The sequence below is a fragment of the Rhinopithecus roxellana genome, chromosome 15, assembly GCF_007565055.1.
Source record: "Rhinopithecus roxellana isolate Shanxi Qingling chromosome 15, ASM756505v1, whole genome shotgun sequence".
In the NCBI taxonomy this organism is placed as follows: domain Eukaryota; kingdom Metazoa; phylum Chordata; class Mammalia; order Primates; family Cercopithecidae; genus Rhinopithecus; species Rhinopithecus roxellana.
Genome location: NC_044563.1, coordinates 67,307,822 through 67,452,000, shown reverse-complemented (window position 1 = coordinate 67,452,000; position 144,179 = coordinate 67,307,822). Strand labels below are relative to the sequence as shown.

The window sequence follows — 144,179 nt, the reverse complement described above, 5'->3', positions numbered from 1 at the left end:
GATGATGATGGTGATGATGACGACGACGGTGATGATGATGGTGATGGTGATGATGATGATGGTGATGGTGATGATGACGGTGGTGATGGTGATGGTAATGATGATGATGGTAATGATGATGATGGTGATGATGATGATGATGATGGTGATGGTGATGATGGTGATGATGATGATGACACTGATGATGATGGTGATGATGACGACGACGGTGATGATGATGATGGTGGTGGTGATGATGACGGTGGTGATGGTGATGATGGTGATGATGACAATGATGATGGTGATGGTGATGACGACGGTGGTGATGGTGATGATGGTGATGATGGTGATGATGACGACGGTGATGATGATGGTGATGGTGATGACGACAGTGATGACAATGATGATTATGATGGCGATGGTGAGGATGGTGATGATGATGATGATTACAGCTCCTTTAGCTTGTGAGCTACAAGGCTCTTTCCACTTCCTCCTCACTGCTCCTCATCAGAAGCTGGTAAGCTGGTAAAGAGTGAGCTCCTGCTATGCAGGTTATATTATTATGCTATCACTGAGTATACAGACAGAAGAAAAGAGAAACCCACGGTTCGACCATGCCAACCTCATCTGGCAGCATTTTGAAAACTTCGATCCAGTCCTGCATCATCTTCCTCCTCAAAACCTTTTCAGAGGCCATAAGATGGGCTCTTGCTTTGAATGGCCAACTCTCCTGGGGCCATGGCCAAGGCAGATGCTCAGATAGTGACCTTGGCATTGTTTCTGGGTCAGTGTGAGCAACTTCAGGATTGTGTGTCCTCGCGACTGACTTTCCATCACCTCTTCAGAGTAAACATGTGAACTTCATGCATTAAAACGTCCCTTTAGATCAAGAAAATATCTAAGGAAACACATTTAACATGCATAGCTTATAAGTTCCCATGCACCATCCTTAGAATAACCTCGTGTGTGAGGTATCATCACCATCCCCCTGACCAATAAGAAAGACTGAACTTCAGAGACATTAGATCACATGGCTAGTAAGTGGTAAAGTGTAGACTCCAGCCCAGGTCCCCTACTTGCATGTCCAGCATGCTTGCATTACACCAAGCTGATGACATAATCTATTGCACATATTCCAGAGTTTAACTAAGGACCAAAACTAACCAGTTTTACTTTCCCCAGAGAGGTGGGGAAAGCCTCCCAAGTGGGCAATGGAGAAGGAACTGGAGGAAGGATGGGAAGTGGCCTGTGCAGGAGGATTTCCACTAGTGGAAGAGGGGAATGCCGGCTCACGCGGGGATGGAGGACAGAGGGAGGCACTTCCTCCCCACAGTCCAGCACCTTTGTGCATGTTCCCTTTGCCATCAGTAACACCCTAGAAAGCTGAGGGAGTAGGAAAAGAACAACCAACTCAAACTGAAGTTCAAAAGCAAACAAGTTCAAAAGAGACAAGTTCAAAACCAGCCATGCTGAGACGGGGAGAAATTACAGGCCTCGGTTAGAAAGGAATTCGCCACCTCAGCGCTAAGGCTGAAACAGAAGTTCCTCACTATCTGGGCTTTAGGCTGCTAACCTGCTAACTTCACAAAGGAGTGGCAGGCAGTGGTGTGCTGGAAAAGGTTTAACAACCAGCTCTCCAGGAAAAATTAAAGCCTGAATTACAACAGCATTTCCTTGACTTCCGTGGTATAAATAATATCCCTCAGCAGCTTTGGAAATCCTACAAAGTAGGGACCTCAAACTAGGAAAGGGGATGGGACGGGACACCACACTGAGGGGGAAGTAACACCTCCTATACCCCTTTTGGGGTTACATTCTTCTCTTCTTTCTTCACTGTATGTCCAAGGCCACACATACCCCTAGGTGACAAGGCATGTAAGTAACAGAACTAAGGAGGAAGGAGGCAAAGACTGCTCGTTGCAGACATTCTCTGTTGTTCGAAAGCGCTTTGCAAAGACTGGCCTCATTTCTTCTGTTGTCTTTCTTGTCCCCCATCCCAAGCCAAAATCTGAGCCCAGCTAAGCTCTAAGAGCTGACCTGACAGAGACCTCCTCCCCCAATGAGTGGCTCTATTCCCAAACCACCTTACACAAAGGCCACCAGTGTCCCTCTAGTAGATGGTAGACCACCTCTAGTGATGGTCTTCACAATCTACTAGAATCTTTTCATAGAAAAATCAAATTATATCACTCTCCTGATTCAAATCTTTCCACCCTTCTCATCTCAACTCACTTAATGCTAGCTTTTCCCACCAAGCCCTATATCCCTTGAGGGCACGGGCCTGGTCTGTCTTGCTCATTGCTATGTTCTACTACCTAGGATGGAGTTTGGCACACACTAGCCCTCTGAAAACGCTTGATAGATGAATCCCAAATTGCTCCTCAATAATTCATTCATCAAACATTTTTAAGCACATTAACATGCTCACAATGCAACAGGCCCTGGAGATTCAGGAATCAACAGTCATTGTGAACCCTGTAGAATGTTGCCCATTTCTCCCTGTAAACCCAAGAAGCAAAAACCGGGGCCAGAGGGTGACTGCTCCACCATTCTCATGGAGAAGCAGCCAGGTGGGAAGGGGAAGCAAGACGAAAACCATGGATTCCAGCTACAAATTATACAAATGCATGGCATTAAAAAATTATTTTAACACATCAAATATTAAGTCATTCGTATGCTCTGCAATTACTTTATCTGTCGTCAGCACACTCAAGCTATTTGAAGTGGTGACAGATGGGAAGGAGTCTGTGCCAATTTTTCCTGCAGGTGTGCATCTGGGCTAGAGGGGAGGGGTCAGTACGTGCAGCAAGGGAGGGAAGGGGAAGGGTGACTGGGGTTATGAAACTGGAGCTGATGTGAGAGGCTTGGCAAAAAGTAAAAATTACCAATTTGCATCCTGGAGAGCTGCAGGGCATTGCACTCCCTGGGAACTCAATGATCATTAACTGGGCAGCTCAAGGGAGGTGAAACAGCAAGCTGCCCACATTGCAGAAGGAAGAAAGCAAGGCCCAGCCAAGCCCGCAGCCGGACCCAGGAGTTCTGGCTCCTCCTCCTTTGTTCTGATCCCTAATCAGTCCTCCGAGGGCAGCAAGCTAGAGAAAGTCAGGCAAATGGAGAAGGTGAGAGAAGCGGGTAGAAGATCCTCTGGAGACCAGGACTCCTCGGTGGACACTGGTGGGGATGGAAGGAAGATCGTGGTAGGGCCAGACATAAAATGTCTAACCTGGGCTACAGAATTTTCTAGAAAATGAAGAGCATGGTATTTAAGACACACTCTGGAAGAACCCGAATTATACCTCCAAACCCAGCCTAATGTGGAACTTCCCTGGCCAAATGAGGACCTCCTGCCAGGTGGGAAGACACATCCACTCATATCCACTGGTCCCTAGCTCCTCCCCCAATTCCCAGAACCTGGGGCTCTGCTTCAGACACAGCCTTCTGAGCTGCCTTCTGACAAGTGAGACTCTCTGCGGCCTCCTCTGGGAGGGTACAGCCCACCTCTGAGGAACTCATGAATCCCACACTCAGCTACACCACCTCCCATCTCCTTCTCCCAGTCTGTACTTCTTCCAATCATGTAAATTTCAAATCACATGCTCTTAACTCCCTTAATTAACTCTGACATCAGAGCTCTCCCTTCCTTCCAAACCCTCCCTCCTAAACCTGGACCATTTAAAATGACCCCCAGGCAGACCGAACCCCATCCTAGACCCCAGCCCGAACACACACACACTTAGTTGTGATGTGGCCAACCATAAAAGCAAATTCAGTCTGCAGATTTCATTCACTGAAGAAACAACCTACTGGGCACCAGATGAGGCAGGTTTTCTTCCATCTTCTCAGGTAGAACAGGAGGGAAATGACCTAAAGCATGGCATGAAAGAATTGAGTTCATTACGAGAAATAACTTCCAGCTGGTAGAGTTGTACAGTCTAGGCTTACAGAAGCTTGAAGCCACCTTTTTCGTGTGACTATGGGACAGGGTTTTCAGGTCTAGGAAAACAGAGCAGCACCTGACTTAGAAGATGGACTTAGTACCTTCACCGCACCAGGCACACTCACTCTGTGATGGAGCCATGGGCCGCCTTGCAGAAAGCCAACTGCCAAATGGCCAAAACCCATCTGACTTTTAGCAAATTGACTAAACAGGGGCCCACACAGCAGGGGCCTATGACGCAGGATGGGAGATTGCAGTCCCTACCGAGTACAGAGTCTGTAGATTGAAGTAGCATATTCAAACCTCATTGCATTGATTTGGTTTAACAACAATATTTTTATTTTATTTTGAAATTTCAGTTGCATTAAAGAAAAAGATTTTATGCTTCTTCTGAAACAGATGTGGGCTTTTAAAAATTGAGAAACTTTGTTCCTGGATGACATACATCTCCACTGGAACAACTGATTGATTGAGATTCTTGCTTTATTCGTTCCTCCACTTGTTCATATTTTTCAGGAAGTATTCACTCGTTTCCTACTTCAAGCAGAGCTCTCTGTGAGGCCTGGAATTCTAAGGATAAATAAGGTCCAGATTCCAGCTCCAGGAAGGGCATAATCGAACAGTGGTGGCCAGCAGGACAGCAAATGACAGTTACCATGAGGGGCTGGATCTGGGATGCAAGGTGCTGTGGGACGAGGATGCAGGAACTGGGCCTGGTGTGAGATAGGAAGGCTTCCCAGAGACAGAAGGTTTTGAGCAAGTTCACGAGGACCTCAAGAAGAAGGTGAGTTTAGAAACTGATAATCCAGAGAGCTAACAAAATGTGCAAAAGTGTGGAGACTGAAACGCCTCCTGTATTCCAACCATTCCCCAAACAGCCCTGTTACTGAGTAACCACAGGAGAGTGGCGGGAGCTGACCTGGAGCAGGGGGGCACAGAAACAAGATAGGGGAGAACCTGCGTGCCAAGTCAAGGTTCCAGGTGTGTCATGTAAGTGTAATGTAAGGTAAGACTGAAGAGCTTGAAGGAGGCAAGTGACACAGTCAGATCGAGATCTGGAAAAACCAACCTGGAGGATGGACTGGAGAGGAGCCAAGCTGTGCAGCGAGCGGCTGAGGGATGGCAATGAGGGGGCGAGGGCAACAACGAGGGTGGCAGGTCGGCATGTCGGCATGAATCTCTTCTGCATGGAGACCCAGCAATGCCTCACACAGTTTCACTGCCCGGCACACTGGTCTGTGGGTCAACAGCCTTCAGCCTCACAGGATTTCCACTAGAAAGTGAGAATCAACTTGCAACAAGAGTGCAGAAGCTCCAGGAAAGAAATATGCGGTGAGTACCAGAGAGAATGACTTGGGAGGATAAAACGCAGCTTTAGGAAAGCACTCAAGGAAAAAATGCCAAGAAAAAGCTGAGCAGAAATATCCCTCACGTCCCATGAAGAACTCTGCACTGTGTTCCCCAAGGACACTTCAGGACCCTCCAGGTACCTGAGTTCCAGAGGCTTCTGGCAGAAGGACCTCCAGTCACAAGGTCGCTTAACACATTGCCTCGGAAGCCACTCTCCTGTGCGACCCCAAGCCCACCGGGGTTTTCTCTATTGGCTGACTCCATTCACTCTCCACATAGGTCATGAACAGAACTGACCTCCCTGACTCAGCAGCTCTGACAACATCTCTGCTCCAGGAGGTCAGGTTCCCTGGCAAGCACCAGCTCCCTGGCCACACCTGATGTCGAGAATGATGCATCCTTCTGAATGGTTTGGGCTGAATTGGGAGACCAAGCCCATGTCAGTCAAATGCCAACAGGGCAGTTCTGAACCTGCCGGGCTGGGTGAGTCTTCACCTTCATAAAACAAAATACCCCAATAATTAATGCAGAACAAATTAATTAAAGGAAGTGAGACCATTGCAGCACCCACTGTGAACTGAATGATAATTATTTGCAAACACAGGAGAGGCTCAGTAAGCGCCCCGACTCCTGCTTCATTGGCAATGAACTAAGCCCTGAAATCTCATGCATCTAAAGGTCAGGAGGAAATGCAGAGTAGAGCCCACCCAGCCAACTGCGAGAGAGAAGCAGGCGAGGCCACAGCCCAGGCTTAGCCCTTTGCCTGATCATTTCACCTGCATAAAAAATGGCCAACACCTCTGTCCCTCAGTCATTTAAAATTCCAATCCCCCAGAGGAATAACCACAAGCTTCTCCCTACATTTTTGACAGAAGAAGTGAACATAAAGGGGCACTAATCTTACAGAAACCACGCATCACTTCAGCTGAGGCCTCCCCACCTTTCCAAGCAGCGTATCCTAGCCCTGAGCGACCATCCTCGTTCTCAGACGTAGATCCACCAGTGTCTGGACCAGATTCGAATGGCCTTGAATGAAATGCCCTGTTCACAGATGATTGGAAACAGGAACTATGTCTAACATGTACTTAATCTGCTCTGGTTTTCCCCTTTTACTGTATCCCTCACCTTCTCACATATTACATACATCACTGTATGTATTCATTGGCTCTGCTCTCTCTCTACCCAGGTCATAAGGAAAACAGACCCCCCTGCAACAGCAGATTCTTGACACGCACTGGCTCCCTGGCCACACCTGGCATCAAAAGAGAGGGACGTGTCCTCCCAAATGGATTGGGCTAAATTTGGGGGTGAAGTCCTCCAAATGAGTCAAAATATTACATTTATTGCTTGTCACCTCTCACTATAATGAAACCTCCCCAAGAGAAGGGCTCTTTATTTTATTAACAGATTTACTCCATGAACCTATGACAGTGCCTGGCACCTAGTAGACACCCAGTACATATTTTGTCAAGTAAGTCAATGAGTAAGAAGGTCATGGCAATCATTTTTCTGGAGTACACCCTCTAAGTTCTACAGAATTTTAAGGGTGAAGCACCAACATCAACAGCACTTCTATTTCTTGTCTGTATCACTGTCACACCCATTGCAGTAGGAACTGTTGGGAAGGGGAGGAGAGGGAGAAGCCTCCAGCAATAGTACTAGAGCAGCCAGTGTACAGTCTAAGTCTGGGAGATTGCTCGGTGTCCTTGTGAACTTGCCAGAGCCTGGGAGAAGATAAGAATAGACAGTCGGTCAGATCTGAGTGTATGACTGCACCAAGCTCTGGGCAGTTCTAGAGTTACAGGACATGAACTCGCTCGCACCTCCCCGGAGAGTCCTAAGACCATATCTCCAGCAAACTCAGGCCCCAGGCAGTCTGAGCATAAACCAGCTAATCTTGCACTCCAGGAATGCAGTAAGCAGCATGTCCAGCACCTGATGGAAAACGCTTTGTTAGAATCCTGGTCACTGGCCCTCTGACACAACACCCCTCCTGGTCTCCAGTTCTCTGAGTGCCTCCAGGTCACCTCTGAGGCCGGAAGCAACAAAACCAGTTCTCCTGCTGGGAGAGGCACACTCACCTCCTCCCAGTTCAAGGCTCTGAGTGGCAAACTTGCTCTGCCACAATTTTGAGTGGAAACAGCTGGGCTGCAAAAAAGTCAACAGATCACAGAAGAAAGTGTATCTTAAATGGAGTTAGAGACTTTCACCACCATTCCCTGGTAATAGACACCATCACATTACTCCAGGTCCCTGGTGACAGCCAACTGAATTTCATCTTTCTTCAATGAGGCTGAAAGTGCCAGAGGACTTTAGTCGTGAAGCACACAGGACCCCTGAGGTGGAGCTGCTGGTCTGTAGGTGACCTGTCCACACAGGTACAGCAGTCAGCTTCGGTGGAGGAGGAAGTTCCAGTGGAAACAGATATCTCTCCACATTAGCTGTACCGCTTGAGGGGAACACGTTAGTCATTTTGCTCATTTCTCAGTGAAGTCATAGGTTTGCAAACCCAGTCTGACTGCCTCCCAAGCATCTCTCAGTTCCCTCCGACTCTCTCTACACCATTTCAGTCCACTTCAGTCCACATCACCTCGCACCTGGAAGATCACGACCACCCCTAACAGCCGTCCCAGCCTACAGTCACGTTCCCTTGCAATCCGTTCACCACTCCAGCTGTTAAGAGCTCCTCCAGGTCCCTTCCCTAAAGCCTTTCAGGGATTTCCACGGAGACTGAACTTCCATGAGTTCCATCTCCTTAAGATGATCCAACCCTCCCCCCGTCCAACCACTTTAGCCTTGTTTCTTACCCAATCCTCCATCTCTCACTCAACAAAAGAGCCAGACTCGACTTATCCCCATCTCCCAAGATGCCATGCCTCCATCCCCTCCAGGTCTCCCAGCACAGCGACACCCCACTCATGCCTCCTCCTGCTTCCCTCCCCGCTGCCTTCAACTCTTTTCACTAACCTCTACGCACCCTTCTAGCAAGCTGCCTTCAGAGGGCTTCTCTGGCCCTAGACTACATATGCTCATCTGTCCTGAAAGCAGCTGGTCATGCCCCTCATCCCACCCTATGGCAACGTCCTTGGCCATGGCTGGCTTCCTGTGTGGCTGAGAACCCACTCCGGTCTGTCTTGTTTGTTTCACCAACACCCAACGCATTCCTAGATCAATAAATGTTTGCTGAACAAAAACAAACTCATTTTGGGGACAGCTATGAATCTCCACCTTTCCACCATCTCCCCAAAACTCTTCCTCAAGATCAGCCTTTGAACTAAAGACTACATGAGCCTAGAACTAAGGGTCATACCTAACACCCTCTTTCTGCTCAATCTCACTAGACTAGTTCAGTTGTTCTACTCTTTCCCCTGTGGAATGTCTGCTGTGGCCACTTTTCCTAATCTCTGCATTAGCTCCACCTCAGATTGGTTCCCTAGACAGAAAATTCCTTTCTGCCTAGGAACTCAGATCCCCAGAAACATTGGAAATGCTGAAGAATTGGCTAGGTAACTTTTCAGGACTGTGGGGAGGCCTGGCACACCCCCTAAAGGTGGCATTTAATACCTTCATAAAATCATCTGGGCCTCTTCCTGGTGCCAGCCCTCAATCGCCAGACTTCCTGGAATTCAGTGCCAGTGCATCTTGAAGAAGTGTTAGGCGTCGGCCGGGCGCGGTGGCTCAAGCCTGTAATCCCAGCACTTTGGGAGACCGAGACGGGCGGATCATGAGGTCAGGAGATCGAGACCATCCTGGCTAACACAGTGAAACCCCATCTCTACTAAAAAAAAAAAAAAAATTACAAAAAACTAGCCGGGCGAGGTGGCGGGCGCCTGTAGTCCCAGCTACTCGGGAGGCTGAGGCAGGAGAATGGCGTAAACCCAGGAGGCGGAGCTTGCTGTGAGCTGAGACCTGGCCACTGCATTCCAGCCTGGGTGGCAGAGCGAGACTCCATCTCAAAAAAAAAAAAAAAAAGAAGAAGTGTTAGGCGTCCCCAAGGACAGCGGCCTGCATTTACAGATGAAAAACTGAAACCCAAAGGTGTCATGTGACTTGACAATGGTTGCATGGAGCAAGTCTGAACTCAATTCCACTCTAGTTCTGCTGGGAAACATGAATGGCCTTTCGAAATCCCATGGACTTTCCATAAAATACCAACATCTCCCTCATGCTTTCTGACGGGGGACCCATAGTGAGAACAGGTCTAGGGCCCTCCAGTGTCCATAAGATCTTGAAGAGGTGGTGGGAATACCGGTCTGCTGTTGTGCCCTGTCCTTCTCAGCCCCGCCGGGTGCTCTAAATCCACTCCACCATAAATTCAAAGAGGGTTGGCCAGGTCACACCCCTGGTGGGTGGAACCGCGTCTGCTGTCTTTCTTCTCTAACAGAGGTGAAGAATTGTGATTGTCATCAATGAGTTTGTTTTACGGCCAAGGAAACAGAGGCTGAGGTGATCCATGTTTTATGGCAACATTCAGGAACTCTATTCCCGAACCTCTTTCACAGAATCGTGCAAGATGAAGTAGTGTTGAAAAATTTGTTTTACCAGGCATCGATCACCTATATAATAAAATACCCAGTACATTCTGTTTACATTTAGTAATCATATGAAATGTAGTTACTTATAGACATTTTTGTGGCATTGTACATAATAAAATTGGTGATATTTTGGGTATTTTTCAGAAATCAAATGCAGCTCTACCCCACTTCTGCTGAGTCTGAGATGAGATGAACCTATTTAATCATCAATAACCTGGAGAAATATTAGAGCTTGAGAACGATAAAGGGAAACTGTAAATTTAATATATATTAATGTGTAGCAAAATGGTTATTCATACCATGCAAAGTATGGAGATGATTATTCATGGGCAAGAGACTTTCCCACATTCCAAATTTGTAAGATTGTTTTTTCTTTCTTTCCTTTTTTTTTTTTTTTTTTTTTTTGAGACGGAGTCTCGCTCTGTCGCCCAGGCTGGAGTGCAGTGGCCAGATCTCAGCTCACTGCAAGCTCCGCCTCCCGGGTTCACGCCATTCTGCTGCCTCAGCCTCCCAAGTAGCTGGGACTACAGGCGCCCGCCACCTTGCCCGGCTAGTTTTTTGTATTTTTTAGTAGAGACGGGGTTTCACCGTGTTAGCCAGGATGGTCTCGATCTCCTGACCTTGTGATCCGCCCGCCTCGGCCTCCCAAAGTGCTGGGATTACAGGCTTGAGCCACCGCGCCCGGCCAAGATTGTTTTTTCTAAAACAATACAACTTTTAGCCAAGACTTAATATTTATGGATTTTGAGCACTCAGTAATTTAAGTCAGTGTTTCTCAAAGTGTGATCCACAGACCACTAAGCAATTTTTAAAATTCTTTTAGGGATCTGCAAGGTCAACTCTATTTTCAAAATAACGCTAAAACATGATTCGTCTTTTTCACTGTGTTCATATTTGCACTGATTGAGGCAAAAGCAATTATGAGTAAAACTGCTGGTGCCTTAACACAAATCAAGGCTGTAGCACCAAACCTGATGATAGTTTGGATACTTGTCGCACTCAAATCTCATGTTGAATTATACTGCTGGAGGTGGGGACTGGTGGGAAGTCTTTTAATCATAGAGACAGATCTCTCATGGTTTGGTGCTGTCTTCATGATAGTGAGTTTTTGCAAGATCTGGTCGTTTAAAAGTGTGTGGCACCTCCCCCCACACTCTCACTTGCTCCTGCTTCTGCCATGAGACATGCCTGCTCCCACTTCATGAGGATAAGCTTCCTGAGGCCTCCCCAGAAGGAGATGATGGCACTAAGTTTCCCATAGGGCCTGCAGAACCAATTATACCTCTTTTCCTATAAATTATCCAGTCTCGGATATTTCTTTATAGCAATGCAAGAACGGCCTAACACATTTTACTAGTAGTCATTGTATTCTTCCTTTACATGCACTCATAACTAAAATGCAAAAGTATCAGTTTCAGTTAAGAATGTTCTTCATGAAACAGTAAAAAATATTAATTCTATTAAATCTCAGTCTTTGAGTGCATACTTTTTAAAGATGTTACACACTGCATGCAAAACACTTTGCTGCATACTGAAGTACAACAGCTGCCTAGGGGATAAAATGACTGTGGGATTATTTCAATTGCCAGCTAAACTAGCCACTTTTGCATGGAATGCTATTATTACTTGAGGGACTGACAAGCATTTCCGATAACAGTTTTACTAAGTAAAACTCCGTTTACTTAGATATGGATATTCAGAGACATTTTCACAAAAACAAAATGAGCCTGCCACTTCAATGAAAACAATTGGTGATATTTGTCACCAATGATAAAATTGGATGTTTCAAGCAAAAATTCTAATCCTGGAAAACTTGTTTCCATCACTGAAAACTTGACAGCTCCCCAACCCTTAAAGACTTTCCACTGAGATCAGTGCTGTTACTAATAAATGTGATTGTTTTTTTCTTATATAATGATATTTGTCAACATTTGGAGGATCTGCATAATTTAGCAGTTCATTATTTTTCAAATGATCAATGCATGATGTCATAAGATCATACATGAATAAAAGATCCATTCAAATACAAGATTGGTCAATGGATTTTAACGTAAGTATGGAGTGCATTGATGTGGTTTCAGAATCCATATTGAAATTCACCTTTAAGAAACTACTACTTGTCAATTTCTCATGTAGAAAAATATCCACATTTATGTACTAAGCACCTCTCCCCTTTACAACTACATCTCTGTATGAAGCCAAATTTTCTTCATATATTTTAGCTAAAAAAAAAAAAAATCACATTTTATTCAGAAGCAAACATGAGAATTCAACTATCTTCTTTTAAGCCAAACATTAGCAAGAGTTGCAAAAAGGTAAAGTCATGCTACTTTTCTAAAACTTATTTGCTTTGGAAAATATTTTTCATAAAAATTATGTTATTTATGTTAACATATAATGGGTTTATCAATGTTATTTTTAATTAACAATTTCTTAAATTTCTAATTTTTAATATATAAATGAAAGTATACTTCTTTCTCTGCAGCCATGATAATATAAATCAAACTACATTGCTCTCCTGCTTAAAAATTTTTCAGTGAATTCCCATTGTAATTAGAATAAAATCTCAATCATTTTCTGCCACCACCAGGGCACTAACCATGGCCACTGCCCCTCTGCACCACCCTGTGCTCCCAGCAAACTCCAGGGCAGCCCATGGCTGTCTATGCCTGAGCACACCCAGCCTGCTCTTATTTCCAGCCTTTGCATTGCCTGCTATTCCCAGTGTGCAGAATGACGGAAGGCAAGTAATAGGATCTCAGTAAATACTTTTGAATAACTCTTTCCTGTGCTAGCAGAGACCGTGGAAAGGGAGGAAGAATGAAAAATTGAGTGAAAGGAGTTCAGACTGACACTTCGGGTAACGATCAAAAGTCAGTTGGTAACGGTGATGGAAGTGCTTCATAAATTGTTCTGCCTTCTGTAAACAAACGTCTTAAAGGGGAACTCAAGGGAAATCTCCCATGACACATGAGCATGCAATCTGCCTTTATCATGCACAAACTCACATGCCCTCCATTCCACATATATGCACATTCACACATAAACGCACATGCACACATGCACATTCATGAAGTTTCCTTTTAAAAATTCTTCCCTCTTCCTTTTTTTGAAAACTGTCATCCCTTCTTCCTGCTCCTTCCAGATTTACAAGTTTAAAAAACATTTTTTTAATTAAGCATTTTAAAAAATCCCTTAATTATTCCAGGTGTCAGGTTCATGACCGAATGAACTCTCAGGCTCTCAGGCAATTTTTCAGTCCTCTTCTGTCAGCACACCAGTGAAGCAAATTCGTGTCCACAAAAAGATGCCCTTCCCTCCAGGAACAATAATAATTGACGTGATTCTATAAAGCATTTTATATACCAGTGCAACCCATCACTGAATACCTTTCGAAGTTAATGAAAGTTGGAAAATCAAAGTAAAAATAACTGAAATGCCAACCTGTATTTTCTGTTTCTGCCATCCTTGTATAGAAGCCCCCACAATAAATTGCTGAAGTCTGTGATCATTAATTGATACTGAGGCTGGGATTTAGGAAGTCACCAAAAACTAAAGGCATTTGTCCAAAACAGATGGCAATTCTTTACCCAAAACCTTTACAGTAATTTGCTTCTGTTCTACGTGTAACTGCAGACAAAGAGTCAGGAAAGTCACATAAATGAGAAAATCTGCACAAGGATCAGGTCAGAGACACACCTTGTATGAGTCGGGGATCTCTACTGAGTTGGAGACGGCTCAGAGACGGCCACCACTCAGGGTCAACTGATTGTTCTATGATAGAATGCCAGCTGTGTGGCTAGACCTGACTATTTTTCAAGAGAAGCTAGATAACCAGATTTGTATGCAAAATTCCCAATTAGTTCATTCTTTAAAAGCACTGTCTTTAAAAATATGTCTGCAGGTCACACTCAACCTGACGGTCACCAGTTTGTGACTTTTGTTCTAGACATTTAGAGAACAAAGAATGAGTACAAAAACTATGGGCAGTAGTCGAAAAGCAACATTTTTTAAAAAGAAGAAATTCAGGTTTCAGCAAAGGTTTGCAATTTCAGGAGTGCAGAGCTGCCCTGGGCTCAGGAGCCACGCACTGTCCCTGACTTAATTCCAATCTGATCAAGCCCACCTAGGTCTTTTCCAGGCCGCATGGTGAAAAAGAGACATGAAGAACTTGAGGCTGGAAAATGAGGCTTATGTGGACTCCTAGCAACTTGAATTGGTCAGTCCTAAAGGGGAGGGGAGAAAAAAGCTGAACAATAATTTAATGATGAATTCCCAAAGGTGGAATATAGAAAGAATAGCCATGGAATGTTGTAGAACATGGAAGGCGACACCTTGATTCTCAAGACTTTGTGAATGGTGAGGAGCAGGAGGGGGCCTTGTCCAGACCTTTAGAAAGCCGACTCTTCAGGGCAAGGGGAGGCCAGGCATCTTTTGGCAACAACACACGCACACTGGCACTGCTTAGAAGGCAGCGAGGCCCCTGGGATGCAATTCAGCCTCAGCAGGCTAGCCTTGCCGTTCCACTGCACAAAGCTGGCTAAGAAGGTCATCCCAGCCCCATCACCCTATGGCAACAGGAGATTGAAAGGCAGCTGAAAATGACTAGGCTTTTGGCGGTGAGTATAGTCTCCACTATTATTTTTTCCTTCTTGTTTTTCTTCCCCAAAGCAGACTTTCCTTACTCAGTGATCTGACAACTTTTCCATCCTTCTTGGATTTCTTTCTAGGAAAAATGAATAAGGAATGGTGGGGAGGTGACACTTTCAAGAGCAAACACTCGAGAAGGTGAGAGCACCTGCTCCTTGCTTCTGTTAAGCAGTCAGCATAAAGCCCAAAAGAATTGAAGACAGGTGTTCAAGGAGCGCCTGGGCACCACTGTTCACTGTCTTGCCGAAAGGTGGACAAAACCCAAGCGTGCAGCGGGATGAGTAGGCACACAATGTAGCAAATCCACATAATGGAACATAATCTAGCTGTAAAAAATAAAAATAAAAATAAAAATAAAATAAATAAATAAATAAAAATAAAAAAATAAAAAACAAAAAAAGAAAACTGAGGTATTGACTCATACTACAACATGGATGAACCTCAAAAACGTCATGCTGGGTGAAAGAAGCCAGACCCAAAAGGTCACATCTTGTGTGATTCCATTTGTATGAAATTTCCAGAAGAGGCCAATCTATAGCATCAGTGAGTATAGCAGACATTGCCAGGGACAGGGACTGGGGGAAGGCAGAATAGGGAATGACTGCTAACGGGTATAGGATTTCCCTCGGTGATGATGAAAATGTTTTGGAACTTGGTAAAAGTAATGGTTGCACAACATTTGAATGCACTAAATGCTACTGAATTATACATTTTAAAACAAACAATTTCACATTATGTGAATATTACCTCAATTTTTTAAAAAGCCAGCGTAGTGTTTTGGTGAAATATTGACTACATAGTTTTGAATCCTGACCTGCCATACGCCAGCTGTGTGACACTGGGCAAGTTGCTTAACCGCTCTGTGCCTCAGTTTTCCATTTTAAATTGGTGATACCGAAACTAGTTTCCTCACACATTGTTATGAGGATGAGTAAATGAGCTGATATTTGCAAAGCACTAAACCAGTACTTCCATATTCTAAGTGCCATGTAAATGTTTTCTAAATAGATCAATCAGCCCCACAGCCCACTCTAAGCAGGCTGCTCTGACCCTGGGCTATTTTTTTCAGGTTTAGGTTCTTGGTCTGAAAGAATGGCCTCTGTGGGAGCCAGGACAGAATGGGAGCTGAAAGCTCAGCCATGGTCATGCTCCTGTCTCTGGAGCTACCCGCAGATAAAGTCCTTTTACACATTCCCACGCAACAGAAATACGCAACCACTTCCAACTGGGTCCCAAATTCTCAAATGTCCCAACTACAGGACTCTGGGGACACTCCTCCTCCTTAAGGATTTGTGAGATGCCTGTGAAGAAAAGGAAAATCCGTGAACCTGCTCAGAAGAAGCCACACAAGAATACTTAGAGGCAAAAAATTACTCAGGCTGACAACCGAAAGGCTCTGGTTCACTGGTTCAGGCCCCCTCCCAGGCTGACCGGGATGACACGCTCTGGAAGGAGCCCATGGGAGCTGCATTCTTCTGCTAATTCCGTCCGGCCATATTCCTCCACACCTGTGAAGCGGTGGGGAATGTTCTCTGCTTCACTCCACCCACACTTGGGCATTAGAACAATGACTTCCTCACTGGGTTTTGGTAGTTTTTCCATTATGTTTTAATTTTGCCCTTTATATGAACTGGCTTTATTTTTAGAATAGGTTACATTGGCTCAAAAATCAATTCACACAGAAAAGTATACAGTGAAGTCTTATTTCCATCCCAGTTACAATCTCCTCCACATATGTGCACAGCTAATTCATTTTACTAGTATCTAGGATACCCTTTCCCAGAGTTTAAGATACTGCTAACAAACATAGATATTTTCTTATTTTTTCTCATCACAGGAAGGATAGCATAGTGTATACACTCTACTGCCCCTTGACTTTTTCTCATATAATATACCTTGGAAATCAGTTCCTAGAAACTTTCCTCATTCTTTTTTATAGTCATATAACATTCCATCATAGGAAAGTACCATAATTTATGAAATCATTTCCCACCTGATGAGTAAGTCAGTGGGATTCCAATCTTTTGCCATTAAAAAAGCAGTGGTAACTAAAATTGTGCACGTGTCATTATTCAGCTATGCAATATATTCTATAAGGTAAATCTCCAAAGGTGTTATTGCTGGGTCAAAGGTCACATGCCTTTGTAATTTTGACAGATAATGCCAAATTGCTCTCCATTTTACCTGCCAACATCAGAAAGTTCCATTTCCTCACAGATACACCAACACAGTGTGCTGTCAAACTAGGATTTTTTCCAATCTGACAGGTGAAAAACGGTATCTTGGAGTAGCTTTAATTTTCATTGCTCTTATTATGAGTGACGTTGAATGTCACTTTTACATATTTAGCGGACATTTCTTTTTTTTGGAGAGAGAGAGAAGTCTCACTCTTATCCCCCAGGTTTGAGCGCAGTGGCTCCATCTCTGCTCACTGCAACCTCTGCCTCCAGGGTTCAAACGATTCTCCTGCCTCTGCCTCCCAAGTAGCTGGGATTAAGTCACCTGCCACCATGCCCGGCTAATTTTTGTATATTTTAGTAGAGACCGGGTTTCCCCATCTTGGCCAGGCTGGTTTCAAACTACTGACCTCAAGTGATCTGCCTGAGTGGACATTTCTGTTTTCTATTCTATGAGCTGTTTATATCCTTTATCCAGTCTTATTGTAGGTTTTGCTCTTTCGTTGATTGGCATCTCTGAGTTCCTTATAAAGAATTTAGCCATTTTTTCTTTTTTTTTATATATTTGATTCGAAGTGTTGCTCTGTCACCCAGGATGGAATGCAGCGGTGCGATCTCAGCTCACTGCAACCTCTGCCTCCCGGGTTCAAGCGATTCTTCTGCCTCAGCCTCTCAAATAGCTGGGACTACAGGCATGAGCCACCAAGCCCAGCTTTTTTCTTTTTTTTTTTTTTTTTTTTTTTTTTGTATTTTTAGTAGAGTTGGTGTCACCATATTGGCCAGGCTGGTCTCGAACTCCTGACCTCATGATCCACCCGCCTCGACCTCCCAAAGTGCTGGGATTACAGGTGTGAGCCACCACACCCAGCTAGAATTTAGCCATTTTCTACGATAAGAGTTGCAAGCACTCTACCCAGTTTATGATATTTGCAAATAGTGTTTTTGCCATGGAGAATGTTGTTTAATGTACCCGTCTTCTCCAGCTCTTGTAATTTCTGAATTTTGAATCATAGTGAAAACCACATCACCCGTCCTGAGGTTGTAAAAGTTTTAACGTGGAAATTCTCCTAAGTTTTCATCTAGTCGTCGCACAGATTTTTTTTTTAATATTTAATCCTTTCATTCATTTGGAGCTTTTTTCTTTTTTCAACTTTTTCTCACACAGGGAAGGGAATTCCTCGTGTCCTCTCTTTATCCAGCCACCCTCTCACCTCCCCTTTTATCCTAACCTGAACTTGGTCCCGGCCCTTCACTTAGACATTACAACAGCTGCCAGCAATGTAGACTTGGGGAAAAGACAGCAGCCCTCAGGCACCTCCCAGGGTGACTAGAATCTCTGCGTGAATCTGAGCTGTCTGGGATGAAGCAAGGTTTGGAGGAACTGAAGGAGGCAACTGAAAAGAACCCAATGGCAGGGACCTGAAAGACGGTTGCTTCAGCCACTTAAAATTCTTGCCAGCCCTGCACCGAGTCGCTTGGAAAGGGAGAGAAATGAACTTAAAAAGCAATTCCAGGGCTCCAACATGTGTTCTTCGTTGGTAGGATTCAGGATGAGGATTTGGAGGACCCTGTGGGAGTATTCTTTCACTACTCTCCCCTAATCCTCTCCAAATCGCCTGGGCTCTACAGCTGTTGGTTAGCCAGATAAACTATTTGTTCAATTATTCTTGGCCTGGATGGGGCGGCCGGCCTCAAAGGCTTCAGGCTTCGTAATTCGGGCTACTTCAATCAGCCAAGGCCCTCCCAGGGCTGCCTCCAGGAGACGGGGCCTGTTTGAAGACAGAAGCGCCCTAGCAAGTCTTGCCTTTCCACTGGCTTTTCATCTCCACCCAGACGGGGCTGCGGCGGCCGACACCTCCCCACGGACCCCATGTCGGGGAACAGAGTTAGCTGTGGGAACGATGCCAAGGCAGAGCACCAAGGCGATAAAGTAATTACAAATGAAAGGGAGATTAGCAGGCACTGTCGGGACAAATGCTTCCAAAATGGTTCCTGAAATCTCGGGCGGCGCGGTCTCAAAGGAGACGTCTCTGCAGCTGCTGTCTCCATGGCAATGGGGCAACAGACGCCCAGCTGGGGGCACTCTCTGCAAATGTCAGCGCCAACAAAACACCAGCCACGGCGAGGAGATGACAGACCGGTCACCTTCGCTTCATGGAAATGGACTGGTCATTAACACAATTCTATTTTCCCCATTTGTCTGCTCTCCTTACCCATTCCCTTGGCTTCAGTGGAGTCTTACTAATAAATGGTCGACAGCTGTTGAGAGATGGGTCCAGGCTACCAGTTGCTCTGAGAAATATGCTATTTGGGGTTGGATGCCCTAGGCTGCCGGGAAGCCCTGAGCAGCCCTGCGATGTTCTCTCTTCAGCTGCATTCTCATCCCGGCTCCTCTGCCCCAGCCACTTCTGTTGGTTGCCTTTTCCCCAAAATTTTACTTCAGTTTCTGATGAGATCCTGAGGCAACTCTAAGAAGCGGCTTGAGGCCAGGCACAGTGGGTGGCTCATGCCTGTAATCCCAGCGCACTTTGGGATGCCGGGGTGGGCAGATCACCTGAGGTCAGGAGTTCAAGACCAGCCTGGCCAACATGGTGAAACCCCGTCTCTACTAATAATACAAAAACTAGCCGAGCGTTGTGGCGCACGCCTGTAATCCCAGCTACTCAGGAGGCTGAGGCAGGAGAATCACTTGAACCCAGGAGGCGGAAGTTGCAGTGAGCTGAGATCATGGCTGATTTCTCTCAGCCAGGGCAACAGAGGAAGACTCCATCCAAAAAAAAAAAAAAAAAAGAAATGGCTAGAGATAACTGTACTCCATCGCTACCCCATAGTCTTCATCATGTCCCTAAGACCACAGCAAATCAACAAAATCTAAGTGCCGCAGGTCGCTGCACAGGAGTGCATTCAACCTCAGTCTCAAGTTTTCCTTCTAATGAGGGGCCACTTCTGAGCAGCTTCTGTGTAAGAATTCCAGAAATACTCTAGCTAAGGATGGTAAGGTCAGAGAGCCTGTCTTCACATTTTATACCAAGTGGGAGCATGTTCTATGAGGTGGTTTTCCCGGAGGCTGTGGCTTCCTAAATGTGCAATAAATGACCCATCTTGAAAGAACTCATCATCTAGTTACCGACTTGGAGTCAAATAAGCCAGACTCAAATCTCAGCTCCTCCATTCCAAACAAAACACCTACTATGTGCAAGATTAAACTGTAAGTTCCCTGAGAGTAGAAACTACACCATTTTTTATATCTCCAATACCTAGCAAAACGTTCAGCACGAGTATCAAAAAAAATTCTGTAACGCAGAGTACTCCAAGCTTTCTGAATCATGTTATCCTTATCGGTAAGTTTCTAACATGACACCTTCAAATTAAGTATGTTTATTTAAATAATATGAACTATTCGGCCAGGTGCAGTGGCTCACGCCTGTAATCCCAGCACTTTGGGAGGCCAAGGCAAGCGGATCACATGGTCATGAGATCGAGACCAACCTGGCCAACATGGTGAAACCCTGTCTCTACTAAAAGTACAAAAATTAGCTGGGCGTGTGGCACAGGCCTGTAACCCCAGCTACTCGGGAGGCTGAGGCAGAAGAATCGCTTGGACCCGGGAGGCAGAGGTTACAGTGAGTCAAGATGGCGCCACGGCACTCCATCCTGGCAACAGAGTCAGATTCCGTCTCAAAATAATAATGAGGAGGAAGAGGAGGAGGAGAAGGACTACTCTAATACAAGGAGCATTATAGAAATATGGAAAAATAGAAACTGTAAAGGGATAAGATTAAAAATAAGCAGCAGTTCTAAAACTTCCTTCTCATGCTTCAACAGGTCCTCTTGTCCTTCCCGTTTTAGACCGCCATTGTAGAGGACAGTTTCTACACTCAAGAGACTTGCGGTCTAGTTGCAAGACTTGAAGCAAAGAATAACCGTGGTACCGCTATAAAATAAACAGGTAACAGTTTAGAGGAGGGTGTGATCACCAAGGGTACAGATGGGTTTCACAGAGCCCATAACCCCCATCAAAATTGAATGCCAATGTGTACAGGTGTGTGTCTAGGTGCATTTTCTTCAGGAAAGGTCCAAAGCTTTCATATGATTCTCAAATGGATCTAGATAACAGAAAAATTAGAGGGGAAGTGGCTAAACAGGAGAAAAGGACACGAGGAGCAAGAGGGCCTCTATGCACGAGCATTCTGTCCAAAGTCATCCTGCTCTCGCAGACCAAACGATCTACACCTAACAGAACACCGCGCCACCAGTCACCCAAGCAGATTAAGGTACTTCCAAAGACTGACACATTGTCTCTACGTTAATGATTTCTTTTTAACTTCTTTTAGCCGTGGCCAGTGTTCAAATGACATCCTACATGGAACCCATGTATATAAAAAGAGATCAAAGTGAAGGTGTTGCGGGTGAAACAGGGTTGGTCCCAGGTCATCATCCCTCGTGGGCTCCGGCCTCCGTTTCCCTGTGTTGATGGCTCCATGGCTCTTCGAATGGGACTGTAAGTCCCTGCTCCGGGCTTTCTTGAGTCTATGATGTAATGATTTGCCTTAATTTGTACCCTCGTCATTCAGTTCATAAACCGTTCAAAATCACTCCTCCTGCTTCAGCTTCCACCTGTTTTCCTTCCTTGGCCTCCTCTGACCCAGTCGCCAATAGCTCCAGCTACCTGTTCTCCACCATATGTGGTCCACGATCACCCTCGCCAGAATCCCCTGGCTTGCCTGTTAAAGACGCAGATCCCTGAGCATCATCCCAGACCGACAGACTCAGAACCGCTGAGCATGGATCCCACCATCTGCAACTTCCACAGGCTCCCCGGATGATTCTCATGAGTCCTTAATGGTTACCTACACAAGGCTCTCCACAAAGCCCCGCTCAGCCAGCCAACTTCTCATGCATGGGGTCTTAACCTATGGAGTGTCATCAAAATTGCCTCCACTTTCTTGAGCCCACCCAAAAGCTAGATAGAGCCAGGAGGGGATGAACATTCCAGGCCTGTGTGTCCATGGCTTCAAGGTGAACAATGACTCTGTCCTCGGAGGTGACAATCCTCTTTCTCCGGTCTGGATGCTCAGAGGCAGGCATTTTTCTTTTAGGCTGGAGTTAAATATAGTGCTTAATGCTTTGCAGACTTCTGGAGGGACACAAGAGCAGCTCAGAGGAGTGGAAGGTACTGGGCTGGAAGTCAGTCTCTCCAGCCACAGTGCAGGCAAAAACATCGAAGCCTGGGGGAAGCTCAACCCCAGAGTCGGGCATTTTGCTTTAGGGGTATTTATTCAGAGGAATGGGACAGCCCTTGAACGTTTTGCATTTTTCCTACAGTTTCAAAGGCAGCAGTGACCTAAGCCTATGTATAACGCCGGGTAAACTGGCATCAGGAGAATTTCCCTGAGCTGAGCGGTGACAATTGTTTTTGCCATCTTGATTTAGAAGCCAGAACAATTCAGAGAATTGTAGATGAAAGTCACAAAATCTGTTCTCCATATTCTGCCCCCTTTTGGGCCCAAATCAAGTTTGACTTCTTCATGAAGCCACTCACATCCCCCTGTCTCCTTTTTTTGAACTCCTATGACACTTATATATTAGTGGCATATATTTTAACAAAGTTGCTCTTTATTTTTTTTTTAATTTTTTATTATTTTTGAGACAGAGTCTTGCTCTGTCACCCAGGCTGGAGTGCAATGGTGTGATCTTGGCTGACTGCAACTTGCGCCTCCCTGGTTCAAGTGATTCTTGTGCCTCAGCCTCCTGAGCTGCTGAGATTACAGGCGCCTGCCACCACACCTAAGTTTTGTATTTTTAGTAGAGACGGGGTTTCACCATGTTGGCCAGGCTGGTCTCAAAGTACTGGCCTAAAGTGATCCACCAACCTCTGCCTCCCAAAGTGCTAGGATTAGAGTTGGGAGTCACTGCACCCAGTCTCTATTTTTATTTTAGGTTCAAGAGGTACATGTGTGGGTTTGTGCCGTAAGTATGTTCATGATACTGAGGTTTGGACTCCCAAGGAGCCTTTCACCCAAGTAGTGAACATAGTACCCAATGGGAACTTTTTCAGTCCTTTCCCCACTCACTCCTCCCTGTTTCTTTATTTTCATTACTTTGCTTTTGTCTTCATGTCCCCATATCATAAGCCTCTTGAGAATGGAAACCACGCCTGAGCTTCCTTGTATCCCCCTCAGTGCCTGTAATGGTGTTGGGTACAGGGGCACCAATGAGTACCTGTTGAGATGAACAGCGGCCACCTTGAAGGGAGAGAGCTGGGGAAAGGAGAAGGCAGGCTCAGTAAGAGTTGATGTACTCTGCATACTGGTTATGTGCTGGTGCCGGTGCTGTTGTCAGCATTGAACACGTGCTAATCTGCTTAATTTTCACAGTTGCCTTATGAGGTGAACCCACCTTACAGAACAGATGATTTAGCTACAGAGATGTTACCTGAATGGCCCAAAGTGACACAGCTACTAAGAGGCAAAGCCAGGATCTGAGCCCAGGGAGTCCAGCTCCAGAGTCCATGCCCTTCCACGTCTTCCACTACAGCAGCAGGACATGTGGGCAGTCATCAGGCCAGAGAAACGGAGGAAGTATATACTTTCCAGAAAAAAACAAACTAGACCTAGAATCCTTACCCCAGCTCCACTTGCAATGACCGCTCAAGAAGGGTCTCTTCAGCATAAGCACAAGGTGTCTGTCCCCAGGGCCTCAGCTCTGCTTCTAGTTACCGACATGTCCAGAGGACACTGACTGTGGCCTCTGCTCTCTCCCACCTCCCAGAGTTCCTTCCTGCCTCTCCATGAATGAGGGGAGAGGTGATGGGAGACAGAGGGTGGCATTTGCCAATGGAGAGTAGCCCCAGGTCAGAGAGCCTGGGCTGGCACTTAGGAGTTGCCTGCTGGGAACAAGCCCCAGCCGAGCCGCATGCACCAAACTCCACCCAGCAAGAGAATTCTCACTGCACTAGAAAAGAAACCCCACAAATTTAAACAACCCTGCACCCCACCTTCTGCCCCCTGCACATACTTTCTTTGAAATCTTCCAATGCTGAGGAACAGAAAGATTGTTTGATGTCTCTGAGTCTCTCCTCTACAACCCCAATCCTGGATGGCCACGTCCAAAGCTACCAGAGTTCTCCCCCAGGGGAGGGTAAGACAGCATCGACTGCCTTACAAGGAGGGACTTTGCAACACGCAGCCCGAGAACCTTGCAAGGAGGACAGGGGAAGTCTTTATTTTAAAAGTAGGGACTGTTTGAAGGATTTACCTCATGAAGTAAAAATGAACTTCTTGCTCCAGTAAGTACTTTTAAAAGACAAACACGTTCACAGACATACATAGCAACAATGAAGAAACCATCACACCAGTTGTCCAAGGCATAAACTGTGAGTGTGGTTCCAAGAGACATTGGCTTGGTTTGGTTCTGACGGAAATCTCTGTCTTATCTGATTTTTAACTAAGTGCAAAGTGAAGAGTGTTTTTCTTCCTTCCTTCCTTCACTCAATGAACACCTACGAAGTGCCAGCTCCAGTCCTCAGGCTGCGTGCTGGAGATTCAAAGGTGAATATGAACTCAAAGAGATGACAGCCCAAAAGACAGAGATGGATAAGTAAATAATCAAGTGCGGAGAAAATTGTGGATTTCTGGAATAGGCGCTATTGATCCTATAAAGGGTATAAACCAGGAAGGAGTCCAGGAGGGAAGAGTTAGACCAACCCAAAGGCCATCAGAGAGGAGGCAATGCTTCCGCAAGTCTTGAAGCGCACGCAGGTATTAACTAAGCATAAACTGCAAGGAACTGCAAGTAGTATAAAAAAGCAAAGCAAGTGATGGGGCAAATAATGAGAATGAATACTGGAGATGTAAGCTGGATGTGGTGGCACACCTGTGGTCCCAGCCACTCAGGAGGCTGAGGTGGGAGGACTGCTTGAGCACAGGAGGTCAAGGCTGCAGTGAGCAGTGATTGTGCCACTGCACTCCAGCCTGGGCGACAGAGAGAGACTCTAACTCTAAAAAAATTAAAATAAAATATTGAGGACGTAGACAGCAGTCAGATCATGGAGTTGAAGAATTATTCCATTAATTCAGCTCTTGTAAGCACTTCTACCTGACATAGCCGAGGACTTGATTCAAAATCCTTTCTTTGACCTGAATGCCTAGAATTCTCCAAGAGAGAAAACAAGCTTTGCAAACTCTCAAAGGGAACGTCTGGCCATGGCGGAACGCGGGCCCTTGGAGGACTGCAAGGGGCAAGGGAGACAAGCGCCCAAGCCTCACCGAGAAGGGAGGACCAGGCTGCTCTCATCTCTCGGCCCAGCTGCTTCACACACCAGAGTGCGCCTAGAGTTCAAGCAGCTTCTTTCTCCCTTTCTCCCCTCAGTGCTTAAGGTCTCAGGCCACGGGCTGCCAGCACTCACCTTCTGCCGGGGCCGCCCTGCAGCCTCCCTGTTCCGAGGCCCCTGCCTCTCCCTGATGAGACTCCCTCGGTGCTAACTTGGCAAGAACAGGCAAACGCTGCTGTGCTTCCCTTTGCCCTTGAAAAGAATGAGGTTTAGGGGAGGCTCTGCCCAGTCCGGGATAGCTGAGCAGAAGCTGCCGAAGCCGGCCTCCTGGACTGAGCTTGGTCTAGCAGCTTATCCACGTGACAGCCCTGGCTGTTTGGAGGCACCGGGAGCGGCTGGGCCTGCAGCGTCCCACCTGGGGGGAAAGCACACACCGCGACGGAGGCGTGGGCCCTGCAGCCAGCGCTGGGCAGGCGGCAGCCGCGCTCCGTTGCCAAGCTTCTCCGGCGGAACGCGGCGCCCCCTGGCGGCAGAACGCTTGTGGCCGCCGTTACACTCCTGTGGAAACAGCGCCATCTGCCGAACGCCCTATCACATTGCTGATTGGCCAACGCAGACTTTTCTGTATTTTTCCTTCTACTTGCTTGAATCAGGCCGTCTTGTGCCTATTCAAAGCGTACTTCTTAAACGAAAAAAGAAAGTCACAGTACGAGATGTTTTGCTCGCTGGAAAAACGAGGATGAAAGGAAAATGGGTAGCGATTATCCGAATAATATGTGCTTCCTGCCTGTAGTGAGGAGTGAACATGGTGGGGCCGCACATTGCAGAGGAAAACGCATGCATTTTGGAGTCAGGCAACTGCGATTACATTCTCACTAGCTTTGTGAACTAGGAAGGTTACTTACCATTTCTGAGTCTCGTTTGTCCTCATCTGTAAAGTAGAGGTATATTTACCTTGCAGCATTGCAGCAAAAGTGAAATAAAATAATGTGCATAAAATGAAAATTAAATGTGTATGAAGTAAATCAGATAATACGTATAATAGGTAGGCTTTAAAGTATAACACAAAAATATCAAATAGACATTTTTTTCTAATTGTTAGAATTGTGAAATATTCCTGAAATGGATTTATCAAATGAGAAGATGGAATCTCTCTGAGGTATTTTTAAATTTTCTCTAGAATGGTTGATTCTGACCTTTCTGTAAAAGACGATCTATTTCTGGGCACAGATCCTAGAAACAGAATTCTGCCAAAGTGAGACTCCACTAACATTTATTGAATGTCTGCCACATGCTAGACACTTTCAAAGATGCTCTTTCATTATCGCCAGTAAAATCTGAAGCTTCAGGATCTATTCCCTCTTCCCAGCAGAAAGTTTTGCCAGGAATATGAGAACCTCTTTTGTATAGCCTCTCAAGTACTTTCAAGATTACTCAGAAAAGCCCAAAACTTTGAACAACCCAAACGCCAGTTACCAGGAGAATCAAAGATAGTACATCCATACAATGAAATATTACTGGGCAATGAAAAAGACAAACCAGATAAACACCGTAGCAGGGACTCTCAAATCTGAGGCAAAAATAAAGTCAGGCCAAATATATACTGTATTTGCATGAAGTTCTAGAATGTGAAAATCTAATTCATGGTGGTAGAAATCAGAATCATTATCCGCACAGGATAGGGGTGGGGACTGACTGCAGAGGGGCACTAGGGAACTTGTGGGGTGATGGGCATGTACTGAATGTTGATCTGGGTGCTGGCTGCACAGTTATGGACAGGCAGTGGTGTGCTGAAGCCTGCTGGCACCATCAAGAGAGTGGACTGTTAATTTTTCAGGATGTTTGCAAGCCAGTCAACATCACATTGATAGCTTGGAATCCACCATGGTGGAAATATTTATACTCCAAAAACTGGCAAACACTACAAAGCATGGCTTTTTTATCCCACCAGAGAGCCAGTTGTAAAACATGTATGAACACACCACTGTATACATTTGCCAAAGCTCACTGAATTACGTATTTCAGATCCATGCATTATACTGTACGGAAATTACATTTCGAAAACGGGGGGTGAATAAAAGCTCTCTGCTATCAGAGTGTGCACAGCACAGCTGGAGGCCCATGCTGAGCAGCTGGGGAGAAAGGTTGGAATCAATCGTTTGTGGGATGGAAAAGCAAAATTTAAGAAGTATTTTTCAGTCATAATGGATCTAAAGCAAAAAAGCAGATCAAAATACGTAAGCCTCAGAACAGAAGCACAAGGCTGGGTCAGCATTTGGTAATGGCTGCACAGATTACAGATCATCAGCTTTGCCTTAGCAAGGAGGAACTGGAGGCCCATGTCAGAATCCAGTGTTCATCCTCTATAATTTCATTAATTTTATTATTTAAATCACCATACAAACCAGGCACAGTGGCTCATGCACTTTGGAGGCTGAGACAGGTGGATCACTTGAGCCCAGGAGTTTGAGACCAGCTTAGGCAACATGGTGAAACCCCATCTCTACAAAATACGAAAAATGAGCCAGGCACGGTGGCACATGCCTGTAGTCCCAGTTACTCAGGAGGCTGAGGTGGGAGAATCAGCTGAGCCCAGGAGCTCAAGGTTGCAGGGAGCCATGATTGCGCCACTGCACTCCAGCTTGGACAAAGAATGAGACCCTATCTAAAATATATATATATATATATATATTTTTTTTTTTGGTGTAAAGTTCTATAATTTTAACACATGTATAGATTTATATAAGCACTGCCACAATCAGGATTCAAAATAGTGCCATCACACCCCCAAAAACTCCCTCATGTTTTCCCTTTATAATCACAGTCTCTCCCATTCGTAACTCCTGGCAACCACAGATCTATCCTCCATTAGTATTTTATCTGCTCAAAAATGAGAAACACAGTATGTAAACTTCTGAGACTACTTCCTTCCCCCACCCCCCAGCATCATGCCTTGGAAAGTGCTCAGTTGCTGCATGTGTAAATAGTTCATTCTTTGCTACTGCTGAGTAGTGTTTCATTGTATGGCTATACCACAACTTCTTTATCCATTTATATCTGTTCATTCACCTGTTGAAGGACATTTGCTTAGAGTGATTATGAATAGAACATTGCATAATCATAGAATTATCAATAGAACGTTTATATACAGGTTTTTATGTAAGCATAAGCTTTCATTTCTCTAGGAAGTGGGGTTTCTGGGTTATACAACAAATACATGCTAACTTTATAAGAAATTGCCAAACTTTTCCAGACTGGCTATACCATTTTTTATTCCCACCCACAATGTATAAGAATTGCAACAGAGAGAAGAATGAAATAGATGCAACAAAAAATGATATAGGGAGTATCACCACTGATCCCATGGGAACACAAACTACCATCAGAGAATACTATAAACACCTCTATGTAAATAAACTAAAAAATCTAGAAGAACTGGATAAATTCCTGGACACATACACCCTCCCAAGACTAAACCAGGAAGAAGTCGAATCCCTGAATAAACCAATAACAAACTCTGAAATTGAGGCAGTAATTAATAGCCTACCAACCAAAAAAAGTCCAGGACCAGACAGATTCACAGCCGAATTATACTAGAAGTACAAAGAGGAGCTGGTACCATTCTTTCTGAAACTATTCCAAACAATAGAAAAAGAGGGAATCCTCCCTAACTCTTATGAGGCCAGCATCATCCCAATGCCAAAACCTGGCAGAGACACAACAAAAAAAGAAAATTTCAGGCCAATATCCCTGATGAACATCCATGCAAAAATTGCCAATAAAATACTGGCAAACCGAATCCAGCAGCACATCAAAAAGCTTATCACCACCATCAAGTCGACTTTATCCCTGGGATGTGAGGCTGGTTCAACATACACAAATCAATAAACAGAATCCAGCATATAAACAGAACCAAAGTCAAGAACCACATGATTATCTCAATAGATGCAGAAAAGGCCTTCAACAAAATTCAACACCACTTCAGGCTAAAAACTCTCAATAAACTAGGTATAGGTGGAACGTATCTCAAAATAATAAGAGCTATTTATGACAAACCCACAGCCAATATTACTGAATTGGCAAAAACTGAAAGCATTCCCTTTGAAAACCAGCACAAGACACAGATGCCCTCTCTCACCACTCCTATTCAACATAGTGTTGGAAATTCTGGCCAGGGCAATCAGGCAAGAGAAAGAAATAAAGGGTATTCAAATAGGAACAGAGGAAGTCAAATTGTCTCTGTCTGCAGATGACATGATTGTATATTTACAAAACCACATCGTCTCAGTCAAAATCTCCTTAAGCTGGTAAGCAACCTCAGCAAAGTATCAGGATACAAAATCAATATGCAAAAATCACAAGCACCCCTATACACCAATAATAGAGAGCCAAATATGAGTGAACTCACACTTACAATTGCTACAAAGAGAATAAAATACCTAAGAATCCAACTTACAAGGGATGTGAAGGACCTCTTCAAGGAGAACTACAAACCACTGCTCAAGGAAATAAGAGAGGACACAAACAAATGGAAAAACATTCCATGCCCATGGATAGGAAGAATCAATATCGTGAAACTGGCCATATTGCCCAAGGTAATTTATAGATTCAATGTTATCCCCATAAAGCTACCACCGACTTTCTTCACAGAATTGGAAAAAACTACTTTAAACTTCATATGGAACCAAAAGAGAGCACGCATAGCCAAGACAATCCTGAGCAAGAAAAACAAAGCTGGAGGCATCACTCTACCTGACTTCAAACTATACTACAAGCCTACAGTAATCAAAACAGCATGGTACTGGTACCAAAATAGATATATAGACCAATGGAACAGAACAGAGGCCTCAGAAATAATACCACACATCTACAACCATCCGATCTTTGACAAACCTGACACAAACAAGCAATGGTGAAAAGATTCCCTATTTAATAAATGGTGTTGGGAAAACTGGCTAGCCATATGCAGAACACTGAAACTGGATCCCTTCCTTACACCTTATACAAAAAACTCAAGATGGATCACTTAAACGTAAGACGTAGGACCATAAAAATCCTAGAAGAAAATCCGGGCAATACCATTCAGGACATAGGCATGGGCAAAGACTTCATGACTAAAACACCAAAAGCAATGGCAACAAAAGCTATAGTTGACAAATGGGATCTAAGTAAACTAAAGAGCTTCTGCACAGCAAAAGAAACTATCATCAGAGTGAACACACAACCTACAGAATGGGAGAAAATTTAGGCAGTATATTCATCTGACAAAGGTAATATCCAGAATCTACAAAGAACTTTAACAAATTTACAAGGAAAAAAACAACAACCCCATCAAAAAGTGGGCAAAGGATATGAACAGACACTTCTCAAAAGATGACATGTATGCAGCCAACAGATATATGAAAAAATGCTCATCATCACTGGTCATTAGAGAGATGAAAATCAAAACTACAATGAGATACCATCTCACACCAGTTAGAATGGCAATCATTAAAAAGTCAAGAAACAACACATGCTGGAGAGGATGTGGAGAAACAAACACTTTTACACTGTTGGTGGGAGTGTAAATTAGTTCAACCATTGTGGAAGACTGTGGAGATTCCTCAAGGATCTAGAACTAGAAATGCCATTTGACCCAGCAATCCCATTACTGGGCATATACTCAAAGGATTAAAAATCATTCCACTATAAAGACACATGTACACCTATGTTTATTGTGGCACTATTCACAAGAGCAAAGACTTGGAACCAACTCAAATGTCCATCAATAATAGACTGAATAAAGAAAATGTGGCATATATATACCATGGAATACTATGCAGCCATAAAAAAGTATGAGTTCACGTCCTTTGCAGGGACATGGATGAAGCTAGAAACCATCATTCTCAGCGAACTATCTCAAGGACAGAAAACCAACCGCATGTTCTCACTCATAAGTGGGAGCTGAACAATGAGAACATGTGGACATCGGGAGGGGAACATCACACACCAGGACCTTTTGGGGGATGGGGGGCTAAGGGAAGGATAACATTAATAGAAATACCTAATGTAGGTGACAGGTTGATGGGTGCAGTAAACAACCATGACACAGGTATCCCTAGGTAACAAAACTGCACGTTCTTCACATGTACCCCAGAACGTAAAATATATATATAAAAAAAAAGAATTGCAATTGCTGTCAACAGCTCTTGGTATTACCAAAGGTTTTCTTTCCTTTTTTCAGCAATTCTAATAGGTGTGTTTGGTTTTAGTTTACAAGTCTCTAATGTTTAATGATATTGAACATATTTTTGTGTTTTATTTGCCATTTATATATTCTGCAAAGTCCTGGGATAGATGTGACTTGCAAGTTTTTTCTCCCGGGCTATAGTGTTTTCATTCTCTTAATAGCATCTTAAGTCTTTTAATTTCAGTAAAGACGAATTTATCAACTTTTTCTTTCATGGATCATGCTTATGGTACCATGACTAAGAATTCTTTTCCTAATCCCAGGAAGAGATTTTCTACTGTTCTTTTCTCAAATTTTTAGAGCTTCACTTTTACATCTATTATCCATATTGAGTTCACTTGTGTATGAGCTGTAAGGTTTCAGTTTTCTTTTGTCTGTTTTGTTTATATGAATGTTCAGTTGTTCTAACATCATTTGTTGAAAATATGATCCTTTATTGAATTACTACTTTTGCACCCTTGTCAAAAATCACATGGCCATATTTAAGCAGCTATCTTTCTGGACTCGATTCTGTTCCACTGATCTGTGTTCCTATGCAGTACCATACTGTCCTGACTACTGTAACTTTGCAGTACAACTTAAAACTGAGTAAGCATGATTCCTACGCCATTATTTTTCAGAATTGTTTTAGCTATTCCAGTCCTTGGCCTTCCCATGTAAACATTAGCATCAGCTTGTCTGTAACAACAAAATGTCCTGGCGAGATTTTTGACTGGAATTGTTTAAATCTCTGTATCAGTTTTGGCAGAATTGGCAACTTTTTAAAGTTAAGTCTTCCAATCTTCAAATATGGTGTTTCTTGTTATTTGTTTATATCTTCTTTGAGTTTTTTCACTGGTATTTTGTAGCTTTCAGTAAGATGTTTATCTATTTCATTTTTTGGTACCTTCTATGTGGTACTGGTTTTCAATCTTCCTATCCAATTACACATTTCTGGCTGTGATGGCTTTTTTTTTTTTTTTTTTTTTTTTGAGGCGGAGTCTCGCTTTGTCACCCAGGCTGGAGTGCAGTGGCGTGATCTCGGCTCACTGCAAGCTCCACCTCCAGGATTCATGCCATTCTCCTGCCTCAGCCTCCCGAGTAGCTGGGACTACAGGCGCCCGCCACCTCACCCAGCTAGTTTTTGTATTTTTAGTAGAGACGGGGTTTCACCGTGTTAGCCAGGATGGTCTCGATCTCCTGACCTCGTGATCCGCCCGTCTTGGCCTCCCAAAGTGCTGGGATTACAGGCTTGAGCCACCGCGCCCGGCCTAATTTTTTTGTATTTTTAGTAGAGACAAGGTTTCATCATGTTAGCCAGGATGGTCTTGATCTCCTGACCTTGTGATCCACCTGCCTCAGCCTCCCAAAGTGTTGGGATTACAGGCATGAGCCACCGTGCCTGGACTTGATGGTTAATTTTATATGTCAACGTGGCCAAGTCATGGTAGACAGTTTGGGCTCAAACACCAGTCTAGCTGTCGCTGTGAAGAAATGTTTTAGATGTGATTGACACTTAAATCAATCACCTTTGAGTAAAGCAGATGACCCTCCATAATGTAGCTGGGCCTCATCCAATCCGTTGCAGACCTTGAGAAAAAAGACTGAGGTTCCTGGGAAAAGAGGGAATTCTACCAGCAGATGGCCTCCAGACACGAGCTGCAACATCACCTCTTCCCTGGGTCTCCAGCCTGACAGCCTGCTCTGTAGAATTCAAATTTGTCAGCCCCTCCAATCACACAAATTCCTTAAAATTAACCAATCTCTCTCTGTCTCGCTCTCCCTCTTTTTAAACACACACACGTGTATCTTTCACATATATACATGTATGTGTGTATATATATGTATGTGTGTGTATGTATCCTATTGGTTGTTTCCCTAGAGAACCCTAATATGCTGACGTATAGAAATACAATGTTTTGGCCGGGCGCGGTGGCTCAAGCCTGTAATCCCAGCACTTTGGGAGGCCGAGACGGGCGGATCACAAGGTCAGGATATCGAGACCATCCTGGCTAACACGGTGAAACCCCGTCTCTACTAAAAAAAAAAAAAAAAAAAAAAAAAAAAATACAAAAAACTAGCCGGGTGAGGTGGCGGGCGCCTATAGTCCCAGCTACTCGGGAGGCTGAGGCAGGAGAATGGCGTGAACCCGAAAGGCGGAGCTTGCAGTGAGCTGAGATCTGGCCACTGCACTCCAGTTTGGGGGACAGAGCGAGACTCCGTCTCAAAAAAAAAAAAAAAAAAAAAAAAGAAATACAATGTTTTTATGTGTGTTAACCTTACATCCTACAACCTTGTTAAACTCACTTATTAGTTCTAAGAGGTTTTTGCAAACTCCTTGGGTCTTTGACATAGACAATTGTGTACACTATGAACAAGAACTGTCCTCTCCAGGGTGGGAGGGGCACCAGGTTAAGAGTTGGGCATCTCCTTGAGATGCCCTTATTTGCTTAGGTCCTGCATGAAAGCACATAGTGCCCTAGCTCTTGAAAAGCATGAAAATCCTGAGAGAAAGCAACACAGAGCTTTCTCCATTGTGAGGTGGTGAGGAGGGGATTAGGACACTAGGTGAGAAAGGACAGGCCTAGACAAGGAAGCAAGGGGCCAGTGGGCAGATGGATAAAACCACCTGCTCCTCAAAACAGCCAGGCTCTGAGATGAAGCGGAAATCTGCACTTAAACTGAGACTAGATCCATCCCAAGGATTCAAGTGAGTCTGGCATATGGACAGGAATCCCAGTGGAAGCCTTTTTGTGGAGTGAAGGGCGGGGGTGAGTTGCAAAATTTTCTGGACCAGAACTTACTGTAGGAAAAGAAGAATTGAAACTGGGCATGGGCTCCTGCTTATGGTCCCAGCTACTCAGGAGGCTGAAGCAGGGGATTGCTTGAGCCCAGGAGGCTGCGGTGTGCTGTGATCACACCTGTGAATAGCTGCTACGCTCCAGCCTGGGCGAGAGAGGAAGACCCCATGTCTAAGAAAAGAAAGGAAAGAATTCAGGCACTGTGAGGTAACCTAGGAACAAAGTTTCAGAGCATTGAGTACAACAGAAAAAAAAAGTTTACTTAAAGTCCATAAAATCCTGCGACATTAGCATCCTTTTCTGGAAACCCCTCTCTTACACTGTAATTCTAGGGAGACAGAGGTTCCCGTAGACGAACAGAGCACATGGCCCCAGTGCCCAGCAGAGCGACGTGGAGCTGCAGAGTCCTGCGGGGACTCATTTGTACACAAGCACATGAAACACCCCCACAGGAGCCCAGATGTTTCCTCTGTCTTGCTGCAGACTTTGAAAGAGCTAGAGACCCTGTGAAATCAAGGGGGTAAACCCGTGCAATTGAGGGTAATAACTCATGGTATGCTGTTTCTGCAGGCCTGTGACATCAAGAGAAAACAGAAGAGAGAAGGGAATTCCACCTTTACCCACTGAAAATACATCTACCCACCTCCTCTGTCACAACCCCTATGAGATGGTTCTGCCATCTCCCAGCCCTGAAGACTGTGAGGCCATCTGACCACCTTACATTGCTAAATATGGCAGGATGTCACCTGACTCGACTGCCTGTCAATCATCACACCCCCTTGCTCCCACTTACTTTTCTATCACCCCGTAGGTTTCCCAACAGCTGTCCTTAAGTCCTCCAGGCTACAGAAACCACTCTTGAAACAATATGTCAGCGCACCATTAGTGTCCTTCAACTCACACCCTCACTTCCCAGCCCCTCCTCTGTTAACGTCTCTCCTTACTTCTTCCACCAGCACTAATCAACCTAATATTCCTTCACTCTTTTCTCCCCTCCCAGCTTCCCTCCAACTTGTACCTGATCCGCCCCCATCCTTTCTCCTCTTTCTTTCCAATTCTCCACACCACGACTGAACACTTGTCAGAAACAGTGCTCCCCCTGGGCCCCTCCACACCTCCTGAAACCCTGTCACTTACCACCCCCAGCTCCAATGGCCCTGGGCCTCCCTCTCGACAGCTGGGGCCCTTCCTGGATCTCTAGACATCACCAAGCTAAGCCAGTGTTCCAAAATAGTCTCCTGAACAATGATGACAACTGCACAGTTATTTTGGAAGGTGAGTGTGGCCAGAGTCCCAGAACAATGCAGGAAAGACAATGGGATGGCGGGCAGCAGGTAGCCTGGCCAGCTCTTTGTGAAGATGAATTCAGGAGCCTGGTATTTCTTTGAAGGATGACCAGAGAACAGATGAGCACTCAGGATTACACTGAGACCAGGTCCCTAATGCTCCTAATCCCTTAGGACACAAAGACCTGAAGGACATAGAAACTGCTTCTCTGAAAATTGGCTTGATTATTCTCCCAAAGTTGACCAGGATCCAGAGCTTAGATTGCAGGATGTCAGGGCATATGCTGAGGCCTAGCTGTCTTCAAGCTGCAGTTTCCAAGATAGCCCAGAATAGAGTCCAATCAATACATGGCAATATAGTTCTTTGTTTTCTGTAAGTTTTATAAAAACATACATACAGAAATGTACATAAGTCATAAGTTTACAGCTCAACGAATTTTCACAAAATGAACACACCCTCAAAACCAGCACCCAGATAAAGAGAATACAACAAAAACAGCAGCGGACCTCCTCACCCCTGCCTCCAGCCAATACTCCATCCCTCACCCCAGGATTAATGCAATCCCAGCTTCTAACATTGTGCACTGGTTTTGCCTGTTCTTTGAACTTACTGTAGCAGTCACAGAATATGTACACTTCTGTGATTAGCTCATTTCAGTCAACATAATGTCTGTGAGATTCATCCTTCTTGGATCTAGTTCCAGTTAATTCATTATCATTACTGTATTGTATTGTATTCAATAAATATTACTACAATTCATTCATCCATTCTACTCTCCGGCATTTGGGTAGTTTCCAGTTTGAAGGCTTAAGTAGTAGAAGTATTATGAATATTGTTTTCATTAAACATGCATGCAGCTCTGTTGGGTACAGTATAGGCCTTGGAGTGGAATTACAGTTCTCAAACAAAAGAAAATAAATTCGAGTTTGATATAGACTTGATTGTTCAAGACAGATTCCCTGATTGTAGTGAACCTGAGTTGACCACGAGCAGTGGAAGGAGCGTACTTGTTAAAAGGACAAACGTGATGCTGGGAGACACATACAGATCTCAAGAGATTATTCAGGGAAGCACCAGGTTTATTTTAAATGATGGGAAGAGGTATCAAAGGTTATAAAACCATCCCAATAAATAAGGCCAATGGTGGGCTGATAATACCTTCAGAGAACATGTTTAGGATCATATGGTTCCTTCTTCATTCTTCTCTGCAGATCCTCCTGGCAGTTATGGCAGTGGAACATTGGAAACAGAGATGAACAGGAAGTGGGAAGAGGAGGCTAAGTGCATGTGGGCCTAAAAGTCCCTGCTTTGGGAGTTTTTTAACAGTCCTGGATGGAGGTAAGGAGGCAGGCATGATTCTAAGATCTCAAGGAAAGGAGATTCCATGTCATTCTTCTCTTTCCTTGGCCCCTAGACTGTTTACGAATGAAATAATTTCATCAATGCTAGCAGATCCCCTCACTGAGACTTCCAAACATTTTTATCAACAATTTTATGTCACTCCCAGTAACTCTTTGAAGGTAAATGACAGAATTAATTTTCCCATTTAAAAAATCAAAACACAAAGACCCAGTGGAGTCTGCATTTTCTAGTTTTAGTCACCCAATCTGGAAGTTGCGTCCGGTGACCAGTGTCCCAGCTGTGAACTACAGGCAAGTCTACAGCATCATCTTCCATTCACCATGTGGTTACTGCACCTCTTATACAAACTACCTGCGTTACTCAGTCATCCAGTATCAAGGACTATGCCACACTCCTTAGGACAGGTGCAGAGCACTTAGAGATTAATAAAACAGGCCGGACACAGTGGCTCAAGCCTGTAATCCCAACACTTTGGGAGGCTGAGGTGGAAGAACTGCTCGAGTCCAGGAGTTCAAGACCAACCTTGGCAACATAGTGAGACCCCCATCTCTACTAAAAATAAAAAATTAGCCTGACATGGTGGCACCTTCCTGTGCTCCCAGCTACTTGGAAGGCTGAGGTGGGAGGATCCCTTGAGCTCAGGAGGTTGAGGCTGCAGTGAGCTGTGATTGCGCCATTGCACACCAGCCTGGGCAACAGAGCAAGACCCTGTCTCAAAAAATAAATTAATTAAATAAAATTTAAAATAAAACCCTTTTAGAGTTCAAGTCTTAATCACCATACGGCTTTGGGCAACTTATTTTATCTCTCTCTGCCTCCATTTCCTAGACCTGGAAACAAAAATAAGAGAATGAAATTTATACAGCTTCTCAGAAGAGTATGTAAGTTAAGCCACATAAAGCATATAAATATCTGTCACTTAGTAGCCACTCAGCACATGGTAATTACAGAGCACGGTGCCATAAGAAGTTGCTGGGGAGGCAGACATATAAATGAATGCAGAAAATATGTGACGAATACTAAAAGAGAAATTAAAGTGTCCTGTGACTTTTTCATCCACATACACGAGTGTCAAAGCTACTATCCTCTGGAAGGATCATGGCAGACGGGAGGCAGGACTAGATTGCAGCTCCCACTCAGATGCACAGAGCAGCATGTGGAGTATTGCATCATGAACTTTTGCTCCAGAATGACTGCAGGAATAAATCAGGAAAGCCAGGAGAACCCACAGACCTTCTGAAGGAAGTGAATTGCTCCTGCAGGACCTGGGAGACACCGTGAGGGCGCAAACTGTGGAAGTGGGAAACAGGTGTTGTTCACCCCCAAACACAACCTCACTGGGGAACCCTAAGATCTATCTAGATCACAGGAGAAGATTCTGCCATGACCTGGAGCTGAGTCAATTCGGAGAGCCGTGTGAAATGCAGGGGTAGAGGAAGCAGTGGGAAAATCCCTGTGGGCTCTCCAGGTCCCCTGGCAAGCCATTTCTGCCTTGCCTCCCAGGGGCCATTGGGGAGGGCTACCGGAGGCACTGGGAAAAGGCCACAGGAAGAAGGAAGCCTCCAGCTAAACTTTGTAACAATTCCAACTGAACAAGAAGTCTCGTGGCCAAAACTACAGGGAGGCCATGAACCCGGTGTGCAGACCACAAGCAGGGAAGCACGAAGGGTTCACAGCTTTCACAGCTGGGAGGGCTGGTAGCCGGGGCAGACTCTCCGCCCTGCTTGCCCACTGCCTGGACACAGACTCGGTGCTGTTGAGCGGGGAATGGTGAGAGTGAGACTAGCCCTTTGGGTTGTGTGGGAGCTGGGTGAGGCCTGTGACTGCCAGCTTTCCCTCACTTCCCTGACAACCTGCATGACACAGCAGAGGCGGCATAATCCTCCTAGAAACATAACTCCATTGACCTGGGAAGCACACCTCCAGCCCCCACAGCAGCCACAGCAAGACCCGCTCAAGGAGAGTCTGAACTCAGACATGCCTAGCACTCCCCCCACTTATTGGTCCTTTCTACCCACCCTGGTAGCTGAAGACGAACGGCATATACTCTCGGGAGTTCTAGGGCCCCACCCACCACCTGATCTCCCCCATACTACCACAGCTGATGCTCTCTTGAAAGTGCCACCTCCCAGCAAGAGGCCAACCAGCACAAAAATAGTGCATTAAACCACTAAAACTGAGGACCCTCACAGAGTCCCTTTCACCCCCCACCACCTCCACCAGAGCAGGTGCTGGTGTCCACAGCTGAGAGACCCACCGATGGTTCATACCACAAGACTGTACAGACAACTCCCAGTGCCAGCCCAGAGCCTGGTAGACCTGTTGGGTGACTAAATTCAGAAGAGAGATAATAATCCCTACAGCTCAGATCTCAGGAAGCCACATCCTTAGGAGAAGGGGAGAGTCTACATCAACGGAACACCCTGTGGGACAGAAGAATCTGAACAACAGCCTTGAGCCCTAGACCTTCCCTCCAACAGAGCCTACCCAAATGAGAAAGAACTAGAAAACCAACTCTGGTAATATGACAAAACAAGACTCTTTAATACCCTCCAAAAAATCACACTAGCTCACCAGCAATGGATCCAACAACAAAAAAAACACCCTGATTTACCTGAAAAAGAATTTACAAGGTCACTTATTAAGTTAATCAAAGAGGTGCCAGAAAAAAGCAAAGCCCAATTTAGGAAATAAAAATTACAAAAAATAAGGGGAGAAAGGTATCATATAATAAAAAGCAATCAAAACTTCAGGAAGCAATGGATGCACTTAGAGAAATTCAAAATGCGGCCGGGCGCGGTGGCTCACGCCTGTAATCCCAGCACTTTGGGAGGCGGAGACGGGCGGATCACGAGGTCAGGAGATCGAGACCATCCTGGCTAACATGGTGAAACCCCATCTCTACTAAAAATACAAAAAACTAGCCGGGCGAGGTGGCGGGCGCCTGTAGTCCCAGCTACTCGGGAGGCTGAGGCAGGAGAATGGCGTAGACCCGGGAGGCGGAGCTTGCAGTGAGCTGAGATCCGGCCACTGCGCTCCAGCCTGGGCAACACAGTGAGACTCTGTCTCAAAAAAAAAAAAAAAAAAAAAAAAGAAATTCAAAATGCTCTGGAAAGTCTCAGTAATAGAAGTGAATGAGCAGGAGAAAGAACCTCAGAGCTCCAAGACAAGGTTTTCAAAATAATCCAACAAAGACAAAGAAAAAAGAATAAGAAAATATGAACAGGCCGGGCACGGTGGCTCAAGCCTGTAATCCCAGCACTTTGGGAGGCCGAGGCGGGTGGATCACGAGGTCAGGAGATCGAGACCCTCCTGGCTAACACGGTGAAACCCCGTCTCTACTAAAAATACAAAATAAAACTAGCCGGGCGCGGTGGTGGGCGCCTGTAGTCCCAGCTACTCGGAGGCTGAGGCAGGAGAATGGCGGGAACCCGGGAGGCGGAGCTTGCAGTGAGCCGAGATCGCCCCACTGCACTCCAGCCTGGGCGACACAGCGAGACTCCGTCTCAAAAAAAAAAAAAAAAAAAAAAAAAAAAAAATATGAACAAAGCCTCCAAGAAGTCTGGGATTACGTTAAATGACCAAACCAAAGAATAATCGGCATTCCAGAGAAGAAGAGATATCTAAAAGTTTGGAAAACATATTTGGTTATACACTACTGGGTATCTACCCAGAGGAAAAGAAGTCATTATACGAAAACGATACTTGCACACACATGTTTACAGCAGCACAATTCTCAGTTGTAAAAATGTGGAACTAACCCATATGTCCATCAATCAATGAGTAGATAAAGAAACTGCCGTATACATATACAATGGAATACTACTCAGCCATAAACAGGAATGAATTAATGGCATTCACAGCAACCTGGATGAGACTGGAGACTATTATTCTAAGTGAAGTAACTCAGGAATGGAAAACCAAACATTGTATGTTCTCACTTATATGTGGGAGCTAAGCTATGAAGATACAGAGACATAAGAATGACACAGTGGACTTTGGGGACTCAGGGAGAAAGGGTGGGAAGGGAGTGATGGATAAAAGACTACTACAATTTGGGTGCAGTGTCTACTGCTCGGGTGACGGGTGCACCAAAATCTCACAAATCACCACTGAAGATCTTACTCATGTAACCAAACACCACCTGGTCCCCAATAACCTATGGAAATAAAATAATTTTTTTTTAAAAAAAGAAACTAGGCTGGGCGCAGTTTGTAATCACGTCTGTAATCCCAGCACTTTGGGAGGCCAAGGCGGGTGGATTATCTGAGGTCAGGAGTTTGAGACCGGCCTAGCCGATATGGTGAAACCCTGTCTCTACTACAAATATAAAAATTAACTGGGTGTGGTGGCACACACCTGTAACCCCAACTACTGGGGAGGCTGAGGCAGGAGAATTGCTTGAGCTCAGGGGACAGAGGTTGCAATGAGCCGAGATCGTGCCACTGCACTTCAGCCTGGCTGACAGAGCGAGACTCTGTGTCAAAAAAAAAAAAAAAGAAAAAGAAAAAGAAAAAGAAACTAATAGGGAACAAAAGCTAGTATCGCTCTTACACGAGATCTTTAGGTATTACACAGTAAAACTATCTCAATCTCAGTAAGAACTAAGTAAATAAATAAAATGACAATAAGGGACTTTTGTGCATCCAAAACTTTCAGGCAAAGATCATAAGTTCTCTAGCATCATTACATGTCCAGGTTATATTTATCAAGCCTTACTTGCTCCTTCCCACACATTAACATTTCAGAATTATATTTCATTTATGACAGGTATTAAACTCACTAACCTGACAAGGTTAACATCAAAACATAAAAACCAAATTAATGGCATTTAAATAAAAATAGCCTCTGGCTTGAGCCCATCCTGGCAACAACAGTGAAATTCCAGCATCCCCCCAATCTTCTCAGAGTTCTTGGATGGCCTGAGAATGATCCCCACAGCCTCTAGACACTACCAGCAACATTCTTTGCAAGGCGCTCCCCTCCTTCTTTCAGTTGGTTCCACCTCTGTCTGCAAAGGCTGCTTTCCTTTCTCTCTTATGGCTCACTTTACTGATACTGAACTCCTCCCTTCCCAATATTGAGATCTACTGTGTCCTGGGGCTGGGGCTGTACCTCTCCCGTATCACTCCCCTGCTCTTGTCACCATCACTGCTTCTGTCCTGAGCCATAAGCCCTCAGCTAAGCCACAGCATGCAAGCGTGTGTTTCAGTCCAGAGGCAGAGTTGGAGGCCACTTGCTCCAGAAGAAAACGTGCACTTTACTTTCTTACCTTGCTGCATGCACAAGAGGGAGCCTCGTGCCAGCTTCTCCAGTCAGAGTGGTAGCCCCCAAGACTTCCTCTTCCATCCACCTTTAGGTGCAGCATCCAACAAGGTCAAAATCACAATGTCTTGCATCTAATCAAAAATTACCAGGCACGCAAAACAAACAGGAAAATATGACCCTAAATATAGAGAAAACAAACATGAAAAACAACCCAGAAATGACACAGACTAGAGAATTAGTGGAAATAGTTATAATTGTATCCTATATGCTCAAAAATTTAGAAGACTGAACGTGTTGGCAGATATTTTTTAAAATACCTTTTTCTGAAATTAAAACTACAATGTCTAACATGAAAATACATTGGATGAGATTAACAGATTAGACACTAAGAAGAAAAGATATGTGAACTTGAAGACAGCAATAAAAAGCATCCAAATTGAAATACAAGGAGAAAAAAACGACTGAAAAGGAACAAGAAGAGCAGCAGGGCATTGTGGGACAACTTCAATCAGTCTGAAAAATGAAAAGATGCTTCCAGATCTAAAAAAGAATCCTTTAAATTTTCAAAGAGCCCATCAGAATTTTTAATAGCTCTATTAGAAAAGAAATTTTCATTTTGCTGCTTAAGTTCCAGCAGGCCTATCTTTGTGATGAATCCCTTGGGATGTTGCCAATCCAGACAGGCAGTCATTTTGTTACTGTCTTTACTAATGTAAAATACTGACCAATGAGGGTTCCTTCCAGAAATGCAAAAGTTATTCAACAATAGGAATCCTGTCTACATCAATCATTACATTTATAAATTAAGAGGAAAACCCACATGATTTCATGAATTAATATAAAAAGGCATTTCTCTAATATTTAACAGCATTCTAATAAAAACATTAACATAGGAATAGAGAGAAACTATCTAAAGATGAAAACTGTTTACCAAAACAGAATTCTATTTTTAATCATGATGGAATAATAGAGACTAGATGTACCTTCCCTCCTTGCACAACTAAAAGCTGGACAAAATATGTGAAGCGAAAGTTTTCAGGTATCGGACAACAGGTAGTGCAAGACTGTGATCCCTGAGAGAAAGACAAGTGAGATGAGCCCTGCAAATACCCCCAGCTCACTTCCTGGAGAATTTCCAGGCTGACCACAGGAAAAAGATGCTGAAACAGAGTCCAACAGTCTCACTGATTAAGGAGACAAAGTTTAGAGTTCCAGCAGGGCAAAATGAGAAAAAATTGTGAGGCAAAGTACAAAGAAAAAGAACAGCAGAGAATGAGGGTTCCAGAGATCTGCAGAGCAGTCCCTCAAGACTTTGGCTGAGTACTGCTATGCGCTTGTGTAAGGAGACTACTGAGGCTGGGGAAAGAACAGCAGAGAAGAGTAAGCAGAACAATTTCAGGAGTTCACACAGGACCAGAAACAGTGTTTTCCCTAGCCAGTTTGGGAAGATCTCCTAATACGGTGGGCACTGGGTCCAGTTCTCAAAAGCTTATTGCCTCAGTGGGGCCAAACTAACCCTCAGTGTAAAAGTAAAGTATCTAAAGGAATGTTTAGAAATCCAACACCCAATAACATAAAGTGTACAATGTCTGGCATTCAATAAAATATTACCTGGTATGCAAATAAGCAGGAACATATGACCCAGTACCAGAAAAAAAAAAAAGTCATTCTATAGACATAGACCTATATATGACTCAGATGTTAGAATTTGTAGGCAAGGACATCAAAACAAGAATTATAAATTCACTCCATATGTTCAAGAACTACAAGAAAGTATAAGTATAGTCAGGAGAAAAATGAAATGCCTAACTAAACTTCTAGAAATGAAAAATACCATAACTAAACTGAAAAATACATTGGCAGGATTAACAGCAGATTAAACGCTATAGGAGAAAAGATTTGTGAATCTGAAGATAGAGCAACAGGAACTATCCAAATTAAACACTGAGAGAAAATATAAGCCAGAAAAAAACTAAGCAAAGCATCAATACGTTGTGGGACAATATCAAGTAGCCCAACAGATACATAACTGGAGTATCCAGAAGAGGGGAGGAACATAATACTTGAAAAAAATGGCCATTTTTTCCCAAATTTAATGAAAATAATTAACCCACATGTATTGGTCAGGGTTCTACAAAGAAATAGAAGGAATAGGATATATATATATATATATATATATATATATATATAGTATTAATATTAGTATTATACTGTACAGTTTATAGATATAAAATATATTACAGGTGTGAGCCACCATACCCAGTATATGTATTATTTATATATGCAAATATGTGGTATTTTTACTAATATAAATATAATATATTGGTAATATAGAACTATATTTACATATACAAACATATTAGAGGGAGAGAGATTTATATGAAGAATTGGCTCAGCCAGTTATGAAGACCAAGAAGTGCCATGATCTGCCATCTTCTAGTCAGAGACCCAGGAAGGCCAGTGCTATAATTCAGCCAGTGGTTGAGTCTATCCAGAAGCACTCTCATGGACACATCAAAAATTATGTTTAACCTGCTCGCCCCATGGCCCAGTCAAGTTGACACATAAAATTTATTATCGTAAGTCTACCCTTTGTCAACTTGGCACCCATACACATCTCTTCAAACCAAACTTATTCTCCAAATAAAAATAATAGGTCATAATTCTGCCTATCTTAATACTACCCTGGATACAATAAAGAACACAGTAACTTCTTTCCCAGATGAGGAGGTAAAATCCTTGAAAGAAGTTTACTCTTTGATATCCTGTAACACTTGGCTGGGTGCAGTGGCTCACACCTGCAATCCCAGCACTTTGGGAGGCCAAGGCAGGCAGATCGCTTGAGCTCAGGAGTTCAAGACCAGCCTGGGCAACATGCTGAAACACCAACTCTACAAAAAAATACAAAAATTAGCCAGGCATGGTGGTAAGTGCCTGTAGTCCCAGCTACTTGGAAGGCTGAGGTGGGAGAATGGCTTGAGCCCAGGAGGTGAAGGTTGCAGTAAGCCAAGATTGTGCCACTGCACTACAGCCTGGGTGACAGAGCCACACCTTGTCTCAAAAAAAATTAATTAAATTAAATTTACAATACTTAAATAATATGATATAAAATAGTATAAATACACCTTATGTTACATGATAAGGGAATAAATGTGGAAGGATAACAAAGATACACACAAATGTGTTTACAGCAAAATAAGGAGAAAATAGACATGGCGATTTACCATCTTTGTTTCTGTAACTGGCCACATGGTCATGGCCAGTATTTACAACTACCTTTTCCCACCACCCATTCTGTATTCCCGTTGCCTTCAGCAAGCACCTCAGCTTTATCTGGTAGGGCAACCTCAACTTTTATTCCTGAAGGGTCTGAGCCATTTGTAGCCCTGCCTGGTTGGGTTGTAGTTTTCTATTGACATAAAACACAGGGCATGGTAATACTAAAAGATACCCTAAGGAATCTCCTGTCTTCTGGAGATACTTTTCCTTCACTCCATTGTGGAATAGTCGTCCAATTTCCCCCTTGGTAGTCAGGACCAATCATTCCAGCCAACACTGTAACTCCCTTCTTTACCTATTAATTGAGAAATATGAGGACCCCAAAGTGGCTGGGCGGAAGTCTTGACTTCCAGCTCTTGGGATCATTGTTGTGTCTCCTGGTGGAAATATCCCTTCCTCTAGAACTAAGACCTCTAGGTCAGCAAAGCATAAAGTCAGGAACAGGAAGCAAAAATTTTGCTAGTGTGTCACTCAGGGTAATAGTGAGTGGTGTCACTCCCACTTTTATCCTTTGATTTCCTGACCTGTGAATGCTACTAGCTATAGGAAACACAAGATCTTATATTGGACTGATTCACAGCATATACTGCCTTCTGGGGAACTTCACTCCACCCCCACAAGAAATTGCCACCTAGCTGGTGTCGTAACTGAGACTTCAAAATGCTATTCCACTGTTTTATCAAGCCAGTTGCTTCAGGATGATGGGGAACATAATCAGACCAGCAAATTCCACGGGCATGGGTCCACTGCTGCGTTTCTTTTGCTGTAAAGTGAGTTCCTTGATCAGAAACAACGCAATGTGAAATACTACCGTGATGAATAAAGCATTCTACAAGCCCATGGATGGTAGTTTTGGCAGAAGCACTGTGTGCAGGAAGACAAAACAATATCCAGAGTGAGTGTCTATCACATTAAGAACAAACACTGTCCCTTCTATGATGAAACGTCCCCACATAATCAACCTACCACGAGGTGGCTGTGTGATCACCCTCGGGACTCGATGTTGGTCTCTACTCAATGTTGACCATATCAGGGACTCAATGTTGCTCTCTGCTGTTGGCAGATTGGACCTTCAGCAGTGACTGTAAGCCAGGTTGGCCTTGTTGAGTGAAGTCCACATTACTTCACCAAGCATAACCTCCATTACTGCCATCACGGTCACTTTGTTCATGAGACCATTAGGCAATGACAGAGGTACCCAGGAAAAAAGGGTAAGCAGTATCCGCAGAATGGGTCATCTTGTCCACTTGATTATTAAAATTCCCTTTGGTGAACATTCACATGGGACACAAATATCACCAGGTGTTTTGCACACTCAGAGAAGTCTGTCCATATAGCTCTTCCTTAAATTTGTCACCAATTTTCCAATCATGTTCCTCTCAATTCCCTGAACATCCAGCCAAACCACTGGCCACAGCCTGAACTGATATATAATCACAGGTCTGGCCATTTCTCCTTCCAAGAAAAGTGCACAATCAGATGCACTGCTCAAAGCTCTGACTAGTAAGAGGATTTCCCTTCATAACTGTTTTTCAGGGATATCCCAGTAAGAGATTCTAGTACTGCAGCTGTCCACTTTTGGGTGGTGTCTGCATATTGTGCAGAACCATCTGCACACCAGGCCTGAGTCTTCTCCTGTCGACTGATCATAGGGAACTCCTGGTAACACCATAGGTGCAGGCAGTGGGAGAGAAGGCAGTGCTGCAAGAGTAGGTACCATGAGCATTTGGGCCACTTCTTCATGGAACTTACGTGTGCCTTCAGGGCCTATTCCAACCGGATCATGTATGTACTACTTTCATTTGATGACGGAGTGCTGTGTATGCCAAATTTTATGACTTAGTGGATCAGATAACACCCAGTTCATGAATAGGTGGCTCAGGTTGCATGGTAACTTGGCAGCCCACGGTCAAACATTCAGTCTCTACTAAGGCCCAGTAGCAGACCAAGAATTGTCTCCCAAAGAAAAGTAGTCATCTTTGGAGGACGGCAGGGCTTTTTTCCAAAATTCTAAATGCTTGCACTGTGATTCTTCCATTCATCCCTATCTGCCACTGACACCTCAAGCACCATGGATCCACTGAATCATATGACTCAAGCAGGAGAGCAGCTTGCACAGCAGCCTGGTCCTGTTGCAGAGCCTTCTCTTGTTGTGGGCCCCACTCAAATCCAGCAACTTTTTGGGTTACTGGGTAAATGGGCCAGAGTAACACTCCCAAATGAGGAATGTTGACTCTAAAATCTTAAGAGACCCACTTTCTTGGTTGTAAGAGGGACCAGATGCAACAATATACCCTTCACTTTAAAAGGGTTGTCTAGCCATGCTCCACGCCACTTGACAAATAGACATTTTGCTGACATACAAGCAAAATTTGCCTGAATTTTAGGCAAGTCACACAAATGTCTTACCAATAAGTCTAGAGTGGTTGTGATTTCTTACTCACCAGGTCTAATCAGCATTTCAAATGCTGGAGGGAAAAAAATCTAAAAAAAGGATCACTAAGATTAGAACAACATCAAGTAGACTAACACACGTATAATTGAAGTTCCCAGGAAAAAGAAGGGAAAAAAAAAATACTTGAAAAAAGTGGCCATTTTTTCCAAATTTAATGAAAAGTATTAATCTAAATATTCGAAAACAGGCTGTGTGTGGTGGCTCATGCCTGTAATCCCAGCACTTTGGGAGGCCAAGTCGGGCAGATTACCTGAGGTCGGGAGTTCAAGACCAGACTGGCCAATATAATGAAACCCCGTCTCTACTAAAAATACAAAAATTAGCCAGGCATGGTAGTGGGTGCCTGAAATCCCAGCTACTAAGGAGACTGAGGCAGGAGAGTGGCTTGAATCTGGGAGGCAGAGGTTGCAGTGAGCCAAGTTCGCACCACGATACTCCAGCCTGGGAGACAGAGTGATACCCTGTCTCAAAAAATAAAAATAAATAAATATTCAAAAATATAAACTATCCTCAAGTAAGATAAATATTTATTTAAAACACCAAGGCACATAATAAACACATTGCTGGAAAGCAGTGATAAAAAAACTTTAATGTACTCAGAGGCACACTGCAATGACAGCAAACTTCCTAGGGTGAATGCAAGCCAAGGAACAATAGTGAGGCTACTTTAAAATACTGAAAGAAACTGCCAGCCTAAATTTCTATACCCAGTGTAATGGTTGGCTGGAGCTACCTTAACAAAGTACCACAAACTGGGTGCCTTAAACAATGGAAATGTATTGTCTTACTGTTCTAGAGGCTAGACGTTTGAGATCAAGCTGTCCACAGGGTTGGTTCCTTCTGAGGGCTGTGAGTAATACTAGGTTCCATGCCCCTTTGGTTGCTTCTGGCGGTTTGCTGGCAAGCTTTGGAATTCCTTAGCTTCTGCTGCTTCACACCAACTTCCTCCTTCATTTTCACCTGGCATTCTCGCTCTTCAGTGTGTCTCTGTCCAAAATGCTCCTTTTGATAAGGACACCAGACATACTGGATTAGGGCCCCATTCTATTCCAGAATGAACTCATCTTAACGTAACTAATTACATTTGTAATCACCCTATTTCCAAATTAGCTCAGATTTTGAGGTACCCAGGATTAGGACTTAAGAATTTGCAGGGTCATGATTCAACCTACAATACTCAGTAAAAGTATCTTTTGGTGGGGCACGGTGGCTCATATTTGTAATCCTAGCACTTTGGGAGGCCAAGTCAGGCGGATCACGAGGTCAGGAGATCGAGATCATCCTGGCTAACGTGGTGAAACCCCGTCCCTACTAAAAATATTTTTTTAAAAATTAGCTGGGCATGGTGGCAGGCGCCTGTAGTCCCAGCTACTTGAGAGCCTGAGGCAGAATGGCATGAGCCCTGGCAGGTGGAGCTTGCAGTGAGCCGAGATCGCGCCACCGCACTCCAGCCTGGGTGACACAGTGAGATTCCATCTCAAAAAAAAAAAAATAAATTCAAAATGAGCCAGGCGTGGTGGCAGGTGCCTGTAATCCCAGCTACTTGGGAGGCTGAGGCAGGAGAATCGCTTAAACCTGGGAGGCAGAGGTTGCAGTGAGCCGAGATCTCACCATTGCACTCCAGCCTGGGCAGCAAGAGCAAGACTGTCTCAAAAAACAAAGAAACAAACAATCCCATCAAAAAGTGGGCTAAGGACATGAATAGACAATTCTCAAAAGAAGATAGACAAATGACCAACAAACATGTGAAACAATGCTCCACACCACTAATGGTGAGGGAGATGTAAATCAAAACCACAATGAGATACCACCTCACTCCTGCAAGATGGCCATAATCCAAAAAACAGCAGTAGACGTTGGCGTGGATGCAGTGAACCAGGAACACTTCCACACTGCTGGTGGGAATGTATACTACTACAACTACTATGGAAACAGTGTGGAGATTCCTTAAAGAACTAAAAGTGGAATTATCATTTGATCTGGCAATCCCACTACTAGGTATCTACCCAGAGGAAAGGAAGTCATTATTTGAAAAAGATACTTGCACATGCATGTTTACAGCAGCACAATTTACAACTGCAAAATTGTGGAACCAACCCAAATGCTGATCAATCAATGAGTGGATTAAAACAAACTGTGATACACATATATATATGGAATACTACACAGCCATGAAAAGGAATGAATTAACAGCATTTGCCGTGACCTGGATGAAACTGGAGATTAATATTCTAAGTGAAGTAACTCAGGAATGGAAAACCAAACATCTTATGTTCTCACTGATATGTGGAAGTTAGCTATGAGGGTGCAAAGGCACAGGATGATACACAATGGACTTTGGGGTCTTGGGGAGAAAAGCAGGAGGGGGTCAAGGGATAAAAGACTACAAATATGGTGCAGTGTGTACTGCTCAGGTGATGACTGCACCAGAATCTCACAAATCACCACTAAACAACTTACTCATGTAACCAAATACCACCAGTACCCCAATAACTTATGAAAAAAAAATTTTAACGATAATACAGCAGTAGCCAAGTGGGTTTCATACCAGGGATGCAGGGATGTATAAGTCAATAAATGTGATATATCCAGTAAACAATTAAAAACAAAAATCATATTATCCCAATCAATGCAGAAAAAGCATTTTACAAAATTCAGCATTGCTTCATGATTAAAACCCTCAGAAACATTGGCATGGAAGGGACATACCTCAAGGCAATAAATGCTATCTATGACAAACCGACAGCCAACATTATACTGAACAGGGAAGAGTTGAAAGCATTCCCCCTGAGAAATGGAACAAGCCAAGGGTGCTCACTTTCACCACTTCATTCAACATAGTACTGGAAGTCCTAGCCAAAGCAATCAGACATGAGAAAGAAATAAAGGGCATCCAAATCAGTAAAGAGGAAGTCAAACTGTTGCAGTTCACTGATGATAAGACTGTATACCTAGAAAACTCTGAAGACTCATCCAAAAGGCTTCTAGATTGGATAAATGAATTCAGTAAAGTTTCAGGATACAAACTCAATGTTCACAAGTCAGTAACACCACTACATAGCAACAATGACCAAGCTAAGAAACAAATCAAGAACTCAATCCCTTTTACAACAGCTGCAATATATAGAGAACTGTGTGTGTGTGTATGTGTGTGTGTATATATATATTCATAAAGCATTGCTTTATGATTAAAACCCCCAGAAAAACTGGCATGGAAGGGACATACCTCAAGGTAATAAAAACTATCTATGACATATATATATATAAAACCAAGGAGGTGAAAGACCTCTAACAAGGAAAACTACGAAACACTGCTGAAAGAAATCACTGATGACAAACAAATGGAAACACATCCCATGCTCATGGATGGGTAGAATCAATATTGTGAAAATGACCATACTGTCAAAAGCAATCTACATATTCAGTGTAATTCCTATCAAAGTACCATCATTCTTCACAGAACTAGAAAAAAAAAATTCTAAAATTCATATGGAACCAAAATGGACCCCACATAGCCAAAGCAAGACTAAGCAAAAAAAAAAAAAAAAAAATCTGGAGGCATCACATTAACTGACTTCAAACTATCCTACAAGATTTAAACCAGTACCAAAACAACATGGTACCAATATAAAAATAGGCACATAGACCAATGGAAGAGAATAGAGAACCCAGAAATAAAGCCAAATACTTACAACCAACTGATCTTCAACAAAGAAAGCAAAAACACAAAGTGGGGAAGGGGCACCCTATTCAACAAATGGTGGTGGGATAACTGGCAAGCCACATACAGAATAATGAAACTGGATCCTCATCTCTCACCTTATACAAACATCAACTCAAGATGGATCAAAGACTTACACGTAAGAGCTGAAACCATAAAAACTTTAGAAGGTAACACTGGAAAAACTCTTCTAGACATTGACTTAGGCAAAGATTTCAAGACCAAAAACCCAAAAGCAAAACTAACAAAAACAAAAATAAATATATATGACCTAGTTAAACACTTTGGCACAGCAAAAGAAATACTCAGCAGTGTAAACAGACACCTCACCAAATGGGAGAAAATATTTGCAAACTATGCATCCTACAAAGGACTAATATCCAGAATTTACAAGGAACTCAAATCAGCAAGAAAAAAAAAAAAAATCCCATCAAAAAGTGGGCAAAGAACACGAATAGACAGTTCTCAAAAGATATACAAATGACTAACAAACACGTGGGAAAAAAATGCTCAACATCACTAATTATCAGGGAAATACAAATTAAAACCACAATAAAATATGACCTTACTTCTGCAAGACTGGCCATAATTTAAAAAGTCAAAAAATAGTAGATGTTTGCAAGGATGTGATGAAAAGGGCACTTTTACACTGATGGTGGGAATATACACTAGTACATCCACTGTGGAAAACTTTATGGAGACTCCTTAAAGAACTAAAACTACCATTTGATCCGTAGTCCCACTACTGAGTATCTACCCAGAGGAAAAGAAGTCATTATACGAAAAAGCCACTTGCATCTGCATGTTTATAGGAGCGGAATTCACAATTGCAAAAATATGGAACTAACCTAAATGCCCCTCGACCAACAAGTGGATAAAGAAAATGTGATATATTTACACCATGGAATATTACTCAGCCATAAAAAGGAATGAAGTAACGGCATTTGCAGCAATTTGTATGGAATTGGAAACCATTATTCCAAGTGAAGTAACTCAGGAATGGAAAACCAAATACGTATGTTCTCACTTATAAGGGGGAGCTAAGCTAAGAGGATGCAAAGGCGTAAGAATGATATAATGGGCAGGCATGGTGGCCCACACCTGTAATCCCAGCACTTTGGGAGGCTGAGGCAGGCGGATCACGAAATCAGAAGATTGAGACCATCCTGGTTAACATAATGAAACTCCATCTCCACTAAAACTACAAAAAATTAGCCGTTCTGGCACGCACCTGTAGTCCCAGCTACTCGGGAGGCTGAGGCAGGAGAATGGCTTGAACCTGGGAGACGGAAGTTGCAGTAAGCCGAGATTGCACCACTGAACTCCAGCCAGGGCAACAGAGCAAGACTCTGTCTCAAAAAAAAAAAAAAAAAGAAAGAAAGAAAGAAAAAAAGAAAGATAAAATGGACTTTGGGGACTCGGGGGAAAGAGGGAGGAGGGTGAGGCATAAAACACTATACATTGGGTACAGTGTACACTGCTCAAGTGATGAGTAGACAAAAATCTCAGAAATCACCACTGAAGAACTTATCCATGTAACAAAAAATGACCTGTTCCCCAAAAACTATTGAAATTTTTAAAAATGTAAACATTAGCCACGAGTGTTGATGCACACCTATAGTCCCAGCTACTTAGGAAGCTGTGGCAGGAGTATCTCTTGAGCTTGGGAGGTCAAGGCTGCAGTGACCTATGATTGCACCACTGAACTTCATCCTGGGCAACAAGGTGAGACCCTGTCTCACACACACACACACACACACACACACACACACACAAAATAAAAACTGGTTTTGTCCTGGCACCTGGTTATTATAATTTGAGGTAGAAATAATTTTTGTTTAGATTTTTTAATATTAAGAAGCATCTCAGCCGGGCGAGGTGGCTCACACCCGTAATCCCAGCACTTTACGAGGCTGAGGTGGGCAGATCACCTGAGGTCGGGAGTTCAAGACCAGTCTGAAAAACATGGAGAAACCCCGACTCTACTAAAAATACAAAATTAGCAGGGTGTGGTGGCGCATGCCTGTCATGCCAGCTACTTAGGAGGCTGAGGCCGAAAAATTGCTTGAACCCAGGAGGCCGAGATTGTGGTGAGCCGAGATCACACCATTGCACTCCAGCCTGGGCAACAAGGGCAAAACTCCGTCTCAAAAAAAAAAAAAGAAAGAAAGAAAGAAAAAAGCATCTCTACCCACCAGTAACTATACAGTTAAGAGGTCACACCTTGTTTCATCATCATAGGCAAGGTAAATATTACTCAAGAATATGCCTGTCCATAAAAGGGATCTGGTGACAGAGGACAGCCTCTCCCAGGGTAACTAACAGGCATCCAGGACTCCACTCTATCAGTGATTTCTAAAAAATGGGTGTGAACAAGTGCTACGATGAGGCGTGTGATTAAGTTCCCGAGCTGACAGCAAATTTAAAAGATGCCCTCCCAGCTCCTGCCTGCGTGCCGCACATCCTCCAAGGTGTATGACTCCATTATCCTTTTAACTGATGCCACTACCTCTTGGCCATTACCACCTCCCAAGAGATCCCATCCACTCTTTTTTTTTTTTTTACCAGGGAAAGACCTGCTCCAGTTAATGCCTTATCCTTCACAGTGATTTTCTTTGACTTCACAGGAAGGGAGAGCCACTTGGTCAAGAGGCTTGCCCGCTGGATCCTGTGTCCTTCTGCACTGCTAATGTGTATCTGTGGCCCTGCTTTAAAACCCAAATACAAACACCTCTGCCATGAAGCCGTTCCTGATTGCCAGTGCCCTCAACAGTGGAATAACCTGCCAGGCATCTTACAGATCTAGACCCGTGGTTCTCAACCCCGACTTCCCCAGGCCTCCTGAGCAGTTTTTAATAGGTGCATCAGCCCTGGATTCTTAACAGTAAGTCTGAGAGGGAGACTTACCGCTTGCGTTCTTTTAATATTGTGCCCAGGGTTGATGGGCAACACACACACAGGGCGCAGAGCCATTCCACGAGACCAGCCTCCTAGTGTGTCCCGAATTGGTTCCTTCCGGTGGGTTCTTGGTCTGGCTGACTTCAAGAATGAAGGTGCGGACCCTCGCGATGAGTGTTACAGTTCTTAACAATGGTGTGTCCGGAGTTTCTTCCTTCTGGTGGGTTCATGGTCTTGCATGACTTCAGGAGTGAAGCCGCAAACCTTCGCAGCTAGTGTTACAGCTCTTAAAGGCAGCATCCGGAGTTGTTCGTGCCTCCCAGTGGGTTCATGGCCTCGCTGACTGCAGGGCTGAAGTCACAGACCTTTGCAGTGAGTCTTACAGCTCTTAAAGATGGCGTGTCCGAAGTTGGTTGTTCTTCCCCTTGGGTTCACGGTTTCGCTGACTTCAGGAGTGAAGCCGCAGACCTCCGCAGTGAGTGTTACGGCTCTTAAAAATGGCGCCTCCAGAGTTGTTCGTTCTTCCCGGTGGGTTCGTGGTCTCCCTGGCGCTGGCTTCAGGAGTGAAGCTGCAGACCTTTGCGGTGAGTTTTAACAGCTCATAAAGGTAATGCAAACCCAAAAAGTCAGCAGCAATAAGGTTTATTACGAAAAGCAAAAGAAGAAACCCTCCAAAGCATGGACCAAGACCCCAGCGGCTTGCTGCGGCGCGTGCGGGCGCCCAGCTTTTATTCCCTCATTTGGCCCCGCCCACATCCTGGTGGTCTATTTTACAGAGCACTGATTGGTCTATTTTACAGAGCGCTGATTGGTCCATTTTACAGAGTGCTGATTGGTCCATTTTTACAGAGCACTGACTGGTGTGTTTACAAACCTCTAGCTAGACACAGAGCACTGATTAGTGCATTTTTACAGAGTGCTGATTGGTGTGTTTACAAACCTTTAGCTAGACACAGAGCGCTGATTGGTGTGTTTACATTGGTGTGTTTACTATCCTTTAGCTAAACAGAAAAGTACTCCAAGTCCCCATCCCACCCAGAAGTCCAGCCAGCTTCACCTCTCAGTAGCTTATAGAAGAGGATGCTGCTGCCACAGCACAATACCACAAAGAAAGTCACGCCTCCTCAGCAGGAAGCCCCGTTCTCCGGGACAGGGACTTTGTCTCCTTCTTAGTGAGCACCTGGAACTGTGCCCACCTGTCACATCTGTTATCAGATGGGAACATGGCAGATTTGCTGAACGAATGAAAGAATGAATGAATGAATGAATGAATGAATGAATGAATGAAGTGACACTCAAAGTTAGCCACCAAACTTAGACTAGAAAAACTGGGTTGTGGACCCTGATGGACGGTTGGTGCCTTCTTCCTTTGCTGGACGGTGATCTGTGGCTGTTTCTCGGGTGTGTTGGTAGTAGTTGCCTGGCTTGGTAACAAACACTCTTCGGAGCCACAGCTTCTGCTCGGGATCCTCGCCGCCTCCCAGGTCCTGCGATCTCTTTGCATCCCAGGAGGTCACGGTTGGTTGCAGTCCTCCTGGGTGACTCAGGAACCAGCCCCTCCTGAAGCACACAGCTTAGGGAGTTCCCGGGGCCAGAGACATCTCCAAGAGAAAGTCAAGGGCCTGGAGGAAGTGCAGACCTGACGACAGAGGCCCCGCACGCTGGCCGGGACCGCGAAGGGCGGTCAAGGGTGGAAAGGGGCTGGCTGCTGCCAGGCCTGGCGTAGTGGAGCGGGGCGGGGCGCAGCGGGGCGGGGCGGGCCTGGAACTGCACCTGCTTCTGGGCGGAGGCACTTGGCGTGCGGCGCGGGCTGCAGACGGCTGCGAGGCGCTGGGCACAGGTCAGACGTCCGTACCCGCAGGGGGCTCGAACCTGGAGGAGGGCTCGAAGCGAGAGAGGGCCCCGCCAAGGAGCGGGGCTGTGATGGAGAGGGGGTTCCGACTCGCAGGGGACCTGCGGGGGAGGGGACGCGGACAGGGAGGGGCTACGGACTGGGAGGGGCTCTGGGACAGGGTTGGAGGCTCCGCTAGGGGAGGACGGGAGGGGTTGGAGGGCCCTGGTGTCGCGGAAGCCCATCTGGGGCCCCCTCCGGGCTTCGGAAGCGGTGCGCACACTACTCCCACCGCCCCCAGGTGCCTCTGTCCGCCTGGCCGCGGCGCTGGAATGAATATTCCTCAGTCCCCCGCGAGTCAGGTCTGCTGCGTTGCCGGGTGAGGGGAAGGTGTGAAGCCCTCGACCTCCGTCTGCCCCGTGAGTCCGGGGACGCGCGCCCCTGGGGATGCCATCTGGCCCCTGGGCTGTGTCCAGTCACAGCTCACATAGCTCTGGGCACTGGTACCCCGACTGCCTTTCCTTGTTAGCTGCAATACACAAATACACGAGCCAGATCCTTTCCTGAGGCCAGGAAGCCTGGAATCTAATAACAAGGCGGTGGATAGAGTCCCTCGAGCCAGTGCTTAGCTTCCGCTAATGGAACCGTGGATAGAAGCGGATGTCAGGCGCAGTGGGGGAGAAATTTGCTGGGGTGGCCCTGTCTAGGGCCAGAGAAACAACCTCTGAAACTTTGATCCAGTCCTAGAGGGAAGAAAGATGTGAGTTTCAGCCAGGGAAACCTAGCACTTTAAGAAATAGAAACCCTTTCAAAATTTGAGGGCAGGTAGCTCTCCTAAAAGTTGCAGAAATGGCCACTTCTTTCACGTTCTCTTCGACCGCTTTCTGCGGTGTCTGCTCTTTTCCTCCTACCGCGCCTTTTTGTCTCCTAGGGTTATATAGCCTTCCGAACAGACCTGCCTACAGCATTTTACCTGCAATTTAACACTCATTTTAATAGGAAGCATGGCTTATTGTTCATGAGAAACGTGTACTGTTTTTAACCAGATGTGTAATATCTTCAGTATAACCTGGATGTTGTGCAGTGGAAAGTTCCGGAAAGAATCGGGACACATGGTTAGGTGGGGCCCAGTAGCGTCACACTTAGCTCTCCGTGACTGTGAGCTTCTTGATTGAGTAAGGATATTGGCTCCCTCTGTTCCTGGGGCTTCAGGGAAAAGATATGGAACTGATAGGAAGGTTTTATCGCATATGGCCCACTGATTTTACAAGCGGAGCTGCCTGAGATAAGCAGAAGGTGAGGCCTGACCTCTGGCTGTGCATTATTTGTTATGATATTACAGGAGCCAAGCATTCCATTTCCTTCTTTTTAGAGAGCTTTGATTTCCTCTCACATCTTCATGAAGATGGAAACAGTGTCTCAACTTACTTAGCCTCAGGCCACACCTGTTCCCATTTAGTCCGTGAGTTCCTCCCGCACCCTTCTGATCGGTGTTAACAGGTTGTGATGGCTGAATCGAAGCTATTGAATCTCACATTTGGCACCAGTTATTTCTGTTTCTCATCTCCCCCCTACCTTCAGTTAAACATCGGCTGCCACACTTAACTGTTCAAAGTACAGATGTTACCTGTGTTGGGTGTAATCGAAAGATTATCTCTTCTCCTCAAATGTAAAATGGGTGAGGACAGTTTCACCACACATAGAGTCAAAGTCCTTGCTATTGCAAAACTTTTTATTGTAATAAAATTGAAGTCACTAGTGTGTCATCAACTAATGGGTACTTATAGACACATTCCATATTTGTTTCTATAGACAGGTCATAAGACAAACACTAGATTATTCCCAGTATGAGACCACAGTGAATATGAACAATTAGAGGCCACAGGTGAGTGCTGTCTTCCTCACACTTTCTTTGAACCCTTAAGCTTCTACCCTTTTAACCAGCCAGCCCTCTCCTCGAAACCTTCACTGAGGCTAGAAACAAACACAAAGACACTATTCGAATTTTAGCAAATTGTCTCTCTTTCCTGTTCTATTGTGTAAAAATTAAATGGCCACAAGCTACACCACTGGAGGAAAAAGGAAAGTCAAAAGGTGTATCAGCCTCCTGTATGTGATGCAGCGTTCAACTGAATATAGCACGGTACACATCCACGTTCTCCTTGCCAGGACTTAGATATCCTAAGCCATTATCTTGCTGGTTGTTGAAATCATAATGAGGCTTTACAGAGCACAAGGTGATGTTTGTAAACAGCACTGTTCAGGGAAGATAAGAATCCGTAGTTCGAAAATAAGGAGATGGAAACAGAGATATTGTGTATGTGGTCCAGGGTTCGTCAGTAATTAAATGGCAGAGCCAGAACTTAAACCAGCATTCCTTCCAGAATACCACAGCTGCCTCTGGAGTGGTTTTTGTTGTTCTTGTTGAATTTTGTGATGGAAGATTGTGATTTGTTTTTCTTGAACACTTAATATGTTTTCTGACTTGAACTGTTAGAATCTAAACTTAGAAACTCTCTTGTTTGGTATATCTCATGCCCAGCTTTGTTCCATATAATTACAAATATATCTTAGAGCTGGGTATAATCTTAAAGATTGTCAAGTCCAATCTTGTGGTTTTTCAAAGAAGAAAACTGGATTCAAGAAAAATAAAGCAAGTACCTCATGTTGCTTCCCCAAATCTACTTCATTGAAGAACTGGAGCTACAATGTTCAGATTATTGCTCCTTCTGTCATGCAGTCCCTTGAGAATTTGCCAAATGTATAAATCCAGTGACTTACTTTGATGTACTTTTTTGGTTTGCAGTCTGTGACAGCAAACATAACCTCCCTCAAATGCCTATGGACCTTCTAACTGTAGCCGTTATTATAGTGGCTAAAGTTCTAACTTCTGTTCTAACTGTGCTCCTGGTTCCATGACAAACAGAGCTTTACTTGTCTTATTCCTAGCACAGTGCCCTTAGCAGGCATACATAAAATGTGGTCAATATGTCAGATAAACATCTGAAAAAGTGTGAGATGTTATTAGAAGTTCATTCAGCTACAAGAACAGAAAATCCTGCTACAGCAGCTTAAACAAGTAAGGAGTTTGTTTTTCTCAGAGAATGAGAAGTCTGGAGGTGAGAAGGCTGGGGCGGGGAAAGGGGTTCCGATGTGAACGCCATGTGAGACAGGTTCCTTCTGTCTTCCCGCACCACCCTCCTTAGCATGGGGCTTTCATCTCCACTTCCCCAAGTTGCAGCAGAAAGATGGGCAGAGGCATGTGCCAATAGAGTCTTGTCTTGTCTTGTCTTTTCTGTTTTCTTTTCTTTTCTTTCTCTTTCTCTCTCTCTCTCTCTCTGTCTCTGTCTCTTTCTTTCAAGACGGAGTCTCGCTCAATGGCACGATCTCGGCTCACTAAAACCTCCACTTCCCGGGTTCAAGTGATTCTTCTGCCTCAATATCGGAGTAGCTGGGATTACAGGGGTGCGCCACCATGCCCAGCTAAGTTTTGTATTTTTAGTAGAGATGGGGTTTCACCATGTTGGTCAGGCTGGTCTTGAACTCTTGACCTCGTGATCTGCCCCCTCAGCCTGCCAAAGTGCTGGGATTACAGGTGTGAGCCACCGCGCCTGGCCTGTCCTTCTTTATAATAAATAATAATAATAACAGCTTTTCTGGTAGCCCACCCCAAAAGACTTCTTATATGTCATTGGTCAGAACCATGTCACATACACACTGTTAACGGTAAGGGAAATTGAGAGAATCTAGTGTTTTAGATGGACAAGTTGCCAATATATCAAAATAAGAATTTTGGGCCAGGCACAGTGGCTCACACCTGTAATTCCTCCAGATTTGGGAGGTCAAGGCTGGTAGATCACCTGAGGTCAAGAGTTCAAGACCAGCCTGGCCAACCTGGTGAAACCCCATCCCTACTAAAAATACAAAACATCAGCCGGGCGTGCTGGCAGGCGCCTATAGTCCCAGCTACTCAGGAGGCTGAGGCAGGAGAACCGCTTGAACCCAGGAGGCAGAGATTGCAGTGAGCCGAGATCATGCCACTTGCACTCCAGCCTGGGCAACAAGAGCAAAACTCCATCTCAAAAAATAGTAATAGTAACAAAATAGGAATTTTGTTAATAAGGCAGGGGAGAGAATGAACATTGGGTAGGCAGCTAGCAGTGTCTGCCATAGTGTGTTTTATGAGTCATAGATCCTGTCTCTAAATAGATTGTTATTTGTTTTGGTTTTTTGTTTTACTACAGTTTGTTTTGCAGTGGGTCTAGGGGAACTTTTTTAAATGGTAGAGTGCAAGGACCACTCTGAGAACTGCTAATTATGTAGGTCTGGGCTGGGTCTATAAATCTCCGTTACGGACTGGCACGCCAGGTCATCTGAGGGCAGGTGGTTGCGGGAATACATTTGGAGAAACACTGAATATCGGGTAGTTTAGCAGAAGCACCTTCATTTTTTTTCTGTTAGCTTTTTGCCTCACTCCTCTTGAGGAGTATTGCTTTATTTTTTAATTTTCTACTTTGGTCAACATAAATCAATGTATAATCTTAGAAGTCATTCGTTGTAGAAGGTTTTCATTGAGTTTATACCGAATATATAACCCTAGCGGCAATTACTTCCAATGCTTTGGGTTGTGTTTTTCTGATATTAACATATCCTAAATAGCGTGCAAATACTGGCCATTTCTTCTTCTCTTTTCCAGTTCTGGATGACATCTATTGACATCCCACCTGGAAGGATGAGGGTTTAGCTCCTTTACACCCCCACCCTCCCTCTCACCTTTACATCCCTTTCTTTTAAGTTCCCAATATGGTTATATCCTAAATTTCTGATATGTCAATGTTTGGCATTTACATTATCATGACCATGTATATATTTTTCCCAACTAAGGCATGCGATACTCCATGATCTTTACATTTCCGTTCTTGACCAATCTTTTCCCCCACCCCCTGGAACAAGGTGTAGGAATTGCTACATTTTCTTTAGTTGTTTAGTTGTTTGAGAACTCATCGCCAAGGAGACATTTTCTGGAGCCAAGGAAACTCATGGGGGCCCTCTGAGTGCTGCTAATTGCATGGAGCTGTTGAGTGGGGAAGAAAAACCAGGCCGCCATCAAGAAGCATTTGGGGTAAATTTTCTAAGCACATCTGAAAAGCAAGAGTCTAGAACCTCCACGGTCCCTGTCTGTTGTGATTTATTTTCTCATTCTAAATACATATACACTTTTTTTTTCTATCTAGGCCATCTCTTGTGGAATACATATGTACTTTCATACCCAATTATGTACAGTTTTTGTAATTTTACGCCTTTTTCTTGAAGAAGGCTCCCAAAAGTGTCTAAGATTCAGGCCCCATAAGATGCGGTTGCTTTTTGAGCTTGTGCCCATTTAAGATGTCACTTTTCTTCCTTCACACTTGATTGCTGGTTTGGCTGGGTATGGGACATTAATTAGAAATCATTTCCTGTCCCAATTTTGAAAACATCGCTCTACTTTCTTATGGTGCTGTTGAGAAGCTGATGCCATTCTAATTCCTGATCCCTTGTATTTCGTTTTAATCTCTGGGCATTTGTAGGGTTTTCTTTATTGCTCATATTCTGATATTTCATGATGTTGTTCTTTAATGTTGGGGTGGGGTTTTTTGGTGGAGGGGAAACAGGGAGGTATTGGTCACTGTCTTAGGTATTTTATAGGCCTTTTCAATCCAAAAATTACATTCTTCAGTTCTGAGTGGTTTTCTTCTGTTATATAATTTTCTCGTTCTTTCTTTCTGAAGCTTAAATTACTTAGACTGAATCTGAAAATGGGATCTCTTGGATCTGTCCTGTAATTTCACCTTTTTTATTTAAAAAAAAATCCCATGTTTTTTCGTTCTAATAAATCTTCCAACACTGCTATTAAATGTTTACATTCTACCATTATATTTTTAATTCTCAGAAGCTTTTATTGGCGAGAGGTGTGGTCTTCTAAATGGTTTTTACAGTATCCTGTTCTCATTTCATGAATGCAGTATCTTCTATTATTTCTCTGAGAATATTCATTCAGTACTTTCTCTACATTTTAAAAGTTTTCTTCAGCTACCTACAATGTCTGTGTATATTTTCAAAGTGACTTTTAATGTTGCTTTTGGCCCGCCTTTCACGTTGGAAGCTTTATTCACATGTACGTGTTTAGGGATGGTGTGCGTCGTCTGTGAGCGTGGCTTGTAGTTTGGCAGCGTCGTCTGTGAGCGTGGCTTGTAGTTTGGCGGGCTTCATTATAGGGTGGTTAGACAGAGAAAGCTTTTTGATGGCTTATCATTGTCTGTCTCTAGTGCTTTCTAGTACATATAATGGGTTTCTCTGTAGAAAGATCTCATTTCTAGGCATTTATTCCTGTTTGAAAAAAGTCAAATAATAACTTAGATGTATTTATTATGTCATCTGCTTAATAGCAGAGGTTCTTGTTGTAAGGTGGATACGTGGAAGTCTAGGATTCAAAATGGGAAACGTGTCCTTGACTCTGCCTCCACTTTGAAGTTCCTGATGTTCTCCACGTTTTCTTTTCTATTGAAAGATAAAAATAAAAAACTCCGAGATATTCGGGAATGAAAACTCTTTGAATACATGTACAACTAATTACTTTTTGATAACTATTTGCAAAATATCCATTACCCACCTACAAGGAAACAGTCACTAATCCAGAATACATTAGGGCCTCTGGAGATGCTCCGTGTCTTGCCAGTGTTTCTCTTTACGAGTTGTGTAGGTGGAGGGCTTAGCTAAGATGGAAAGGCATCATTGGCACAGTGTTTTTCTTTGCTGGATTATGTTGGGAAAACACTTTTCTAATACCTCTAGAATTTGGGACAGAAATTCTGTCCTTGAAGATTACCCTCCAAATCCGTGCAGTTTTTCCCTTGTGCAGCCCAACAGTGATCATCAAAACTTGGAGCAGATTCATCTTTTTTTTTTTTTTTTCTGGGAAAGGTTTAGATCAGGTGAAGGGAACAGGTACTACGTAGGATAGGAATAGTCCCTGCTTTAGCTTCCTAAGGCCTCTCTCTTGGAAAGCCTGCCCATTAGACCCTGGATTTTTTGCTGTTAGCTTTTCCTTCTTAGATGCCTTCAAAAAAGACTGCAAACTCCCTGACAGCAGGGGCCCAGGCTTGTCACCTCTGCAACTCCATCGCCCAGAACAGTGCCTTATGCATAATAGGCACTTGATAAATGTGAGTTGACTTAAATTGACCCTATTATCTGTTTTAAACTAGCCCTTCCTACCTGTCCCCTTGCTATTTCCTCTGTTTCTCTTACATCTTTTTATGTCACCACCTCTTGGATGATGCTACCTCATTCTCAAATCTGATGGTATGGAATAGCTATAAGAAAACAAACTTGGAAGATCTCTAATTACTAGGACTCTAAGTAGAATTTCCAGGATTGAAAACTCCCCATATCACCTTATTAAATATCTAATTATTTCTTAGGTTATCACCAACCAACCTGCATTGGGTTCCTCCTGAGCCACAGTTCAGTTTGGATTATGTTTTCCTCATGTTCCATCCCTTGACTGTCATGCCCTTCCCTTCCTTCCAGTGTCTTTGATTGGCCTCCACTTTGATCCAGAGCTTCTCTTTGATCTGTTCTAATGGTCATTTTTCTGCCTCCTCCCCTACATCGATCTACCATCTGGTATATTTTATACATTATACAAAGCACATTTTTGCACCAGTTTCAGAATACCTACCTGTCAATCAAACAGACATCTTTCAAACCTAACTCAGACCCACGATGAGAGTCTCTCTCTTCTGGCCATTACTGAGATAGCTCCTGCTTTGGTCTCACTGGGGCTGTTTATTTCTCTATGGGAGGTTCTAGAACAGTAACTAAACTACAGTGCAAAACAGTGGTCTATAGATTAGTGTTTCTCAATCATCAGCACTAACAATAGAATCTAAACTCCCAAGGACCTGGAGACTTGGCTGAGAACAGCCTGGCATAAGTGCAGTCTCTCTTAATACTAAAACATGTATGCTACCCCAAAATATGTCTGTATCTGTTTTAAAATGAAAACCATTTTTCCAGAATCTTTAGGTGAAATTGATACTCAAGTATTATGTTCATCTTGTGATTTCAGATATCATCTTGGGGGAGAGGATTCACATATATGCCAGTCTGTGAGACACAGTAGTAGAAATCAAAGGACTTATCTAGCGCTAAGAATTGCATGAAAATAGTGATGGTACCAACAACTTTACCAATGGCTAGATTTAGGAGACAGTGTTCTCTTGATTCAACATTAAGGCTAAGCTGCATCAGTTCAGTTCAGTTCAAGAACTATTATTATATAATATCAAGCTTGTGCTAGTTTATGATGGAGATAATAAGGTCTCTGCTCTTGAAGATTCTGTAGACTAACGGGCAAGACATATGTCACTATATAATTTTAATATAACATGATAAGTGATAAAAATCATGGTATGTATAAGGTCCTTTGAAAACACAGAGGTGGGCACTTAGCCCAGCCTGGAGATTTACAGACGCTTCCTGGAGGAGATAAGGCCTAAATACAGAAACAAGTAAGAGGAATGAAAAGGATGTGCAATTTAGAGAGACAACATGAGCAAAGGGGACACTGTCAGGTTCACGGCAGGGAGAATTGGAAAGTGATGCTGGAGAGGAGCCACATCCAGGTATACCTAATGCAAGGGGACGTGGACCCCTCCACAGGCTGCTGGTTAGCCAGTGGAACATTTTCCATTCTCTAGTAGTGTAGTCACATGTACACGGAAGGTGGAAGACTGGCTGCGGGGTGGAAGGATTCATGGACAGCAGGACTAGAGGCCTCGCAGTCGTTTAGGAAAAAGCCAGTGAGAGCCCAAATGAGATCATTGCTGCAGGCACAGAAGGGAAAGAGAAAATAACAAGATACTTGGGGAAGTGAATTTAGCAGAATTTTGGTGTCTTTGGTGGCAACGGTGAAGGGAGAAGAGAGTCCGGAATGACTCCCAGGATTCTGGCTTTCTGGGTGACTGGACCTTAAGCCATTGCCCAAGTTTGGGATATGAGAAGAGAAGCCGATTCGGTGGGGAAAGAAGGTGGTGAATTCAGTGTTGGACATACTGATATGAGATGTCTAAGAAACATCTATATGTTTCTGTGCATGTCTGTCCATTTGGCAGGTTGTTGGATCTAGGAGTCTGAGACTTAGAGACAAGGTCAGAGCTGGAGATGAAGTTGTGGGAGTCAGCAGTGTGCAAATGGTGATTAATCCATGGGTGTGTGTGAGAGTTCTTGCAAGGGGAAGAGGAAGTGGAAGTAAGGGCTTATGCAAGGCGGACTGTTGAGTCAAGCGGAAGATCCCAGCCTCTGCCTCTTCACTAATGTCAGTGCTGAACAAGCTCACTAGCAGTGGATGCTGAGGGAAGGAAGAAAGGAAACTGTCTGTAAACTTGAACACTTTTTCTAAGAGGTGGAGAAGGCGGAGAGCTCAAGCCTTGAAGAAATGTTCCTTAGTGGCCTGGCATCTCAGAAACGTGACTCCATGACTTTGGAGAGATCGTTCCATTATTATTTTCCTTGAGCACCCAGAAAGAAAATTATGAACGAAATGTATTCTTTCACACGGCTGAGTTACGAATAGTGTTAATTACTGAAATATATGTAAGGGTTTTTTTTTTTTTTTTGGTTGTTTGAAAACTAAGCCCACCTTTGAAGTCCAGAGATGTCCTTTCACTCTAATGTATGCGGAGGTGACAACTGGTAACTGCTTCTTTGTAGGTAATATCCATAGCCTTAGTTTCATCCTCTCTCCTCCATGACTGAAACTTGCTCCAACTTCTACATTTCGTTTTTGTGATGTATTAATAAGGAGCAAAGACGTAAAGGGACTTCAGAATTCAGAAGAGCCATGGAGAGTCCCTCTTCCAAACTCCCTATTTAACAAATAAAGAAATGAGGACCCTCAGAGGCTATGTGTCTTGCTCAAGGTCACAGAGTGAATTCCTAGCAGCATTCAGGCTAGGACCCAGGTATTCTGACTCAGTGGCCAGTGTTCTTGTTAGATAGTGAGAAAATAGAATTTAGTCCAATTTGTTTTTCAATCTCGAATTCAGGATCCAGCAAAACTGCCTAATTTTCATGACAGTTTGAAGAAAGGCCCAGATCAAATGCCACCTCCTCTGTGAGGCCCGCCCGGTTTCTCAGGTGAGAGTTACCCACTTTGTGTGCTATGTGCTAGGACTGCTACCAGTACGTCCCAGGACAATCAGTCTTTCACAAGTATTGTCATGTGGCTCTTAACGACAGGGACATGTTCTGAGAAAGGTGTCGTTAGGTGATTTTGTTGTGCGGACATCCTAGAGTGTACTTACACAAACCCAGATGGCATAGCCTACTACACATCTAGGCTATGCGGTGTATACTGTCAGTACTGAGCATACGCCCTGTTAGCAGATGCTGAAGGGAGTCTGTAGGCGTGAGCACTTTTTCCAAGAATTGACTTCAAACCTGTACAGCACGTTACTATACCACACACTGTAGGCAGTTATAGCACAGTGGTAAGTATGTGTGTATCTAAACATGGAAAACATGCATTCAAAATATGGTATTATGGCCAGGCTCAGTGGCTTACACCTGTAATCCCAGCAGTTCAGGAGGCGGAAGCGGGCAGATCACCTGAGGTTGGGAAGTTCAAGACCAGCCTGACCAACATGGAGAAACCCCACCTCTACTAAAAATACAAAATTAGCCAGGCGTGGTGGTGCAAGCCTGTAATCCCAGCTACTCGGGAGGCTGAGACAGGAGAATAGCTTGAACCCAGGAGGCGGAGGTTGCCATGAGCCGAGATCGTGCCATTGCACTCCAGCCTGGGCAACAAGAGCAAAACTCCACCTCAAAAATAAAATAAAATAAAATAATTAGCCAAGCGTGGTGGTGCATACCTGTGCTCCCAGCTATTCAGGAAGCTGAGGTAGGAGAATCACTTGAACCCTGGGGGCGGAGGTTGCAGTGAGTAGAGATCGTGCCACTGCACTCCAACCTGGGCTACAGGGTGAGCCCTTGTCTCAAAAAAAAAAAAAAAAAAAAGGTATTATAATCTTATGGGGCCACCATCATACATGCTGTCTGTCATTGATTGACCAAAATGTCATTATGCGGCACCTGACTGTATACAGCTGTCTACTAGATTATAAACTCCTTGCAGATAAAACTACTCATTTTCTCATTATCCATTATATTATTTCCTTAGCGCCCAGAAGAATCCTGTATTTAATTGGCTCATATGGAAAATTTTAGAAAGAGAGAGACAGCAGGGCTGAGACTATCTTCTGCTCAGGAACCAAAACGAGCTGAGAGATAACAGTTCTTTTTCTTAGTAGTTGTATTCCATATCATGGTGAAATCGTGCCAGAACAAGCTTCAGACTCTTTCTAGTCTTAACTCCTTCTGACCATGCTGTTCCAAAGAACCTCCCATACAGGATATAACAATGATGGCAGTAGCTGTCAAATTCTAAAGACGAGGATAGACCCTGAACTTCCTCAGACTCCTAAGGCCACTGCAGAGCAGGGACGGACTTAACTGAAGTTCAAGACTATGGCCACAGTCACATCCACCTGTGAGCAATGGAGGACTTTCAACACGGAACCCCCTGCTTTCCCTGCATTCTGTTACTAAGCAGCTCATAGAATGCGAAGAGGTATTAACCTTGTTATTTGCAGAGTTACAAAAAGCTGAGTCAGGTAGGTTTGGCTGTATTCCAAAGCAAACCCAGACCAGAAGCCACCTGAGAGTTCCTGCCGGCAAAGACAGATTCAGAATGTATAAAAACGATGAAAATAATATTCTATGATCACCCTGTAACTTCCTTACTGACCAAACACACATCTCATTCCCATTAAAAAGTTACGCTCAGCCACTACCCTCTCTAGGATTATGTGATGTTAGACAGTACTTTTGCCCATTTAGGGTCAGCTACTCAAAAGCAAAGAACAGCAACTTTAGGTCAAAAGTATATTCTCCTAGGAGAGAAGCCCAAGCCTCTCCCCCATTATTGCGGGATAGTGTACAAGCACCAGACTAGAGAGGGAGCTAGCACTTATTAAACATGTATTCTAGTCAGCTGCTAGACATTTTCTGGTAAGCCTCACAGAATCCCTCCAAGGTGGTATTAATGTCCCTGTTTTAGAAGGAGGAGTACTGAGACTCAGAGACATTAGGGAACTTGTCCAAGGTCTTACCAGTAAAAGTGGCAAAACCAGGATTGAACTTAGGTCTGACACTACATAGTTCATATTCTATTATGTGACTCTATTCCTCCTTAAAGGAAAATTTAGGAATTCAGTTTCCTTTAGGAAGATGTAGGAAATAGAATGTACTGAAACTAAGATAACAGGTGACTTAAGTCTTTTCTAACTCAGCCTCCCTCAGGCCCATGTGTGAATCAGTTTCTATCCTTTCCCTGAGACTGTTGGGAACATAGGACCATAATGTCTGTTTGATTTTACTTTTAAGTATATTCTTTTGGTCAGTCCCAATCTAACAAAATTTTAAGATTTAATGCATTCTATCCATGCAAGATAATTACATGTGGTTTTGCTTGTTTAAAAAGGTGGAAATGATATAGGGTAAAGAGAGTAAGTGATATCTAGTTCACTCCCACCATATAGACCATTGGCTGCAACTGCCTCTCGGCCTTTGCATGTGTTATTTGCTCTGACTACAACTCCACCCACACTACCTGACTAATGCCTGTGTGTTTTTCCAGGAAGCTTTCATGACACTACCCTCTATAATCTTTCTCCTATCTCCTCCAGGCTGAATAGGAATCCTCCCTTTGTTTTCATTGTTATGACTCTTCTCTGTATACTCTAGTCAAGTATTTTTATATTAATCATAATAGTTCAATTAATCAGTTTTCTGATTCACAGTTTGAGCTGGTTATAGGCAAGGTCCTTCGGTAAAGAGTTGATGAAATTTACTTTTAAGAGTAGAAGGATAGACAAAATGCCAAGACAGTTCAATAGGGGAAACGAATAGTCTTACTAACAAATGGCTAGGACACTTGGATATTCACATGTGAAAGAATAAAGTTGGATCCCTACCTCACACCATATACAAAAATTAAGTAAAAATAGATCACAGGTCAGGTGCAGTGATTCACACCTGTAATCCCAGCACTTTGGGAGGCCAAGGCTGGATCATCTGAGGTCAGCAGTTCTAGACCAGCCTGGCCAAAATGGTGAAACCCTGTCTCTATTAAAAATACAAAATTAGCCAGGTGTGGTGGCACATGACTGTAATCCCAGCTACTCAGGAGGCTGAGGCAGGAGAATCACTTGAACCTGCGAGGCGAAGGTTGCAGTGAGCCGAGATCGTGCCATTGCACTCCAGCCTGGGAGACAAGAGCAAAATTCAGTCTCAAAAAATAAATAAATAGATCAGACACATAAATACAGAGCTACAACTATACAATTCTTAGAAGAAAACGTAGAAGTGAGTTTTCTGACCTTTGGTTAAGTAGTGGTTTCTTGGATATGACATCAAAAGCACAAACAAAAGAAAAAAAAAAAAAAGATAAATTGGACTTCACGAAAATTACAAGCTTCTGTGCTTCAAGGACAGCATCAAGAAAAGACAACTCACAGAATGGGAGAAAATATTTGCAAATAATATATCTGATAAGAAATCTGTATCTAGAATAAAGAACTATTAGGCCGGGCGCGGTGGCTCCAGTCTGTAATCCCAGCACTTTGGGAGGCCGAGACGGGCGGATCATGAGGTCAGGAGATCGAGACCATCCTGGCTAATACGGTGAAACCCCGTCTCTACTAAAAAATACAAAAAACTAGCCGGGCGAGGTGGCGGGCGCCTGTAGTCCCAGCTACTCAGGAGGCTGAGGCAGGAGAATGGCGTAAACCCGGGGGGCGGAGCTTGCAGTGAGCTGAGATCTGGCCACTGCACTCCAGCCTGGGCGACAGAGCGAGACTCCGTCTCAAAAGAAAAAAAAAAAAAAAAAAAAAAAAAAAGAATAAAGAACTATTACAACTCAATAATAGACAAATAATCCAATTAAAATGGGCAATGTATTTGAGTAGGCATTTCTCCACAGATTTACAAATGCCCAATAAGCACATGAAAAGATGCTTAACATCACTAATCATTAAGGAAACAAAACAACAAAATACCACTTCATACCCACTAGAATGGCTAAATGAAAAAAGACATAACAAGTGTTGGCAAAGATGTGAAGAAATTGCTGGTGAGATTGTGAAAGGCTCTAGCCACTTTTGAAAAGTCTGACAGTTTCTCAAAATGTTAAACATAGAGCTACCATTTGACCAAGTATTCCACTCCTAGGTATACAGTCATCACCCTTTATCTGCAGGGGATATGTTCCAAGACCCCCAGTGGATGCTAAAACCATGGATAGATAGTTCCAAACCTTTTATACACTATTTTTTTCCTAGATGTGTATACTTATGATAAAGCTTATATAAATTAGGTATAGTAAGAGATTAACAATAATAGTAGGACTATATTAGAACTATATGTATACTAGAACAATTACAATATACTGCTTACAATTTCATGGATGAAGATTTATTTTTACTGTTGATCTTAGCAACCTCAGCATACTATTTTTTTCTTTCCTTATTAAGAACTTCCATGTTTCCACGTAAACAAAACACTTGACAACTTCTCTTTGGCATATTCGAACTGCCAGCATCACTCCTTTTTCATTTTGGAGCCATTAGGTAAAATAAGGGTTACGTGAACACAAGCACTACGATATCATGACAGTCAACCTGATAATCCAGACAGCTTACTAAGTGACTAATGGGCAGACTGTGTGTACAGTGTGGTTATGCTGGAGAAAGCGATGATTCATATCCAGGGTGGGAAGGCATGAAATTTCCTTGTGCTACTCAGAATGATCTGCAATTTAAAATTTCTAAATTATTTGTTTCTTGAAGTTTCGATTTAATGGTTTTGGACCATAATTGACTGCAGGTAACTGAGACTGCAGAAAGCAGATCCATGGATAAGGGGAGACTAGTGCATATCCAAGAGAAATGAAAACATCTATATACACAGAAACATGCGATTGTTCACAGCATCATTATTCATAACAATTCAAACATCCATCTACTAAGTGAATAAACAAAATGTGACACATCCATACAATTGAATATTATTTGACCATAAAAAGGAATGAAGTGGCCAGGCGTGGTGGCTCATGCCTGTAATCCCAGCACTTTGGGAGGCTGAGGCTGGCAGATCATGAGGTCACCAGTTCGAGATCAGCCTGGCCAATATGGTGAAATCCCATCTCTACTAAAAATACAAAAATTAGCAAGGCATAGTGGTGGGCACCTGTAGTCCCAGCTACTCGGGAGGCTGAGGCAGGAGAATGGCCTGAACCTGGGAGGCGGAGCTTGCAGTGAGCAGAGATCGCGCCACCGCACTCCAGCCCAGCCTGGACAACAGAGCAAAACTCCGTCTCAGATAAATAAATAAATGAATAAATGAAGTGCTGATACATGCTATATCATGGATGAATCTTGAAAACATTATGCTGAGGGAAAGAGGCTGCATCTTGTATGATTTAATTTATATAAACTGTCTAAATTAGGCAAATCCACAGAGACGGAAAGCATTTTAGTGACTGCCAGGGACTTGGAGACTGGCGGGAAATGGGAATGACTACCAATGTGTATGGGAATTCTTTGGGGGTTGGTAAAAGCATTTTAAAACTGAATAGTTGTAATTTTATCTAAAACTGGATAGCAATAGTGGTTGCATAACTGTTAGTAAACCAAAAAATATGAAATTGAACACCTTAAAAGGATGAATTTTATGGTATGTAAATTACATGTCAATAAGAGTGGGATTTTTTTTAAGTAGAAGAGTAATGGCAAGAAAGTACAGAGAACCATCTTAGGGTGACTTTCAGAGCCATCAGGAAAAACTGTCACAGAAATAAAAAGTTAAAAAACTTAGTAAGGTTGTTGAAATCTTTGTAGCTTCTTTGTTATACACCTGAGTTATTTTTCATAGTGATTTAGTAATTAAATCTATAAAAGGAAATGTAAGTGTTAATTGGCCGGGTGTGGTGGCTCCCACCCATAATCCCAGCACTTTGGGAGGCCGAGGCAGGTGGATCACCTGAGGTCAGGAGTTCCAGACCAACCTGGCCAACATGGTGAAACCCCGTCTCTACTAAACATACAAAAATGACCCGGGTGTGGTGGCACACCTTTAGTCCCAGCTTCTTGGGAGGCTGAGGCAGGAGAGTTGCTTGAACCCAAGAAGCGGAGACTGTGGTGAGTTGAGGTTGCGCCACTGCACCCCAGCCTGGGAGACAGAGGGAGACTCTGTCTCAAAAATTAACAGAAAAAAAAATAAAAGGAAATGTAAGTGTGAATTGATGAATGGATAAATAACATATGGCGTTCTGGGCAGAATTGTGTCCCCCCCAACCTCCAAGTGTATATGTTGAAGTCCTCACCTCCAGTGCCTCAGAATATGCCTGTGTTTGGAGCTAGGGTCTTTAAAGAAGTAATCAAGCTAAAATGAGGTCATTAGGACAGTAATCCAATATGACTGGTATCCTTATAAGAGGAACTTTAGGGCGGGGTGCAGCACACACCCGTAATCCCACACCCGTAATCCCAGCACTTTGGGAGGCTGAGGCGGGTGGATCACCTGAGGTCAGGAGTTCCAGACCAGCCTGGCCAACATGGTGAAACCCCATCTCTACTAAAAATACAAACAATTAGCTGGGCGTGGTGGCACACACCTGTAATCCCAGCTACTCAGGAGGCTGAGGTGGGAAAAATCACTGGAACCCAGGAGGCAGAGGTTGCAGTGAGCTGAGATTGTGCCACTGCACTCCAGCCTGGGCAACAAGAGCGAACCTCTCTGAAAAAAAAGAAAGAAAGGAACTTTAGACACAGACACCTGAAAGACCATCTGAAGACACAGGGCGAAGGTGGTCATCTACAAGCCCAGGAGAGAGGCCTCAGAAGAAACCCATTCTGCCAGTGCATTGGTCTCAGACTTCCAGCTTCCAGAACTGTTAGAAGACAAATGGCTGTTAAGTCCCCTAGTCCTTTTTTTTAAGAAAAAAAGGAACCAAAACTTGACTTTGTTACAGCAGACCTGGCAACGAGTACAGATTTTGATACCAAGAAATAGGGTGCTGGGGAGCAGACGTGGCTTTGGAACTAAACAGTGAGTAAGGGCTGGAAGAGTTTGGAGGTGCATGTTGGAAAAAGCCTAAATTGCCTTAAAGAGATTGTTGATAGAAATGTGGACATTAGCCGGGCGCGGTGGTTCATGCCTGTAATCCCAGCACTTTGGGAGGCTGAGGTGGGCAGATCACTTGAGGTCAGGAGTTCGAGACCAGCCTGGCCAACATGGTGAAATCCCATCTCTACTAAAAATACAAAAATTAGCCGGGCGTGGTGGTGGGCACCTGTAATCCCAGGGGAGGCTGAGGCAGGAGAATTGCTTGAACCTGGGAGACAGAGGTTGCAGTGAGCTGGGATTGCACTACCGCACTCCAGCGTGGGCAACAGAGCGAGACTCAGTCTCAAAGGAAAAAAAAAAAACAGAAATGTGGACATTGAAGGTGATTCCAGTGAGGACTGGGAAATAAAAGAAGAGAGTTGTAGAGAAAGCATCTATCAGCCAGGCACCGTGGCTTACGCCTGTAATCCCAGCACTTTGGGAGGCCGAGACAGGTGGATCACCTGAGGTCAGGAGTTCAAGACCAGCCTGGCCAACATGGTGAAACCCCATCTCTACTAAAATACAAAAATTAGGCAGGTGTGGTGGCACGCACCTCTAGTCCCGGCTACTCGGGGAGCTGAGGCAGGGTAAATTGCTTGAGCCCGGAAGGCAGAGGTTGCAGTAAGCCAAGATCATGCCTCTGCACTCCAGCTTGGGTGACAGAAAGAGACTCCATCTCCACAAAAAAAAAAAAAAGAAAGAAAAAAAAAGGAGAGAGAGAAAGAAAGCATCTATCATCTTAGAGAATACATATATCATCAGGAACAGCATGTTGGTTGAAATATGAATGTTAAAGGTACTTCTGGTGAGATCTTGGACAGAAATGAGGAACATGGTATTAGAAACTAGAAGAAAGATGGACATTGTTATAAAGTGGCAAAGAAATTTGTTGAATTGGATTCTCATGTTTCATGGAAAGCAGAACTTATAAATGATGAACTTGGATAGTTAGCTGAGGAGATTCCTAAGCAAAGTACTGAAGGTGGCCTGGTTTCTTCTTGCTGCTCATAGTAAAATATTAGAGATAAACTAAAAAAGGAATTTTTAAGAAAAAAAGGAACCAAAACTTGAAGATTTGGAAAATTCTCAGTCTATCCATTCTACAAAAAATGAGAAAGCACTTTCTGGAGAAAAGACCAAGGGTGTGGCTGAACCCCCATCTGAAAAGATGGCCAATGTGATGCATGGATACAGTCAACCAACTCAGCAAGTTGGGAACAGAGATGTGGTTTGCCCAGGAACATCTGTGGAGGGCCCTCTTGTCAAATGGCCTCGCCCCCTGTGGATTGCATAGGAGGCCAACAAGGTTTTTGAGAATTTATACCAGCAGACATTGCCAGTTTGGACTAAATGAGACAGAAATAGGAAGAAATGAAGGAAGATTGTCAGACTTTTGGAATTCTGTGGGACCAGCCAGTACAGCGATATGACTGTGATCATGAGTTATCCTTAAAGGAAAGGGAAGAATGACCCTGAAGGCAGTTCAAAGATCTGCCAGGCTGCTACTGCCACCTTGGGCCCAGGGCACACAGATTCGGGGTCAGGACTGGTGTCATTTCCTTGATTTCAGCAGGCCAGGATGCCCCAGCCCAGGACCAAGGGGTGGGGCCATCATTTAAGGTAGAGGAATCAGGGTGATGGCCCTGGAAGGCAGGGCCACCCTGTGGACCCAGACAACAGAACATTGAGCCAAAGAGGATTATTCTCAAGCCTTGGAATTGGGCTGGGTGCGGCAGCTCACACCTGTAATCCCAGCACTTTGGGAGGCTGAGGCAGGTGGACCACCTGAGATCAGGAGTTGGAGACCAGCCTGGACAACATGGTGAAATCCTGTCTCTACTAAAAATACAAAAATTAGCCGTGTATGGTGGCACATGCCTATAATTCCAGCTACTTGGGAGGCTGAGGCAGGAGAATTACTTGAACCCAACAGGCAGAGGTTGGAGTGAGCCAAGATGGCACCATTGCACTCCAGCCTGGGTGACAAGGGTGAAACTCCATCTCAAAAAAAAAAAAAAAAAAAAATTGAATGGAATTTGCCCTACCAGGTTCCAGGACAGGAGATCCATGACCACTTTCTTCTTTCCAATGTCTCCCTTTTAAACTAGAAATGTCTATGCTCTGCCTGTCCTGTTTGAGAAGCATATACTTTCTTGTCTGGTCGTAAAGGTTCACAGCTGGAGATGAATTTTGCCTCATGATAAACCATACCTCAAATCGTACCCACACCTGGTTTAGATGATACTTACATGAGATTTTGGACTTACAGTTGATGCTGGTCTGGGTTAAGACTTTTGGCACTGTTGGGATGAGGGTGAGTGTATTTTGCCTATGAGAAGGACATGGATTTTCAGGGAGCAGAGGGCAGGGTGTTATGGACTGAACCATGCTCTCTCCAAATTCAAATGTTGAAGTCTTATCTCCCAGTACCTCAGGATGTGACTCTTTCAAGATAAGATCTTTAAAGAAGTAATTAAATTAAAATGAGATCATTAGGGTGGGGCCCAAATGCAACATGAGTAATGTCCTTATAAGAACACAGACACACACAAGAGGATGACCATGTGAGGACACTGACAGAAGATGGCCATCTCCAAGCCAAGGAGACAGGCCTCCAGAACTGAGATTTAAATGGTTGTTTAATCTGCCCAGTCTGTGGTACTGTGTTACCAGCCCTAGCAACCAGTATATGTGGTCTACCCACACAGTGAAATACCATTCAGCCATCAAAAAGAGTCAGCGGTGATCCATGCTGCAACATGGAGGAACCTGGGAAACATCGTGCCAACAGAAAGGGCCAGTCACAAAAGGCCACATATTATATAATTCAATTTATGAATTGAAAGGCAAACCTGTAGAATATAAAATTGACTGGTGATTGCCTGCTGGACACCCTGCAACATGCAGGACAGCCCCACAACCAAGACCCCTGTGGCCCCGAGTATCAGCAATGCTGAGGCTGTGAGATCCTGCTCTTGCCCAGGCCTGCAGGCTGCCTTCTTTCTTTGTTATTAAAATCCCACTTACTCCCTCTTAAAGCATGCTCTTCTCCCTTTAGGGCTGGGGAAGGAGAAGATTGGTGAGAGTAAGGGGTTTCTTTCTTTTTCTTTTTTTTTTTTTTTGAGACGGAGTCTTGCTCTGTCTCCTAGGTTGGAGTGCAGTGGCACAATCTCAGCTCACTGCAACCTCTGCCTCCTGGGTTCAAGAGATTCTCCTGCCTCAGCCTCCTGAGTAGCTGGGATTACAGGTGCCCACCACGATGCCCGGCTAATTTTTATATTTTTAGTAAGAGGGTTTCACTATGTTGGCTAGGTTGGTCTTGAACTCCTGACCTCAGGCAATCTGCCCACCTTGGCCTCCCAAAGTGCTGGGATTACAGGAATGAGCCACTGTGGTGAGCTGTTTTTTTTTTTTTTTTTTTTAGACAGGGTCTCCTCTGTTGCCCAGGCTGGAGTGCAGTGAGATAATCATGGCTCACTGCAGCCTCAACCTCCCGAGTAGCTGGGACTACAGGCACGCACCACCACACCCAGCTAATTTTTTTTCTTTTTTCTTTTTTCTTTTTGGTAGAAATGGAGTTTCACCATGTTACCCAGGCTAGTTTATTGTGGGTTTTTTTTTTGGTTTTTTTTTTGAGACAAAGTCTTGCTTTATCGCCCAGGCCAGAGTACAGTGGCTCAATCTCAGCTCACTGTAATCTCTGCCTCCTGGGTTCAAGCTATTCTCATGCCTCAGCTTCCCCATTAGCTGGGACTACAGGTGCCCGCCACTATGCCCAGCTAATTTTTGCATTTTTAGTAGAGATGGGGTTTCACTATGTTGGCCAGCCTGGTCTTGAATTCCTGACCTCGGGTGATCCACCCAGCTCAGCCTCCCAAAGTGCTGGGATTACAGGCATGAGCCACCGCGCACAGCCCCCAGGCTAGTCTTAAAGGGAGAAGAACAGGCTGTAAGAGGGAGTAAGTGGGATTTAAATAACAGAAAGAAGGCAGCCTGCTGTCTTCTCCCTTCAGGACTTAAAGGGCTTTGGGAAGCAGGCCTGGGTGAGAGCAGGATCTCACAGCCTCGACACTGCTGATACTCTGGGCCACAAGGGTCTTGGCTGTGGGGCCGTCCTGTGGTTTGGAGGATGTTCAGCAGTGTCCCTGGTCTTGACCCAGAGAAGCCAGGGCCCTACCACCAGTCCCCGTTGTGAGCCACTGGACTCGAGAATGACCTAAAGGCTTAACCTTGTACTGTGACAGAGCCCGAGTTACCTGAATTTTAATTATACAAAGAATTTTAATTACACTAATTTTATTTTAATTTTTTTTTTTTTTTTTTTTTTTTTTTTTTTTTTCTTTTTTGAGACAGAGTTTCACTCTTGTTGCCCAGGCTGGAGTACAATAGCACAATCTCCTCTCACTGCAACCTCCATCTCCCAGGTTCAAGCGATTCTCCTGCCTCAGCCTTCCGAGTAGCTGAGATTACAGGCACCCACCACACCCGGCTAATTTTTGTATTTTTAGTAGAGACAGGGTTTCACCATGTTGGTCAGGCTGGTCTTGAACTCCTGACCTCAGGTGATCCGTCCACCTCGGCCTCCCAAAGTGCTGGGATTACAGGCATGAGCCACCACACTTGGCCTATATAACATAATTTTTGAAATGACACCATGTTAGTAGTAGAGGATGGATTAGCAATTGTGGAGCTGAAGGGGTGGGGGACAGGAGGGAGGTGGCTGTGGTTACAGAAGGCCCTGGGCATCCTCGTGTTGGAGCTGTTCAAAATGTTGATTGTGATGCTAGAGACGGGACTACGCTAGCGATGACATAGATGGAACTTAATACTCATGTGAGTAGCAGTGAAACGGGAAGTCTGATAAGATCCGTGGATGATCCTGCTGTTGTGGTATTATGATAGAGGTTCGCTCTTGTTGCCAGGAAGGAGAGAGGGAGGGAGGGAAGAAAGGGGGATAGAATGTAGATAGGGGGAAATCGTCTAAAAACAAGAAGTACAAGGAAAATAAGGTCAAATCTCTTACTTAAATTGTGTTATTTTTCCAATGATCTCACTAGATATGAAATAAAAAGGAACAGCTGCCCAAACCTCCAGTCTTCTTGGTTGCCAGCTTGGTTGCTATTTTTAATGCTAGGCCATAGCAGCAGATCAGCCAGGGATTTAATAGGGAGAGTCTGGAAATAGTCATGGAAGTGTTGAGATGAGGTCTTCGCACATCCCTGGCCGACTGAAAAAGCGACGCATCTATGGGGAAGACCTGAGACAGCCCAGCAGAAAGTGAAAGGCAAAGTTACTACCTGTCCAAAACATTCAGCCCTCCCCTCACACTCCCATCATATCTCATGCGAAATTAAAAAAAAAAAAAAAAAAAGAGGAAATATATTGAAATAAGAAAGTTGGGGAATTTGCCTTTGTGAAAGCACTTATTTTTTTCCTTTGGAGACAGGGTCTCACTCTGTCACCCAGGCTGGAGTACAGCAGTGTGGTCATGGCTCACTGCAGCCTCAACCTCACAGGCTCAAGCAATCCTCCCACCCGCACCTCCCAAGGAGCTGGGACTCCAGGCATGCCCCTCCATGCCCAGCTAATTTATTTTTAGTAGAGACAGGGGTCTCACTATGTTGCCCAGGCTGATCTTGAACTCCTGGGCTCAAGCAGTCTTCCCGCCTCAGCCTTCCAAAGTGCTGGGATTACAGGTGTGAGCCACTGCACCTGGCCTAAAAGCACTATCTGATATTTGTTTTCCTATTTGTAAGTTAGTCCTTAGATTGAAAGGTTTTGTTGTATATTGCCCACACCAGTTGTGTATATTAGAAAACACATTCCTTAAATTTTTTTTATTTAATATTTATTTTATTTAAATTTTTTTAATGCTAAACCACAGCAGGAGTTTAGCCTATATTTAGATAATGGGTTATCTAAATTATATAGAAGTCAAAATTTTTATTGTTCTACTTGAAGTTAGTTTACCTTATTCCTCCTGTAACTAAAACTGACTCATCCTCCATCTCCTCCACGTGTTCCATAATGTAGCTAATCTAATGAACTAATCCATTAATTTGTTAATGGAAGAAATATAGCCCATCCCCATCAAATCAAAGTACTCAGTCTTCTATGAATCATACATAAGTTTAAAGAAATTTCTACAGACATGCTGCAGGCCCTGCTGTCCACTAGTGTGAATTTTAGATGAGGTAAAAGGGAAGGGTGGGTCTTGACAAGCCGGTATCAAGTACATAGAGGCAGACAAGGACTCTGCCTTATTTCAGGTACTGCTTTTGAGAAAAATGAGGAAGGGCAGGAAGGAGGGAAGCCAGTTAGTCAGTAGGCAGTTTTGACATACATTTGCAAAGCTGGTTTTTCTGCACCTTTGCCTAGGAAAATGAAGTGTAACAAACTTGATATTGAAAGGGACCTGTGTTAAACATTAAACAAAAATGTAAATTTTTTATGTTCAAAGGAGGGTTTAAAAAGGAAGCAGGCCAGGCACAGTGGCTCATGCCTGTAATTCCAGCACTTTGGGAGGCCAAGGCAGGTGGATCATTTGAGGTCAGGAGTTTGAGATCAGCCTGACCAATATGGTGAAACCCTGTCTCTACTAAAAATACAAAAAAATTAGCTGGGCGTGGTGGCACATGCCTGTAATCCCAGCTACTCGGGAGGCTGAGGCAGGAGAATCGCTTGAATCTGGGAGGCAGAGGTTACAGTGAGCCGAGATTGCACCATTGCACTCCAGCCTGGGCAACAAGAGCGAAACTCCATCTCAAAAAATAATAATAACAAGGAGAAGGCCTTCCAGTTATGGCAGCACAAAGAGACAGGCAATTCCTTTCTGTATATAAAAAAAAAGCAACAAACAACCAAAAAATATATAAAACTAGTCAAAACTGTTTATCAAAACCAAGAGAGAACTGGAAATTGACAAAATGCAGGCAAAAAATTGAGCAGCATTTATTCTTGAAACACTATAGATCTTCAGGCAAGTAGGAGATGGTGGCTTTTCTTTGCCTGTGGCTGCTCCCGTCACCCCCAAGCTCAGCCAATGACTTTTAAGTAAGCTGGGGCTGGCCATGAAAACTAGTAGCTTTGCTGCCACACAAACATTCAATTCAGAACCGTGCCTGGGGGGCTGAAAATCCTTGGCTTTGCTGGCTTCACATGGGAATGAACATCTGGAAATGAGCAGGGAAAATCCACAGCTTTGCTAGCTTGAGGTTGCAGCCCCAGTTGGGGCAAGCAGCAGGCCAACCAGGAATTTAACAGGGAGGTTCTGGAAATGAGAATCACAGAAGTATTGAAGCGAGCTCTTCACGCATCCCTGACTGACTGAAAAAAACTATGCATATATGAAGACCTGAGAGAGCCCAGCAAAAAGTGAACGGCAAGGGAGACTTGAAAACTGGCCTTCTCCAGCCCCCACCCAGATCCACTGATAGGGGCTGGAAGTGTAATGGGCTTGAATTTTTTTTTTTTTTGGAAACAGAGTCTCCCTCTGTCACCCAGGCTGGAGTGCAGTGGAGCGATCTCAGCTCACTGCAACTTCCGCCTCCCCGGTTCAAGTGATTCTCCTGCCTCAGCCTCCCAAGTTGCTGAGATTATAGGCGCCCACTACCATGCCCGGCTAATTTTTTGTATTTTTAGTAGAGACAGGGTTTCACCATGTTTGCCAGGCTAGTCTTGAACTCCTGACCTCAAGTGATCTGCCCGCCTCAACCTCCCAAAGTGCTGGGATTACAGGCACGAGCCACTGTGCCTGGTCTCAGAGAATTAAAGAAAACTGTTCAAGGAATTAAAAGAAAATATGATTTAAATGACTCGACAAATAGAGAATCTAAATAGAGAAATACAAACTATAAAAAGAATTAAATGGAAATTCTGGAGTTGGAAGGTACAATTACCAAAATTAAGAATTCACTAGATGGGCTCAATAGCAGATTGTGAGATAGTGGAAGAACCAGTGAACATGAAATAGACCAATAGAAATGATCCAATTTGAAAAACAGAGAGAAAAAAATGAAGACAAATGAACAGACCTTCAGACACACACATGGGATGATGTTAAATGTCCCCACATACATGTAATGGGAACCCCAAAAAGGGAGAGAGAAAAAAATAAGGAAGTAATGGCTGAAAGCTTCCCAGGTTTGATGAAAAATATTGAATTGCAGATTTAAAAAAAAAAAAAAGTTCAACCAACACTGACTTTTAAAAAACACAAAGAGAACCACACAGGAAGGACAAAGCCAGAAACATCACACTTCCTATGTTCAAATTATATTATAAAGCTATAGCAATCAAAACAGTACAGTACTGGCATAAAAACACACTTAGAGCAATGGAACAGAATTGAAAGCACAGAAATAAACCCACTCATATAAGGTTAACTAATCTTCTACAGAGGTGTCAAGAACAAGAATGAGGAAAGAATAGTATCTTCTGGTGTTGGAAAAACTGGATATCCACATGCAAAAAAATAAAAAAGAAATTGGATCTTTATCTTCCATCATATGCAAAAATCAACTAAAAGTGGATGAAAGATTTAAATGTAAGACTTAAAATGGTAAAACTCCTGAAGAAAACATGCAGGGAAAGGTACATGACATTGGCATTAGCGTTGATTTCTTTTTTGATATGACAACATAAGCAAAAATAAAGGAGTAGGATTGCATCAAACTAAAAAGCTTTTGCATAGCAAAGAAAACCATCAACAGAGTAAAGATACCCATAGACTGGGAGAAAATATTTGCAAACCATATATGTGATAAGGAGCTCATATCCAAACTATACAAGAAAGTCTTACTACTCAATAGTAAAAAACAAATAACCCTATTAAAAAGTAGGCAACAGGCTGAGTGCAGTGGCGCAATCTCAGCTCACTGTAACCTCCACCTCTCAGGTTCAAGTGATTCTTCTGCCTCAGCCTCCCAAGTGACTGGGACTACCGGCATGCACCCACCCACGCCTGGCTAATTTTTTGTATTTTTAGTAGACGGGGTTTTGCCATGTTGGCCAGGCTGGTCTTGAACTCCTGACCTCAGGTGATCCACCCGCCTTGGCCTCCCAAAGTGCTGGGATTACAGGCATGAGCCATGGTGCCCAGCCCATTTTAGACTTGTTGATTGCCCTATGATCTCAGTTCTCTAATGAGTTTAGGAAAAGTTATGATTTTGTAGTTTATCTGCTATCGTTGCTGTTAGGGTGTAATACTCATCCCAGCTTTCCACGTCCTGGATTCTTTGTGTTTTAAGAATTTTTTACTGTAATCTATTTCATATATTCTACTGTATACATTGCCAATATTTGCTTTTATTTATTTGCAGTTTTGATTTCTTCTTTGACGCAAAGTTATTTAGTGACTTTAAAATTTTTTAAGGTGATTGAGATTTTTGTAAAAGAAAATATTTCTGTTGTTACAGCATTGTAGTCAAAGAATGTGGGCAATAAATTTCTGCTTTGAGAAAAAAAAAAAAAAAACATGGGCAAAGGACCTGAATAGACGTTGCTCTAAAGAAGACATACAATGGCCAACTGGTTTATGAAAAGATGCTCAACATCACTAATCATCAGGGAAATGCAAATCAAAGTCACAATAAGATATTACCTTACACCTGTCGGGATGGCTATTGCCAAAAAGTCAAAACAAAAATCAAAACAAGATTGGTGTGGATGTGGGAAAAGGTAACCTTTACATACTGTTGGTGTGAATGTGAATTGGTACATCTATTATAGAAAACAGTGTGGAGGTTCCTCAAAAAATTAAAAATAGAACTACCCTATGATCCAGCAATTTCACTTCTGTGTATATATCCAAAGGAAATAAACTCCCTATCTTGAAAAGATATCTGCCCTCCCATGGTCACTGCAGCTTTGTTCACAACAGCCAAGATATGGAAACAATCTAAGTGTTCACTGACTGGTGAATGGACAAAAGAAAAAGTGGTGTATATATAGAATACGATATTATTTAGCCTTAAAAAAGAAGGAAATCCTGCTGTTTGCAACAACATGGATAAACCTTGAAGACCTTATACTAAGTAAAATAAGCCAGACACAGAAAGACAAATACTGTGTGATCTCACTTATATGTGGAATCTAAAATAACAAACTGGACATAAACAGAATAGAATGCCTGTTACCAGGGGCTGGAGCAGGTGGGGAAATGGGGAGATGTTGGTCAAAGGGTACAAACTTGCAGTTATGAGTAAATTTAGGAGACCTAATGGACAGGAGGGTGACTATCATTAATAATAATATACTGGCCAGGCACAATGTCTTAGGTCTGTAATCGCAGCACTTTGGGAGATTGAGGCAAGAGAAGAGCCTGAGACCAAAAATTCAAGACCAGCCTGGACAACATAGTCAGACCTTGTCTCTACAAAAAAAATTTTAATTGGCCAGGGGTGGTGGCCCACACCTGTTGTCCTAACTACTTAGGAGGCTGAGGTGGAGGATCACTTGAGCCCAGGAAGTTCAGGGCTGCAGTGAACTATGATTATGCCATTGCACTCCACCCTGGGTGACAGGGCGAGACCCTCTCTCTAAAAATAATAGTAATGATAATAAACTGTATACTTGAAATTTGCTGAGAGTAGATCTTAAGGATTCTCATTACAAAGGAAAGGAAAAGGTAACCAGGTAAGGTGATAACTATGTTAATTAGCTTGATCATAGCAGTCATTTCACAATGTATACATATATCAAATCATCATGCTATATACCCTGAGTATATACAATTTTTATTTGTCAATTATACCTCAATAAAGCTGAAAAAATATTAAAGGCCATCCTTCATGTTGAAAGAAAATAAGATTTTAGAGTTATTAAAATGACAGAAATAAATGAACACTGGAAATGGTGAATATGTGATTAAATATCAAAGAATATATATATTCATTCTTTGAAAAATGTAAAATTGCTTCAAGAAATAATTGCCACACTGTCAGTTTATAACCTAGACTTTATATATTCTTAAATCTTAAACTTAAAAAACTTTGTAACAAGCCCAAACATAAATATGATATGTACATATATGTGTGTACACACACACACACACACACACACACACACACACACACATCTCTGCCTTTTTGTTGGAGTGGCTTATTTAGTCCATATATATTCATATTAATGGCTCATTTAGTGTATGTATATATATATTTTATATGCATGAAGGGGTAGGAATTAGACCTATTATATATTGGAACAAAGTCACTATATTTTATCAGAATTAAAATACTATTAAAATAGACCACGGTAACTTAAAGATGCATACTGTAATCCCTAGACTAGAGCATGCAGTAGGAAAAATATATATATAGCTTAAAATATGAAAAAAAGTAATTAAAATGGTATACTAAAATTACTTGTTAGACATAAATGACAGCAGGAAATGAGGCACAGAGGAACAAAAAAATGCATGAGTGACAGAAAACAAATAGCAAAATGACAACTGTAAATATAACCACACCAATAATTACATTGATATGAATGGACTAAATAAGTCCATTCCAATAAAAAGGCAGAGATTGTCAACCATGCAGATTCTCAAGGAATCTCCCTTCTATGCATAGTTTTGGGAATGCTAGACTTACATTAATGGAAGTAAGCCAAGAAAGAAAAATAAATGGCATCCAAGAAACAGGGGATCCAAAACAAGGAAAAGGCTTTTTTGGAAGCTGCAGCAAAAGGCAGGGTGGGCAGAAAACAAGCAAAAGGCAAAGGGAATTTGTAAGATGGTACAGAATGCTTCAGGACAGACAACCAGTTCAATTTCGAAGAGAAGATTCTCAAAACAGGTCTCTAGGAATAAAACAGAAATAAGTTATCTGAGGTTAAAATGTCTAGAATTTAATTTGGTCAACACTTGACAGATCTTTTAGCTCTTTTGAGGAAAAAGATAGTGATCGATATTCAGGAAGATAAACATGTTAAAAAAAAAGGCAATTATTAACCCCAGAATAAAACAAAAGTGTTAGGCCAGGCGCGGTGGCTCATGCCTGTAATCCCAGCATGTTGGGAGGTCGAGGCAGGTGGATCACCTTAAGTCAAGAGTTCGAGACCTGCCTGGCCAACATGGTGAAACCTCATCTCTACTAAAAACACAAAAATTAGCCGAGTGTGGTGGCACCATCCTTAATCCCAGCTACTCGGGAGGCCGAGGCAGGAGAATCACTGGAACCCAGGAGGTGGAGGTTGCAGTGAGCCAAGATCATGCCATTGCACTCCAGCCTGGGCGACAGAGCAAGACTCTGTCTCAAAAAAAAAAAAAAAAAAAAAAAAAAAAAAAAAAAAAACAGTGTTAGAGAAAACATAACCACCCATAATACAATACTTGGATCCGCATTCATTCATTCCACAAGTATTTACTGAGTGCTCACTCTGTATCTGGCCCTGCAGTAAGCTGTGGACTAACTACAATAAGCAAATAGATCAAATCTCTGCTTTCCAGAGGCCCACATTTCAGTGGATGAAGACAGATGCTTAAAAAAAAAAATCAGTCTGCAATATCACATGGTGATTCATACTTTACAGAAAAGTTACAAGTCGACATAGATTGAAAAGTGGCGCCGGCCTGTATTTTACATGCAGTAGTCACGGAATACAGTGGCATTTGAACAGAGACCTGAGTAAAGTGAAGGAGACAACTGTTGGCTCCCCGTGGGAACACTGTTCTAGAAGCCACAGACAGTGCAATGTCCTGAAGCAGGAATGGAGTGTTCTGAGCCGTTTAAGGGAATGGAAGGGATCCACTGTGGCAAGGGATGAGTGCTGGGAGAAATCAAAGAGATGGACCAGGATCATATACGGCCTTATTGGCCCTGGTAAGGACTTTGGATTTACAGAGCCATGATAATGAAACTAATGATTTCAATAAGTGAGTATAATGCAACTGCTATGAAAATAGTAGGGTGGGGAGGAGGGTGAGGCTGTGAGAGAGCTCCAGGAAGTTGATAGGTAATGCCTGACAATGATGAATTAACAAATGGCCGCATGCACAAAGTATTAGGTTGGTGCAAAAGTAATTGTGGTTTTTGCCATTAAGTTTGCACCAACCCAACAACTACAATGGTGGAGGTAAATACTGGAGGAAACAGCTGAAAGGGTTGAAAGTGGCTTTGCTGGGGGTGAGGAGGAATAGAACATGAGGCTGTTGCTTTTCAATATAAGCCTTTAATACGATTTGAGTTTTTGAAAACTGCAAACATTTTTTTTTAAAGCTTGTGAAAGTTCTTGTCAATGTGTAAGATATGAAACAGCCCTGACAATGTAGCTGGTGCTAGAGAGACGGGTCTGTCTCCAAGGTTGGAATATGCTGTGCAGACGGGAGATGCTTTACATTCCAGGGTGGTCTTTTCTAGATCACTGTCTTAGTCTGCTTGTGCTGCTACAACAAAACACCACAGACCGGGTAATTTATAAGGAACAAATTTATTTCTCGCAGTTCTGAAGATTTGGAGGTCCAAGATCAAGGCACTGGCCTGTGGTATCTGTTGAAGTCTGCAGCCTCACATGGCAGAAAGGACAAAAAAGGGAACCAACTCCCTCCATCCAGCCCTTTATAAGGGTGCTTAATCCCATCCACAAGGGAGGAACCTTTTTGTCTTAATCATCTCTTAAAGGCCCCACATCTAATACTATCACATTGGCAACACCTGAATTTTGGAGGGGACCCTTTCAAACCATAGCATTCCAATCCTGGCCCCCCAAAATTCACGTACTTCTCACATACAAAATACATTCATTCCATCACAATTGCCCCCAAAAGACTTAAATCATTCAAACAGGGACTTTAAAATCTAAAGTCCAAAATCTTATCTAAATCAGGTATGAGAGAGACTCATTCACTTTGAGATAAATTTCATCCTGAGGCAAACTTCTCTCTAGCTGTGAGCCAGTGAATTCAAATGACTTGTCTACTTTGATTCAAATACAATGGTGTGGCAGGCACAGGACAGATGTTTCTGGTTCAAAAGGGAGAAACAGGAAGGAAGAAAGAGTAACAACAGGTCTCAAGTGAGTCCAAAACTCAACATTTGATCTTACGCTTGAGAATAATGTTATCTGACTCCACATCTCACCTTCTGGACACACTGGGGTGGGTGCTGGGCCCCCAAGGTTCCAGGTGATACCACCTCCAAGGCTTCCCTAAGTATTGGCCTACTGGGGGGCTCTCTGCAGTGGCTCCACCCCAGTGACAAATCTCTGCTTGGGCCCTGAGGTCAAAGAAATCCTTTCCATCTAGGTGGAGGCAGCCATGCTCCCACAGCTCATACAGTATGCATACCTACAGAGTTAGCACCACAAGGATGCCACCAAGGTTTATAACTTATGCCCTCTGGAGTAGTGGCCCAGCCTACACCTGGTCCTGCTTGAGCCACAGCTAGGGTGACTGAGGAATGCTCTGCTGGAATGTGGGAAGCAGAGACCAAGGTGGCCCTGGGCAGTGATCTCTGAGACCCCACAGGCACCTGGGCCCTTCCCCTGAAACTGTTCTGCCCCAAGGCCCTAACCCTCTGGGCCTCTAAAGACCAAGGCAGCCCCAAATGCCTTTGGGGTCATTTTCCCATTGTCTTGATAACTAGCACCTGGCTTCCTTCTACACATACTAATCTCCTTATCAGTCATGTGGCCATACCCGTGGTTCTGTCTCCTACACATACGTTTTTATCTTGTATATGGCTAGGCTGAGAATTTTTCAAATATTGACGTTCAGCTTTCCTTTTGATGATAAATTCTGCCTTCAAATCATTTCTCTTTTCTCAAGTTTTTTTTTTTTTTTTGAGATGGAGTTTTGCTCTTGTCACCCAGGCCGGAGTGCAATGGCGTGATCTTGGCTCACTGCAACCTCCCCTTCCCGGGTTCAAGCGATTCTCCTGCCTCAGCCTCCTGAGTAGCTGGGATTACAGGCACCTGCCACCACACCCGGCTAATTTTTGTATTTTTGGTAGAGACGGGGTTTCACCATGTTTGTCAGGCTTATCTCTGACTCCTGACCTCAGGTGATCTGCCTGCCTCGCCCTCCCAAAGTGCTGGGATTTACAGGTGTGAGTCACCACGCCCGGCCTCTCAGGTTTTTCTATAAGCAGTTAAGAGAAGCCACACAGCATCCTGAACACTTTGCTGCTTTCTATCTCTTCTGCCAAGTATCCTAGGTCATCATTCTTTTTTTTTTTTTTTTTTTTTTGAGACGGAGTCTTGCTCTGTCGCCCGGGCTGGAGTGCAGTGGCCGGATCTCAGCTCACTGCAAGCTCCGCCTTCCGGGTTTACGCCATTCTCCTGCCTCAGCCTCCCGAGTAGCTGGGACTACAGACGCCCGCCACCTCGCCCGGCTAGCTTTTTGTATTTTTTTTTAGTAGAGACGGGGTTTCACCGTGTTAGCCAGGATGGTCTCGATCTCCTGACCTCGTGATCCGCCCGTCTCGGCCCTCCATAAAGTCCTAGAACACGACATAATTCAGCTAAGTTCTTTGCCACTTTATAACAAGGATAACCTTTCTTCCAGTTTCCAATACCTTGTTCTTTATTTCTGTCTGAGACCTCATCAGAATTCCCTTCACCATCCGTATCTCTATCAACATTCTGTTCATGACCACTTAGGCAATCTCTAAGAAGAACGAGGCTTTCCCCACAGCTGATATCCCACACCTACAGCTCTCCCCTTCTTCTGAGCCCTCACCAGAATCATCCTTAATGCTCCATTCATGGCAATCCAGGCTTTTCTCAGCACTCACTTCAAAGCTGTTCCAGCTTCTATTCATTATCAAGTTCCAAAGCCACTCCCACATTTTTACATATTTGTTATAACACCTGGTTATAAATGTTATAAACGTCTCTGGTACCAGTTTCTTAGTCCCTGTTGTGCTGATATCACAGAATACGACAGACTGGGTAATTTATAAAGAACAAAAATTTATTTCTCACTGTTCTGAAAGCTGGGAGGTCCAAGATCAAGGCACCAGCATCTGGTGTCTGCTGAGGGCTGCATCCTCACATGCAGGAGGACAAATAGGGTGCCAGCTGCCTCCAGCCAGCCCCCGTATGAGGGCATCTACTCCTAGTTCAGGAGGGAGGGGCCCTCATGGCCTAGTCCCTTCTTAAAAGTCCTCTTCTTGGCGTGGTGTGGTGGCTCACACCTGTAATCCCAGCACTTTGGGAGGCCGAGGCGGGTGGATCACCTGAGGTCAGGAGTTCAAGAAGAGCCTGGCCAACAGGTGAAACCCTGTCTCTACTAAAAATACAAAAATTAGCTGGGTGTGGTGGCAGGTGCCTGTAATGCCAGCTACTCGGGAGGCTGAAGCAGGAGAATCGCTTGAACTGGGGAGGCAGAGGTTGTGGTGAGCCGAGATCGCGCCATTGCACTCCAGCCTGGGCGACAGAGCGAAACGCTGTCTCAAAGAAAAAGTCCCCTTCTCTTAATGCAACACCTGGATTTTGGAGGGGACACATTCAAACCATAGCAATCACCAACAACTGGTATTTTTCTCCCACCCTACATATTCTTTAGGTAACCACCCAGGCCAGTGAGGAAAATAATCAATCTACTTCTGAATAAATCCTAGCTATAGTCTCATGCTACCGTAAATGGGATAAAAGCAAACCATGCCCGAAAATTTTTGGAATAAAGTGATGTTTACACCATTATGCTGATTTTTATAAAATGTGAATCATATTGACCATGTTCATTTGTACTAGACCACCACACCAAAACTTTTTAAAATTATTTTCCAGTTAGGTGACAAATGATGTTGTGCTTTCGTTTGTACATCTCTCATTTCCGGGAGATTTATAATTTGTATTATTTTGTGAATCATCCGTTCATGTCTTCTGCCTGTTCTCCTACGGTCTTTTTCTTATTAATTTGTAGAGACTCTAATGTAATAGCTGTTGACCATACAGCTGCCACAAACATGTTTCTGATTTGTTTACCTTTTGGTGTCCCTGATATTAAAAGATGCTTATATAGCTGAACATTTTTCTTTTCTAGTTCCCCCCCCCTTTATGTTTAGGCCTTGGAAGGTTTCTCTACCTGAGATCAATAAATATTTACCTATCCTCCTCTTTCCCCACCCTCATCCTTTTATTTTGCCCACATGTTTAAAGCATTAAGACAGTGGAGTCCAGTTGGTCATGTAACTCACTTTACAGATGAGACTTCAGTGACGTGACGTAACGTAAAGGCTTGTTTTATGAGAATGTGTTGATCCTTCTTAACGTGGCTTATGATTTGCCACCTCAGGCACGTATTGTATTTCCTGCCAAAATATACATTTGTTTGCCTTCTTCATTAGTCACTTAACAGCCTTCCCCTAATTTTTTAGGTGTCCTGATGGCAAATTTCCAGGGCCATGCGCTCCCTGGGAGTTTCTTCCTGATCATTGGACTGTGTTGGTCAGTGAAGTACCCACTGAAGTACTTTAGCCACACACGGAAGAACAGCCCACTGCGTTACTATCGGCGTCTTGAGATCATCGAAGCCGCAGTCAGGACTTTGTTTTCTGTCATCGGTAAGAGCAGGGGTCATTTGGTCCAGGGAATCTCCTCCTCATACCCAGAACCTTTAATTCATGTTTTGAGCCCTGTGAAACAGATGTTTCCACTGGCAGAGATAATAGGGCAACAATTTCCAGAGGGCCACTATTTTATTATAACATCCATTGCGTACAGAGCTTTATAATACGAACGGTTGATGGCTCTCACATCATAGGACACTGTGAAAAACTATCAAATCAACAAGGACACAGGTATGGAAAGTTGTTGGAGCAAAACACCCACTGTATGAAAAAGATCTGACACAAATACAAAGAGAAAAAAACAAAATAGATTGGGCTCACGTACCTGAGCTGTGACAAAGTAGAAAAATCACCTTTTTCCTCAATCGTCTCTCCCTCTAGATCCTTACAGTAGTTGACACCCAACCCATTGGCTCATCCTCATCCTCAAGTCTCAAGTGCGTAGAGAGAGTTTATGCAGATTAATAAATTAGCCAGTGGGAGAGAAAAAGCAGCAGAGGGCTGTTGGAGAGGGAATTTCCTTCACTCTGCCCCCATTCCAACAAGATCCACCCACTCCCACTGTTTCCTTTGCATCCACTCCGCTCCACTGGGGCCCTCCAAGAACAAGCAGTGATGACAGTAACAGGTGTTCTTCCTCAGGACCAGCCCCACCTGGGGGGAATGAGGGGTCTTAATCTGCAACTGACAATCACCACTTGTCATCAGTGGCCTGCGGTTTCTTGGAGAGAGTGAAGCAACATTGCTGGCTTCTCTTGGAGAAAGCAAAGCTTTACACAGCTTTGTTGGCCTCATCCTGCCAAACTTCCCCACTCACCATTCACGCATCAGAGAGGCTTCCCGTGAGAAGTGACAGGGACCTGCGGCTTAAAGGGTCAGGACAGCGTCAACCTTTGCCTAAATAAAGCTAGGACAATTACAGCATTTGGTCCCTTGACTGGGTGAAAAAGGTACTCATTCAACAGCTCTCTGGCACGCCTACCACATGCCAGGAAGTCACTGTTCCAGGCATAGGAGACACACTGGGGAACCACACAGTCTCTGCTGTCACAGGGCTTCCATTCTAGCGTCACTGGGACTTTTCCTGGGTCATTTCCACAACTCCTTGACTCTTTGTGTGGGAATTCAAAAAGGATCTGGCTTGAGAAACAAATATCTGGGGAACAGAGTCCAAAATGTCATCATGGAGGATTTCTTCTAGGCTTCCCCAAGAACATTTTGGGTACCAGACATAAAAACAAATCTTTTGCCTTGTAAATTAGGTATAAAAGTAGAGGGGGTAAGAACAAAGAGCTCTCCTGTGGCGCAGTTTCGTCATTTTCTGGCCCACATCATGGGGCCTCTGCCTTGTTTACCCAGTGTTTTAAAACACAGAGCTGGGAGGGGCACAGGGCTTGCAGAGCTGGCTCTGTGCCCAGGAAGGACACGCACTCAAAGTCAGCTCTGCAGACACGCACCTGGGAGCCGCTTGTGTGTCTCTGCTCAGATTCTGCTTCCAACCTAATCGTTTCTGTCCGGGATTTCTTTCACTGCTCACTTGGCAGGGAAGCCCAGGGATTGTTCTATCAGCCACACTCCGACCTCAGTGATGATGTCTTGCTCATCTCCACTCCTGGACAAACCTCCTGGGGATCTGGTTGCGTTCGCTGATTCTTCTACCCTCAACCCCAAACCCCTAAAAGGAACAAGAATGGCAAGATGTCTACACAGGTTACTCAGCACACACCCCGTTTTATACTGAAGCAGCTGCACCTGAGGCAGCCAAGTAGGTCTGCTGACCCGCGGGCCGCCCTCACCTCACCCCATCTCTGCTTCAGTCTCGCCTTTGGGTTGCTGCTTGCTGCTATTTGTCTTGGAGTTACTCTTCCCTCTAAAACAGCCATTCTCATTTCCCTGCAGGGATCCTGGCTGAGCAGTTTGTTCCGGATGGGCCCCACCTGCACCTCTACCATGGGAACCACTGGATCAAATTAATGAATTGGCAGCACAGCACCATGTACCTATTCTTTGCAGTCTCAGGAATTGTTGACATGCTCACCTATCTGGTCAGCCACGTTCCCTTGGGGGTGGACAGACTGGTTATGGCTGTGGCAGTATTCATGGAAGGTAATTCTGTGGAACGGATGGAGAGGAAGGATAGCCTGACAAGCCATATTTATGAAGGATCAGAGTACAAAAGACCAGAAATGTTGCAAATATAATAACCTTCCCCAGAAAATCCACATCTCTGGGCTGCCAAAACCGGAATAGGACCTAGTGCTCTGCTCTGGACGGGCCAGGTGGCATATTCCCAAAAGTAGCCCATGAAGGCTTTGAGGCTTGCAGGCAGCTCCCAAAGCCCCTGGTTAACACTGCAGGAGTCCTCCTTGCCATCCCACTGCCGCCAGCAGTCCCTGCTCACGCATGTGCATACTCCTCAGTGTGGATGGATGTGTGCACATACACATGCGTGTACACACAATGCCCCAGCTGGTTGAATGCCCCCATGCAGGGGATACATCCCTTTGGCTAAGCGAAACCACACTGTACCCTTCACCCAGGGAGGTACCGTCTTGCCTCCATCATAAGTCTCAGGAGACCCACCCCGCTGCTAGGGGCGCGCTCCCAGTATGACTCACACTGACTGGGGTATGAAAATCCATTTTGTCATCTAACAACCTCACTTCTGTACCTCGGCGAGTCGAAAAAGGTTGAGGGCAAAACTGAATTTCAAGTATACACATAGTCTGTTACAAGTCAGCAACATGCTTCAGCCGACCCATCCTATACTAACCCACCATGGGTTCCAGAGAGATTTTAAGATACAATCCCCTGCTGCTTTATACTCCTAACATACGAAATACACTTACTCGCATCGGTTTGCTGCCTGTAATGTTATGTAAACTAACTTCCTAAATGCTGAAGAGTCTAGCTGAGACAGGTGTAAGAGGAAACATCGGTGATGGTGAAGGCCAAGCGTGGCACTGACAGCTGCCATCTGGTTTGTGGCAGGTTTCCTCTTCTACTACCACGTCCACAACCGGCCTCCGCTGGACCAACACATCCACTCGCTCCTGCTGTATGCTCTGTTCGTGGGGTGTGTTAGTATCTCCCTAGAGGTGATCTTGCGGGACCACATCGTGCTGGAACTTTTCCGAACCAGTCTCCTCATTCTTCAGGGAACCTGGTTCTGGCAGGTGATTTTCCACACCCAGGCCCCTCGCTGGTATGGATGAAGCAGCCCCACCGAGTGTATCCCTGATTATATGGGGTTTGAAAATGCAGCACTAACATGTCATGCAAAGGGGTTTAGATGACCCTTTTGCCCCCATGCCTACCCTTTGACTTCTAGTTTTATCCATTAACATCCAGAGGATGCGTCAGCAATCCAAAATTTAGAGCATGCACAGTGAGGTTCAGCTGGCCTCCCCAGAGGATGGGCTCATGCCTTTCACAGGCTCTGCCTGCTAAACTGTCCACTGGAAATGTGGGCCCTGAAGTTCTGTTTTGTTGTTTCTTTTGAGAGAGAATCGCCCGGTCACCCAGGCTAGAGTGCAATAGCACAATCTTGGCTCACTGCAACTTCCATCTCCCAGGTTCAAGCAATTCTCGTGCCTCACCATCCCGAGCAGCTCAGGTTACAGGTGCCTGCCACCACATCTGGCTCATTTTTTTTGTATTTTTAGTAGAGACAGGGTTTCAGCAGGTTGGCCAGGTTGGTTTCGAACTCCTGACCTCGTGATCCGCCTGCCTCGGCCTCCCAAAGAGCTGGGATTATAGGTATAAGCCACTGCACCTGGCCCTGTTGTGTTTTTAAGCAAGACTTAAAATTAACCTGAAGCCATTTTTTTTTTTTTTTTTTTTTTTTTTTTTTTTTTTTTTGAGATGGAGTCTTGCTCTGTCACCCAGGCTGGAGTGCAGTAGCATCTTGGCTCACTGCAAGCTCCACCTCCCAGGTTCACGCCATTCTCCTGCCTCAGCCTCCCAAGTAGCTGGGACTACAGGCACCCACCACCACGCCCATCTATTTTTTGTATTTTTAGTAGAGATGAGGTTTCATCGTGTTAGCCAGGATGGTCTCAATCTCCTGACCTCATGATCTGCCCACCTCAGCCTCCCAAAGTGCTGGGATTGCAGGCGTGAGCCACCGCGCCTGGCCTTTTTATTTTTTGAGACGGAGTCTTGCACTGTGGCCCAGGCTGGTGTGCAGGTGTCACGATCTCGGCTCACTGCAACCTCCACCTCCCAGGCTCAAGCAGTTCTCCTGCCTCAGCCTCCCAATTAGCTAGGATTACAGGCGCCCACCACCACGCCCAGCTCATTTTTTGTATTTTTAGTAGAGACAGGGTTTCACGATGTTGGCCAGGCTGGTCTCGAAACTCCTAACCTCATGATCCGCCTGCCTCAGCCTCCCAAAGTGCTGGTATCACAGGCGTAAGCCACCGCACCCAGTGAGAGCCATTTTTCTATGTGAAAAGGTCTTTTGATGCTAACGAAGTGTGGGAACTACGAGGTAGTGGTAACATACGGGCCACTTCGGTGGCCACAGGAGGATGGCTAGGTTGCTTCTCAGGACAACCAACCCTAAGACCAACTTCTCTGTGTAATCCCCTAGATTGGGTTTGTGCTGTTCCCACCTTTTGGAGCACCCGAATGGGACCAGAAGGATGAGGCCAACCTCATGTTCATCACCATGTGCTTCTGCTGGCACTACCTGGCTGCCCTCAGCATCGTGGCCATCAGCTATTCTCTTGTTTACTGGTATGTCTGAGACTTCAGTGAAGCTTTTCCTCCTAGCTCTAAGCAGGACTGATGTGATTAACTCGCACCATCTGATGAGTGCCGACTACACGTCAAATTCTGTGCAAGGTACTCTCATGCAGGGAAGGTGTCACTAGCCTTATTTGCAAACAAGGGGAATGAAGCTTTTCAAAATTAAAGGACCTGTCTGGGTCATAGTAACCTGAGGGACCCAGGTTTCAAATGCAGGCCTCACAGATTTTAAGCCTGTGGTGTGGTGGGGAAAACCGAAATGGGAATCAGTACTGGATGGTAGTCCCCGCGGTAACGGTTCATTCTGGACCCATCGATCTTACTTCCGGACCTGCCCTCCCTGCTTCCCAGAGACGATGTGACAATCAAAAAATAAACCAGAGCAGAATGTTAAGACAAACTGCACTCCACCCCTCACCGAAGTCCTCATTAGAGGTAGATACATAACAACTATGGACTCCTATGCGCTTGCTGCGCCCCAGGCCCAGTGGAAACCACCTACACTCTATTATCCCATTTAATCTTCATTGCTCTATGAAGTATGCGCTGTTAAAGGCTTCAAAAAGCTGAGTAACTTGACCAAGGTCACCCCACTAATAAATGGCAGAGCCTCTCAGTGCAAGGGTGACTTTTAGCAAATGGTATTACCAGTTCTATTTGCTGTTTGGCTGCCCCTACCTTTCTTTCTAAGTCATTTCTCTAGATCCCAAGTAGAATATTAGGTTGGTGCAAAAGTAACTGATTTTTGCCATTATTGCATCCAGAAAGAGTTCCATATGGACCCAAGAGAAGGGAGCTCAAGTCAGTTTCTTCTAGTTCTGCTGCCCAGCTACTGAAACAGTAAACCAAGATAGGCAGGAGACCTTGGCCTTAATTATGACATTCAGTAGTTTCCACCAATGCCCCTTTATCTACTGATATTTCCTAAGAAGTCTAGTTTATAGACATGTAATCACAGTATTTGATAGAAATATAAAGAAAATAGTTTAAGAACCAGTAGATGCCTTCACATCCTTGGGTAATGGATTAAGGGAATCTCTGGCTAATTGGCTCTTATTGTTTCTCTATTAAAGCCTTTTGACTCGGATGAAGAGACACGGAAGGGGAGAAATCATTGGAATTCAGAAACTGAATTCAGGTGACACTTACCAGACCGCCCTCTTGAATGGCTCAGATGAGGAATGAGCCGAGATGTGGAGGGCATAGATGTCCCACCGAACAGCTGGAATGAATGGAGTTCATCCCCCCACCTGAATGCCTGCCATGGTCTGATCTTAAGGGTCTATATATTTGCACCTCCTCAGTCAACACAAGACTGGAGGTTCTAGAACAGGAAATCAGGCCTACAGCATCCTGTGTATCTTGCAGTTGGGATTTTTAACATGATTTAAAGTCTGTGTTGGTATAGTACCCCTCATAAGGAAAAATTAAGGCCTCCAAGCAGCAGGCCTTTGTGCCTCAGTGTAAAGAGAAATCAAGAGATGCTAAAAGCTTTACGATGGAAGTGGCCTCATGGATGAATCCAGGATGTGAGTCCAGCAGGAGGACTTGCTGCTTTTGGTTAACTTATCCCTTTTTCTCTTAAGCAAGCAGGTACTTTTTTATTAGAAATATGTTAGAATGTGTAAGCAAATGACAGTGCCTTTAGAGTTCTAACTCTAACTGACATATTTTTTAAAAGTAAAATAATTCACAAGCTTTGGTATTTTAAACTACTGTTAAACATATCATAACTAATCATACCAGGGTACTAAACCACTGTTTGTAAGTGACAAAATTAGGCCAAAGGTGATTTTTTTTTTAATCAGGAAGCTGGTTAATGGCTCTACTGAAAGTTGGGGCCCTGATGTTTTGACTCCTCAAAGTCACCCTAACATAATATCTGATAGGAAAGCTGTATAATGAGGTAGAGAGAAAAATATCAGGTATGGAAGGCTTTCAATTTTAATATAGCTGAAAGCAAAGGATAAAGAATTCAGAATTAGTAATGTAAAGTATTGAAACCCTAATCTTGCTTCTGGATCTGTTCTTTTTAAAAAACTTCCTTCACTGCACCTGTAATCCCAGCACTTTGGGAGGCTGAGGCAGGCGGATCACAGGGTCAGGAGATCGAGACCATCCTGGTTAACATGGTGAAACCCCGTCTCTACCGAAAATACAAAAAATTAGCTGGGCATGGTGGCAGGTGCCTGTAGTCCCAGCTACTCAGGAGGCTGAGGCAGAAGAATGGCGTGAACCTAGGAGAGGAGCTTGCAGTGATCCGAGATCACGCCACTGCACTCCAGCCCAGGTGACAGAGCAAGACTGTCTCAAAAAATAAAAACTTCCTTCAACAAGTATTTATTAAATATCTACTTTGCAACAGCACTGAGATGGCTGTAAGGACTCCTGAGACAGGTGTCCAGCAAGGAGTTTATAGTCAAACAGGAGAGACATGCCAGTAGTCACACCCAGTGTGACGGGTGCTATGAGAGACAAGGACAAGCCACGATGAGAAAAAGGAGAGGAGGGGAAATACAGAACTTGCCCTGTAGAGAAAAGCCATCCCAGGCTGAGACAGTAGCACATTAAAAAATGAAAGCATAACAAATATGGAGAACTTAAAAAGATTAAGTTCTACAAACTGATAAAAGTGGGTTAGGACCAAGTTGATGGGCCTCAGAGACCAAATAATACTTTCCATGTGCATAGTATTTTTCAGATTCTGAGATGTGCCCGATCTCATCTGGTTCTCACAACCGCTTGTAATGTGTAAGAGCATGAGGTCTTTCAGAAAAGCTGGCAGTGCTAGCTGGGCACAGTGGCTCGTAATCCAGCACTTTGGGAGTCCGAGGCGGGTGGATCACGAGGTCAAGAGATTGAGACCATCCTGGCCAACATGGTGAAACCCTGTCTCTACTAAAAATACAAAAATTAGTTGGGTGTGGTGGCGGGTGCTGGTAGTCCCAGCTACTTGGGAGGCTGAGGCAGGAGAATCACTTGAACCCGGGAGGCAGACGTTGCAGGGAGCTGAGATTGTGCCACTCCACTCCAGTTTGGTGACAGAGCAAGACTCCATCTCAAAAAAAAAAAAAAGGAAAGAAAAGTTGGCTGGCCTAAGACCACGCAGATGCCAGGTGGCAAAGCCAGTCTTCAGTATGACTCCAAAACCAGGCCTCTCTCACCATTCCACTCTGCTACGTCACACAAACCCAGGAGAGAATTTACATCCAGCACTGCATGCACTTTGGAAGAAATGCTGTACTTCACTAAATGAAGGTAACCTCCCAGGGTTAGCCAGCCTTTCAGAGTTGAAGTCACTGCTTAGGGATTCAAAATGAGCTACTAAAAGCACTAATTTAGTTATTAGAGAACCCCGGGTTCCACTTTCAGGAGCCACCTTGTTTGGCCAGTGGAGAAACACAAGCATTCTTCATTCAACAAATACTGAAGGACCTATTATTGGCAATCAACATAAAATGTCTTCTTTCCTTGGGGACTGGAGGTGGGCAGAAGGACCTATTCAGTTTTACTTTCAAAAAAAAGATCCACATGAGTTATTTTTAAGTGTACCATATTTTAAGAAAATGTACTATTTTCTCCAGAGTGAGGGGCTGAGGTGTAAAGAACAGATATATTAAAATGTATTTAGATGCCCTTCACACAGCAAGGCTTGTGATGCCTTCATGGAAGTAATCAACCCTATCATAAACATTATTAGATGTGGTATTAAAGTATAAACTGATGACAACACTATTCTCCACATCCTGTCTTAGATGTGTTTTCTGAATAATTTTACCAATCTCTGTCAACCAGAGGCTCAATCGTTGCCACCAGAAGCCCTTCTGGAATCATTCCCTACAAAACACGCACCATGGCCGGATGCAGTGGCTCACGCCTGTAATCCCAGCACTTTGGGAGGCTGGAGCAGGTAGATCACCTAAGGGGAGGAGTTGGAGACCAGTCTCGCCACCATGGTGAAACCCCATCTCTACCAAAAACACAAAAATTAGCAGGGCTTGGTGGCGCATGCCTATGACTGATCCCAACTACTCAGGAGGCTGAGGCAGGAGAAAAGCTTGAGCCCAGGAGGCAGAGGTTGCAGTGAGCTGAGATTTCGCTGCATCACTCCAGCCTGGGCTACAGAGTGAGACTCCATCTCAAAAACAAAAACAAAACACTCACCATCGCTGCGCCATTCATCTTTCACAAACCTGAAGCCAGCATATGAAGGAAGCTAGTGTGGCACAAATCCTGGGCTGTCACCGTAAACAGCTCCGGTAGGGAGTTTCCATTCTACGCTATTGTTATTCCACCCACAGGCTGGATAGTGCCGAAGTTACACGTCCTGACGAGTCAGCATCCTGAAGCAACCTGAACTGTACACTCACTCCCTGCTCTCCAGAATGCACATGTCTGCATGTGCAAAAAAACGACAAGCAGAGTCAGTTGACCTCAGCAAACAGGAATGCAGGCAGGGCTGTGGCTGAATGCCAGAGCTACTTTTATGAAATTCCTTGTTAAGTAAATTCAGAAGGGGTTTGTTTGTAGCTGGCAGTAAATACCTAAGACAGGATCTCTGGAATTTCTACTTCCTTTTTTTTTTTTCTTGTTTAAAAACTGCCACATGGCCTTCCAGGTGAAAGGTGATTCTTGAAAATAACAAAGATACGCAAGTATCAAAGGACTGTCAAACGCAGACACACTCGCCTTTCTCAAGTGGAAAGACCCATTTCCCCGCACTACATCCTACCTCTCCCCAACTGCCAACCTCATCCCGTGCCAGTCTCCTTGCTCATCACAAGCTCAACCTGGGAGGCCTATTCACTTCTGCTCTCTGCAATGCAGGCTTCCCACCTCCTAAGACTGGATCGCCCCCAGGCTCGCCAGGATACACCACAGCCCTCCTGCCCAGAGGAAGGTGACAGAAAGAGACTGACTTAGAATCAGAAGCCTCTCTTTAACTTCAACGCAGACTCATGTCTTCCAACGGTTAAAAGAGGAATGATGACACTGGTTTTACAGAATTGCTCTACACGATATGTCTGTGAAAGAGCTGTGGAGCCAGCCAGCCTCCCAGAGCCTCCTCCACTTCTCGGCAACCGCCTAACCACCCAACAGCTAAGCCAGGCTCCTTCCATCCCACATCCTCCAGCTCCACCTCTTCACCCAGAACCCACAAAAGAGCTTCAATACACTCCAAAAATGAAAGATACGTTTTTAATAATTTGGGCACTTTCAAGAGAGTCATGGAAGCCCTATCACCTCAGAAAGCCTTTACCACTCACTGCTGCCCCAAAACAAGAGACACAAATATTGTTGACAACCAGTGCTTGAATTAATCACATTTTAAAGTATCGTCCTGAACTCTCCTTGTAGCTGACAGAGGCTGAGAAGCATGAAATAGCCAGGATTAAATGACCTGCAAATCTAGACTGGCTTCTTTTGGGGCTGGTACTGCCAGGCAGGCAGATCCCTGTTCCTTGTACCCCCACTGTCCTCCACCATCTCTACTCTGGAGCAAGGGTCAAAAAACTTTTTTTTTTTTTTTTTTTTTTTGAGACGGAGTCTCGCAGGCTGGAGTGCAGTGGCATGATCTTGGCACACTGCAACCTCCACCTCCTGGGGTCAAGCAATTCCCCTGCCTCAGCCTCCCGAGTAGCTGAACTACATGCACACACCACCATGACCGGCTAATTTTTTGTAATTTAGTAGAGACAGGGTTTCACCATGCTGGTCAGGAGGTCAGGATGGTCTCGATCTCCTGACGTTGTCATCTGCCCGCCTCGACCTCCCAAAGTGCTGGGATTACAGGTGTGAGCCACCGAGCCCAGCCACCAAAAAAAAAAAAAAAAAAAAAAAAAAAAATTTCTTAAAAGGCCATATAGGAAATAGTTTAGGCTTCAAGGCCACACAGTCTCTCTATGTCAACTACTCAATTTTGCCTTCGAATCTGAAAACAGCCACAAATAAAACAAACACAAATGGGTCTGGGCTGTGTTCCAATAAAACTTTATTTACAAAAACAAATGGCCAGCCCCAAGAGCCTGGTTTGCAACTCTTGCTCAGGAGCAGAGCAGAATGTGTACTCTCTGAACTGCAACAAAGTTTGTGCTGCAAAAGCAGCACCTCTGCTGTCACTCCCCTCCTCTTTGTCCACTGGCTCTGGACGTCCATGTGAACAGGCTTGCCAAGAAGGGCGAAGCGGGCAGGTGAAGCTGAGGGGGCCACAATCAAGATCCCAACACCCCTATCTTTAACAGGCAGTGCCAAGAGAATCCCATTTCAGGGGACCCACTCTACCCCACTGCCTCTGGATTACTATGCAGTTACCAAGTTGGCTACCACCTTACTAAGATTCTTGCCATTTTCTCATTCTAGTCAAAAGAATAAGTCAGTTTGGTGGAGAGGGTGGCTAAAGCCCAAGTTTATATTTGATAAAGATGTACAACAGGTTCTTTAAAAAAATAAATTACATAAAATTTTCTGGATGCAAACTCCTATCCAGACCACTAGTCATGGAGAAGACCAGAAGCCAAAAAATACAATCCTCACGGAGAACCAGCTTATTCACTGTCTGTGCACTCTGCGACTGGTAAGCCTTCCCTGGGGGTCTTACTCTCAGAACTCTGGCTTGTAGGACATAACTGGTACCTCCTGCAATTCCAACACAATATTCTCCTAGATTGGTCGACAGCAGACCCTGGAATCCTGGAGTGAACCTTTCCCAGGGTGTTCCACTATGGCACGTGGCAGCAGAATCCAGGCCACTGTTGCCATCATCCCCAGCCTGGCTGCCTTGAACAGGCAAGCTTAAAAGAATGATGCAACCTCCCTGCTCCCTTCTCAGCCAGGACAGACCAGGCACGGGCTTTCATGGAAGCCATCCTCTCTCATCATCATTGTTGCTCAGGTGCCTGTTTAGGAGACGGAGCTGTAGTCACAACAACAGTGGAGACCGCTTTGGAGGAGCCAGAAGCTGTTCCCTGTTGGAGATGGGATGCAGGGACAGTCTGGATGCGCACCTGTTTGCAAAGAGAGAAGGTCAGGTCAATGGACTGCAAGTGGGCGCACCAGTTAAGAACAGCAGTGGAATCAGAGAGGAGCCCGATATGGCGAAGAATTTGCCCTGGGCCTTACCTGTGTGGCCTGACCTTGCTGCTGAAGCTGCTGCAACTGCTGAGCAGTGAGGAAACTAACAGGCTTATTGCCAGCAATGAGCTTAGTGCCCGCTGGCATAGTTGTGAGGATGATGTTGCGGCCCAACCCACTGAGGCTGTGGAGGGAAAGCAGGGGTGAGGTATAACGATATCGGCGGGTATTCTCTGGCCCAGATTTAGGCCATGCATTGAAGGACAACAGGGAGGTCTGTGCCAATGAAAATCCCAGCATTTCAGATTGAAATGGAAACCAATTGCTGAGGCCACCTTTCTTCTAGCTTTTCCACTTCCCATGGCAGGAGAAGACAGTAATCCCAGAAGCCCCTAGTGCTCTGGATAAAATGGCCCTTGGCTCCTGGCCCTGACCAGCAGGAATAGTGGACAGGGCCCCAGGGAGGTATGCATGTCTGCAAGAAACCCTCCCCCTAATAGCCACATCTCATAAGCTGCCCTGAGACTGCCGGACTGACTTCAATGTGCCCTTTATCCCTGTTTAAATCAAGGCCACAGGTGGCCCTCATTCCCTGAACTGCTTCGGTTCAGAGCTCAGATGTCAAAGGGAGGGCCGCAGGTGGCCCTCACATCTAGCTGAGCCCCATCTTAACACTCCCCACACCCTTTTTTCTCCAGTATGTACCACCACCACGCATGCTGCTTTATCATTACTTCTCTACTTTACAATGTATGCTTGGAGAACAGCAGGGATTTTCATCTGTTTTAATCACGGCACCTAAAACAATACTAGGTGCTCAATAAATACTGTTGATGAGCACAATAAAGGAGAGGTGTCAGAGGAGGGACCCAGAAAGACCAGCCACTTTGCCATTCGGTAACAAGGACTGGTAAGCCCTGCCTGCCACCTCCACCCTGAAACTGGTTCCTTCACAATGACATAGCACTCACTTGGCTCCAAGGTTGCCTTTGATGATGGGGGCTGTGACCACACTCTTGCCCTTCATTGGCTGGCTGATCACAGACAGGGGAACAGTGATCCGTGTAGGCAACTTCCCCTAGAAAGAAAAGGCAGTCAGGTTTTGTAAGACAGGAGGTAAGGAAAACCAGCAAGTGTCACCTCCAGGGCATCAGGAACTGAGGAGCAAGCACTACAGATGCTGTGAGTCCCCAGAACCCACCAGGGTCTCCAGACTCCTATGGTTTGGGCCCAGGAAACCCTAACGAAACTACTTATATACCATAGCCAGGTGATATCTGATCTTTTATCATCCTCTTTCATGCTACCAAAAGCAGCAACAACCCTATCTATCTGCTTTCAACAGGCTAAAACCTGTATCTAAATCACAGAGGCAGGTGTGTCCTCACTTTAGCACAGTCCAAGATTCTGAGTTCCTTGGAGGACAGAGACTTATCTCTGTATCCCTCAGTACATGGCACAGTGCTGGGCACACAATCACTACTTGGTGAAATAAATTCGAGGAAGGACAGAGGGCCTCAAGAGTTAATACCTAAAGCACACAACTACTCACTGGAGTGCAGGGCCACTGGTGAGGAACAAACAGCAGGGCGTGCTAGATTAGGGAGAGGCCATGCTCTCTGGTGCTTTCCATTTCTCCCGGAGATAAGAGAGATTAGCTAGGGGACACTAATAATAAACTCAATCAAGTGAAAAGTCCAACCCCCAAGCTAATAAAGCCTAAAAAGAATTTTTTTTTTAGAAACTGAGAAGGCCTAGAGTCTTTGAGACTTGGATGGTTAAGACAGGTCACTGCGTCACCTGTTTTCAGACTGCCTTGGTTTTAATGCTTGACTGGTAATAAAATTTATATGCAGTAAAATCTTATGTAAATTAAATCTGAGTTTTAAAAAATTCAAGAGGGCTGGCTGACAGGATGCTGGGAGAGGGCATCAGCATTCCACAGAGGCAGGCTAACTCTAAGGAGACGGGCACTCAGCTGCAAAACTGTGCCGCAGGTCCCTGCACCTATCTCCATGGGGGTCACCCACAGCCTGGAGCCTGTGAAAAAAGCATGCAGAGGGCAACAGGCAACAGAATACCTTGAGATGGCACCTCCAGATACATTTACTTACGGTTTTATTTTCTTCCTCAAAATGCCTTTGTTGCTTAAAACATCTCAGACCAGTATATCACCTAGAATGATCCCCTCAGGAACTACCTAAAAAGCTGACTAGACAGTGGGAAAAAGCACCATCAATACTTCCTGCCCCTCCAAATGCTCTCCAGTTGCACCTACCCAGGTTGATTGTAACAGGACAGATGACACTTGATACAACCTTTCTATGTTAGAGGGATTCAGCAGAAACAGAAGTGGATCAAGTGAGTGCAGTTTCCCCGCTTCCTTATTTCAACTTTTATGATGTAGAAACCTAAGTAACTACTATTGTGTGTGTGTGTGTGTGTGTGTGTGAGACGGAGTCTCGCTCTGCCACCCAGGCTGGAGTGCAATGGTGCGATCTTGGCTCACTGCAACTTCCACCTCCCGGGTTCAAACAATTCTCCTGCCTCAGCCTCCTGAGTAGCTGGGATTACTGGCACCCACCACTACGCCCGGCTAATTTTTGCATTTCTGGTAGAGACGGGGTTTCACCGTGTTGGCCAGGCTGGTCTCGAACTCCTGACCTCACGTGATCCGCCTGCCTTGACCTCCCAAAGTGCCAGAATGACAGGTGTGAGACACTGCACCTGACCAACGATTTCTTTTTTAACCACACTATGTTAGGGTTTTCTGTTTTGGGTGTTCATTTGACTTATGTTTATATCCTTCTTCATTGCTCTGGCTTTTATCCCAATGAATGAAGGTTTCCCTACATAGCTTGCTCAGTAAAGTGAAACTGTATTTTATACTGTCCATACACACCTCTCTTCTGAACAATGCTCCTTACCTAGAGGCTAAAGAGCAAACACACATGTACCCACAGACACCTGTGTGGATATGAGGATTTGGTTTATGAGAAATGTAGCCTTTCAAGCTAGTGGGGGAAGCAACAGTTGATTAGTCTGGCAAATTTGAAAACTGGGAAATGGGATTTCAACTTCATCCTGTTCACAAAAATATATTTCAAATGCATTAACAATTCTACTTTTTTTTAAAACTCAAGGTATTTTATGAAAATAAAGGTTAACATTTTATAACCCTGGGGTAAGGAAGACACAGACACAAAACCTACCAGCCATTAAAGGAAATGCTGATAGATCTAATTAGATACAATTACAAAGCTCTGTAGAGCAAGAGACTCCATACATAAGGTTAAAAGATGACAGGCTGGAAAAAAATATGTTCTATGCATATAAAGAATTCACATCCACAGATTCCGTATCTTCAGGATGTTATAAAAAGCCACCTCAAACAATATGAAAATGCCAAATACCGCAAAAGAAAAGTGGCAAAGACTTACTCACCAGGGAGCACATGCCAACCTCCAAATGAATGGATACTCAACTTCACTCACATCAGGGATATGAAATCAAAAAAGAACCCCCTTTTGACCAGTAAGACATGTATATGAGGTTAAAAAGACGTAGTATCAGCACTGGTTAAGGTAAGGTCTAGGGGAAACAGGAGGCTTGCTGATAGGGGCACACGTGGATGTGGCTTTTCAGGAGGTGCCGCTGGAGTATCTCAACTCTCCATGTGTGCACCCCCCAAGGCTGGCCGTAGCACTCTCCGCTTCAGAAACGTTCACACATAAGCCCAGAAACATTCGCCACTGCCTGGCTAATAGTGAAAACGCATCCTTTAGCAGAGCCCCTTCTACTGGTTGCTATACCATGAAAAAGACCCCAGTCAATATCTGTGTATGGCCTAGAATGATCAAGACATTTATAAAAAATAAATACAGCAGGCAGAGCCAGTGACTCACGCCTGTAATCCCCAGCACTTTGGGAGGCCAAGGTGGGCAGATCATCTGAGGTCAGGATGTTCACAACCAGCATGGAGAAACCCTGTCTCTACTAAAAATACAAAATAAGCCGGGTTTGGTGACACATGCCTGTAATCCCAGCTACTCGGGAGGCTGAGGCAGGACAATCGCTTGAACCCGGGAGGCAGAGGCTGCAGTCAGCTGAGATCACACCAATGCACTCTAGGCTGGACAACAATAGCGAAACTCCGCCTCAAAAATAAATAAATAAATAAATAAACAAACAAATAAATAAATAAAGCAAATCACAGAATATATAGTCTCTCATGGGTGTTTTTTTTTTTGGTTTGTTTTTTTTTTTTTTTTTTTTTTGAGACGGAGTCTCGCTCTGTCGCCCGGGCTGGAGTGCAGTGGCCGGATCTCAGCTCACTGCAAGCTCCGCCTCCCGGGGTTACTGCCATTCTCCTGCCTCAGCCTCCCAGTAGCTGGGACTACAGGCGCCCGCCACCTCGCCCGGCTAGTTTTTTGTATTTTTTAGTAGAGACGGGGTTTCACCGTGTTAGCCAGGATGGTCTCGATCTCCTGACCTCGTGATCCGCCCGCCTCGGCCTCCCAAAGTGCTGGGATTACAGGCTTGAGCCACCGCGCCCGGCCTCATGGGTGTTTTTTAAACTACGTGTACATGTATGAAAATGCTCAAGAAAAGGACTAGAAGGATAAATGCCGAACTACCAACAGCAATTAATCTTCATGAAGGGAGAACTGGAACTTGGTCAGGTTTTCTTTTTTTTTTTTTTTTGAGACGGAGTCTTGCTCTGTCGCCCAGGCTGGAGTGCAGTGGCCGGATCTCAGCTCACTGCAAGCTCCGCCTCCCGGGTTCACGCCATTCTCCTGCCTCAGCCTCCTGAGTAGCTGGGACTACAGGCGCCCGCCACCTCGCCCGGCTAGTTTTTTGTATTTTTTAGTAGAGACGGGGTTTCACCGTGTTAGCCAGGATGGTCTCGATCTCCTGACCTCGTGATCCGCCCGTCTCGGCCTCCCAAAGTGCTGGGATTACAGGCTTGAGCCACCGCGCCCGGCCGGTCAGGTTTTATTTCATCTGCACTGTTCTTTACTATTTGAAAAGAATGTATGCATGCACCACACTTTGATAAATTGTTTCAAAGGAAAACAAAAGTCTATCAGTAAACAAATCTCTCTGGGGTAAATGAGGTGATATTTAGGGCCTCTAATTTCCACTCCTAAGAAGAAGTTTCCTAGTTTTTAGGGAGTCTCTCGCACAACCGGCAGTTGAACCTTAAGTTTTCTAAAAAGAAGGCCTAAGCTTCACCCTAGTTACTCACAGCCTGGGGCGTGGACACAACCGTGGTGCTGACGGGGACCTGCCGCACGGTGGGGGCTCCCGTGCCGATGCCGATGGGGGTGCTTGCAGTCCCAGAAGCCACAGCCACAGTCTTGGACACGGCAGCATTCATACTGGGCAAGGACACCGCTGAAGTATGGACAGTTCCAGACCCACTGGCTACCGAGGCCCCTTGCTTGGCATGGGTTGCAACGGTGATGGTCTGGCCTGCTTTGGGAGGCATCACTCCCAGTCCCTGCACGATGCGGATCGTGGCAGCTGGTTTTGCTTCTGAAGAGGCCACTGTGCTTTTTCCCTTCTGGTCAGCCACACTCACGCCAAGGGCTGGCATCAAGCGAAAAGCTGAACCTGAGGCTTCTGTTGGCTTGAGGTCGGGAGTCACTTTGACCACAGTGGTACCTGTTGGAGTGGACGAAGGAGCACTGGCTGAACTGGCCTTGGCAGGGCTATCAGCTGCATGGACTGGATTGGAAGTGACGTGTAAGGTGGCAGAGATGCCTTTGCCTGTAGTGTTGCCTCCTGTCCCAAAGAGGTCCTGTGTCAATTTGACTGTGGTAACCTGGGACTTGGCCAGCGTGGCCATCATGTCCGGAGTGATGCGCAGAACCGCCTGGCCCTTGGCGTCTGTGGTGATGGAAGAGGGCGGCAGGCGCAGCACATCCTTGCCCTGGATGTGGAAGTGAGTGGCTGTGAGTGGAACGCTGTTGCCTGTTTGCGGCTTCACCCCGAGCTGCCCAGTGATTGCCACCTGGAAGGGAAGGAGCAGCACTTACCAGGGATTCACACTAGTAAACCGGTTACAAAATGCAACTAGACAAACTTCATTTCATGGGTAGATGTTTTGTATTTTTTTAAACTTTTCATTTTGCAAACATTCACAGAAGTAGAGAGCAGTATAACAAATCCTCATAACCTTTCACCCAGCTTCAAAAATTAATAATTTGTTTTAGCGATCCCTCCCCACGGTGGTGGGGGAGGGAGGAATTAGAATATATAAAGGTAAATCCAAGATCTATTATTTTACTGATCAATATCTCTGTACACATCTATAACCTAGAAAAGGACTTTTTGAGACGGGGTCTTGCTATGTCACTAGGCTGGAATGCAGTGGTCCAATCAGAGCTTACTGCAGCCTCGAGCTCCTGGGCTTCCATGTTCCTCCTGCCTCAGTCTCCTGAGTAGCTGGGACTACAGGTGTACCAGAGCCTGGCTTCCCTCCTCCCAAGGCCAAGTCCCTCCATGTGTAAGAGATGCAAGCCTTTTAGCCTTACTCAGGGACTTCCTCTCTCTGTGGCGTGATCGATCTTCTCCCTTCTACTAGACCACGGCCATCAGAATGCAAACATGCTGTAATACCTCCCATCCTAAAAAACAACCAATCCTGGCTAACTCTACACCTCCCTCCACCTACTGCACTCCACACTCAACTCCAGTTCTCTGCTCTCTTCAGAAGCAAAACTCCTCTAAAAACTACCTACACAGTCACCCCTCGGTATGTGCGAGACTGGTTCCAGGATGTCCCCAGGCAGATACTAACACCCACGGAAGCTCAAGTCCCTTACACAAAATGCATTATCTCCATAAAACCAACAAACATCCTCCCATGTAGGTAAAATCATCTCTAGATTACCTGTAATATCTAATACATTGTAAATCCTGTGTAAACAGCTTCTATGCTGTATTGGTTTTTTAATCTGTATTATTTTTTACTGTATTGTTATTTTTTATTGGCGTTTTTTTCCAAATAATCCATGGTTAGCTGAATCTGAGGATGTGGAACCCACGGGTACAGAGACCGATCGTACTGTCTCCACTTCCTCGCCTTACCTTCTCTTTTGAACCCATTCCCCAAAGCCACCAATCCACTGGACCAGTGAAGCCCATGCATTATCCTGATCCACCGAGTCTCATCTCACGCTGCCACTACATCTCACACCTTCCCAACTACACTTTTCTCTCTCTTGCAGTCTCCACAACTCAGTTTTCTCCTGCTTCAATAAATGATGCCACCATCGATCCAAGCACCCAAGCCAAAGCCATGGATGGGGTAATTCTTACCCTCCTCCTCTCAGACCCCTACTCAAGCCACCAGCAAACTGCACTGGCTCTCCCTTCAACCACATCCAGACTCCACTACTCCCCTCCACCTCCGATGAACAGTCACTCCCATCTACGGCAGCCTTGCCTCTCACCTGGACGACTGCTACTGCCTCCTACAGGGGTTCCCCATTTCCATTCTTGTCCCCCACTGTTCATTCTACCCAGCAGCTGGATGCGTCTTTAAATGCAAACCAGATCAAGTCACCCTTGCTCACCATCTTCCAGTGGTTTCCCCTCACATTCAAATTAACTTCAAAGTCCCACATAATCTAACCACTGGCAACCTCTCCCATCCTCATCTTCTAACACCCTCACACTTGCTCCCTATGCTCCAGCCACAATGATTTTCCTCTCGTTCCTCAATCATATTCCTGACACAAAACATCTGCACTCGCCATTCCTGGGCCTGGAATGTTTTATCTCCCAATCATCACTTCATGGCACGCTCTTTCTTTCATCTCTTTCAAATGACATCTCCCCAGAGAGGCCTTCTCCAATCACTCCAGCTAAAATAACACACTACTGCTCTCCACCTGAGCCTGTCTACCGACCTGCATAGCATTTATTACTATCTCACACTGAGGTACTTGTCTCTTAGCTCTATCAGAACACGAGTTCCACGAGGGCAGGGACTTAGTCTGCTTAATGTACTATTAAATCCCCAATACTCAGCACAGTGTCTGACTTCATGTTTGTTGAACAAAAAAAAAATTACTTTATCGTTATGTGGTTCCATTTCCTCATCTGTAAATAATAGGAGTGCCTACCCCATAGAGCTGAGAAGATTAGACTATTTAACAAGCAAAAAATGCGTAACGCAGTGCAGGCACACAGGAGGCACTCCTATCAGTATTAGTTGCTATACTGCTTAACGATTCTTTGAAGTTCAATGATTATTCTTTTACATTCACAACCAAGAAAGGAGAAGCGAATTCTACTTTTACGAGTGGTAAACTGAGAAGCCAATAAAATATGGCAATGGGAATTTAACTAAATAAATTCATGGAGCGTCTACTCTAAATCCGGAAACTCAACTCTTAAATGCTGAATTAAATGAAAAGAGACAGAAATCTCTTCAGCATCTATAAAGGCTGCACTGCCTTTGGCGGGAACTCACACCTAAGTGTCTATCAGCTGAGAGTCAGAGATGACAAATCTTCTTCCCATGTGCATGCAGTCTGGCCAAGAACCTCCAGCTCCCGTGGTCCCTGCTCCAGGATGAAGGACTGAGATCCCCCTGGAAAGAGCCCCACCTACCTGCTTGATGATGTTCTGTCCCGTGACGTTTTGAATGACAGCAGCCGTAGATGCACTGGGAGCAGAGGTCCCAGGAGAGCTCGTGGCTGGCTTACTCACAGGGCTGGCTGTGGCAGGGAGACTTGTCACCGTGAGCCCTGTCTGTCCAGGTCCAGGCCGCTGCACAGTGGCTGCCGTAGTCTGCGCTTTGACTGGCACAGTGGCCATTACTGTCTAGTTCAGGGCATGAGGCCGAGAGCTTAATTAGACTCTAAAATGCAAACCAGCACTCTAAGCAAGAGTCTCCCTCACCACGCCCAGGAAGCATTCCTCTCAAAGAGCTTCTAACCCCACAGTACTTAAGGCACATCACTCTCTAAAATGGACACTGTAAATGTCTTATTTGTGTACATCTTAATTTTCAGAATTTTACATTTAACATCTCATTTTATTCCTACACACTGAGGACAAATACTATTTCACCCCTTTTAGAGCAAAGGAAACTGAGACAAAGAGGATATAAATCTTCCCTAAACTCACACAACTAGTTCATAGCATAGCTAAGACTAAAGGCACAGCAGAAGGAGCCTAAGATGTAGACTCATAAGGTCCGAATTTACAATCCGCCTCTACCAAGATCCTGATGTTAGGGTTCTGGGGAAACCACCAGACTCCTCTGAAGATCTGATTCTCAACACATAAACACACTATCTAAAAATGCTTCCATAGCTTTGAACATTAAGTGGCTTATTCTGATGAATGTCATCACCAGTAGCAATAATCTACGGCTCCCCCAGGTCCTGACCCAGACTCTGCCCATCTGACTCATCAGCCCACCTCTGGGTCTGCATCCCTGCCCAGTGACCACAGCTTCCCTCTTTACCTGAGGCATTACTTTGGTCTGCGTGGCAGTGGCTGGAACCCGGATCTGCGGTCCTGCTGGCATCTGTGGCAGTGTCTGTGCTGGCCCTGCCGACTGCTGGGGAACAGCAGGAAGGCTAGGCTGGGCCACCACTCGCACCTGGGACAGTCCGGCAGAGCCAGAGTGGCTCACGACCCGGGCAGCAGCCTGAGAACTGGGTGTAGTCTGGCTGGAAGCTGGGGAAAGCATTGTTCCCAGATGTGGCATTGTTGGTGAAGACACCAGAAGAACGCTATGAAGAACATCGGGGAAAGACAAAAACAAAAACTTGGGACATGCATACAAAAGGACTCTAGAACGAAAAAGCTGAAGAAAAGGAGGAACTTACCCTGAGCTAGACTTAGCTGGTTCTGAGACTGTGGTAGGGCCGCTTTTGTTCACCGCCGATACAGGTGGAGGGGAGATGGGAATGGCAGGCAATGCTGGTGTGGTGGGGGTTACAGGTGTGACTGGGGTGGGTGGCATACTGGAGTCACTGAGGCTCATCTGGCTCTGCTCAGAAGGACCACTGCTAAGGACCTTTATGGAGCTCTCCTTGCTACTGGACTTCTACAACAGAAGACAAAGAAAACTCACCTGCAGGTGTTGTGAAGATCCCCCTACAGGAAGGGATGCCCCTACAGCTCCTGACGCCCCACACTAAGTAAAAGGCGAGCAGCTACTCTTAGTTGCCTCCATCCCAGAATCCGTAAGGCAAAAACTCTCCTGAGGTCACTTACCACCTTGGATGGGGGCTTGGGTTTTTGCTGAAGAGCTTTTCTGGCTTTAGCTGCAGCTGCTTGTGCTTGGTGAATCCGCTCTGTGAACAAGAGGGGCAAGCTTCAGCCAGAGTTTAACCTTAGCGAACTACAAAGAGGGGCTTTGTTAAAAACCAACACCTTGCTGGTGGACTGAATCCTGCCTCTACCATCTTGCCCTACCTATATGCCAATGAAAAGAATAATGGAATTGGGGCAGAAAGTCAGAAAGTATCCCCAGTTGGGCTGGACACCATGCCCAGAGGCCTCACACACCAAATTCTTCTTCACTCCGGTCACGATGCAGGTAGATCCACAGCTTTCGTCCAATGTCGTATTTCACACAAGGATCTTTTTCATAATGTAGCCGATCCAGTGCACCACTCACTACTGTATTTACCTACAAATCAGACAAAGGGAAATAAACAAGTCAAGTTCAGATAACAGAAGTTATCTGGACTCCAGGGAAAAAAAACACATCATTGTATCTAAATCACAGCTGATACAGATTCTATCTCAGCCTAGCTGCATATTCCCAATAGTTCACCAAATCGTTGGCGAGACAATAAATGCTGTAAGACTACTGAGATACTGATCTATTTTTACTGTAAGGATACTGTGAAGTAAGTGACCAGCCTGTCCTTTACCATAAACTAAAAGAAAGCCTAGAGCCAAATTTGTGTTTCACTAACAGCAAGGGTTTTGATCACTTTGCATTTTTCAAGACACATTTTTCACGTCATTCAGTTTTTTAAAAATTTGTTACATTTTATATTTCTTAATAAGTTTTCTTAAATCCATTCTGGAACAAAGCAAAAGTAATCTCTTCTCCGTCCTACCTGAGTGCTGGTGACATCTGGTGCAAGAAACTGGGAGTCCTTAAGCAGTTCACAGATTTCTGCCCGTGTGCCTTCTCCATTAGGCAGTCGAGCCGCAGCATCCCGAACTGATGACATGGGAAAGCACACAGTCCACAAGTCAGGCAGGGTTCCTACAGAGGTACAACCTCCCCTACCTGCTGTGGTGGGCAACGCTCCTGGGGTTCCTGCTCCTCTACCTTCCCTGACGCCAGATTAGGTGCACTCTGCCCTCCAGCAGCTCAACCATTGGTGTTCCCTACACACTTGTCTTCTTTTTTTTTTTGAGACACAGTTTCACTCTTGTCGCCCAGGCTGAGGTGCAAGGGCATGATAGCTCACTGCAACCTCCACCTCCCAGGTTCAAGCAATTCTCCTGCCTCAGCCTCCCGAGTAGTTGGGATTACAGCCATGCACCACCATGTCCAGCTAATTTTTGTATTTTCAGTAGAGACAGGGTTTCGCCACGTTGACCAGGCGGATCTTGAACTCCTGAACTCAGGTGATCCGCGTGTCTTGGCCTCCCAAAGTGCTGGGATTACACGCATGAGCCACCACATCCAGCCCCTATACACTTTTAAGAGTCACTTTTAGGTAACACCTTAAGAATTCAGAGGGCCTGTGAACTCAGGTGGGAAGCAAAATTACATTTTAAACTGAAATTAAACATTTCCTTCAATTATGAACAAAGGGAACAAACCATATACTGGCAGTGCGTTGATGGTGTAATGGAAATCAAACATTTTCATATATTACAGCTACTGCAGATAGCTAAGAATATCATTTATGTAATCAATACTTGGAAATTTCAAGAAATGTCAGACCTCATGCTAGATCTTGTCATATAACATCATAGTAACAACACGTATTTCTGCACCATAAACTTGTTTCAACATTTTGATAACTATTTCAAAACAAATGGTCTCTTTTGTAACTGTATTTTATTTTATGCATTTAAAAGCATAATTCTGGCCGGGCGCGGTGGCTCACGCCTTTAATCCCAGCACTCTGGGAGGCCGAGGCGGGCGGATCACAAGGTCAGGAGATCGAGACCACAGTGAAACCCCGTCTCTACTAAAAATACAAAAAACTAGCCGGGCGAGGTGGCAGGCGCCTATAGTCCCAGCTACTCGGGAGGCTGAGGCAGGAGAATGGCGTGAACTCGGGAGGCGGAGCTTGCAGTGAGCCAAGATCGCCCCACTGCACTCCAGCCTAGGCGGCAGAGCGAGACTCCGTCTCAAAAACAAAACAAACAAACAAACAAAAAAAAAAAAAAAAAAAGCATAATTCTGAGAAGGGGTCCACAAGTTCCACCAGATTGCCAAAGAGATTCCTGGCATTCAAAAAGGTAAGAATCCTCACTGTTAAATGAAGCACAGCCTGGAGGAAGCAAATTCCTGTATTTAACCTATTTAGCTGGTCTGGGAGCAACTCCTAACTGAACGTAAACGTAAGCCCATACCTGAGGAAGAAGACCGGGAGCTGAAGATGTCCCCTTCAGCTCCCAAACTCCAACGCTTCAAAAAACTATGCCTTGTTCTCAAAGTCTACCCTGAGTGGAGGGGTGTGGCGAGGACAGAGTTCAGAGTTGATAAGAGAACAGCTGCAGGGTGAAGAAAGGGATCTCTGATAAGCAACATGTGCCACCTACCAAGAGACAGAATGGTAACGTAGGCAGGCCGGTCGGAGCGCAGCAGGGAGTGCTCCCGAGCCTTGTTGAGCGAGGTCTCCTTGTCAAACACGCCCTTCACTGGCCCCACCACAGACTCGAAGCCGTGCATGCGAAAGGTGAACGCCTTATGGGGTTGGCTATACCGGTAACGCTCCTACCAAGAGACAAGGGACAAGGCTCCGAGGTCAGAATTAGTGGGGTTCTCTCTCGGGCTTGCTTACAATATAAGCAGATCCACGTGGAACAACGAAAACAGGAAGGAACAAGTGATTCTAGTAGGAATGCTCAGCCAACCACAGTGGCAAAGGATGGCTCTCAGAGCCAGTCACTGAGCAGAGGGACAACGAGGTAACATAAAGGCACTTTGCTACCTGGAAGACAAGATCATCCAAGTATTTCTTACTCCCCTTCCCCACACTGTTTCCACCCCCAACAAGTAATCCCAGCCAACAGAAGGTCTAAGGGGAAGGGTATGAGTTTCTTGCAAGAAGGCAGATGCAGGAGAGTCAGGCTGAGAGCTTCTCTCTGCACGGCTCACAGAGGCAGAGACTCACACTGGCTTTCAGGTACTTCTTACCTGCTCCTGAAAAACCCGCTTCTCCTCCCCCGTGCTGGGCCGCACCACATAGTCAGTTCTTCTGGAATATAAAGAACTCTGTATCAACCCTGAGAGTTGGCATGTGTGTCAGACCCACTGCCCCTGCTTCAGAACCATGCCCACTGTGACATGGAAAGATGTCCCTCAAGAAGCACTCAACTCTTACAAAGGAGAAGAGCCCACTTTCCAGCTCCTATGAAGGAACTCCTGTTGGTATTTACAAAATCACTTGGTTCTTAGAAATCCAGAAAGGTACTGGGTGGAGAGATGGGCAAGAGGCTGACATCTTTACCTATTGTTTTCAATACTGCTGCTAAGTAGGTCCATTCTAATGGCAACAAACAATTCGGCCTTAGAGGAACAAAGGGCTTCAAGTGCGTTAGGTAAGGGTTATTTTTCTACCTCCAGGAAACGTACCCGGGGGCTTGAGATCTACACTTCTATTACGTAAAGAAAAAGTTCTGCCGCACTTAAGACTGGGCCTCTGTATGGTGTCAGAAAGCTATGGAACCATGCCAGGACAGAAATAGAAACACGGGACAATGTGATATAAAGAGCCTAGGACTAAGAGTCAGGAGATCTAAGTTCTAGAAGGTTAGTCCCACTGCTAACCTTCAGCAAGTCACTTAACTTCATGCTTCCATTTATTGGACTAAGGTGGCCTAGATGAATAATTCTCAAGTAGGAACCCAGGGAGGAATACACATTTAAAAAGTATGTCCACCTACAAAGGAGATTTATATGACCCTTAGAGGCTCTCCTGCCAGCCCCTCTCTCCACCAGACCCCATTCCACAAGGAGTCCCGCTCACTCAGGGGGGCGGCCTGCCTCAGTATGCCAAGTCAGGAAGAACCAGGGGCCTCCTCAGAGCTCTGAAGCCCATTACAGCTCTAGCATACCAAGAAGTACCAACAAAATCGAGGCAGTATCTGAACTAGTTTCCCGGGGCACCACCCACCACTACAGTACTGTACTCACACCCGAGGGACAGGTGTCGTGGCATCTGAGCTGTCTTCATTTTCTTGCTGGAGAAAAAGAAAACGTTGACAGGTAAATGGACTAAAGAATTTGGGCAAACTTAAGAGCTCTGGAAACCTAGTGAGAAGGATCTGGTATTTCTTAAAAAACCATACCTTACAGAAGGCCTGATCTTTGGTCTCTAGCCATAGCTGGAAGAGGGCAGCCAATTCCTTTTCATTATCTTGGGATTGGCCTATTAGAGGAATAAAGAGATAAAAAATAAGAAGGTCTAAGGTATTACTGAGAATCCTGCTTTCTCTTTACTAGCTTTATCTACACCACAGAGAGATTCTGTCAGGAGCTGTAACAACAGTCCTTCATACAGCCACTGCCTTCCAGCTGGTGGAAATCAGCCTGGACCACCACTCTTGGATGCCATCTAATCAAATCATTCACTCTGTAGGCATCTGCTGAGTACCCACTGTGCCACACATTGCATGTGAAGCTAAGGTTACTCAGTGAATTCAGTCTCCACCCTCACAGGAGTTTACGGTCAAGTGAGGAAACAGCATACATTTCAAAATCAATTCAAAAGGTGGTAGGCATCACAAAAGATGTAATGATAGCTTATACCAAGGTAATTATTCTATTTTTGTAGGTAAGAAAGGTTTCTGGCTATTGGGGCACAGAGAAATTCTATTCACTACCACAGCAGTTAAGACCCTGGGGCAGCAAAAAGCTTGACTTTCCATGACCCGCCTAGAAAGAGATAAGCCCTGTCTCCTGTGCCCTCCTCTGAGGTCACTCTGTTCAGGCTGTCTGAGACCCTGATGGCACCTGTGTCTCCTGCCCAGGTTAGAAGCCACAGGACCATCATCAGCCAGGTTTGCTTATGTGATGAATGCAGCTACCCTTCTCAAAGGGGCTGTTTATCTTTGTTTTCATAGTCAGTACATAATATCACTATTTGCAGAAAGCTCTCAACAATGGCAGAGTAGCTTCAACTAAAGCACCTGGCCGACAAGCTTCAAATGCTTATTATCTGGCCCTACATGAAACGGTCTGCCAGGCCCAGATATACGTGTTCCCTCCATGGCTACTGCAGCCTGACTGACGGGGGGAGTGCTTGCAGTCAGCTACCATCATCACCTTCAGCTCACGGTGGTTTCACCTCCACTGTTCCACTAGCGACTCATGCTCACTGAAAAATTCACAACTTTCTTCATGTTCACAAATCTTTTTTTTTTTTTTTTTTTTTTTGAGACGGAGTCTCGCTCTGTCGCCCAGGCTGGAGTGCAGTGGCCGGATCTCAGCTCAATGCAAGCTCTACCTCCGGGGTTTACGCCATTCTCCTGCCTCAGCCTCCCGAGTAGCTGGGACTACAGGCGCCCGCCACCTCGCCCGGCTAGTTTTTTGTATTTTTTTTTTTAGTAGAGACGGGGTTTCACCGTGTTAGCCAGGATGGTCTCGACCTCCTGACCTTGTGATCCGCCCATCTCGGCCTCCCAAAGTGCTGGGATTACAGGCTTGAGCCACCGCGCCCGGCCCATGTTCACAAATCTTTAGTCTTTATCTTACTGAATCTTTTAGGAACTATGGAGGAAAATGACCACTCCCCACTTCTCAGGCGCTCCTATCTTCTGGCTTCCAAGACTCCGGAAAACCCTGCTCCAGGTTTTCCCCACCTCTACAGTCGCACCCCCCGCCCGCACTCTCATGCTCTCACTCAGACCCTCTGCCGTGAAGAGCCCTCCTCCGCCCTCTCTCCTCACTCTGTGCTTCCTCCTCAGGTAACAGCATCATTGGTGCCCTGCACCAGACACATGCTAACACTCTCCCTTTTAAACTCTTTGGTCTGAATTCTAAACCCACACATCCTACCGTCTATTCAACAACTCCACTGGAATACCTCAAACGCAGCTCTAAAACTAAAGTCAGGCTGGGTGCAGTGGCTGACACCTGTAATCCCAGCACTTTGGGAGGCTGAGGTAGGTGGATCACCTAGGCTCAGGAGTTCAAGATCAGCCTGGGCAACATAGGGAAACCTCGTCTCTACTAAAAATATAAAAAACAGCCAGGCATGGTAACGCACGCCTGTGGTCCCAGCTACTCAGAGATAGGAGCAGGCAGGAGAATCGCTTGAGCCCGGGAGGCAGAGGTCGCAGTGAGCCAAGATCGTGCCACTGCACTCCAGCATGAGGCACAGAGCAAGACTCTGTCTCAAAAAATATATGAATAAATAAATTTTACGAACTAAACTCAGGATCTCCAGCCTCCAAGTCCAGACCTCCACAGCTGCTACCTGCACAAACAACACCTTCCTCCACCAGCTGCAAATCTAGCAGGAGCCATGCCTCACATTATTCTCCTTCATTCCCCACAGCCAAGCCATAACCAAGCCCACCTAAATCTTTCTCAAACGTATCCATCCTCTCCCGTGTCTAAATTACCATCAGCTCTCATAGCCTGTGGGTTGCGTGACTATTTTAGATCACATCTTCCTCATGGAAAGGTTCTAACTCCTCCACCTCGAATGCTGCTGCCTCCCCTCTACTTGCCTGGCTCGGTCCTATTCATCATACACCTCTGCTCAGACGCTGCTTCCTCAGGAAGGTCCTCCCAACTCTGCACACTACATCAATTCCTATTATAATATTTTTCCTTTACAGAAAGGATCAGTTTGTCATTAAATCTAAATAAGTATTTGTTCCCCAAACAGACCTTAGGCCCTATGAGAGGAGCGCACTGTCTCAGAAGCCATTGTATCCCCCCAGCACCTAACAACAGTGCCTGACACCTAGAAGCTGAATAAATGTAATAAACAACGAATGGATGAGTCTACTGTTTTCATAACCTGCTCTCCATACACCTCTCCACAGACCACTCAGCACAGAGAAGTGCCTATGAATTTCAACAGGAAACCAACACGGATTTCTCTCTTTTCACCATCACCAGGCAACAGCCTCCAAGTGACTTCAGATGCATGTTATGACAACTTATACACTAAGTGGGCTTTATAAACTTAAAAATAAGGACCCTGTTCTTTAGAAACAATTTATTCAGGGCTGCTGCACATTCTCCTCAATAGCAAAGCCCACTTTTAAGAAAGAAAAATATTCATAGTACAAATTAATCCAAAGTCATTGGCATGATTAATATAAATGTTGACGCTCTTGCAAAATACCCTTGCAGATTTAAATTTAGCCATCACCAGACTACATCATACAGAAAGGATATTCCTTCCATCTCAGCATTGGTCCAACCAGAGGAGTCAGTTAACCCATCTTGAGAGTACAAAAGTGTCTTGAAGGACTCCTTCCCAGAGCAAAATAAGATCTAATATTGCTTTTTAAACCAATCTGCAGGACCATATTGATTGGAAGGCAAAGAAACTTAGGGGAAGAAATGGGAGAATGAAAACCTGTTAGGGGCCGGGTGCAGTGGCTCAAGCCTGTAATCCCAGCACTTTGGGAGGCCGAGACGGGCGGATCATGAGGTCAGGAGATCGAGACCATCCTGCCTATCACAGTGAAACCCCGTCTCTACTAAAAAATACAAAAAACTAGCTGGGCGAGGTGGCAGGCACCTGTAGTCCCAGCTACTCGGGAGGCTGAGGCAGGAGAATGGCGTAAACCCGGGAGGCGGAGCATGCAGTGAGCTGAGATCCGGCCACTGCACTCCAGCCCAGGGGACAGAGCGAGACTCCGTCTCAAAAAAAAAAAAAAAAAGAAAAAGAAAAAGAAAACCTGTTGGGGTAGATAACACGGATTACTTACCAAGCAACTTCCACTGTTGGGTTTTCTCTTTGAATTCAACAAATGGAGAGAAACTGGAAGGAACAGCTGCAAGAAATGGACCACATAAACAAGCCATACAGGTGCATCCCTGAACTCTGAAACAGCTTTTGAGTGTTCCACAGTGTATTAGAAAAGCAGGAACCTTCAAGGCATAGCATTATGCAAAGGCATAATGGATTACACGAGTGAAGCTGCAGTTTACTCTATTAATTAATTCGACAAAAAGGGGAAAAAACACTGACCTTACAAAAAAAGCACCTTACCTCGACTTTCTCCAGCAAGATACTGCAGGGCTGGTAGTACCAACTCAGCCCAGTTGGGGGCCGCAGAGAACCAGCTGTTGAGGGAGCTGGCTGGTGATGACTGCCAATCCAAAACTCGCTCCTCTAGCTGAGGGAAAGCAAAGGCAGAACCCAGTTAGACTTCTCTTCTATACCAGCAATTCCACACAAGCGCCACCACAAGCTGGGGCATATGCATCCGCAGTTTGTCCAAATCACAAAGCAAGTTAACTACAGAGCTTTGAGAGGAACCCAGACTTCACTTCTCAAGCTATAGACCATTCAGGATTTGAACACTTTGAATACTCTAATGTACCTCCAACTTTTCCAAAATGCTTACCATAGGAAGGCTAGCCTGACTCTCCAGCAGCAAGATCTCTAATAGAAGAGAGAAAAAGCTGGAAGATATTTCATTGATTCCAAGGCAAGGCTTGAGGTCTTCAAGGGGCCTAATGAGGGAAGAAAAATAAAAATCAAAAAGACCAAGAACACATCCCTAGATTGACTCAGATCCCCAAGCCTCCTAGCAGTCACAAAAGAGTTCAAGAAAGGAGCAAACAACATTTTCCCAGCAGTATCCCTGGGAGTCCAGGTCTACAAGTCCAACACACTTACACCTACGACAAGCCCTGGGGGCCAGGGCATTCACCCTGAGAATCACAGAATCTCTGATGCTCACTTACTCTTCCTTGATAGCAGGAATTGCCAGCGGAGAGGGGGCCTGTGAGAGAGATGCAACCCCTTCAGTATTGCTTAGAGGCTCAGCCAGGTCCTCTACCTCTGATTTGATCGTTTTTATTTTCTTCTTCTTCTTTTCCTCTTTTTCCTTAACCTTTTTTTTAAGGACAGCCAAATCATATAAGGCTGGGAAGGAAAAGTAACACCAGTCACAGAAATGTATCTCCTACACAGGGAAGTGAGGGGTCTTATCTGCATATTCTCTTCCCAAGGCCCACCAAAGATAGAAGTCTCAGTAATAAAACACTCAATGAAACCAAATTCAATGAGTGATTTACAGCTTTTTTTTTTTGAGACAGGATCTCACTCTGTTGCCCAAGCTGGAGTGCAGTGGTGCAATCATAGGTCACTACAGCCTCAACCTCCCTGGCTCAAGTGATCCTCCCAGCTCAGCCTCTCAAGTATACGGCTTAATTTTAATATTTATTATAAAGAGTTCATAGGCCTGGCACAGTGGCTCACGCCTGTAATCCCAGCACTTTGGGAGGCCAAGGTGGGTGGGTCACGAGGTCACGAGATTGAGACCATCCTGGCTAACACGGTGAAACCCCGTCTCTACTAAAAATACAAAAAATTAGCCGGGCATGGTGGCAGGCGCCTGCAGTCCCAGCTACTCGGGAGGCTGAGGCAGGAGAAGGGTGTGCACCCGGGAGGTGGAGCTTGCAGTGAGCCGAGATCGCGCCACTGCACTCCAGCCTGGGTGACAGAGCAAGACTCCGTCTAAAAAAACAAAAAACAAACAAACAACAAAAGAGCTGATGCTCAGTTGTGCTGATTTTACATTCATTTCCCACCTGTAAGCCCGTAAGAGGTAATAATAAAGGTTATCAGCATGAAGGAGGCCATGGTTTCATTTATTTGTGCCACATGTTATGGGCTCGTGCAACTTAACACCATAGTCAGATGAAGGCTCCCAGAGGGCGCCCAGTCACTTACCTGCGAGAGAGCCCTTCCTGCCAGCGTTGACTCGAGTCATGATGTCACTGAGGGTCAGGTCCCCTGTCAAAAGGTCCGGGTGATCCTAGATGTGATATCCAAAATGTGGTCATGGAGGCCCAAAAAGGAGCAAAAACTAAGGTGATTTTGCAAATGTATGTAACCATTAGATGTTAGGTACACTTGGGGAAATCACATTGAATAAAAAATACAGGAAGAGAAAACTATTCAATTTTTCCCTATCATATACCCATTTAATTTAAAAAAAAAAACCTTGATACTGGTGCATAGAACCCAGTCCCAACCTTCCTATCGTACAGCATTTAGTTATAAAGCTCTTCTGCATTCCTGGTCTCATGTGCTTTGCAAACAGTCTTGTTAAGTTATTATTATGTTTTATAAAATGTGGAAACAGGGTTTAGAGAAGTATCACAGTAACTGGAAAAGAGAGAGAACTCAGTACTGACTTCCAACGTGGGGTTCTTCCCATCTCACCTCCTAGCCCTAGAAGGACTGTCCTTTCTTCTCAAAAAGGCCTCATCGTTTCTCCACTGCACTCTCTGAGGTGCTAGCTACCTCAGCTTGCTACATGGAATAATGGAAACAGTAACAAGTGGGACAAACCCAGGACCCGATTCCTGGCTCTGCTGCTTCCTGGCTATAGGACCAATGACAAGCTCCCTGACCTCTCGAGCACTGTTGAGGTGGAGACGACCGTTCCTATACTCGACAGTGTCACTGTAACAACGAACGCAGACACTACATTCAGCAGCCCCTGTGAAGTCAAAGCCGCCACGCCTCACATCGTTGATGCTAGCCCGCCTCACCGGCTGCTCCTGTGCCCACATGGTAGGGAGGACATACAAACAAGGCAGGGATGCCCGTGTCTTCCTCAGGACAGCCAATCCTGAATCATCAGGCTGAAAACCACACGGCCGCAAGCCCTTCCCATCTTACTGGCTGATGTTTCCGCTTCTCATGGTGCTTCTTTAACATAATCTTCAGGTCACTGTCCCCCAGTTCTATTTTATCTGAGAAAACAAACCAAACCACATTCACTACCATGATTCTCCAATTTACAGCTTTTGGTCACTTGTCCAAAGAAAGATATTTCTGAGTTTCCCTTCTGACACCTGTGAACTACAAGTACTAAAAATCTTTCAAGTCACAGGATCAACACTTCCACTTCTCCTTACATTGGTAATAAATGACTTCAGTGACTCAGCTGGTCCTAAAACACACTTAAGGTTCTTAACATTCTTCTTTGCCTCCTATTTCAAATAAAAACTCTTCTCCAAACTCACAGAAACTCTGGAGAATGGCTTGGCTCTGGTTATTCCTTTGTCCTCTTACTGAACTGTCCCTTCGTACTGCTGTTTCAAGATTTTACTTTCTTTAGCCCAAAATATCAGCTTCTGAGAAAAAATTTCACAACAAAGGAAAAAAGGCAGGCCTATCTTCAGATGTAAAAAAAAGTAAAATGGTACAAACACTTTACCAAACAAATCACCTAGTTCTAGGGAGCTTTGTTTTCCTGGTAGTTAGGAATCTGCCCCCACCCACCTCCCTCTAAAGGAGTTTTCAGGTCTCCACCGCAATGTCACAGAATGGTGACGGCGGCAACTCGGTTCTCACCTGCAGTTTTCATATCCGTGGTTGAAAGTGTGGGCACCGCCCTCAGGGGCACCGCAGGACTAGGAGAACGTGCTGGGGAGCTTGGAAGCCATGAGCTGAGATCTTCAAAAGAAAATTGTTCTTGTAAATCCAACGTGGCTGTGGACTCCAATAGGGGAGATTGGGTAAGTGGCCATTTGGGTTCAACAAGGCTAAGCCAACAACATGGAGGCCAGGGTTCCACACTCCTTTCTGACCCTTCCCCAGAGGAGCTGGAGCACACTTAGGTCATCTAACGGCTCTTCCAGGAAGAGAGACTTCAACAGAGTGCTGGGGTCGCATTGCAGCAGGCCAACAGCCACTACTACTCTCCTGTAAGGGGAAAACAGTTCTCTCAAGTGGCAAATGGGACCAGTCAGGCCCACTGTGGAGAACCCTGTCATGCAGGGAGTCGCCTGGCGGGCTCTCATCTAAGCTCAAATGCCACAAGGCCATGAGGGTGAAAAAGGCCATGTAGTCACTCCCCATCTGATGGCAATGCCTTAGCAACCCAAAGACCAAGGCCTTCTGAGCCCCGCTACCCACCCCAGACCAAGACAGCTCAAGAGGGTTTCTCTGCTGGGGAGATAAATGGCTACCACTGGCTCCAACCGGACAAGCGGCCGGTATCAATCCAATACCCCAGCTGCCCCAAGTGCCCGAGGACACTCACCCTCTTCATCAGATGACAGGGCGGTGTCACCACACTCTTCCTTCACTTCCCTCAAGACCTTCAAGTAACGCTGCTGGGTCCGCCACTCCCGCTCCTCAGGTGTGCGGGATGGTGAAGGGCGTTTCTGCCGGAAGGGAAGGGCGGGGCCGCTCCGCCGGGCCATCTCCAGCAGATCCTAGGAAGAGATCAGGTGGTGGTACACGTCATCATCCAAGACCTGTTCTGGAACAATGAACACTCTACAAGTCTACATTTTCTTCTCTTCAGTGTTAAGCCCAACTCCCTCCCTCCAGATCACAAAGAAAGATACACATATGTATTAATACATCCCAATAAAAAGAACCTATATTGATTACATGAAGAAAAATCCCAAATCTGAGTGTTGAAGTGCTCTACTAGGAATGAACACTTTTTTATACTAGACACTCAAATATTTCTTTTTTTTTTTTTTTTTTTTTTGAGACGGAGTCTCGCTCTGTCGCCCAGGCTGGAGTGCAGTGGCCGGATCTCAGCTCACTGCAAGCTCCACCTCCCGGGTTCACGCCATTCTCCTGCCTCAGCCTCCCGAGTAGCTGGGACTACAGGCGCCCGCCTCGTCGCCTGGCTAGTTTTTTGTATTTTTAGTAGAGACGGGGTTTCACCATGTTAGCCAGGATGGTCTTGATCTCCTGACCTCGTGATCCACCCGTCTCGGCCTCCCAACGTGCTGGGATTACAGGCTTGAGCCACCGCGCCCGGCCCGACACTCAAGTATTTCTATACCAAAGCGTGAAGGATGACTTAAAACCCAAACAACTTTGCCTCTAAGAATTTCCAGCGGCCACTGGACCTACTATGCTACCATCCATCACAGCATTCAGAGGCCCGTGCACACCTTCATATCCATTCTAAGGAATCCTGGTTTCCCTTAATAACCCATGATGCATCCAAAATCCATCTGTTTATCTTGGCAAACACTGAAGCTACTATAATTTCGTCAATTTTAAGAAGCACTTTTTTTATGTTTTAACATCTCTGAAATCAGGACACATTTGAAGTTTATCATAAGAAAGGATGGCACTAGCTTAACTGTGTCACAGATTAATCGGTAGCATTTTTTTCTTAGTGGCAACTTTTGCGTTTTGCACCTGAAATGCTTCTTGAAGTCATGATACCTGTGACCACCCACATTTTATATCCAGTTCCCAGCACTACTTACACTCCGGGAAGCAAGAATTTGCTTCAGCAGCCGATGGAAATACTGCTGCTGGGAGTTGAGGTAGCGCTTGTACTGTGACTTGAAGCATAGCTGCCGGTACTTGACCACCTCGGGGTTAAAGTGTCCATCTTAAAAAAATAAAGGTATATATATACACATCAGTCAACAAATATACATCATCAGTCAACAAATGTATTGAATGAGTGCTTAACATGGTAAACTCTTTACCATAAAACTTAAGGGAAAAGTGAACATCTAAGAGAATCAGGAAACAGAACCAAAAGTAAAAGTGTGCTGAGAAGCAATGACAGCTCATTTAAGGCTGATGACCATCATAGCCACAGTAATACAACTGTCTTCAGCAACACTAGAACTGATACGTGGCATGAGTCAGAGTGGAACACGCACGAAGTCCTGCCTTGACATTCCTCACTTGTATCCTTACCAGACTACCATACTGTTTTGGGGGAAACATGCCAGCACAAGAGACAGTGCTACCATTACGGAAGGTCACTTACAGAGCCCCTCTAAAGCCAAGCGGGTCTCCCTGACTTCTGCTCTACCAGAGGAGACAGTGCACCCTCAGCTGTAGTGAAACAGATCTCTGACAACCATAGAGGGCAATTCCTTTTTACACTAGTCACCCACCAAAGGTGGGAATGTTCATTTTAAAGCCTTAAAACAATGAGATTTCAGATGATAAGCCTGCTCTCTCTGGTCATTAGCAGCTGTCAAGTTGTCGAGTTTAACAGAATTCAAGATGTGCTGCCCATTCAGGGCCTTGTGTCAGAACACAGTCACCCTGGAAAGGAAGGGGAGGAGGCTTCCTTGGCTCCTCTCCATGGTACAGAAAGTAAACTGTAACTTAAACAGTGGTCCAAACCATTCTGCAACCCCCAACATAATAACTGATGCAGTTGAGAATCACCCATGGAAGCAAAAACCACTGGGTAAAACAAAGGCTTTTGGAAAATGAGACTATCACATGATCCATGATCCTGAAGTATCATCCCACAGTGCTTCTTTATGATAAAGGAAAAAAAGTACCCTTACAAACAAGAGGTATGGCAGACACTACTTAACCAAGTGATCAAATGTGGCTTTACCACAATGGAAAAACTGACACCATGTGCCTCCTGAGGTGATACAATGGGAAAGACCACATTTCCTGTATCGTATTCTTGCCGAAAGCCCTTAACCCAATCTAATCAAAAGAAAACAAAATGACAAACTCCCAGGAAGCAGGACATTTTATAATTTAAGTGTCCTGGCTCTTCAAAATGTCAGTGTACTGAAAGACAAAAACAAAAGGGGCAAAGGGCCCTAGATTCAAAAAGCTAGAGACATAAGGCCCAAGCACAATGCATGAACCCTGAACAGATCCTGGATTTACACAGCCACTCTAAAGGACACTGCAGGAACAATTAAGAAAATTTGAACATGAAGGCCGGGCGCAGTGGCTCACGGGTATAATCCCAGCACTTTGGGAGGCCAAGGCTGGCGGATCATGAGGTCAGGAGATCAAGACCATCGTGGCTAACACAGTGAAACCCCGTCTCTACTAAAAACACAAAAAATTAGCCAGGCCTGGTGGCGGGCCCCTGTAGTCCCAGCTACTCGGAAGGCTGAGGCAGGAGAATGGCGTGAAACCAGGAGGTGGAGCTTGCAGTGAGCTAAGATTGCGCCACTGCACTCCAGCCTGGGCGACAGAGCGAGACTGTCCCCCCAAAAAAAAAGAAGAAAATTTTAACATGAAACAGCCTATGATATTATCTGCTCAATGTAAATTCCTTGTGTGTGGTAACAGGGCTGTCATGATATGGGAGAGTGTCTGTTAAGAGACATGGACATGCTTAAGTGCTTGGTAGTGAACTGTCATATTTTCTGCAGCAAAAAGTGTATGTACCTAAACACACACACATACAAACCTTGATACGTGCAATAAAGCAAATGGCAAGCTGTTTTTAAAAATTTTTAAAGACCAGGCATGAAGGCACCTCTAGTATGCTGGAAATTTTTTTTTTTTATGTAGATGCTGGTTACACAGCTGAGATCATATTATGTATTTTCTATATATAAGCCAATAAATTTTATTTTATTTTATTTTATTTTATTTTTGAGACAGAGTCTCGCTCTGTCGCCTGGGCTGGAGTGCAGTGGCCGGATCTCAGCTCACTGCAAGCTCCGCCTCCCGGGTTTACGCCATTCTCCTGCCTCAGCCTCCCGAGTAGCTGGGACTACAGGCACCCGCCACCTCGCCCGGCTAGTTTTTTGTATTTTTTAGTAGAGACGGGGTTTCACCATGTTAGCCAGGATGGTCTCGATCTCCTGACCTCGTGATCCGCCCGTCTCGGCCTCCCAAAGTGCTGGGATTACAGGCTTGAGCCACCACGCCCGGCCTAATTTTATTTTTTAAAACACAGCCTAGACAGCAAAGTGTTACACAAAACCGCTCTCTGCCGGCTCAGTATCTGTACATGAAGATAAAGAGAAGAAAAGGAAGAAAGGAACACCCACATAAGTGAATGTGTGCCCATCTACCACTCCCCTCAAAGAAAGAATACTGAGCTACAAACCTCGGAAAAGCTTCTGGGCAATGTGCAGAGGATTTCCAAAGCGGAAGTTCTCCCCACTGAACAGGGCTAAGATGAGTTCATTCTGCTGCTCAGCACTGTCTTCAGGAAACTGAGGCAGAAACTGCTGGAGGTGTTCACGTTGAGAATCACTTAACACTTCCTGCCATGTTGAGAGGCTGACAACATCAAAGAAGATCTCAGGCTAGAAGAAATAGGAAAGGTAAACAAAAGTAACATAAATTTTTAAGTTTTTTGTATGTGTGTGCACACAAAACATTACATAATACACATAAGATTTACCAATTTAACCATTTTTAAGTGTAGACTTCAGTGGCGTTGCATTCACATTTGCCGTGCAACTATCACTACCAACTTTTCATGTTTTGTTTTGGTTTTTTTTGAGACTGAATTTTGCTCTTGTTGCCCAGGCTGGAGTGCAACAGTATGATCTTGGCTCACTGCAACCTCTGCCTCCCAGGCTCAAGCAATTCTCCTACCTCACCCTGCCGAGTAGCTGGGATTACAGGTGTGCACCACCATGCCTGGCTATTTTTTGTATTTTTAGTAGAGATAAGGTTTCACCACGTTGACCAGGCTGGTCTCGAACTCCTGACCTAAGGTGATATGCCTGCCTCGGCCTCCCAAAGTGCTGGGATTACAGGCGTGAGCCACCGTGCCTGGCCTACATTTTTAAAAATAAACTCAAATTCCAATGATCTGAGATGAAAGACTACATATGAGCCACAGTCTTATATCAACAGTAAATAATAATCCAGAGAAAAATGATTTTAGTAGAGAATCCCACTTGGAAGCCACCTCTGCCAACGAGGGTATGAGGGTGGACATCTGAATTCAGCTTCAACTGAGTGGCAGGAAACGTTTAACATGAAAGGAATGAACTTGAGGAACTGAAGTCACTAGCTAAGAGTGAGAAGAAATAGGACAGAGTTCATTTTCAACTCACGAGTTATATGCTGGATACCTTCCATGAGCACAATACTAATTTGGCCTGGCATATATATGGTCTGAGGTGGGGAACAATTAAATATGCAGTTACAATGTAGTTAAAGAAGCGCTGATGTGTATGGAAGCAAACACCCCACATTTACAATGTCAGAGAACGCTCACCAAAAAGCAGTTGTTGAAGACAGGAGAGGGACAAGGAAAGAGAAAAAAAGATGGTCGGGGAGAGGGTTAGAAATCCACAGAGCAGCACCATACAAACAAAAACACAATTAACACAAAAGAAAGGATAGCAGTTACCTGTGGGGGAATGGAGAGGGATAAGACAGTGTGCGTGGTGGCGGGTTTCAGTGGTCTCGGTAGTCCTCCTACCCTAACTGAAGGCTATACCCATGTTCTATTATTGTTTTACCTGTGTGTATATATATGCATTTTATAGACTCTTCTGTGTGATACATTTCACTTTTTTTTTTTAAAGAGTTCAGGCAATATTTGGCTAGAGCAAGAACAGGGAGGGAGGTGGAGGCAGCAGACAGCAAAAAGATGCAAAGGACGGCAAGCATTTCAGGTAGTTGTGACTTTATCCTTAAGGACAATGGAGACCCACCAAAGGGTTTCAGCAGGAAACAATCCAGAAATCCAACCACCTACTCCAGGCATCTTTGCATGAATGTATCAAAAGCACCTCAGTCCCAAGGCCCAGGATTTTCCCCTGCAAGCCTATTTTTGCCTACCATTTTATTCCTAGCATCTAACTCAGTGTCTGGCATAGAGGTGCCTAATGGAACAAGTGTTTGCTGACTACATGAGTAACATAAAGGGATTGTCCTGAACGAGTATGCCAAGAAAACAAGGATGGGAAGTATGTGCACCAACTGCAGTACAGTTGTTAGTAGCTGGGAGAGAGGATCAGACAACAGCACACGGGTGGCTTTCATTTTATCCATAGCGCTTGACATACTACCAAAGAAGAATGTAAAACAAAAAACTAGGCCGGGCGCGGTGGCTCACGCCTGTAATCCCAGCACTTTGGGAGGCCGAGGCGGGCGGATCACGAGGTCAGGAGATCGAGACCATCCTGGCTATCACGGTGAAACCCCGTCTCTACTAAAAACTACAAAAAACTAGCCGGGCGAGGTAGCGGCGCCTGTAGTCCCAGCTACCCGGGAGGCTGAGGCAGGAGAATGGCGTGAACCTGGGAGGTGGAGCTTGCAGTGAGCTGAGATCCGGCCACAGCACTCCAGCCCGGGTGACAGAGCGAGACTCCGTCTCAAAAAAAAAAAAAAAAAAAAAAAAAAAAAACTAAATTATCTCTTAAAACTGGGTGATGTACAGATGACTGTTTGCTGTATCATGCTCCACACCTGTACGTTCAAAATATGGAAAACAAAAAAAATACGTAATTAAATGAATGTTTTCACGTACATAGTGGCTTGCAAATAATAAGCACTTAATAAACAGTAGCCACCTTAATGATGATGATGACACATCTTGCCTGTGAAAGCGGACAAAAACAAGCTGGCATCCCACCCCAAGGCATATACTATTACTGAGTAGCGGGTTACCTTATGGATACAGAAAATACGTGTAGATTTTGCTTAATGCTCCACGACATGGTAACCATTTTAAACACATATATAATTCTGCTTTTAAAATATACCTTTTAAAAATGTTTGTTTTCTATTAGTAAGCGGTCTTATTGACATAACTGAACATAACCATGTATAATATTTATTCGTTTCCCACTGAAAGGCTTCCCAGTGGAACTATTTTCAGTAGAATATAGATCCAGGCATTAAGCATTTCCAGTGATGTTCTACGGTTGAAAAGGTAGTGGTGACCAGAACCAGAGGCCTTGTCCATGCTTGCAATGGGACTCAGTATTATCCTGCTGGGCAAAAGAAACGCTAAGAGATACAATCGTGCCATGACTGAAAAAAGCCAGCAGCACAAAAGATGCCAGATAGCCCACAGGTTGAAAATCAGAGCAAACGACACTACGTCTCCCATGTACCAATATGCTCTGAATCTAAAATAAGTCCGGGCAGCAAACTAAGAATGACAGTCTATTTCCTATGGTTTATTAAGTTTGGGCCCTGCAGATAAGACTGCCAGAAAAGCAGCTATAGTTTAAGTGGTCCGGACATTTCTCATCTGAACATAAACAACGATCAGCTCATTCAGATTGCTGGGTCCCTACTCAGTTGTTGGAATGAGGGCAAGCATGGGGCAATCCAGGCCAGACAAAAGGAGTGAACTGGGGTGAATGACCCCAGGCTGTGATGGATTCCCTGAGTCACCAGGACCCTCAGGGGCTTAAGGCCCTACACAGAAATTCCATTGCTAGCCTTAGCACCATTAGCACCACTGCAGCGGCCTCCATGGTACTCCACTGCCAATCAATCTGTAACCACACTGTACACCCTCTTAGTGACTACATTTTTAGACCACACATCAAATTATTAATGTAAACCAAACTAGTACATTTAGTGATAAACATATACTTCATAAATATCAGGGAATGAAAGCGTCTCAAATAGTTGAAAAGAACCAAACGAATAAAGGAGATTACCTCTAAGTTTACAACAAAAACATTTAAAATACTGCAACTGTTAACTAACAGATTTACTAACACAGTAAGACACTGCGTCATAGAGGAATTAACTGCCAAATATTTCACAGTGAAGATTGTACTCACAACAATCTTCTGGTTTTAGTAGAAAAGACACCCACTGACTATTTTTTCATATTTGTTTCCCATAATTTCTACTTTTTTTTTCTATTTTTAATTATTATTTCAACAGTATTGGGGGAACGGGTGGTGTCTGGTTGCACGGGTAAATTCTTTAGTGGTGATTTCTGAGATTCTGGTGCGCCCATCACCCAAGCAGTGTACACTGCACCCAACGTGTAGTCTTTTACCCCTCACACCACTCCCATCCTTCCCCGCAAGTCCCCAGAGTCCATTATCATTCTCACGCCTTTGTGTCCTCAAAGCTTAGCTGCCACTTATAAGTGAGAACGATGTTTGGTTTTCCATTCCCAAGTTACTTCACTTAGAATAATGACCTCCATTTCCATCCAGTTTGCTGCAAATGCCATTATTTCATTCCTTTTTATGGCTGAGTAGTATTCCATGGTTAAAATATACAACCTTTTTTAATGGATGAAAATTATCTTGTTAAAAATAGAGCTTATATCAAGTTATCAAGTTATTTTGACATATTATTAAAGATACAGAATGCAGCTTGTTTTCTTCCTTAATCAGATATTAAATAGACTCTAAACTTTAAAAAAAGATAAGAGATCAGGCTGCCTGCAATGTAGAAAATGAACAAAAGGGAGCACAAAAGACTGGAAATGTAGAGTGGAAAAGGTTTCCCATAACTGTTACAAGGAAGCTGACAGAGAGGAAAAGGTCGCAACCACTGTTACTACTCACATCCTCCAGAAGGTCCTCAGGCAGACTAACTCTGGTGCCTCCCAGGAGGCAATCCTCCATGATGCGTGTGCCATGGCCATCTCCACACGGACCAAGTTCCAGAGGATCTGTCAGCATATGGTCTAAGGAATCCATTGTTACTTCTCCACAGGTACTCTGGACAAAGACATGCATCTTGAGACAGAAAGGCAGAAATTCCAGGGATCTAGCTGATGCTAACATTCCTCCAGAAAAACATTCAGCCTCCAGCCAGTTCTTACACCTTATCCTTGCACCCTAATTACAGCTAAACAGCTCTTCTCCCTCCCTTTCACCACAGCATTCTCACTGGAATTTTCAAGTTTTATCTGGAAGAGTTCTTTTCTCAGAATGCTCCTACAGTAACTCCTAAATTCATACATTTCATATGCCTTCACTTACAGATGAGTAAAATGAGACTGAGATTAAATGATAAACAGATCACAATCTATAATTTACACTTCCCAGACCAATAATCACTCTCCCACAATGTAATTCTTTAACAACTGTTTTTTAGCAATTAATTCTTTGTTGTTGGCTGGGTGCAGTAACTCACACCTACAGTCACAGTACTTTGGGAGGTTGAGGCGGGCAGTCCCCTTGCGTCCAGAAGTTTGAGACCAGCCTAGGGAACACGGCAAAACCCCTTCTCTACAAAAAACAAAAATAAATCAGCCAGGCGTGGGGGCACACGTCTGTAGTCCCAGCTACTCGGGAGGCTGAGGTGGGAAGATCGCTTGAACATGAGAGGGAGAGAGCGCAATGAGCCGTGACCACACTCCAGCCTGGGCAACAGAGACCCTGTCTCAAAAAGAAAAAAAAGAAAAAGAAAGAATATTTCTTTCTTTCTTTATTTGTTGTGCTTTCACAGAAGAAAATTTGCTGAGAATCAACCTACACTAGTAAAACGCAAATGCTAACGGTCACGCTATGAGGGCCCATCAAACGCCAGGCCTTTCACAGATCTCGTTTAATTCCTACAACTGTGCGAAGCAGGGTCATGGGTTTTTACAGCAGAATTAAAACTGAAAATCAGAGTAGGTCAGTAACGTGCCCAACCCCAGAGGCAGTACTGAAATTCAGGTCCGCCTGCCTGCAAACCCATGTGCTTAATGCTACACACAACACCTCTTGTATAACCTCACAATATTTAAATAACGAAAAGGAAGCTTACTGATATGACTTTATTAGTCCACATAAATGCCTGAGGTTCCACACACCTGACCATAACAACCAGTAAAGTCAACGGCCAATCTGCCTTTAGGTAGTCCATCTGATCCGTATAATCATGTAAATTAATGCTACTTTTCTCCTTCCTGTAATAACTGAACACTGCTGAACACCTTTAGAAAACTACATATTACAACATTTTGGACTGACGGCTGGGATTAGGTGTCAAGTTGACAGCACAGGACTGCACAATGCTAACAGGACCACAGGGAGCTTCAACTCAATCACTCTGCTAACATTCACTCAATCCATCCTTTCCAGCTCCTACTTCTACGAAGTGGGCTAAAAAACACACTAAAATGAAAAGAAAAAAGAATGTTAACAGTCAAAACACCAGAATTCCAGCCAAGGTCTGCCAGTAACATTCCACAAATCTTACCAAGCTAGGTGTCAATTTCCTTATTTGATGAAGGGAAGCTGGTCCGGGTCCTCCCTCCCGTTATTTCCAACGCTGAAATCCTGCAATGAATAATCTCCAGATGAGTGACAGTGTGAATTACATAATACAGGTACTTTTCTTTCCCAAAATTCTCAAATGACAACAGATCTATAATAACTACATGTAAAGTGAAGCACGTTCCACTAAATTATTTCAAGTTCCCTTGAAGAGATTTCAGATCCATGTAAAGATACAGCAAAAACTTCAGTGTTGGGTCAAGGCAGGTGGGTGGTCCCCAAACAACTCTGCCCCATCATTGCCTTCAGCACATGGTGAAATGACATCCTGACCATGCCTGTGCCTAAATAAGTGAAGCGGGTGAGACGGCACATAGTATCTGAGTTTAACGAAACTTCAAAATAGCAAAAAAAAAATTGCAGAAGCAACCTGATGCTCAGAATAAAACAGAACTGGCATAGAACAGACTATCAGCTGCAAAGCCAGTGTCCTACCTGCCTCTTGGGAGGTCTATCTCTATACAACTTGCTCACAAGTTTCTTCAAAGACGGTGCATGTCCAGCTAAATTTTATCTAGTCCAGTGACAACCTTTGCACTGCCACTATTCTGAACAGAATCTCAAAATACCAAAAGCAGGCAGCTGCCAGGGAGTTGGACCCCGGAAGCCCAGGATTTCCAGGTCTTGGTGCGTTCTGAACCTCTTCACTAGACCAGGAAGGCCTGTCGGCCTTTCATCACTGGCTTTTCCTCAGCACCTGGTCTAACTTTCCCCGCTGGACCCTCCCCAATGCAGAAGCTAAACCCTCGGGTCCTTCCGGAGCAACAGCCGGCTCCAAACCCGTCAACTCCGCAGCAAATCCCGCTCCGGTGCCAGCCCGGCTGGCCCAAGGCCGGGGTCCAATCCTCAGACCTGCACGACTCGGCCCCGCCCCTCCCCCACGCGTGCCTAACCCTAACCCCCAGCCTCACGCGTCGCACCGCTCCCCACGCCCCGCTCCGGCTCCCCACGCCCACAGGGGCAGCGACCTCGCGGACCCAGCCGCCTGCTCCTGCTCCCACCACTCCCCTGCGACACTTTAACCCTTTCGCCGCCCCTTGCCCGCCCTCACCTGAACCGCAGGCGCCGGTCCCCTAACCCGCAGCCCTTCTCCGGCCGCGGGCTCCCGGACGCGCTCGCTCCCGCAAGGAGTCTGAGTGCGCGCACGCTCTGGGCCTGAGCGGCGGAAGGGGCGGGGCAGCGCGGGGCGGGGCCTGGAGGGTGCCGGGGCGGGGTCACAGCGGGCGGGGCCTGAAGCGGGGCGACTGACACGACGGTCGGCGAAGGTGCCTGCGCGCGGCTGGGCCTGGGAATGCAGGTTCCAGCCCGCTTGCGCGTCTCACCTGATGTAGGAGCTTCCAGAGGCCCCAGACAGTGCCTGTGTTTGCCTGACCGCGAATCAAAGTTCCATAGCTCATGAGCGAAGGCACGTCTTTTAGCTGACGTTTGCAGAGAGCATACCCTGCCCCAGGCCCTATGCTAAGCACTTCTTACCCACCGTCTTTGCGCTGCAGCCCTGTGAGCGATGCACTATTAGTGCCTATTTTACAGTTGAGGACATGAGTAGAACGCGACCTCAGCCTGTGCCTCTGAGTTCCTTCATTCCTCCTTCCCGTCCCCGGACCCTCGATGTCCAGAAAGAAAGTAAACACATCGAAGGATCACATTTTAAGTTAAACTCCATCATGTTCCTCTTGTTAGATATCAAGGACCCTTTCCTCTTATTCACTGGGTTTTGCTTAGTACGGCTTCACACTACTTATTCCAGGTACTCCCAGCAGTGGCGCAGAGACCATCCTCAGTTCTCCTTGTGGATGGAACCAGAGAAGCCGGCCGGCCGAGCTAATGTTCTTCCTTTCCTGGAAAAGAATGGTTTCCAAACCACCCAATCTCTGTTCCTCTACTGGCTCCACAAATGCCCTAAGTTCCTGTTACACTGTTGAGAGGCTCTTGAATTAGAAACGATCAAGTATAAATGGCAGTGGAATATCACTCCATAGTTGTCACCGATATTTCCCTTACGTTGCGATTGTGACAAGACCAGAAAGAGAAAAAGAATAAAAACAATGTAAACTATAATTTTTGATTGACTTTGTTTTTTAGAGCAGTTAAAAGTTAACAACAAAATTGAGCAGAAAGATCAGAGATTTTCCAAATACTCCCCGCCCCACCTCCCCACATGCATCGCCTTCCTTTTAATCAACATCCCCTACCAGAGTGGTACATTTCTTAGAACTGATGAACCCTGCCCAGCCTGGTGGCTCACGCCTGTAATCCCAACACTTTGGGAGGCCGAGGCGGGTGGATCCCGAGGTCAGGAGATCGAGACCATCCTGGCCAACATGGTGAAACCCCGTCTCTACTAAAAATACAAAAATTAGCTGGGTGTGGTGGCGGGCGCCTATTAGTCCTAGCTACTCGGGAGGCTGAGGCAGGAGAATTGCTTGAACCTGGGAGGCAGAGGTTGCAGTGAGCCGAGATTACGCCATTGCACTCCAGCCTGGCGACAGAGTGAGACTCCGTTTCAAACAAACAAAAGAACTGATGAACCTACATTGATACATCATTACCCACCATCACAGTATAATGCAGAGTAATTTCTCTGTCTTAAAAATCATCTGTGCTCTGCATATTCATCTCTCCTTCTCCTCTATCCCTGGCAACCGCTGATCTTTTTGTCTCCATAGTTTTGCCTTTTTCCAGAATGTCATCTAGTTGGAATTACATAGTATGTAGCCGTTTCAGATTGGCTTCTTTCTCGTAGTAACAGGCATTGAAGTTTTCTCCATGTCTTTTCATGACTTGATAGCTCCTATTTCTTTTTAGTGCTGAATAATATCCCATTCCATTGTGGTAGTCCAATAGATATGCCACAGTTTTATCTATTCGCTTAGTGAAGGACGTCTTCATTGTTTCCAGGTTTTGGCAATTATGAATCAAGCCAATTGCCAAATTACCTTCCAAAGCAGCTATACCATTTTGCATTCACACCAGCAGTGAATGAGAGTTCCTGTTGCTTCTCATTCTCACTGGCACTTGGTATTGTCAGTATTCTGAATTTTGCCCATTCCAATAGCTCCATAGTGGTGTCTCGTATTCTTTTTTGTTTTTAATTTTTATTTTTTGTAGAGACGGGGTTTCGCCATGTTGCCCAGGCTGGTCCCTAACTCCTGGGCTCAAGCAATCCACCCACCCCACCCTCCCAAAGTGCTGGGATTACAGGCATGAGCCACTGCACCTGGCCTCATGTTGTTTTAATTTGCATTTCCCTGATGTAGAGCCTCTTTCACATACTTCTTTACCATCTTTATGTATTTTTTACTGAGATGTCTCTTAAGGACTTTGGCCCATTTTTTAGTTTTCTTATTGTTGAGTTTTCATTGTTCTTTGTATATTTTAGATAACAGTCCTTTATCAGGTATGTCTTTTACAAGTATTTTCTCCCAGTCTGTGGCTTATCTTTCCATTCTCCAGTCTCTCTCAGGGCAGAAATTTTAAAGTTTAATGAATTCCAGGCTACCAATTATTTCTTCGTGCCTTTGGTGTTATATCTAAAAAGTCATCACAAGACCCAAAGTCATCTAGGTTGCCTCCCATGTTATGTTATCTGCTAGTTTTATAGTTTTGCATTTTACATTTAGGCCTATAATCCATTTTGAGTTACTTTTTGTGAAGAGTGTAAGGTCCAGGTCTAGATTCATTTTTTTTGCGTGTGGATCCCCATATGTTCCAGCACTTTTTTTTTTTTTTTTTTTTTTTTTGAGACAGGATCTTACTCTGTCACCAGGGCTGCAGTGCAGTGGTGTGATCTCAGCTCAGCTCACTGCACCCTCTGCCTCCCAGGCTGCTGAAGCAATCCTCCTGCCTCCACCTTCCAGGTAGCTGGGACTATAGGCATGCGCCACCATGCACAGCTAATTTTGAGGTGTTTTTTTGTTTGTTTTGTAGAGATGGGGTTTTGCCACATGGCCCAAGCTGATTGCAAACTCCTGGACTCCAGTAATCTACCCACCTTGACCTCCCAAAGTGCTGGGATCACAGGCATGAGCCACTACGCCTGGCCTCCAGCACCATTTCTTCTTCTTGAAAAGACTATCGTTTCTACATTGCCTTTCCTCCTTTGTCAAAAATCACTTGACTGTATTCATCTGGGTCCGCTACTGGGCTCTCTATACTCTTGCATTGTTCCACTTGTCTTTCACCAGTACCACATTGTCTTGATTACTGTAGCTTTATATTAAGTCTTGAAGTCCGGCACTGCGGTCTTCCAACTTTGTTGTTCTCCTTTAATAATGTGTTGGCTATTTAGGGTCTTTTGCCTCTCCATATAAACTCTAAAGTCAGTCTGTTGATATCCACTAAGTAACTTGCTGGGATTTTGATTGGGATTACATTGAATCTGTAGATTAAATTGGGAAAACCTGACATCCGGACAATATTAAGTCCTCTTATCCATGAATACTTTCATTTATTTAGTTCTTCATTGATTTCTTTCATCAGATTTGTAGTTTTCACCATATAGATATTGTGTATATTTTGTTAGATGTATACCTAAGTATTTCATTTTTGGGTGTGCTAATGTGAATGGTATCGTGTCTTTCCTTTCAATTTCCACTTGTCCATTGCTGGTATATGGAATGTGATTGACTTCTTAAAATTAACTTTGTACCCTGCAACCTTGCTATAATTGCCTATTAGTTCCAGGATTTTTTTTTTATTCTTGGCCGGGCGTGGTGGCTCACACCTGTAATCCCAGCACGTTGGGAGGCCAAGGCGGGTGGGTCACTGGAGGTCAGGAGTTCAAGACCAGCTTGGCTAACATGGTGAAACCCTGTCTTTACTAAAAATACAAAAATTAGCCAGGCATGGTGGCGGGGCCTGTAATCGCAGTTACTTGGCAGGCTGAGGTAGGAGAATTACTTGAATCCAGGAGGCAGAGCTTTCTGTGAGCCAAGATCACACTATTGCATTCCAGCCTGGGCAACAGAACAAGACTCTGTCTCAAAAAATTAAATTAACCTTACACCCTGCAACCTTGCTATAATTGCTTATTAGTTCAGTTTTTTATTTTTAAATCTTTTGGATTTTTGTCACCTGTGAACAGAGACAGTTTTATTTTTTCTTGCCAATCTGTATGCCTGTGTATTTTTTTTGTGTGTGTCTCATTGCATTAGCTAGGACTACCAGTACAATGGTAAAAAGCAGTGGTGAGAAGGAACATCTTTGCCTGGTTCCTGATATTAGCAGGAAAGCTTTGAATTTCTCACCATTAAGTATGATGTTTGTTGTAGGGTTTTTGTGGATCTTCTTTATCAAGTAGAAAAAGTGCCCTTCTATTACTAGTTTAAGAGTTTTTATCATAGGTGGGTTTCAGAGTTTTGTCAAATGTTTTTCTGTGTCCATTGATATGATCATGAGGTATTCTTAGCCTGTTTGTATGATGTTTTACATTAAATTGTTTTCAAATGTTGAACCAGCCTTGCATACCTGGGATAAATCCCACATGGTTGTGGTGTATAATTGTTTTTTTGTTTTTTTGTTTTTTTTTTGAGGCGGAGTCTCGCTCTGTCGCCCAGGCTGGAGTGCAGTGGCCAGATCTCAGCTCACTGCAAGCTCCGCCTCCTGGGTTTACGCCATTCTCCTGCCTCAGCCTCCCGAGTAGCTGGGACTACAGGCGCCCGCCACCTCGCCCGGCTAGTTTTTGTATTTTTAGTAGAGACGGGGTTTCACTGTGTTAGCCAGGATGGTCTCGATCTCCTGACCTCGTGATCCGCCCGTCTCGGCCTCCCAAAGTGCTGGGATTACAGGCTTGAGCCACCGTGCCCAGCCGGTGTATAATTGTTTTTATACATTGCTGAGGGCTTTTGCATCAGTGTTCTTGAGCTATATAGGTCTGTATTTTTTCTTGTAATGTCTTTGTCCGATTTTAGTATTAGGGTGATGCTGCCCTCACAGAATGAGTTAAGATCCTCTTTTCCTCCCTGGCTGTCTGAGGATAGACCGCCATCATGAACGACACAGTAACTGCTCAAACTAGAAAGTTCATGACCAACCGACTACTACAGAGGAAACAAATGCTCATTGATATCCTTCACCCCAGGAAGGCAACAGCGCCTAAGACAGAAATTCGGGAGAAACTAGCCAAAATGTGCAAGACCACACCAGATGTCATCTCTGTATTTGGATTCCGAATTCATTTTGGTGGTGGCAAGACAACTGGCTTTGGCATGCTTTATGATTCCTTGGATTATGCAAAGAAAAATGAACTCAAACATAGACTTGCAAGACATGGCCTGTATGAGAAGGAAAAGACCTCGAGAAAGCAATGAAAGGAACACAAGAACAGAGTGAAGGAAGTTAGGGGAATTGCAAAGGCCAATGTTGGTGCTGGCAAAAAGCCGAAGGAGTAAAGGTGCTGCAGTGATGCCATCTGCAGCCACTGGGGATTTTTCACAAGATGAATAAACTAAAAACTTTTTAAAAAGATGTATTCTCTTTGCTTCTATCTTACGAAAAAGATTGGAGATAATTGGTATAATTTCTTCTTTAAGTGTTTGGTAGAATTCACCAGTGAACACATCTGGCCTGGTACTTTGTGTTTTGAAAGGTTTATTATTGATTCAATTTATTTCATATATATATGAAATATATGTGTGTATATATGTATATATGTGTATATATGTATGTGTATATGTATATATGTGTGTGTATATGTACATGTGTATATATGTATATATATGAAATACATATATATATGCCTGTTCAATTGTTTATTTCTCTTCTATGAGTTTTGGCAGACTACATCTTTTAAGAAATTGGTCCATTTCATCTAGGTTGTCAAATTTGCATGCATACAGTTCGAATAGTATTCCTTTATTAGCCTTTTCATGTCCATGGGATCTGTAGTGAAGTCCCCTAATATATATTTTTTTTCTTTTTTGAGATGAAGTCTCACTCTGTCCCCCAGGCTGGAGTGCAGTGGCACAATCTCGGCTCACTACAACTTCTGCCTCTCAGGTTCAAGCAATTCTCCTGCCTCACCCTCCCGAGTAGCTGGGATTACAGGCACCCGCCACCACATCTGGCTTATTTTTGCATTTTTAGTAGAGACAGGGTTTCACTATGTTGGCTAATCTGGTCTCAAACTCCTGACCTCAGGTGATCCACCTGCCTCAGCCTCCCAAAGTGCTAGGATTACAGGGGTGAGCCACTGTGCCTGGCCTATATATTACTGATATTAGTAATTTCAGTCTTTTTTCTTAGCATGGCTGGATACATCAATTTTATTGATCTTCTCAAAGAAGCAGATTTTTGTTTCATTTATTTTCTTTATTGATTTCCTGTTTTCAATTTCATTGATTTCTGCTCTAATTTTTATTTCTTATATTTATTTTGGATTTGTTCTTTTTCTAGTTTCCTAAGGTGGAACTTCAGATGATTGATTTTAGATCATTATTTTGTTTGTTTGTTTATTTATTTATTTATTTATTTATTTATTTATTGAGATGGAGTCTCGCTCAGTCGCCCAGGCTGGAGTGCAGTGACGCGATCTCGGCTCACTGCAAGCTCCGCCTCCCAGGTTCACGTCATTCTCCTGCCTCAGCCTCTCGAGTAGCTGGGACTACAGGCGCCCGCCACCGCACCCGGCTAATTTTTTGTATTTTTAGTAGAGACTGGGGTTTCACCATGTTAGCCAGGATGGTCTCCATCGCCTGACCTCATGATCGGCCCGCCTCGGCCTCCCAAAGTGCTGGGATTACAGGCGTGAGCCACCGCGCCTGGCCTAGATCATTATTTTCTACCATATGCATTCAATAATAAAATTTCCCTCTCAGTACAACATCCCAAACATTTTTATGTTTCATTCTTATTTAGTTTAAAACAAAAATTCTGGAGGCAAAGTCTCACTCTGTCACCCAGCCTGGAGTACAGTGGCACAATCACAGCTCACTGCAACCTTGACCTCCCAGGCTCAAGCAGTCTTCCCACCTCAGCCTCCCAAGTAGCTGGGACCACTGTGCTCAGCTAATTTTTAAAAATTATTTTTTGTAGAAATGGGGTCTCACTATGTTGCCCATGCTGGTCTCAAATGATCCTCTTGCCTCAGCCACTTAGAGTGCTGGGATAAGAAGTATGAGCCACTGTGCCTGGCCCACAATATTTTTTAATGTGAGATGTCTTTTTTGGTTCATGTGTTACAAAGAAGTGTCTTTAATCAGCAAGTATTTTGAAAATTTACAGCTGTCTTTTTTATTTCTAGTTTAATACCATTGTGGTATAAGAGCAGACATTGTATGTGTTCTTTTAAGTTTGTTAAGTGTATTTTATGCCCCAGAATGTGTCCTATGCTGGTTAGTGTTCCATATGCTTGATAACAATATGCACTCTATTATTAGAAGAAGTAGTCTATAGATCTTATTTCCCATTGATCTTTGTGTTGAGCATAACCATGTCCTTACTGATTTTCTGCCTGCTCGATCTGTACATTTCTGAGAGATGATTCCACCATTATAGTTGGAGACCAATGACCCTCTGTTTCTCCTTGTACTTCTGTTTTTGCTTTACATGTTTCGATGCTCTGTTGCTAAAGCACTTACCCATTCAGGGTTCTTATGTTCTCTTAGAGAACTGATCCCTTTATCATTATATAATGCCTCCACTTTATCCCTGATAACTTTGTCTGAAGTCTGCTGTCTGAAATTAATCTAACTACTCCCACCTTCTTTGATTAGTGCTAGCATGGTGTATCTTTCTCCATCCATTTGTTTTTAACCTACATGTCATTATATTCAAAGTGGTTTTCTCATAGACAAAGTATAGTTGGGTCTTGTTTCTTGATCCAGCCTGATGATCTCTTTTAACCGGTGCATTTGAACACTGATGTTCAAAGTGATTATTGATATACTTGGGTTAATACTGACTATATTTGGATTAATGCTGACTATATTTGTTCCTGTTTTCTATGTGTTCCCTTGTTCTTTGCTCCTATATCGTCTTCCACTCCTTTTCTGCCTCTTGGTTTTGAGATGGGGTCTCACTCTGTCACCCAGGCTGGAGTGCAGTGGCACAATAGAGCTCCCTGCAGCCTCAACTCTGGGGCTCAAGTGATCATCTTGCCTCAGCCTCCTAAGTAGCTAGGATTACAGGCACATGTCACCACGCCCTGCTAATATATATTTTCATTTTCTTTACAGACAGTCTCACTATGTTGCCTGAGCTGGTCTTGAACTCCTGCCTTTAAGTGATCCTCCCACCTCAACCTTCCAAAGTGCTAG

The 144,179-nt window shown here is 44.5% G+C and overlaps 2 protein-coding genes, 1 long non-coding RNA gene and 1 pseudogene across 5 annotated transcripts; 2 read left to right on the top strand and 2 right to left on the bottom strand.

Moving 5' to 3' along the window:
- Positions 1–36,257: 36,257 nt before the first annotated feature.
- LOC104656673 lies at positions 36,258–41,958 on the bottom strand. Its single transcript, XR_747161.1, has 2 exons — positions 41,831–41,958; positions 36,258–36,611 (listed from the first exon to the last, which is right to left on the bottom strand). It is a non-coding gene; the product is annotated as an uncharacterized LOC104656673 (long non-coding RNA).
- A 13,987-nt stretch (positions 41,959–55,945) lies between these two features.
- TMEM45B (transmembrane protein 45B) lies at positions 55,946–97,552 on the top strand. Its single transcript, XM_010356373.2, has 6 exons — positions 55,946–56,019; positions 90,600–90,785; positions 92,691–92,897; positions 93,783–93,967; positions 95,386–95,531; positions 96,617–97,552. Exons 2-6 carry the CDS (start codon positions 90,608–90,610, stop codon positions 96,726–96,728), a joined length of 828 nt encoding a protein of 275 aa, XP_010354675.1. The 5' UTR covers positions 55,946–56,019; positions 90,600–90,607; the 3' UTR covers positions 96,729–97,552.
- Positions 90,920–136,083, bottom strand: NFRKB (nuclear factor related to kappaB binding protein). 3 transcript variants are annotated; one of them, XM_010356391.2, is made up of 27 exons: positions 135,977–136,083; positions 134,849–134,928; positions 133,222–133,377; positions 128,817–129,018; positions 126,241–126,368; positions 125,043–125,217; positions 124,352–124,453; positions 123,674–123,747; positions 122,717–122,801; positions 121,726–121,906; positions 121,383–121,491; positions 121,025–121,151; positions 120,741–120,806; positions 117,138–117,217; positions 116,983–117,029; positions 115,984–116,044; positions 115,386–115,560; positions 113,717–113,823; positions 113,154–113,277; positions 112,860–112,939; positions 112,469–112,689; positions 112,102–112,372; positions 111,240–111,452; positions 107,863–108,630; positions 103,586–103,692; positions 102,663–102,798; positions 101,514–102,547 (listed from the first exon to the last, which is right to left on the bottom strand). In XM_010356391.2, exons 3-27 carry the CDS (start codon positions 133,354–133,356, stop codon positions 102,422–102,424), a joined length of 3,900 nt encoding a protein of 1,299 aa, XP_010354693.2. In that variant the 5' UTR covers positions 133,357–133,377; positions 134,849–134,928; positions 135,977–136,083; the 3' UTR covers positions 101,514–102,421. The 3 variants fall into 3 exon arrangements, with proteins under 3 accessions (XP_030773386.1, XP_010354693.2, XP_010354681.2); XM_030917526.1 differs by lacking the exons at positions 134,849–134,928; positions 135,977–136,083 and adding an exon at positions 90,920–92,466 and having other exon boundaries at positions 102,384–102,547; positions 124,352–124,489; positions 133,222–133,395; XM_010356379.2 differs by lacking the exons at positions 134,849–134,928; positions 135,977–136,083 and having other exon boundaries at positions 124,352–124,489; positions 133,222–133,395.
- A 4,829-nt stretch (positions 136,084–140,912) lies between these two features.
- Positions 140,913–141,233, top strand: LOC104656711 (annotated as a pseudogene).
- The last annotated feature ends 2,946 nt before the right edge of the window (positions 141,234–144,179 follow it).

Coding starts and splice junctions, on each gene's coding strand:
- TMEM45B (XM_010356373.2), top strand. CDS start 90,608: ATGGCAAATTTCCAGGGCCATGCGCTCCCTGGGAGTTTCTTCCTGATC. Junction 90,786..92,690: donor GACTTTGTTTTCTGTCATCG/GTAAGAGCAGGG, acceptor ATTTCCCTGCAG/GGATCCTGGCTGAGCAGTTT. Junction 93,968..95,385: donor AGGGAACCTGGTTCTGGCAG/GTGATTTTCCAC, acceptor GTAATCCCCTAG/ATTGGGTTTGTGCTGTTCCC.
- NFRKB (XM_030917526.1), bottom strand. CDS start 133,395: ATGCATGTCTTTGTCCAGAGTACCTGTGGAGAAGTAACAATGGATTCC. Junction 125,218..126,240: donor AAATTCTTGCTTCCCGGAGT/GTAAGTAGTGCT, acceptor ATCTCTTCCTAG/GATCTGCTGGAGATGGCCCG. Junction 123,748..124,351: donor CACGGATATGAAAACTGCAG/GTGAGAACCGAG, acceptor TTGTTTTCTCAG/ATAAAATAGAACTGGGGGAC.